At 40.5% G+C, this 135767-nt stretch overlaps 3 protein-coding genes across 6 annotated transcripts; 2 read left to right on the forward strand and 1 right to left on the reverse strand.

Moving 5' to 3' along the window:
* The first annotated feature begins 23557 nt into the window (after positions 1-23557).
* On the forward strand, positions 23558-108246 carry LOC148031756 (uncharacterized). 4 transcript variants are annotated; one of them, XR_015691946.1, is made up of 6 exons: positions 23558-23880; positions 79773-80423; positions 80595-80693; positions 84686-85264; positions 85678-87576; positions 87891-92988. XR_015691946.1 is itself a non-coding variant. In XM_087685407.1 (6 exons), exons 1-6 carry the CDS (start codon positions 23737-23739, stop codon positions 93686-93688), a joined length of 2076 nt encoding a protein of 691 aa, XP_087541533.1. In that variant the 5' UTR covers positions 23579-23736; the 3' UTR covers positions 93689-93898. The 4 variants fall into 4 exon arrangements, 3 of the variants coding, with proteins under 3 accessions (XP_087541534.1, XP_087541535.1, XP_087541533.1); XM_087685407.1 differs by lacking the exons at positions 85678-87576; positions 87891-92988 and adding exons at positions 92996-93322; positions 93413-93898 and having other exon boundaries at positions 23579-23880; XM_087685408.1 differs by having other exon boundaries at positions 85678-92988.
* Positions 56212-57870, forward strand: LOC148031757 (uncharacterized). The gene is made up of 3 exons (XM_087685411.1): positions 56212-56449; positions 56578-56893; positions 57023-57870. The coding sequence occupies exons 1-3, from the start codon at positions 56232-56234 to the stop codon at positions 57422-57424; spliced, it is 936 nt and encodes a 311-aa protein (XP_087541537.1). The 5' UTR covers positions 56212-56231; the 3' UTR covers positions 57425-57870.
* On the reverse strand, positions 64220-66016 carry LOC148031758 (uncharacterized). The gene is made up of 2 exons (XM_087685836.1): positions 65938-66016; positions 64220-65481 (listed from the first exon to the last, which is right to left on the reverse strand). The coding sequence occupies exons 1-2, from the start codon at positions 66014-66016 to the stop codon at positions 64220-64222; spliced, it is 1341 nt and encodes a 446-aa protein (XP_087541962.1).
* Positions 108247-135767: the final 27521 nt, after the last annotated feature.

Raw genomic sequence — 135767 nt, forward strand, 5'->3', positions numbered from 1 at the left:
CACACACACACACACACACACTCTCTCTCTCTCTCTCTCTCTCTCTCTCTCTCTCTCTCTCTCTCTCTCTCTCTCTCTCTCTCTCTCTCTCTCTCTCTCTCTCTCTCACAAATCTGGCACCCGTATCCATACACAAACACACACACACACACACTCTCTCTCTCTCTCATGCCAAATACTTTATATATATAGCACTCGCACGCACACACATGCATGTACACTCTCTATCTCCCTCTCTCTCTCTCTCATGCACACACTTTATATATCCTCTCTCTCTCTCTCCCTCTCTTGTATATGACATGCACCCCCACACTGTCTTTTAATCAAACCCAAATCTGACATGAGTATTCGTACATGTGTAGATAGCTTTGGAAATGGATCCAACATCCGATGCTAGACCAAATACCGAGGTCCGCATATATGTATTGTCCCTCTCTACCAAACCTATCATGCACTACACAAGTAGTCAGTTCATGATGTTGAAGAAGGAAGACATTTGCAATGGAAATGGCTACCATGTTCTTGCTATCACCCATGCAAATGGCCGAATACAAAGCACGCTGGTCCATTGTAACAATGACCATGAGGCTATCCAAGTATATGTTTTAGATACCTTGGTCTCGCAAGACTATCTCGTCAAACAAGGAAATGGGCCTACATTGAAGTCTTCCCCCACCATAAACCTCACCTAAAGCCCTTGTAGCATTGAGAAAACAACAATCACTGTGGAAGCCCCACCACCCCCCTTGGACATTGAGGAAAACAAAACCATCCCTATCACGCTTGATGTGGAAGAGGAGGGGATGCAACAATCCTCTTATGCTGTAAGTGTGGTTGAGTACATAATGTCTTCAGGGGGCCGACACCAAGTCTTACGTCATTTGCTTCAGAATACGAGCTCTATAGAGAGTGGAGGACATCCTAGTTTTCTATCATGGCAATGTGGCATACGAGCTTCCACCAGTAGCAAAAAATATGTCCAATGGAGGGTATGGAGCAAAAGTACGATGGCCATTGCTAGACAAAGCCCACGTCAACATCGATGTCATTCCTTGGTACTGTTCGCAGAAGCAAATGTATCAGAGAGCTAGAGTGTCCCAATAGAGATTGTACTAGCAGGTCGATTTTTAGCTCCCCAAACAAGGTGGCATGGACAGATGCAAGATTCTTCATTTGCTCCACTATCATTAAAGTGATTGTAGAGTCAATGACATGGTTCTAGTACCCTATCGCAAGTAAATCGCACTAATCAAGTCTAAATACATGCCATGCAGGTAAACTTAGTACTACCATATCGACTATTGGAATGTCAATTGTTAGTCTCAAAAGCCTTGGATGCTTCTATTGTAAGAACCCCCCATCCTGCTCTCCAAGTGCGAGTGTATAGTGTATTATGTGATGTCAGCAAGGCCAATATCAAGACTATTTATTTATCAAGGCACACATAACCATGAGGTGCAAAGAGGCATATGTAAAGCTAATGTCAACGAGGTGCGAAAGACCGTAGAGGAAATGGTAAGAGACTTTAGTGCAGCTAGACCTCAACACTTGCAAATGACTGTGGTGGCAAGGTGTCCCCATGTCTAACACTGAACTCTCGACGATGCTCAAGGAACTCCAAACACTCATTCAGAGGAACATGTAATATATTATTGCAACACGTGTTGAGAGTGATCAAGGAATGGAATCTCATCTTCTAAAGTTAAAGCAATGTTGTGCATACATATTTTTCCATGGTAGCCTATTTCCTAGGCAAGTCGTTGACAATGATAGTAGGTGCTTTATATTCAACAAGTCAACAATTGGGCCAGCTTTAGGGGTTGACTTATTAGTGATTTGTATGTGAAGGAATGGCACTGGAGACTACGTAATAGTTGGATATGCTTTGACCACGTGCATCACATTAATGATTGGACAACCATGGCAACACATGTGTATGACCCAAGGTAGTTTCTCTTACCTGATTCTACCATCACAACACAAAGTAACATAGTTCTCCTTACTCTCCCATTCTTTTCTTGTGTTTCTATAGTGTACAAGAGTTGATGACTTTGGCAATATGTGAGATGGAAGGAAGAGGATACAGATGCACAAGCTCTTTTTTGGACAAAGATGAATGAGATGATGGAGAAGTGTGGACACCCAAGCGTTAATTTTTGAGGATTCATGGCAGATGAGGCAGATACCAATTGGAGGGCCATCCGCACAGTGTTCAATGGTGGTCCGGACAACGTAATGGAAGGAAGGGAGAGATCTTGCTTATTTCATTGGGAACAAAGTCTCCAAATACACACATCACAGTATGTGCACAAGAGTTTTCAAGATTATCATAAGTGCTTGTGTCGCATGTGGAGGTGTGTAGTCATGGAAGATGATGCAACAATGCAATATCAATTCATTTGGGCTTGGTGGGCCTCATGGAAATTTGTGGATTGCAATATACCAGCAATGGATTGTTGGCTTAGTTGGTGGCATATCAGACATCCACGTTGGAGAGGCAGCACTTTGTCGGGGTAAGGCTAGTTTGTAATAGTAGGATGTGACAAGTGATGCATTTGTTTTCTCACACTCCATACCTTCTCGTGCTGTATTTTTGTCTAGGTGGTGGACGACATTGCTTATATGCCAACCACAAACTTGGCAAAGCCAATGCATGCAAGTTGGTTGGCAAGGGAGGGATTCAAGGGATCTATCACCTTGTACGATGCATGTGTCAGTGATTTGGCCAACGCTCTACTACAGAGCACCAAACGACATGCATTCATTGGTGGAAAGTTCCATGGTGTAGGACCTAGTGCAAAGAAGCTTTTGAGTTAACTACAACAAGGAATTAGCCCCACACTTTAAGCAATGGTAAGGATGGTTGAGAAGGTGGCAAGAGGAACTAAATTGCATAAACATCCCGATCTTCGAGGGGACAATGTGATTGTAGTAAGAAAACGCAAGGTTGATGGGAAAGTGGGGTCCGAGAAAGCCAACACCTCTCACAGGCCTGAGTATGTGATCGAAAACATACCTAGAAGAAAGGGTATAAGAAAACTAATTTGCCTTCTGACCAATCAAGGGAAATATCACCAAATTGTTTGGAGAAAGTGGTGGTGGAGATAGTCCTTCATGACACCATTTGGGCTATAAGAAGGATTCTAGCTTGCAGCAGTGTACAATGTCAATAATGGTTGAGACCTTGAGAGGGAAAATACAAAAAACCTATAAAAAATACATCACATGGGGTGCCGACACCTTCATTTTGGGGCATCATGGAGTGATCTAGCTCAAGAGGAGAAGCTAGCAATCAACATGGAATGCAGTGCCAGTTCATGTGGTGTTGTAACGATAGTGTGGACCATACATGGAACATTTGTTCTTCCATTCAACATGCACCGCCCAAGATTCCACAAGTATGGCCAATGGCACGAGGCACTAATTTGACTGTAGAAGAAATCCACATGTTGGAGAGTGGTGGGTTTGTTTTACAAAAGGCGACACAAGAGGTAGATGTTAACGAGGACTCATGTAGATATTGAATATGTGTTTCATAGGCTGCAGGGAAAATAATAGACTTAGCGTTGGCTCTAGATGCAACTATGAAGGGCCACACAGTGGTGAAGGCCTTGAAGCATGATGTTTTCAAACTAGAGATAGCTAACTCAAGTGTCATACATGAGTGTTATGATGTGCACATTGCAAATAATCCAACATGTAATTGCTAAGATTTCATGGACCGTGCCACAGAAGGAAAACCGTATTTGGCATGCAAGCACTTACACTATGTGTACCTTCGAGTGTTTGGGATGGATGCAAATGCCAACATATTTATACACCAACCCACTCTCACTAAAGAAAACTTGCACATTGTATTTGGAAGCAAAAGAATCTTTCCAACACCACCTATATAGTGACCAGCAATGCAATGCCAACACTACCTCTCAGCACAACTGCATTTTATTTTGTTAAGAAGTCACTGTTATACAATCCATTTGGATGCCAACCCTTTGGTGAACTCATCTATCTTAATTTGACAAGCAAACATACATTTTCCAGAGTTAACACAATATAAATGTACATTTGGATTGCTTGTATGAATTGTCTTGTATTATATTTGTTGGGGAGAGGAGGGAAAGGGAGAGAGAGGGGGAGGGGGAGGGAGCTATCAATGCATTGAAATTAAAGTTCTAAAAACACCAAGTGGCTACCCAAGCATTCACATTATGAGAGAGAGAGAGAGAGAGAGAGAGAGAGAGAGAGAGAGAGAGAGAGAGAGAGAGAGAGAGAGAGAGAGAGAGAGATGTATTTAGGATTTAAGAGAAGCGTTTGTTACATGCCATAATCTAATGTGAGGCATTATGATACAATGTGGATTGATCGCAAGCATGAGAGAGAGAAAGTGAGTGAGAGAGAGAGGGAGATAAACACGAAGAATGAGTGAGTGACTAAGATTTATATACATATATGTATGTATGTATATGTACACACACACACAAGACGGAGAGAGAGAGAATGTAGAGTGAGAGGGAGAAATTGCATGTACAACCCTAAACTGAGAGAGAGTAAAGACATGGAGTAATGAGAGAGAGAGAGAGAGAGAGAGAGGTGTGGGCCGTGGTGTTCCATTCTTCTAGGGTGATCGTATGAATGAATCCACATTACGTGCTAGAGAGAGAAAATTGTTTACATGAGATGGAGTGCTATCTGATCAAGTGTGCTAGAAAGAGAAAAAGAGAATATACACGTAGAGAGAGAGAGAGAGAGAGAGCGTGTGTGTGTGTGTGTGTGTGTGTGTGTGTGAGTCAGTGAGTCAGTGAAGGTAGTAGTGGCAATTGTGGAAGTGGTGGGGATAGTGGTAGTGGTGGTGGAGGTGGCAATAGTATTGGTGGCGGTGGCAAAGATGGTGGTAGTGGTGGTGGCGGTAGTGGTAGCTATGGCGGTGGCAATTGTAGTGGAGGAAGTTGTTGTGGTAGTGGTGGGGTGGAGGTCAAAAAAATCAAGGGGTGGAATAAGTGAAGTACGTGGAACAAGAAATATAGATTGCCCAAAAAAGCTCGCTCAAAAAGCTCGCTTCTCGCACGCATTCACTTAACGAAAGCAAATACAATTTTATTGCAATATATTATAACTCAAATGTTATCGTAATAGTATAAGATCGTTATAGTTAGAGGCCCTATTACACCTTATGAATAGTTTCTTATGACTTTTAAATCTTCCTCAAATATTTTTTGCATGCTCTAGATCTTCATCATTATCCGATTCCTAAGGGAAGCTAAATGCTAAGCTTATGTGGCTTTGTTTTGCTATTAGTTCCTTATCTTCTTGATCTACTTGAGGGTAGTTAGCTTGGATATGCCCTAGTCATTGCAAAGGAAGCATTGGCAATTGGGGCATCTCCTTCGGATTTTCCCTATCTTACCTCATTCATAACACTTCTTTCCTCGATCCTTTGTGTCACAATAGTCTTCTTTAGTGTCTGCTCTGCTAGGAAGTAGTTATCTTCAAGAAGTTGATCTTTACTAGGCTTGATCGAAACTTTGGCTCATATGAGAGCATCTTGCAAGTTAGTCGCCCTTAGGGATTCTAGCTAGCAGTTGATTCAATCTATGGTTGAATTCAGCCACCTATTGGGTGATATCCATAGGCAATGCATATTTTTACAATGTCACAAACCAATAATAATAGGCTTATAGACTTAGTTTTAGCTACTGCAAGGAAAAGAACTCATTCATCTTGATGGTGCAGTAGGAAGGTGGCAAGTATCTTTGGATTAGGGCCTTCTTAATATCCTCCGAGTAGCTTAAAAGCATTTTGGTGGTGGTAGCATTGTCTTAACACCACTATTTCCACCATAAGTATGCCTCACCTACTAACTTTAACTTGGTAATCATGGTCTTGTTAGGTGCACTTATCGCTACAGCATCAAAATTACCGTAAACTCAGACAACTTGAGTTGCTTCAAGAGTAACTTTTTTTTTTTTTTTTGGAGATTAGCATCCATGTTGTTAGAAGGTACATGATGATTAAGATCATATCATTTGAGTTATTTCTTTAAGATAGAGCATATCTTTTGCTCCTAACATACAAGTAAAACTGGTAAGGCAACACATGCATAGATTGTTACTAACTTGTTCATTCTTATTTTTATCTTCTGACACTATATGTAATGTGTGTGATTGAGGGTCCCTCAGTGATGCGATTTAGAGGCCCATCAAGAGATTATCCTAAGCAACACCATTAGGTACTCCTTAGAATAACATGGGATTTGTTACCTAGGCTCTCATGAGTCCACTCCACAAATGGAAGCTTTTGATTGTAACCTATAAGGATCAACCTAAATCTGAATTCCTGATTTGATGCTAAGGTCACCTATTAGCTTAACTAACATGGGCCCTTGATGCATCGTATTCGCAAGTCAACTCAAATTGAAGTAGATCAATGCTAGACATGGTTCATAGTGAGCAAGAAAATAAGAGGGAGTGGCACACGTCAAACACACATCAACCTCTTTATTTGTAGGGTATAGTCTCGACTCCAATTCCATAAAACAACATTGATTGGGATTTGAATGGCACACTAGGTAGTCACACATTTAGACCTTTTCTAAGTCTAGTTTCTTAAAGGAATAACCACCCATCCATAGGATGAATCCATTGAAGATTCTACCCTCCCATTTTTTTCAAGGTGTGCTTTAGTTATCTAATTATCCTAACACGTTTATTTTTTACATGTAAAGATAGATATCTTAATTAACCACTAAACATTGGTTTCTTCGTGTAATTTATTATCACAGATACAAAGACAAAGTCGGGTAATCCTTTCAAAGCAGTTGCAAAACAATGTATTTATCATGCACATTTTCCAAGGTCCAATGCAATCCTTGCATTCAGTCCCTTAATCTGAGACATGTGTCCAAAAGTTCATCCTAAGCTCATAGGGGTTAGGCCAGTCCTTGATAGACCCAAGGGATTTACAACTAGAGTTCCCCTAGCATCCTTGGTGCCTCCTAGCCTAACATCCTCGCTATGGAGAGACCTCTAGCATTCGAGGCTAGTCCTATGTTGGGGGTAAAGGCGCCTCTGCCTAGCCGCCCGTGTATTACTACACTAACAGTACCTGCCACTGCATACTACAGGTGGCGGGCGGCTATCACCGTCACTTTATTCTTTATTCTTTTAGTGACAGTTTGAATAAAGGAAGGCCTGGTTACACATTGTGACAGTTGGAGTTTTCATTTGTTCTCTCTCTTTCTTGCTCTTACTCTCCCGCCATAGCTTTTCCAAGCAAGCTTTGATCCTTCTCACCTTTCAACTGGTATCAGAGCATTGTTGCTCAAGCATTCCAACTTGGTTTGTGACTCCTTTAGCTTCCTATTGATTACCTACACTCATTCAGTCTCCTTCCCGATAGCCATAGCCAACTCTCCCGAGCTCCCGTCACTCCTCAACTTTCTGAGCATCTACTCAGCCCATTTGGGTGCCCTCAAGGAATTCCTTCAAAGTTATTGGAGCTCTCTTTCATTATTTTACTTTAGTCCACAGGTTTTTTGAAGCAGGGCAGCCATGTCCTCTTGCTTCTTGTGATGCCTACTCTCTACCTGTGACTTTGCCCTTCAAGAGGGAGCTCTTGGGGATCCTTGACTACTCCCCCAACCTTGTCTTGATCTTCCACAAGCCCCAGATCAGTTTAGGCCAGCTTTAAGACTTGAAAAAAAAATCATTTTTTACTTCGCCCCCCCCCTTGGCACTCATTGGCAGCTTGAAAACACTTCATTTGGCACTTGGGAATACCCCCTTGATGCTCAACATTAGTGGTTATCATTGGCATTGATTTGTGGAGTAATTTACCTCAATCCAGGACTATTTTTCACAGTCCATAGGTAGCCACAAATAGTGTTACATTAGCACTTTATGTTTATGCTTGGTTGGCACTGACATTGGTTGCTCGGTTGGTCTCGAATGCGCCCCGAATGCTTGGGGATGTATGCCTATGATGTGAGATGCTTTTGGGGCTGAATTTACTCAGTCATTGACTGTTTTACACAGTCCACAAGCAGCCCAAAATAGGGCAGCCCTTTGTCATTACACTTTATGCTTTGCTACATGGTCATTTGATGCCCGATTATGCCCGGTTAGTGCCTATACATATGGGGAAGTATGCCTATGGTTTGTCTATGGTTTTGAGCTTGGATTGAGCCATTGTTTGCTTAGTTTTGGACGTTTATTTGCTGTTGGAATATTCAGGGCTAAAGCTCTTTTGCTTATGTTTGGATATGCCTATTGCATTCGGGCTATGTCTTGGATGTATACATTGATGTAGTGACTCTCGGGGATCAACATAGAGCTTGGATTTGATCTTGAATCATTGGTTGAGCTTGAGCTCACTTTGCATAGCATTTGGATCTTCATCTCTGATGTACTTATGGCATGTACTTTGCTTATGTCTGACTGGTCTTGACATGCTTGGACTATGCCACTACTACATGCATGTTTCATTGTTTGGAGTTGGATGCTACCGAGCCTTGCTTTGGCTTAACATTTGATTGCCCGAAGCTTACTTTGGCTATTGAAGTTATAGTTTGGATGTACTTGATGTCTATGGATGCTATGTACGGATGCTACACGGCCTATATGCTCACGAGGTCTTATTGATGCTTGATCTTGGATCTTCTGACACTGGTGCTATCATATGCCCTTGTTGAGCTTCTTTGCTTGATATTTATGGATTTTGTGTCAGTGGGAGCATCTTGATACGCTTGATAGACATTGAGCAAGCAGTTTATGCTACTTGAGCATTCGAATACTTGAGACTGGGATCTTCACTTGGATGTTGCATGGTTTATATATGGTGGTCCTCACAGATGTACTTGGGCTGATTTGGGGTTTGCACTCCCTAAGCATACACCTCTTTGTGTTAGGTCTTGCCAGTGTTGTGTACACTTTACTCTATTACATAGGGGGTGTGTCGGCTTACTAACGGATTCATTTGACATGCTTGGGTGTTTGCTCGATATCCGTATGACTGTCACATGCTGATTTATGCCCGCTTGATGCCGGTTATGCTTTGACAGTCAATGGTTGACTTGGTGCATTCATTAAACTCAGTGAGAGAGAGAGAGAGAGAGAAAGAGAGAGAGAGAGAGAGAGAGAGAGAGGAAAGGGGTTATTTAAATGTGTGGTATTGCTTTCTAGAAGGTTCTTAAGTATTAGGTGGCTGGAGGATCGAGGCGTAGGAAACTTTACATTGGCATCCACAATATATAGGCTCAAGAAGCTCTATTTTCCAAAAATCAAAAAACACATAAAGTTATAGGTTTGGGCACTCCTCTAATGTTGCCACATAGGATTGGGTCTGAAAACTTGCTTTGGAGCTTAGGTCGGGTGGATTGTACAACAAGAGATAGTATAGAAGAGAGAGATTATGCCAATGATGACAACTGTAGAGAGTTGTGTAGTGCAAAAATCACCAAAGTTCACTGATGAATCCTTTGCTATTGACCCTGACATCTCCCTATCCATCTTTTGCCAACAATTTCACAAGATTGAGTGTTGGATCATGTGTAAGAAGCTGTGAAGAATAGTAATTTAGTGTGAAAATAAGAGTAATACCATGCCACATTAACATAGGTATAAAAGAAGGGGACATGTAATTTTTCTCATCTTTTGACACATTAATACATTATTGTCCTTCTCCTCATCACCTTGCTCTCAGCTTCAATAACTTCTTATTTATTTTTATCTTTCTCTCTCCTATTCTAGTCTTTCCCTCTTCTCTTTCTCTCTCTCCAATTCACTTCTTGACAAGTGGTATCAGAGTATTGGTATTTGATCCAATTTTCTTATATCTCACTTCAAATTTTCACCATAAAAACTAATTTTAGACAAGTACTATAGGTACTAGACATGGACAGTGACTAGCAATGACTTGCAGGACATCTATAGTTAGATAAAGGCTATACCTAGAGATATTTAAGGATAGATATGGCAGTGGAAGGCTAAAATATCATGTCTCATAAAATTTTCATGTAATTTTAAGGTAACTTGGTCAAATGGGAGCTAACCAGGCTTAGAATGGAAATAAACTGTGGTTACTTTTCAAGTGGAGCTTCTCTCTCTCTCTCTCTCTCTCTCTCTCTCTCTCTCTCTCTCTCTCTCTCTCTCTCTCTCTCTCTCTCTCTCTCTCTCTCTCTCTCTCTCTCTCTCTCTCTCTCTCTCTCTCTCTCTCTCTCTCTCTCTCTCTCTCTCTCTCTCTCTCTCTCTCTCTCTCTCTCTCCCCCAAGCTTTTGGCTAAAGCTTCCATGGTGGCTGCCAAGAAATCCATCAATCTTGCTCTCCAATGACATCTTCTTTCAGTTGAACCATGGGGCAATGATTCTTCATCTCCTATTCATTAGATAGAGTATCTATGTCATCAGGCAGTTGATGTAGTGATTAGGCTAGATAGCAACCCAAAAATTGCACAAAAAAAGTGCTAATCTTCCTGCTCTAGTTTCATAATCCTCCTGCTCCTAATCTCTTCCATGCTAGTAAAACAACCTTGGTACACTCAGTGGGGAATATCTCTAGCAAGTTCCAACAAGATTTGAGTCATGGTCTTCCTTTCCTTTTTGTTGAAAACCCTAAAACACAACAAGTTAGCCATAGCCACATACTTGGGAGCTTCAATTTCTTCAATCTTTGGGCCTTCATGACCTCGAAAGCCTCTTTACCATCATTTTGAAGTAGAATGGACTCCAAGATTGAAGACATTGCAATGATTTTAGCTTATTGAGGTCATATTAAAGGTTTATTTTGGGGCTTTTCTTTAAGAGGCTTGATTGGTTTATTTCCTTTACCCAATATTGAAATATTGTAAAGGTTAAGTACTAGCAATCAATGAGTCATTGAATTGCATTGGTAAGACTCTCTTCCCATCCATTTTGTCAAAATTTCCATCTTATCGTATTTCATGAAAAGGGCTGAATGGATATTTCAGTAATGCATCTCATGGTAATTGCTTAGAGTAATATGCTACTACCATGTTGATATTCCCATCGACGAAAAAGGTGGATGACGAGGGAGATAGTGAGACAAAACAGAGGTAACCCTCCCTCACTATTAAAGACCGCAAGGGGGTGTAACCAACCGACTCGAGGGCAACTTTGCCCACCCCTTGGTGATTCAAAGCCTATGTAGGGAGCCTGCTTGTCCTTTTATCCCTCACACAAGTACAACGAGTATTGAAATTTGAGGCATTTTCAAATACTCAAGTACCTTCAATAGCAAAATAGGGTAAAATAAGGGATTTACATGTCACTATAGGGTATATACGGGTCATTATAGGTACCAACTTCATTATTAAAGTATAGGTGTAGATACTATAGGGTGTCCACAGGTCATACTCAGCTTCTATAAGGTTTGGTATCCATTTTGGATCACCGTTCTACTCTTACAGGTGGAAACATGGTATTTATAGGTTGAAGCAGGGTGCAGGCCTGGAAAATTTAGACTCAGAGATTAAATTATAGAATTTTCTATCCTAAACCTATTATGGCGTACTATAGCTCATCTTAAAGAAGGCATCATTGGCTTAGATTTGAATTAAAAAATTTGGGAATCAGAGTTTTGTAGCTCAAGTTATAGCCAATTTTCTGACAGGGGATATTGCAGGACTAGACTACTATGCCAGGTCACAAAGGCAAGAATAAGGCCCATGATAAGTATGCACAACAAATCAAGATTCCATGCTAGATAATATACCTCAAGAGGGCCTCAAGTACATGGGGAAAATCAATGCACTCAATAATACTATATGTGAACACGAGAATAGGCATGCCCAAAGACATATGGAGTTGTTATCTAGAGAGTGGAGCAGATGGTATTGTCTACTAGTCAAACAAAGTTTTCCATTGAGACATTGGTGGATTCCACTACCCAGACAAAGGCTTCCATTGACAAGTTAGCAAAATATAATGCTCAAATAATGGCTCAAATCTCCCAATGGATGTAAGTGCAAATGGGAACTAAAGAAGCTAAGGAGAACGCTTATACAAACAGTGAACCCTCAGTCCCACTTCAGCCACCTAACCAAAATGGTCAAGGTCATGATATCATTGGACGAAGGGGTATTTCAAATAGTCAATATGAAGTAGGTGAGACTTTACAATGGCATGATGACTATTTGGGCTATCTGAATGGTGCTAATTCCCAAGCTATTGGGCTGAATTCCCAACTTCTTAGAGGTCCTCTACCAACAGGTGTTAGAAGACAGGCATAGGAACCCACTATAAGCAAGGGAGTATAAGGGCAGATGAGTGTGAATAGCCCTAGGGGCAGGGAAAACCCTAACCCTAGCTTGGAAGAGGCTATATAAATAGCCTATGGGCCACTATCATGTGTGGGAGAGTGTACCCAAGTTGTACTCTAAGCAATTTAAGCAAGATTTTGTTATTGTACTTTGAGCTCTCTTCTCCCTCTTGTGCACACATTCCAATGTTGCAACTCTGATTTCCAACATGATATCAAAACCATCTCTGATCTCCTCAGCTTCCCTCAGCCTCAGCTATCACTAAGTGCACATGAGCTTTTATCTCTTTTATCTTATCCCTCTTTCCTCCATAGCTGCCTGCAACCTACCATTGGAGGACTTGGGGAGGACAAAGGAGGCCATATCTCCTTCTAGTTTCTTCTAGGGACTTCTTGCCTATCCCAGGGCGACTCAGTCTGGTGCAACAGAGGTGGGCATTAGTCGACGTAGGAGCTGACATTGCGTGTTTTCCAGATTTGGCACAAATTTTGCAGGTGACTGGTTCAAGCTAAAGCACGTTTGATACATGGCACATTAATGTCGGCTATCTTGGGGCTTTGATAGCCCCCTAGTGGGCCATCCTCCCACAAGAGGGCTTCTAGAAATTCCTCCCACAGAGAGAGATCTCTGCCAAACCCTAACTGTGTATCTTGTGGCAGCCATAGCCAACAAGCTCTAAGCTTGACATTTTATCATTTTTTTCACTCTGAGCTTCATTAACAGCGATTCTAATCACTGAAGCATATTCTATGAAGCTTATTCCAAATTCAAAAGCTCTTGGGCATGCTCAATGGACATCACTAAGTGAATTGGGAAGTCGACTTCCAACTGGGTTTCATTCAAGCATTTCACTAAGCTTGACATTAGTGTTTCTAAACACTAATCATTAATCATCTAATCATTTGCTTGCTGGGTATTCACTAAAATCTAGTGAGTTTTTATTCCTCTTTGTATATTGTTGTTGTAAGGTTATGTGTACAATTATAAACACATAGACCATCATACACTAGAAGTGTATTGCATACCGTGAGTGACTTTGTTTCAAGTATACTGGTCAATGAAATCAAATGGATGAGTGTCATTGTACTCTCCTCGGAATCATCAACAACAAGCATTGAGATCATAGACCAACCTTGTCCAACACAAGCTTCATCCACTAAGCCATACCACAAGGAGGAGCCTGAAGTGTAGTCTAGGTTTACTTTATTAAAACCTAAAAAGACTATTAAACCTCGGAAGAAGTTTGCACATAAGAAAGGACCACCACAGTCATACTTTAAAATATTACATTTATATGATTTTCAGCCTTTCTCTTCATTGCAACTTTGATTTCAAATTGTCTGATTTGCTTCCGCATTCAGTGGAAAAATTGTAAGGGACTAGACAATGCCCTTGTCCTAACAAGTGGTAAGACCTTCCCAATGACCACAACATATGCTGATGTCCGTCCTCAAATTCGAAAGTTTGATGGCAAAGATTTCCACCCATGGCAGGTACTTATAAAATACAAAATGATGGAGAGAGGGTATTGGCCTCTCATTCAAGGCAGTAGAGCTGTAAACTCTGCAAATCTGGTTGATATAGAGGATGACCAACGTGCTCAAGCAATCATAATGTTACACTTAGATGAATCCCTGATTCATCATGTTGATCAACTAAACACTGCTAAAGAAAAATGGGATGAGCTTGAAAAGCTCTATGGAGCCACTAGTAAAAATACTAAAATCTTCCTTAAAATTGAATTCTTTAGCTTGGAATATCGATTAGGAGAAGATTTGGAAAAATTCATCTCTCATATGAAGGGACTTATGGCACAACTTACCTCTGTACAAGCTCCAATACATGAAGAAGATGCTATTGTTATTCTCCTAAAAGCTGTAAAACAGGTGTTTCCTACTCTTGTAACCACTCTCACCAACATTCCAGATCCTACATTGGCAAGTACCATTCAATCCTGTTTGGATGAAGAAAAGAGGAACCACAAAGTTAGCAACATCAGTCAGGCATATTCAACTTCCCGTGATCAAGTATTGGTACATACAGCTCTCACTAGATGTTCTTTCTGTAAGAAAAAAGGACATCTTGTAAACAACTGCTGGAAGAAGTATCCCGAGAAGATGAAATGTAACAAATGCAAGAAGACAAGGCATATCACTAGTAAATGCCCCAACACTCCTGATATACCCAAAGAATTCGTGGCCAACTATGCCGCCAATCCATCTAACGACTGTTTTGACTCTTTAAAATCATCTACCTAAAAACAACCTTGTAAGCATGATTTATAAAGGCATCCCAAAAAGGGGGGGAACATCTTACATGCCTTGTAATCCAATGCCACCCTGGCATTGAGGGGGGATGTTAGAAGGCAGGCATAGGAATCCACTATAAACAAGGGAGTACAAGGGCAGATGAGTGTGAATAGCCCTAGGGGCAGGGGAAACCCTAACCCTAGCTTGGCAGAGGCTATATAAACAGCCTATGGGTCACTATCATGTGTGGGAGAGTGTACCCAAGTTGTACTCTAAGCAACTTAGTAAGCAAGATTTTGTTATTGTACTTTGAGCTCTCTTCTCCCTCTTGTGCATACATTCCAATGTTGCAACTCTGATTTCCAACAACAGGAAGGTTTCATACTAGTTCCTAACCACCTATTGGGAGAGTTTCATCTTATTTTGGGGTTCTATATCTAATACCCATGAGCATTCATTTTGGGCGTAGCAACCCTTTCATGAAAGAGAGTTGAAGGATAAGATCATTTTGGCAAAGTACAATGGTCAATCATCTTCACCATCTGATCTAGAGGAATGGATTTCAAAATTGGAATCTTACTTTGATATATTCCCTAGAACTAATGATATGAAGATTCATTTTGCATCATTGCATTTGGAGAGATTTGTGCATACTTGGTGGAGATATATTAAGAAGGAGAATATACTTGTAGAGAATTGGGATGCATTCAAGACACTTATGGCTGTCTTTGTCTCTCCTCTTAAAAAAGAAAAATTGGCATAGAGATGGTATGGATTAGAGCAAAGAGGCCTAAGTGTACAAGAGTATACCGACCAATTCCTCAATCTTACCATCTATGTAGAGAGCATTAGTGATGAAGCTAAACTCCACAAGTATATGTATGGTTTAGAGCCATCTTTATCAGCTGATATTATGGTGCAAAATCCTACCACTCTTTTCAAATCTATTGAGCTTGTGGAGCGCTATGGAAAGAAATACAGAAGGGAGTCTCCATTTCATCCTAGTTATAGATCTCCAAGGGGACTGTTTTAAAAAGGGATAAGTTGGCAATATTTATAGTAGCAATCATGCGCCGAGTGGGAGCTTAAGAGTTCCAACTTATCCATCATTCAATGCTTCAAACCTTAAAGCAATTTCAACACATCAAATAGTCTAAGAGTAGATTTCAAACAAGGGGACATCAAGCCTAAATCTATTTTAGCCAATATGAATCCAAAGTCTATTCCTATGGACCTCTACAAAAAAAGAAAGGAAATACGCTAATGCTTCAAGGTGGAGAAAAGTATACAATTGATCATGCCATAAAGTGTGTAAAAAAAAATGTAAAAGACAAGGTTCATAGCATGTTAGTCTTTGAGGATTCTAAAGATGACATTGATGAGGTCAATGCATTTGTATCTATTGTTGAATAAAAATGCAAAAGACAAGGTTCATAGTATGTTAGTCTTTAAGGATTCTAAAGATGACATTGATGAGGTCAATGCATTTGTATCTACTGTTAAAAAAAAATGCAAAAGACAAGGTTCATAGTATGTTAGTCTTTGAGGATTCTAAAGATGACATTGATGAGGTCAATGCATTTATACCTACTGTTGAAAATGATAATCTTGAGCAAGAAGTTGGGCAATAATATATTTATGATCCAGGTGGGAGCATTCCTTTCGACTCGGGAGGGCTTTATGATGAGCCACTTGCTACCACTAGTTGTTCCATTTCCATGGATGCTCAGACAGGTTCTAAGAGCCCTAATACACTTCGTATGAAGGGTGTTCATCCTGATAGATAGTGACAGTATACATAGTTTTGTGAATAAGTCTATTATGGATAAGCTGAATTGTCTTCCCACTAACTTATAGCAGCCCATGAGAGTTCATGTGGCTAATGGTGAAGAAGAAATCAGCACTCAAATATGCCCATAGGTTTCTTTACAGCTGGCTGAAAATTATAAAGCAAAAGTAAACATGATAGCCTTGGAAATGGGGCCTATAGATATTGTACTCAGTTGTGATTGGTTGATGACATTGGGCAAAATTACTACGGATTTCTCACAGTTGTATATGGAGTTTATCTTTGATGGACATCTCATTCATTTACAAGGAATTCCTAGTAAATTAGATTTTCAGCTTATCACCATTTAACAACTTAAAAAGGAGTACAAGAGGAGCTCATAGATCTTTATTTTGCACCTAAAAAAAGAGGTTGAAGATCAGTCCACAAATTCAGCAAGTCACCCATCTTTGAAAGCTCTTCTCGAGGAGTACAAGGATTTGTTTGAAGTGCCTACTCCATTGCCTCCCAAGCGAGCAATAGATCACCCCATTGATTTGAAGCCCAACTCAAAGACAATTAATAAGCCACCTTACAAATTGTCCAAGTGTGAGCATGAAGAAGTAGCCAAGCAAATCAAGGAGCTTCTTGGAATGGGATTCATTGAACCTAGTTCTTCACCCTATGCATCTTTGGTCTTGTTAGTTAAAAAAGAAATATGGATCTTTCAGGATGTGTATTGATTAGAGCAATCTTAACAAGATCACAATGAAGAACATGTGCACAATACCTAGAATTAATGATTTTCTTGATGAGCTCAAGGGGGACTAGATTCTTTATGAAGATTGACTTGAGGCCAGGGTATCATCAGATCCGTATGCGAGAGGGTGATGAAATCAAATTTGCTTTTAGGACTGATTGAGGGCTCTACCATTTCCTAGTGATACCATTTGGGCTCTAGCTACCTTTCGGAGTCAGACGAATAAGATTTTGTAGTCTTTCCTCTTTTAGTTTATCTTGGTATTCTTTGATGACATTTTGATTTATAATAAGGCCCTTTAGGACCATTTATCACACCCAATGAAGGTTTTTGATGTATTGAGGCATCATAGACTCTTTGCAAAGGAGAAGAAATGCTCTTTCATGTAGACTGAAGTGGAATATTTGGGACATATTGTCTGTGAAAAAGGAATCCATGCCGACCCTAAGAAGGTGCAATGTGTTAAAGATTGGCTAACACCTACTACCACTACTTTACTTAGAGGATTTCTTGGTTTATCTTCATTTTATCGCCGATTCATCAAACATTATGCGGCTATTGCAACTCCTTTGACTAATAGGTTGAAGAAAGAAGCTTTCTTTTGGGATGCTCTTGTTGATAGTAGCTTCAACCAGTTAAAGGAACTCCTTACTTCTGCTCTTATTCTAGTATGCCTAGATTTTTCGAAGGATTTTACCATACAATGTGATGCCAATGGTCGAGGCATAGAGGGTGTTTTGTTACAAGAGCATGGAGTGATCGCCTTTGAAAGTCACAAGCTTATAGATAAGGAAATGGCTATGAATATTTATGACCAAGAGATGTTGGCTATCTTGCATGCAATTAAGAAATGGCACCATTATTTGTATGGCATCTGATTCAAAGTTCAAAGTGATCACAAGGTCCTTAAGTATTTCCTCACTCAATCTAATCTTCCTCCTAAGTAGCGTAGGTGGGTAGCTACACTGCAAAACTATGATTCTGTCATCACTCATACAAGGGGCAAAGACAATGTAGTTGCTGATTCTCTTTCTTGTATGTGGGCCTGTAAAGTTTCTACAATGACTAAGCTACATAGTGATTGGATTGAAGAATTACAGGAAGCTTATATTTTGGATGAAGATCTTAGCCATAATTTTCAGAAATTATAGCAAGGTCTCATGGAAGATAACTCACATTATTAGCTTCAAAATGGCCTAATTTGGTTAAATGGCAAGATTGTCATTCCGTCTACTACTTCTTTTACACAAAAAATTATGGAGGAGTTGCATTTTTTGCCTTTAGCTATGGACACCTTGGAGTTTTCAAAACCTATGATAGGATCATCAAAAGATTTTATTGGAAAGGACTATGGAAATATGTCAAAGATTTTGTTATGAAGTGCATGCATTGTCACCAGAATGAGGATAGCACCCATAAGCCAGGTGGTTTGTTACAGTCATTACCTATTCCTACAGGCAAATGAACGCACATTATCATGAATTTCATTACTGGCTTGTCTACTACAAAAAAGGGATGGAATAGTATATATGTGTTGGTGGATAGACTCACCAAAGGCAGCCCATTTCATTCCAACCAAGACCCAATTTACTGCTTCTCAAGCGGCCAATCAGTTTATGGAGTAGATTTTTAGATTACATGGATTACCACAGGTGATTATTCATGATAGAGATTCAAAGTTCATGAGTAACTTTTGGTAGGTGGTATTCACATCCATGGGTACTAAATTGGCTCCCTCTACGGCCTATTATCCATAAACTGATGGACATTCAAAAAGGGTAAATAAATGGTTGGAGACTTACCTTCACCATTTCTATTATGATGTCTAGAATTCATGGGATTCTTGGTTACACTTGGTTGAGTTTGCTTACAATAACTCCACTTATACTAGTATTGGAGTTTCACCCTTTCAGGCTATGTATGGTTATAAGGTGCCCTTACCCAGTCATCTTCAATGAAAGACTCAATTCTCATGGGAAAGAATAATTGGAAAGAATGCAGACCCTTATTCGGCAGTGTAAGATGAATCTTAGGAAAACCCAAGACCAAATGAAAATGTATGCAAATGAGAAGAGGTGACCTTTAGAGTTCCAAGAAGGAGAGTTAGTTTTGTTAAAGGTGCCCAAGTCTTGGTGTTCTACTTTGAAATATGGATCCAAAAACAGGCTTGCTCACAGATTTTATGGCGCCTACTACCAAATTCTGAAGCGCATTAGAGAATTGGCATATAGATTGGAGCTACCCTCTTCCACTAAGATTCATAATGTATTCCATGTTAGTCAGCTCAATCCTTTCTATGGTGATCCTATTGATACCGTTAATGAGCTGCCACCTATTGACGAAGAAGGTCTTATTCAATACATCCTAGAGGCTGTCATAGGTCAGTGTGAGAATAAGCTTCGATCTCGCTCTATCATTGAATATTTGATCAAATGGAGAGGTTTACCACTTGAGGAAGCTTCTTGGAGACCTAATTCTATACTAGATGAGTTTCCTTACCTATGGGACACATTGGTGGCTAAAGATTACTGACTATGGAGCCACTTATGGTGCAAATAGGGACTTGATAGTAGACTATTTTAAAACAATTTTTATTTTGTCTAATTTTTACAATTATGCCACCTACATAGGGTCAAAGTACTCTTTAAGAGCTATGTTTTGACATGTGGCATGCTTCATTTGGATACTTCTACCAAAAGTTATGGTAGATTTAGCTCAGGGTCTATTCTTACAACAAGCTATCTACTTCATTTTGAGTTCATCGTTTGAAGAATTTAAGGCTCCAAGTACTTTTGAAGCATTCTTGCTTATGTATATAGTTGAGGCTTGCTTTCATTCCTTCATTTCACTCCATATGTCTCTCATCTTTCATTCATTTTTCCATTTGTAAAGCTAAAAATAGAGTAGTACTCTATCCTATCCATCCTTTTCCAATCTTTGTAAGTTTGTTTTTAAGGGCAAAAACCTTGGGATGGGATGGATTATACATTATTGTCCCTTCTCCTCATTACCTTGCCCTTAGCTTCAATGGCTTCTTATTTTTTATGTCTTTCTCTCTCCTCATCGCTCTCTTTCACTTCTACACTCCATCTCTCTCTTCTGCAGTCTTCTCTCTCCTCTTTCTCTCTCTCCAGTTCACTTCTTGACATCATGTAAACTAGAGGGTAGTAGTAGGTTCGGTAAAGATAAGCTACTACGAAACTTCACAAGATTGAGTGTTCGATCGTGTAAACTAAAGGGTAATAGCATGTTCGATAAAGATAAGCTGCTAGAAACTAGATAGAGTTCTCATTTTTGTTTTTGGACTACTATCAATTTGGAAAAGGTAGGGATCGTGCAAGCTCATACTTGGGCTCCTAGGGTTCATCCAATACCACTACATCATGGTTGCAATGGTTGTCTTGCCCATTGTCATGGCCATTTATCAAGTGCCCCGTTATCATCCAGAATTGCATCATTGATGTTTGAAAAGCATTGTCATAAGCCACCCCCATGGGAAAGGACCACAATGATGTGGAGAATCTTGCAATTGCCCAAGAACATAGCCGCTTCATGTTTATTTGGTTTGGCTCCACTCTCAACCTCTTTGTTTGCAAACTGCCCTCATGCTGCCAATCTCTTACAGTCCTATGTTTGCTCCGTCTTGATCTCTCCTTGCTATCCATGACTCTACACTGCCCTAGTTTTCATGATCAGTTTCTCAATCTTGTGAAGTTATTGGTAGAAGATGGATACAGAGATGTCAGGGTCAGCACAACAAACAAAGGATTCACCAGTGTGCTTTGATGGTTGCCATGCTCCATAGCTCTCCACTAGAGTGTAGCCATATTGCATTCTTGTCGAATGCTTGGTGACTCATTCTTGAACATGCATTGTATTAGTATACAGTGGTTACGTATCTTAATGTTTGCAATCAGGATCAAAAGATGTATTCTGCTTGAGAAATATCACCAACAAGTGAGGATTCAACAATCTTTGCAACACGAGCTGAGGATGGAAGAGCAACAGGCCACGATGGAGCTATGGTTACAATCAACATGGTGATGTGTTGGGTTGAGGCCCCCTTCTCCCCTCCTCATGACCTTCTAGGAGCCACTAATTGTTGAAAAGCTTTGTTGTTGCCATTGTCCTTTAGTCTACTAGTAGTATGCTAACATTTTTTAGAGATGTGGGAGGGAACCAAAGGGATTGTCAATGTGTATGTGTGTGTACGCATTTATGTGTGTGTGTGTGTGTGAACTATTTTCATATTTAGATTCACATCCTAAACTTTGTGAGAGAGGAGAAGGATTATCTCAATATATGGTATTGCTTTTTAGAAGGTTCCTAAATAATAGTTGTGTGGAGGGTTGAGGCATAGGAAGCTTTAGGTTGACATGCCACCATATATAGGCTCAACAAGCTCCCTTTTCCAAAAATTAAAAAACACGTAAATTTATAGGTTTGGGTGCTCCCACAATGTTGCCACATAGGATTGGATCGAACCACTTGCTTTAGAGCTCAAGTTGGGTGGATCATATGATAAGAGATAGTATAGATTCTACAGTGTGCACATGTACAAGGGGTACCCACCCAACCTTAAGCTATTACTATTTACCCCAATAACCTTCCACTTAAAAGTCAATGCACTTTTAAGAGAGAGAATAAATAGTGATGATATTTTCCATGCTTGTTAGCATTATGCAGTGTACAAAGCACTTGAAAGATAAACCTTTTATGAGAAGATTTATAAGGTTGTCATCCATATGAAACTTGACAAGATCAATCCACTTATCCTTAAGCACCTCTGTTGATGAAGTGATACTTCACCTTAAGGTTCTTCGTATTTGCATGAAAGATAAGCTTCTATGCCAACTAGATAGCACTTTGACTCTCAAGATACAAAATGGACTCTTGCTAGGCAAGTAAGACATATATCTTCCTTACATGCCTCAATGGAAGCAACACATTCAATCTGGCATATATGGATGCAATCAAGAGATCCGTGAGATTGTGCTTTCTATGAATGTAAATAAAAATCCTATCATTAACTTCCTAAAGTCCACATTCCTTGCAAAAACAACATTCAGCATATCCAAGGAACCAATAGCAATGACATGTCTATCTCCTACTCCAACAAATGCTACATGCAAAGTCATTACCTAAACAAACACATCCTTTTCTACTTGCATCGAGTAGCAAACCACTCTCTATGAGGAGTAACGTGAAAGGATGCCCCTAAATTAAGGATCTAGGCTTGATACATACCATCATTTGTAGCCATAAGAAATGCATCACCAAGAGTAAAGATATGCACACCATCATCACTACAGCTGCTACACGTGGTATTTACTTCCTTAAACTTTATCTTTGGTTCTTCCTTCTTTTTGTTAGCTTCATCACTCTTTTGCCTACCTTTGTTCTTGCCCTTCCATTTAAAGCTATTTTTAAAAAATGTGACCCTTCTTGTTGCAATAAAAGCATTCCACACCTTTCCTTGTGTGAGACTTGTTCATTGAGCTTCCTTTTCATTTGCTCCTACACTACTATGATCATTGGCATAATCTCTCTCTCTCTCTCTCTCTCTCTCTCTCTCTCTCTCTCTCTCTCTCTCTCTCTCTAGTTGTCCATAGGTGGTGGTAGAGAAGTTGGCCCATGTCGCCTATTTGTGAGGGTATGGTGCCCATGATCATGTTTTTGGACATCTCAATGTGTTGCAAGCCACTTGGTCACATGGGGCCTTGATTGGCCTTGACGAAGGATAGTTGCACTAGGTCCACCACATTGGTGACTTTCAAGTCCAAGGATTATGTTGATGAGCAACCTTATTTTGGATTTGGTGGAACATGTTTTAGTGCATCATTATGCAAGTAAATAAATCGAAGCCCCTACATAAAGAGAGAGGCATGTTGAGATGCAAATAATTGTGCATGGCCATTTTGGCCCTTATTTTGGTTTTGCAGGGACCTACTTTAGCTTATAATCATTCAACTACATTGATGGATGCCCTTAATTAAAGGGAGGCCCATTTAGATGAAGATCATTGTGCATGCACTCAAAGGCAAGGTTGATCTAATCATCAGATGTTATTCGCCCCCTAACTTGATATGCTTGCCTATTCCTTGCAAAGGTCCTTTGGCTGAATAAATCTATTTGTGTGTCTCTGGCATTCTAACTTGTTGAGTGCTTTTTCGTGTCTTTGGCTTTCTAACTTGTCAAATACTGATGCAACTTCACAATGGTGCCCCCTCTGCTACATATATACTTCTCTATTACATTCATTTCTTTCTCTCATTTTCCATTTCTTATCACTACTTTTCTATTTCATAAAGGGCATGGCTTCTCCCTTCCTTGAAGAGGACATCACAAATATCTCAATGGACAAGATAAGCATAGTATATCTTGCAACTGCACGGGATGCATACTCTTGATGAGTGGTGATTCGGTGTGTCATTTGTGTCCTAACATAAATCAAATGTTGTTCAATAAGTGCACGGAGCTTTGAGAGGCTTTGTGGCCAAGAAGACGCTTTACATGCCATGATGCCAGGTCTAGAATTAAGATGCCACGTGGTCAACTAGCAAAAGCTCCGAATGGATTGTTAATGGATTACCTAAACGCAACTCTCCCACGACGTCGTCTCCTCGATCCCTTTGAACTCCACGATCAAACCTTCTATCACTCGGACACCACTCCAGAATTACGGGGTGATGTATTCGGACGCGGGAGCTTGGCTGCATCAGGCCTTACTGCGCCTTCAGGAGGACAGCTCCCTGGCCTACCCGTTCGAGGTTAACAGCCTTGTGGCCTACTGCGAAAGCGCGTCCCCCTCCGATGCGCAGGAGATTCTCATTGTAAGCAATCCTGTTCTCTCTCTTTTCCACCCCACAGCCATCGCAATAGGGAATGCTGAAAATACATGATTCCCGTGCTGCAAACCATAGACTGGAAGAGGAATCTGGTCACAGCATGTGGGGGACAGTACTGAAGTAAAGCCCTCGCATTTGAAAGAAACCACTTTGCATGTGGCCATGCAGTGTTCATACAAAACCGAGTTTAGTTTCACGCGAAGTCTAACCATAATGAGCACGGGAAATATTTATAGGAGATCGAAAGGTGAGGTTAGTTCTCTCTGATACAGATATACAAGTTCCCGCAAATCACAAAGGTAGGAACAACATTTTTCCAAAGAGATAGAAACTGCGGCCATGATGGCAACCTTCTTCAGGTCATGATGGCAACCTTCTTTAAGTCTTGAGTACAGAGGTAAACCTTGGAAGTCCTGCCAAGTAACCTTGTTGTATGCTTTTTGTCATCAACTTACGTTATGTATCCTTTTTCTCGAGTCCACGCTATGTGGCATTAATTGGATTGAGGCGCATTGTGGTGCCTGAATTCATGCAATGGCATTTGCAAGCACCCTACAAAGGTATTGAGAATCCAACTTTATTGGTCTGAAACATACAAGGCATCTGACTTATTTATTTGAAAAATTATTGTCTCAAGTTTGCTACTGGAAGTTTGAGACATCACAACAAACTTTCAAAGAAGCTAATGAAGCTAAACAAATTCCTTGTTGAACTTTATGAGAAGAGAACAAGATCACTCTATTGATTTGGGAGAGACATGTTTGAGACATCAACCAATGGACTTGCTTGGATGTGTAGGTGATGTGGATATAGGTGTGTATGCTAAGCCAAGATATGCATGAAAGGCAACTTCCATGTAGCATGGGTGATTGGTGACAACTTTATGGATGTTGTGCTGGACATAAGGACTGCTACATGGCAATTAGTTGAAGGTTGAGGTGCAAGCTAATTTAGTGTTTGGGTGAAAATATAAGTTGGCAACTTTTTAATGCAATGCAGTGACACTTTTTGAAGTGGTCCAGCAAAGTAAGAACAAGGAGTTATATATGTTTTGGTTTGTGGTTGTGTTGAGACATGATTGTGATTAGAGATTGCAGTGATCACAATTAACAATCAATCTTTAGCAATTGCATCTTCTTTCTTAGAGATGTCACCTTATATTGGAGTAGTGAAGAGTCTTATCAATAACTTAGAGTGCTTATAGATCAAGATATACTTGAGTGTTCTTGATGTGATTGGGCTCTATGATAGTTTGAGGTTAGTTTGTGGCGCATTGTGGTTGGTGTGGAAGACTTGAGCTAGATAAGATAGTAAGAGAACTTTCAAGCTTCCAAGTGAAGAGTGTTGGATCAAGCTTGGTATTGAGTTGGAAAATGCATTATATATTGATTAGCTCCTTATTATAGCTGCAAAACATGTTTATTACCAAAAGTTTCATTAAATGACTGCTTTCATAGAGAGTGTATGTCTCGCATAAGCTAAACCCTAATTTGGGAGGATCCACTTATCTATAAATAGATAGACTCCCCACAACTAAGCTTCATCTTTGATTGCAGATCGTTGGTACCTTGTTTTTTTGTTGTCCACACCCCTCTCGACAAATATCACAGTTTGAGTTTTTGTTCATCAACAAAGCGCATGCATCTAGTCCTCCATCTATTTTTGTTAGGTGATTAGTCTACACTTGTGTTTTGCTATTAATGGCAGTTTCTAGCTTGTTGTTTATCAGTTTTTGATCATCATCACCAGCTTGGTGTCCTCTAGATAGGTGCAATCTAGTCAGTCTTCAACCTGCTGTCCATAGTTTGTGCTGCTTTAGTTTTGTTCAGCTTGATCCAAATTCTAGATTTGCATTTGCAGATGTTGATCATATTTGGGCTGTTGTTTTGGGATCCATACAAAGTACGGCACACTCTCTAACTCATACCCTCTGCCTTGTTTCTTCCAGGCAGAGGATTCAAGGTTTTGTATTCACTTTGCATAATATGTTTATTGCATTGGGCATTTGATCTATTTATTCATTATTCTTTTATCTTCTATGTTCATTGTCTTTGAGTTATACTAACTCTACTAAGTTGTTTTATCAGTCTATGCTTTGTCGTATGATTGTGTTTGTATTTTGTGTTAGAGCTAAGTACTCTTGGAAGAAACTTAAGCTTTTGATCAAGAAATCTCGTCGTCATTAGAAATAGGAACTTTCAAAGGGAGAATGACTTCAAACACTTCCACACCACTCGGTCTCCAGAGTATCCTATGTGAAAAATTGAGCAAGAATGGGCTCCATAGGTTGCCCAGCAAGTTTTCGACATTAGGAGAGAGACATCTAACTATTATGGAGTATGCAGACCCTATGAGATTTCATCGGCGGCCAAGTTTGACTTGATTTCCATGTATTGAGCCCAACAATATTTTGAAGGTAATGTTGAGGAGTCCCCTTTAGATTTGGTGCTTAGAACTATTGATTTTGTAGGAAGGATAAAATTTTCATTTGGTACTAGCCATCCTTCCAGTTTTTCTCTGAGATTTGTTTCTCAAAGTCAAAATAAAGTTGGTGTATTATCATTTCAAACACCATTTCCATCTTCATCTAATTTTCAATTTCCTAAAATAAACGAATCTCCATTCACTTCCATTTCATCCACATCTTAGTTTACAATCCCATTCATTCTACCTTGTCTTCCTCTATATCTTGGTCTATATTTATACTTGCATTCACTTCACCATTCACTACACCACTTGTGCAATCTCACACCACACTGGGGGTTTTTTCAAACTTAGGCACATCCTATCGTTGCGTTTTCACATGGAGGTGGTGCAGATGCAACAATGGGGGAGACTCGTTCTCCATCGCATATATTGTCAAGATTCTCTTTGTATGGAATATCCTCTTAAGTACCTTCCTTTTCAAGTGTGGACTAGTTGGTACCATCGTTTGCCCACATGGCTATGCCTAGTGGACCTTTTGGTTATGTAACTATGCCATAGTTGACAGATAGTTGGTCAATGTTATCAGGTTCTAGTGCCTCCTCCTTTGGCATCTTATGGAAGCCCTAAGCCCGTTCATGCCTATTCCCCTTTCTATGTTCCCTTACCCTTCTGATGCTACACCTCAAAGTTTTTCCTCCTTATCAACCAAGCATGCTTTCTCTAGCAAGACTTGTTTTAATAGGTCTAACTACACTACTTAGTCAAGTTTGCATTTTCTTTGACTCATAGAACTTGTGGGACATCATGCAAGGGCTGGAACCCCAACAAGATCCTTGCCTTGCTCCACTCGAGGTTGTCCATTCTTGGATGGCATAAAATCTTCCACAATCTCAAATGGAGCCTTATGAGTATAATTATGCACTATATTATTATATGCAAACTCAACCAAAGATGGATATTACTTCCATTGTGTCTTATGCTTTGATATGTAGTGTGTCAAGAGATCCAAGTTTGTGGAGTCTCTCTTTAGACAGACCATTTGTTTGTGGATGGAAGGATGAATAAAATTTCAGTGTAGTACCCATATTTCAAATAGCCCCTTCCAAATCAAATTAGTCATTTGAGGGTTTCAATGTTCATGATCAACTTAGGCATACCATGATACTTAAATATGTATTGCATAGACAATTGTACCATATGATTAGCCTTATTGTTCTTGACATGAGCTTCCTTATTGAACCTACATATAATAGTCTAGATCCCATCATTCCTTATAGGAGTCCTTCAAAGATTAAAGATAAAATCCATAGCAATGCTCTACTAGAGCCTATCAAGTATAGGTAAGGGTTGCAATAAGCTTGGTACCTTTCGCTTGTCGTACTTGACCTTCTGACACCAAATTCATCTATGGACAAATTGCTCTACGTCATGTCTTAAAGTAGGTCAATAGAAAAAGTGCTCCATTGTCTTAATTGTAGCATCAATACCTCTATGCCTTGCATAAGGAGGAGCATGACTTTCTATCATCATTGTTGGCCTCAATTGCTTTGTGAGACACAATCTACCCATGCAGCATAAAAAAGCCATCTCTAAGTACATAGTACTCGTGTCTCTAGCAATTGCATAGCTGATTATAAACATTAGCAAAATCAGAATTAGTAGCATACTAATCCTTGATGGCATCCAACTTAGTGCGATAAACCATATTGACAATTGAACTCTTAAGACTTATGAGATAGTGCATCAGCCACTACATTCTTTTTGCCATCTATGTGCACAATTTGAAAATGAAACATAGAGAGGAAGTTTGCTTATCTTATACGTTTCTCAAACAACTTAGTTTGAGTTAGAGAGTGGCGCAGTGTTTGGTGATCAATCCACACAATGAAATCAGCCCCTAAGAGAGTGTTTCCATGTCAAAAGTGCATGAGTTGCAGCTAGCAATTTCTTCTCATAGATCTATAAATTCTTTTTTGCACCATGGAGAACATATGGTCTTATAGGCCATTAAATGACCATCCTACATCAAAACAACTCGAATGTTGTTTCCTTAAGTATGACATTGTATTATGAATGACTTCCTAGATTTGGCAAGATAAGCATTGGATTTAAAGTCATCTTTTCCTTTAACTTCTCAAAAGCTGAAATTTCCATATTTGTCCACTTAAATGATATATCCTTCTTTTGCAAAGCATATAGTGGAGATGCTATTTCAGTAAAGTTATAGAGATATCTCTTGAAATATGAACATGATCCCAAAAAGCTACTTGTCATTAATTACTAAACGATGCTTTTGTAGCTCATTGAACACAATTTTCAAGTATCTTTCATACTTTCATTCTTTGAATGTGTTGAGAGTCATCTCTTGCCACGTCAACAGTGCCATGTGGCAGTTTTGCCATGTGACTACAATCGGACTGTTTGACTGGAGTTGTAGCCGACCTAGCTATTTTGGGCATTTTCTCAGGCATTCTTTTCAACCTTTTTAAGGTTGATTTTCCAGTAGACTTCAACACTTATATTTGATAGATTTCAGCTTGTTGGTGATAGAGACAAGACTTGGGGTTGACAGAGATCGAGGTTCTCAAGGCGGAGACATACGCAGATATTTTCTATGCACCCTGTATAATTCTGCATCCTTATACAACATTCTTCATTGCAGATTTTTTGCGTTTCACTGCCTCTTTCTCTCTTTGTTCACTCTTTGTCACTGTCATTCGCTTCTGCATTGCTTCACTCTGACATGGTATCAGAGCATTGTAAGGACTGACCTAGGGTGGACCTATCTGAAGAGGAGTTTTCAGCACGACACAAGGTGGCATTTTCAGCGTTCAAGTGCGAGTAGGTGAGCTGTGCATCAGAACAAGGCTGAGGCGAGCGTGGGCATGCAAGAAAAGAGAAGATTTGTTGAAGCTGCTGTTGTTTTTCTGCTGTTAGAGAAGGAAGAAGGCTGTGTTTTTGGCCTTCAAGTGCAGATTTTACCTTTTCATCGGCTCTGGCGGTTGCAGAAGGTTTTGGACACAGAGACAAGAGCCCTAGCAGGTTGCGTTCTCATAGTCAGACAGGGTTTCTTTTGTGTTTGTGCAAGCATTGCAGGTGAAGATGTCTATAGAGTCTGACGTGGAATTCTAGGCGATCATGGACTGGAAGGTGCTTGTCTTACCGGCTCTTCTATCAGATCAAAAGCTCGATGGTGACAATTACCACATATGGCGTGTGATGATGTTGGCCATATTGAAGTCTAATGATTTGGCGGAGCTTGTGATAGAGGAGATTAACCGGCCCTTGGTGAGAGATGAGTTCAAACTCTCAGTGCTTGTGCGGAGTTGACCAAGGCCCAGTCTCATTGGAACAAGTTGAATACCAAGATTTGTTCTTTTCTTTTTCTGTCTTGTACAACAGTCGTAAGATAGTGGCCTACCCCACATCATCTGATAAAGAAAAGTTCCGAACCTAAACTAAGATCATTGTTTATTGATCCTATATGTAGCAAATGCTTGTGATTTCTTGGCAGTGATACTTATTGTTTTAATGCCAAGTGTCAAGGGAGTAACATCTAAGAGCACTATGCTTCTAAACAAATGAGTAAAAGCAAAGCCGCTATCACGTTGAATAATAATAAAATATATGCACAATGATATTTGACATATATCATATTTATTTCTCTCTCGTCTTATACATTCGCTCTTACCATCACAATGTATCTCCTTTCAATGCACTCATTCCCACTATACCTCAACACATGGAGGATGCATGTCTAGCTTCTCCCAAACCCAAACACATGCACAGGAAGCATCCAAAGCTTCTTCTTCTTTCAAATCCGATGGAGATTCATCGCTTGTGGCAATTCTCCAAGATCAAATCAAGGAAATGCAACAGCAATTGATCAACTTGTTTGTGTGTGCCCAAAGCCATGAGGACATTACCTCTTCAATTTCAACTCAATCCCTTTAGGGAGAATAAGGAATGTTATGAGATGAACATCCATTCATGGCTAGCCAAATGGACAACGTATTTTGATTTTTATCAGCTCGATGATGTTACAAGGGAAGGCATATGCTTGGTGGGTGTCCCTAGGCTATATCCCAAGCCGTGACATGGATTGATTTTCAATCTATTTTTTGAAAACACTTTGTAATCATTGATCGGATTAAAATTTTCAAATGTTATTTGAGTTAGATATGGGAAAGAAGAGCTTGGATGTGTATTTACATGAGTTTAAAGATCAGTTACATAGAACATGGAATGATAATGAAACTTCCCCATAGGACCCAACTTGCACACAAGGCACAACAAAAGCCATACTCACATTGAAAGGGACTGGACATCAAACTCGCCTTCTAGTCATAAAACCAAACGAGCTCACCCCCAAGCTTGGGAGCTAGCAGTGAATAAGTCTTCTTCGCTTTGGGAACACATCAACAAGCTTCGACAACTTCAAATGCAGGTTCAAAATGCAGGGAAGCCCATTTCCTTTGAAGACATGGCGATCACTTTATTGTCCCAATTATTGCCATGATTTGGTACTTTTTATTCTGCTCTTATTGCTTCAGGGCGGGAGTCGACTCTTCGTTGGGAAGAGTTAGTTCCTATGGTCTTGGACCAAGAGGAACAATTGAAGGGACAGAATGCTTCCAAATCGGAGGCATTGATTGGTCAAGCCTCTCAAAAGAAGGGGAAGGACCAAAAGAAGAAGGAGGACAACAAATCTAAGAAGGATAAAGAGAGAGAATCAACATGCCATATTTGTGGTAAGACCGACCATTGGAAGAAGGATTGCCCTGACAAGGACAAGAAGGACACCAAGAAGAAGGACACGAAGGATTTTGGAGCAGTGGTTGCACCCTCATCAGGTCCTTTTCTACACTTAGCGGTCATTGAGGACTCTACACTAAAGACTTTTGATGCTGTGATGACAGCTTCCTAGGCTTGAGAGTGGATTGTGGACAGTGGTGTCTCACGGCACATGACTCCTTCGACAGTAGGTGTTGCCTATTTGCAAGCCTCGCGTGGGCAGATTCTCATAGGAGATAGCTCTTCTGTGTTTATTGCTGTATGGGGTGAGATGCAACTGATTCTAGATGGACGTGGTGGTACCCACACTTTTGAGGTGTTGCATGTGCTAGGTTTAGAGTATCATTTACTTTCGGTACATAAGATTTGTTCTCTTGGTCTCTTGGTGGAGTTTGACAGTGATGCTGTTCGAGTTCTTGATCATGAATCGAGGAAGGTTTTCTCGTCAGGGTACGAGGAGAATGGCATCCACAAATTGAAGTCTTTTTTCGCTCTTAACTCTTTTCTTCTTACCTCTCAGACACAGTCCGAGCTATGGCATGCTCGGTTTGGCCACTTGAACTATGAGTATCTTCGAAAGGCATCTCAAGGATCGCTCGTTTGAGGTTTGCCGGACATAGTGGTGAGCAAGTAGCTATGTGTCTCCTGCATTTGTGGGAAGCAGCATAGGGATGCGATTCTCAACAAAGCTTCGAGGTGGTCTACTTCACCTATGGAGCTTGTATCTACGGATCTTTGTGGCCCAATCAATGATGAATGAGTCCTTGAAGGAGCTTGTACTTCATGTTGATCGTAGATGACTATGGTAGGATGACATGGGCCTACTTCTTGATGCTGAAGTCCGAGGCTTTCTCCACTTCAAGGATTGTCTTCTCTTTGAGGAGAACTAATCGGGCCAGAGATTGAAGACCTTGCGATTAAACAAGGGTTGTGAATTTGTTTCTAATGAGCTTACTCGTTTTTGTGCAGATAAAGGCATTCATCAGGAGTTTGCTAATACCAACACTCCTCAAGAGAATGGCATTTTGGAGCAGAAGAACCGAAGTGTGATTGAGATGGCACGCACCATAATGGAGCATCGATAGATACTTGAGTTTCTGTGTTTCGAGGCAATGGCTACGGCGGTCCACATTCTTTGGGACCTTGTTGTTGGTACTGAGCCTATGTTGAATCCTCGATTAGCTCACCTTGACCACATTTGTCAAGGGAGAGCCTGCAATGCCACAGCCAATGTTGAGTTAATATAGGTTTACTTCTTGAATTCCACTCTGAAGTATAACATTTTTCCCTTGTATCTAAGTGTTGGAGTCATCTCATTGACCGCTATGTGGTACGAGATCACACTCCATGTATCAACCTCGATTTTGAGCTTCAAGAGTTTTCCATTAAGGAAGGGGATGATTTGAAAGCCAAGTTGACCGAATATCAGTGATTATTCGCCGAGACTGCCACTATTGGCTCTTCGAAGTGAGATGATGATCAGGTCATGTTCTTTTTTGAACAAATTGCTTGACAAATGCTTCCATTTTATCTAGGGACCAATATATTATCTCACCACCTAGATTGTCAAGCAAGACTGCACGATCAAGTCCACAAGAAAGCCTCTATACTGCCTTACTTTGAGGGGTGAGAGTTGATTGCCTCTTCTTTAGGAGGGAAAATCAATAGTAGCAAGAACTCACAAGATGCGAAGGCAAGCCAAAACAAGGGTGACACCTCGTTCTTTGACAGAACCAAAGAAACTCGACCTCTTTGGCAACAAATTCCTAAGAAAAACAGATTTTTAACACATTTCCAGAGGTCGGCTATGTGGACGAGAAGTATCGTACCAAGGTTTAGGGTCTCCCACCTAGGAAACTATAGTAGGTTGTTGTAGTTGCCTCCACTCTGGTTGGCTAGCCCAGTGGGGCTATGCCTTCCGTTGCTGCATCATCTGCTCCATCTGTCCTAGTGGCTATTAGACATGTGACACACGAATAGCTTCAGTAGCCTATATCTTTCACTTAGTTGATTGTTTTGCTAGTGGCTCATCTATTGCACTTTACGCATTCATTCCTAGGATATCCATTGCATCTTTTAGTACCAATTCTCCACCTCGCCGTTCGTGATGGTGGTCATACACTCAGCCTTTCCCTTTTTAGACTTTCATTGCATACTTGCATACTCTTTGTATTGCATTTAGCTTTGTTTTCCTTGCTTTTAGTTTTACTTTTTGAAGCATCTCACTACTTACCTTTGAGCTTGTACATTTTGATCTCTTTTGCAGGGTTTTATATTTTAGTGCAAGGCTAACATGTAGGTTTGGACTAGTCCTTCTTGAGCTAGAGATAGGAGCTATGTGCTGTTCCTTTTATGGTTCCATCTACTTGGAGTTTTACTCTTCTACCAGCATGAGGCTTCCCCTTTTGCAGTGGATTGTGCAACATCTCTCTTGATGCTGTCATGGCGGTGTCTTCTATCCTTGCTCTTCTAGTAGGGATGCTTCATCATCTTTATCTACATGGTTCTAGGCACCACACGAAGACTGACATCCTTAGGTTCCTCTTTCTTCTTCGGCATCAATATCCAGGTTGAGAGAGGGTTCCTATCTTTCTTGGTATTCTACAAGTTTCGGTACTTGTCTTCGAAATCGGCCTTCCCCTTCCTATTGTACATTAACCTATGCATTGCATGATTTCATTATCTTTGTACTAGGGCGCTTGGGCAAGTGAACAATTTGCCCACGAGGGACATTGTCCAAGTGGCACCTGTTGCATAAGCATTTTTTAGTATGTAGCATACTATGCATCCTATTGTATAAAGCATCATTGGATGGATCCTAAGGTGTTTCCATTTGTGGATTACATCACTATCCTTCTTCACATGATACTTCATTACCTTTCCCTCATCATCGACATCCTTGAGCTGATGGGTAAACTTGTATTGTACTGGGCACCCGACGAGCACCCTTTGGCCAAGGGCCTATCCTCTTTGGGATGACTACTTTGACTTCCTTGGTAAGATAACCATCGCCTTTGTGGTATTGGTAGGCCACTAGGTAGCTGATGTGCACCCTTTGTTTGATGCCCTAGTTTCTTTGGGGTGGGATGCCTTGGGATAAACATTACAAGTTTCCCTTTTAGGCTCAATTTGGGTGTGAGAGGGGATGTTGAGCTAGAACATGCTTTATAGTTGATTAGCATCTGTAAACAGTCCCAAATATGTTGAATTAATAAAAAATGTAAAAGTGATACGCGGTTTGTGAGAGCTCAAGTGGTCCCCCAAAACCCTAAAATTTTGGGACACCCTTCAACATCTATAAATAGATAGATTGCCCACCATTTAGCCTTATCTTGTTTATGCAGGTTCTTAGTCTTGTGCTATGTTTGGTCCATTTGCCATCGGTAGTCCACAAAGTGTCTCCTCCTCCTTGCATTTGACTCTCTATTAGCCAACGACAGGTAGCAGCTCTCCCTCTGCATCAGGTGTTTCGGAGCTGGTTTTGTTAAGAAACCCTAAACTTTAGTTCGGGCTCCGTTAAGTTTAACAGAGCAAGGGTTCGGAGTATTACCTGATGCTCAAGGGGAAGGTAGCACTTCCACTCCTCCAGTTATAGACAACTCTCGTATGTAGTGGATCTTGGATGTATTTAACATGCATCCAAGGTACTTCGTTGACAGTATGTTTGCCATGAGGTCACTACTTAGTGTACTAGTCACTGTGAGATATATGCAAATGAGTATGAGTTTCACCCGGGCACTGAAACTATACTTTTGTGTCAACTTATGATCAATTTGGCATGAAATTTTCCTCAATTTTGAGATAAAACTTTTGATCAATTTCAGCTCAATTTTTGATTAGCTTGAGAACCGTTTATGGTCACTTTTGGGATCAGGTCTGTATCGGTTTTGCATTGATTGCTAGTCAGTTTTTCAATGAGTTTGTGATTACACACATTTGCAATAGTTTGTGATTAGTTCTCAGATTAGCAAGTGATGAGTTTATGATCAGATTATGCTCAGTTTTTAATGGTTTACATTTGGTTCCATGGACAACAGCATATGGTATGATGCCATTGATGTTTTAGCCATGGTTTATACTTGGTTATGCTATGCTATGCGTTGGTTTTGCCAGATGAGTTGAGCTCATGAAAAATAGACATGTCACATGATAATCCGGCAATTTTTTTAAGATTCTTTGTGAGTCTTATGTTATGTTATGATTGACTCGTAATTTTAAGGATGTGTTTGGCATATGGAATGGTTGAGCAACAGTGCGCAATGTTCTATGAACTATGATGCCTTGTGAAAATTCCAATCCACTATTTTGCTTTTGATGTATGTGGCAGTGCAATCAAGGACAATTGTAAGGATTTTAAGGGGGAGGGCTGTCATGAGGATATGTATTTTTGAAACCCCACTTTACACATGGATTAATTTTTAATCACATGGTTAAGTAAATGTTGCACATGTGAGGTGTGACTGGGGTTAGAGTAAATTTACAAGCCTTGGACTCGAGGAAATCATGAGATGTCAAAAGACAAAAGTTACTATAAGTGATACCGCACAAGCACTTGGTGGTATTTGGTACCAGTTGTTAACTTGGGTCATTCATTTGGCCATAAGTGTTAGTTGTTGGTGACACTAGAGAAGTGGCGTTTAATGGTACCTAATGTCAATCTAATGGTCAAAGATAACGCAAAGACACTCGGGAATGGGAGTTGCCTCGCCAATTTAATTATTGGCCAGTCAGATTAGTTTTCAGGGCACTGAAAAAATTATTAGATTAATTTTTAGTATTTAAAGATTGAAAATTGATATTTAATTATGGATAATGCTAGAAAAACCATTTGGAAAGGTTGCCACTCATCAAAAGTGTCCATGCAAGACTGAAAAACGTCTTTATAGACTGGAGAGAGGCATTTTAGTATATTCAGCTTGCAAGATAGAGAAAGGAGATGTTGCTGGTTTGATTTCTAGCTATTGGAGGACCTTTTGAGGTAGCCAAGGGTAGGAGAAGACTAATCAACAGCAGGTGACAACACCGAAGGGCTGTTGAGACAGGACAACAGCAGTAAATGACTGATTTTCTTGAGTTCTTCGAGAAGAAAGTTTGAATTTTCTCTCTCCTCAACATTCTCTCTCATCTCCCAATCTTTCTATAGCCTTGCTCCGAAGACTACAACATTGAGATCACCAGAGGCTGAGACTTTTAGATTTCTCTGTTGTAAATCCTAATTTGCCGCAGAATTAGAGTTTAGTAGCAACCTTGGGAAGTGTGCTAGAAATTGGAAGCTCCAAGACTTGGATTCAACATGGTTGAAGCTGTTTTCAGTCAAATTCAAGTGGAGAATATATCGATATATTGCATCGTGTGTTTGTTGCATGAGCTTTTTTGTATTATTCAGATACAAACCATTCATCTCTATTTCATCTATATCCACACCATTTACTTCTCTACCTCTTTCATTTACGCCATTCATATCTCCACCCTCATTTACTTCTATGCTAGGTACATAGTCTCATACTTTCCATTCTTTTGATTCTACTTTCTCTTTTTTGCACTTGAAGCTATCTTGAGATATTGGTAAAGCATCTCAACTCGGGAATAAGCATCGTATCCCATTATCCCATTTTCTCAGTAGTCCACACATAGAGTTGAGGCATGTCTTAGATTGATTCATGTTGATCTTTGTGGGTCAATATTTGCTACTACCTTGAACGGTGCATTGTATTTCTTTTTGATAGTGGATGATCATTCTAGATAGATGTGGGTATACTTTCTGAAGCGTAAGTCATGTATTCATATATTTCTTTGCTTGGGTACTAGTGGTTCATAATGAGGTTGGTTGTTATGTAGGATGCACGAGGAGTGATAGCGGTGACGAGTTTACCTTTCATGAGTATTTCAAGTTTGTACAGGAGCATGGCATCTCTCGCTAGCTTATCTTTATCAACTCCCTCTCTCAGAATGGAGTTGTAGAGTGTAGGAATTGGATCATCATGAACATGGCACGCTACGCTCTATGCTATTTGCAGTAGAGCTCTCTAAGCACCTTTGGATTGAGGTTGTTAACACTTTGGTATACGTTCTCAACTGGTGTCGAACTATAGCTATTTCTTAGTAGACTCTGTATGAGGCATTCTTTAACTCTCAGCCTATAGTTTTTCCACTTTAGAGTATTTGGGAGTCGTGCGTACTTGCATACTCTTGATGATGAGATAGAAAAACTCACTCCCTGAACCTAAAAAAATAATTCCACCAAACGGTAATTAAATTGGCTAGGGAAAATTGTCTTCCAAGTATCCGTGAGCAGTTATTGACTCTTAGACTGGAATTAATTAATTAATTAATGCTAGTCTCTAATGTTACCACTAACAATAGTGGCCAATAATTTGGTCTAGGCCAAAATCTGACACTAGGTACCACCTAGTACTTGTCAAACTTAACTTATTGCAACTTTTGCTTTTGGCATCAACTGATATTTTTTTGGGGTCCTGGGTCCCACATTGTGAAATAATTAACTTGCATCTCAGATGTGCAAGTCTCATTAGCACATTTGATTAACTTTTAATCAAATGCTAAGCAAAGCAATAAAATTTCATGTCCTCGTGATAGACTACCCACTTCAAATCCTTGCAATCATCCTTGATTGCATTGTAATGTGTTGAAGCATTTGTTGCCATTATTGGAAATACATGCTGGCATCATAGTTAAACAACATGCGTACCTATTGCTTATCCATGCTCATGCCCTTTGCATGTGAAATTGCAATCACTTAAACCAATTTCAATCCACTCACATGAATCATAACCACTATATATCCATTACGGATGCATCCACATGCGAAGACCCAACTTTGTTCTGACCCACCAAGGAATTGTAATGTATGAACTAACTAGTGCCTCATAGCTATGATGTATCACATGATCCTCATGCAAAGCATATATGAGTTGCAAACCACATGTAACTTATGCAATTGCACTTCTCTTGTATCACTGACAAATGTACATTGCATACCATCCATGTATCCCATACATGCCTTGCAAATGTACATGAAAGAAATACTTTGATACACGAACACAAATAACAATCATATGACAAAGCACAGACTGATAAAAGAACTCAGTTAGAGTTAGGGTAACTCAGAGACAATGAACACAGAAAATAACTAAAGTGATGTAACTGTTGAATATACAATGCTCATGCAGCAAACACACTATGCAGTGAATGAATACTGAACCTCGAACTCTTGTATCTCAAGGATCAGGGTAGGGGTAATGAGCTGGAGAGTGTGTTGTACTTTGAATGAATCCCGAATCGCAGCAAGGTAGCCTCCGGATGTCGAATACCAATAAACGTAGCAGTGAGAAGTTGGATCTAATGGAGACGGCAATGAGGAGAGAGAAAGACTGAAAAGGCAGGCTGTAGGAGAGAGAGACTAAAAACGTAGGCAAGACAGTCTGCAGGAGAGAGAAAATTGCCAGTTGACAGGCATGACAGCTGGGTGACAGCTCAGGAAGCAAACGCAGGGCTGCGATGATGTGGCAGGCTGTACGGCAGCAGGTCTGTGCTGGAACAGCAGTCGCCTGCTGGCTGGGATCAGCTTGAGAGAAAATTGCCAGTTGACAGGCAAGACAATTGGGCGACAGCCTGTAGGAAGAAAATGCAGGGCTATGATGATGTGGCAGGCTGTATGGCAGCAGGTCTGTGCTGGAACAACAGTCTCCTGGCTGGGATCAGCTCTAAACTGCGTGAAGAGGACTGGAAATCAGGCGCCAACTGATGTGGATAGCAATGGATAGCTTCGGCTGATATGTCCTCTGCAAATGGGGTGTGGGCAGCAAGCTGAAACACCTGAAATCTGCAAAAACGGGATTGTTGACTAAATGGAGAGCAGCATACGTATTTATTGAAAGTTTGGGCCCTCCGAAGTGGATTTGTGCTTATGGGACACAGAAACTCTCTAGGATCACGTTTCTTTTAAATAAACTAGGTTTCTTCATTAATTAAGCAAGTTTTGGGGCTGTTTAAGTAAAGCTAATGCATTTTTAGCTCAACACCTCCTCTTAGGCCCAACAACGGTGCCATGAGAAAGATATTTTATCCCAAGGCGTCCCATCCCAAAGCAGTCAGAGCATCAGACAAAGGGTGCGCGTTGGCTGTTCAATGGCCTACTAAGACTATAGAGGCGATGGTTATCTTACCAAGGGAGCTGAAGTGATCACCCTAGAGAGGACAGGGCATTGGACAAAGTGTAAATGCCCCGAACAACGTAGTATGCTTAACAATTATGATATTCGCTTGTTTTCGAGATTTAATATAAAAGAGAATGAACACTTAAAGCTGAAAATGAAAATTACTCACAAAATTACAGCCATAAAAATGTAAAAGTAACGGAGACAAGATTGAGGGTTGAAGATGGGCAACCCCCCCTGAAGGAATGTATTTTTGCTCAACCCAAGTTCCTTAGGGAAGAGCTCAGTTACAATCAACTTGAGAGTGAGGAGAAGTAATTCTCACTCTCACAAGATCATGCAAAGATGTACAAACACACATGCATTATCTATTATGCAATGATAAGAATTGATTTCTTTACAGTATGAGAGAAGAAAGAGGGGAAATCAGCCTTTCTCCATCGTTGAACAGCAGTATATGGATAGGGCTTGCTTCTTGTTGCTAAAATGGAAGAAAGAGCTTGAGAAGGAGGTGTTGTAATGAATTTACAGGCTTGCTGTCCTGTAAAACAGCAGTGATAGAAGAGGGAATATGGAGGAAGGGGGCCAGTTTCTGGCTATCTGTGGGTGCTGTACATGAGTTTACAACAAAGAAAAATGATGCTGAATGAAGAAAAACGAGCTCTTATTTATAAGAGAGGGAAGAGCTAGTACAAAAGGGGAAAGTGGAGTAGCACAAGACAAGTGTCCAGCCACATGTCATGAGATGTGACAAGTGGTGGGACACTTGGAAACTTGTGTGACAAGTGTCTTGACACTTGTCTCTTCTCTATGGCCTTCCTTTTTGGGTTGAATACTGTCAAGAATAGAAACAACCAAATTTAGTAAGCACAGTCAGAGTACAGAATTTATTATTTTTAGAATGACATCCCTATTTTTTAGGACTAGCATTTTTAGGCTAATTCGAGGCTCCTAAAATTTAGGGACCCCCCAAATATGGGTGTCATATGAAAGCTTTTTTCGTGTACATCGCAAAAACGGTATCAGAATCTTCATGTGGCTTTCCTATGCAAAGAAATGTGCATTTCAAGCTTTCAGTCCACACATGCACATTATACAAGCATTTCATGATCATGCCATCTTGTTGATTGTAACTGTCTGTTCTGGTGGATCTAGCCCACACTTCAAGGCATCAATCCTTTTTGTGTGCGAGTCTAACCCTGATATGCGTGAGTTCTGGTCACAGGCGCCTAATCGGGCCATATAGGTGGAAGTGTGAACTATCTTTTCTCTAACCCACCGCGTGGGTCTATCATAACCTGTGACCACTCATCAGTGGCCAGCTCCAATGCACTTTTCTTTATATCCAATTAGTGCAAAGGAAACAAATTTAATAAAACATTATATAGACAAATTAATGAAAAAGGATACAAATTTTGTTTCTATAGAGTTATGACACAAAGGGTATATGTCGGTGGCCCAGTGGTCTACCAAGCCCTTCAAAGGCGGATAGAATCAGTTATGGATTGCTTTTTTTTTGGTTGAATTTGGGAATTTGATAGGTTTAGCATTTTAAGTGTGGGTTCAAATCAGTTTTCGACCTATTGAGTATTCGTGCCCTAAACGGGAGAATGATAAAGGATGGTCAGACCCAAGACCTCACAAAACAAGCACACTATCCCTACTATTTTTGGCTGTCGATGAAGAAGGAAAATAGCTGTGGGTATAGCAAGCAAGACAATCAAAGCAAGCAAGCAAGCTAAGAAAAAATTGCCTTGGAGACTGCCATGGATAATGCTACGAATATGGTGGATTCAGAGTCGACTATTCCAAAAAACCGAAAATGGATAAATGCCACAGATGCATGTTTAGGTGAACTGAATGCCAATGTATGGGGTAATGCAAAGGGTCATGCAAGATGTCATGGCAACGCAAGATGCAATGCAATGATGCCACTTGGACAGTGCTCTCGCAGGGGGGAATTGTTCACTTGCCCAAGTGCCCTTTTACAATCATATCATCTTGATAGGGCAGATGAAGTTACAAATTTCCATAATGCAATAAATGAATGAATGCCTAAAAAACTATAAGCATCATCACGGTCACTATCAAGAGTAGAAGCTGTCCCCTCTCAAACTGGAAGGGAAATCAAGAGGGAAACACCCTTTCCCCATCAAGCTGAAGAGGTAGGGGAGGGTGTACCCAAACCGATCCTAGGTAACATGTACTAAAGAACCGGCCAGTTGATTGCTTTGGTCAAAATATTTGCAAAATTGTCGGATGTAGGCACAAACTCTAGGTGGATGGTGCCTAGCTCAACCTTCTCTTTGGAAAAATGGAATTGGACTCCCACATGCCGCGTCCGTGGTGTAATGATCGGATTGCCTGCAAGGGCAATGACACTCTGGTTGTCGCAGTAGAAAACGGTGGGAGAGTCGCATGGGAAATGAAGTGCTGCCAGTAAACTCCTCAGGTAGATGGCCTCAGTAGTGCCATCGAAGAGAGCCCAGTACTCAGCCTCTCTTGCTTACGGCTTGACCAAGAAATGGGAGCTGTACCCAAGGTAAAGAGGTAGCCGCCACGAGAACGTCGGGTGTTGGGACGTGCTGTCCAATTAGAATTAGTGTACCCCTGCAAACATAAACTTGAACCATATGTTAGGCCATAATAATTACACCGTAAATAACGCAACACACGAAGACATGCAATCCAATGTGACATCTTAGGCGCTATGAAATATTGACTGAGTAAGCTAAATCCGGCCTAGTATGAATTAACCAAAGAAGTTTTCCTACAACAAAGCAATAGGTGTGTGTATTGAAGGGACATCCTAGGGTATTCTTTGACGAGTCGACAATAGGATCAAGAGGCGTGGCCACTGGCCATGTCTGATCTGAAGTGTGCTGTTCCACTAGCTGAAGTGCGTACTTCTGCTATGATACAAAAATGCATCCCCCAGAACGAACTATCTCCATCCCCAAAAAATAAGACAACAAACCAAGATTTGTCATCTTGAAAGTAGCACTAAGCTTTGCCTTGATGTCTGCTAGGGTAGTAGAATCCGAGCATGTGATAAGTAAGTCGTCAACGTATAGTAGGATATAGCTGATCCCCTCTGTAGTGGATCAAACATATAAGTTCGGATAGTAGGATATAGCTGATCCCCTCTGTAGTGGATCGAACATATAAGTTTGGGTCACAAGGGGTAGAATGGTATCCATGAGACTGTAAAAACTCATCCATCCTATGGAACCAAGATCGCGGTGCTTCCTTTAATCCATAAAGGGCTTTTTGCAAGCGGAACACCTTATCTCTCGGGTATCCTAAAGGAAAGCCCGGTGGCTGCTTCACATAGACTTCCTCCATGAAAAAACGATTCAGGTTGGTACTCTTGACATCCATTTGATATATTGGCCAACCGTGGTGAGCGGCTAGTGCAAGAAGCAATTGGAAAGATGTCAACCGCGCAATGAAGCGGGAAATGACAAACGGAGAGCCAAAAAATGCCTCATACGTGGTCTTCTGAAGAAGAGCCGCAGTGGGGCACCAGTTGAGGATGTACACCGAAGTGTTAACAACCTCGACCCAAAGGCGCTCATGAAGCTCTGTTGCGAACAGCATAGAGTGTGCCATTTCCATGGCTGTCTGAATCCTACGCTCTACGACTCTCCATTCTGATAAGGGGAGTTAGCAGAGGTGAGCTGGCGAGAGATGCTATGCTTCAATAGAAACTCGGAAAACTCGTGGGAGATGAACTCACCACCGCTATCACTCCTCATGCAACCAGCACAACGACCAGTCTGGTTATGAACCAACAACACCCAAGTAGAAAAATAGGTCAAAGCATCTAACTTATGCTTGAGGAAGTACACCCACATGTATTTAGAATGATCATCCACTATAAAAAAGAAGTATAGTGCGCCATTTAAGGCGGCAGTGGATGTTGGCCCACAAAGATCAACATGAATCGATCTAAGAGGTTGCTCAGCACGATGTGTGGACTGCTGAGAAAATGGGGACATTGCTGCTTTCCAAGTTGATAAGCTTTATAGACATCACAAGCTAGTTTTAGGCGGGGAAGGCCCTCAACCAGTTGACGACGGGATAACTCATAAAGAGAGTTATAACCAAGATGCCCTAAGCAAAAGTGCCAAAGACACTCATTGTTCGTAGGCTCCCAAAACGTGGCTAATGCTTGGAAGCTGTGGAACACGGAGCCCTGAGCTGTTGGCTCGGTTAGAAAGTGTGTCATGTGGTAAAGGTCATTAGGCTATGCCTCACCACGAGCAATCACTAAACCAGTTTGAGAGTCAAGGATCTGGAGTGTGGTCGCTGTAAAGAAAATTGCTTGCCCCAATCGGCAAAGTTGCTGAACAGATAACAAGTTCACCCCAAGCTGGGGGACATGGTATACGTTGTCCAATGAAGCTAGATCCGGACCCTTGTCAATGGCAAAACTAACGCTACCTTGAGCTTGAATCTTGATCGATGAGTTGTTTCCTATGCAGACCCACCCGGTTGCAAGGGCTCGGGTATGGAAAATGTCCTCTATAGGAGTCATATGATGTGTAGCTCCATTGTCCACAATCCAAACAGGAGTTGAAGTGCTCGACTGTGACGAGTGGGCCTTTGCGGTAACCTCTTCGGGAGGCAACTCACAGGTGTGGACGAGACTTGCATTTGATGTCTCTATGGAGACGATGTGGGCCTCTGCAGATCAATCAGACAATCCCTCTGGAGTTGAGAACGTTGTCGACTGAGATGGCTGAGCGGTGGCAATATGAGTCTGACCTTTAAACTGCCCCTTGCCATCACCTTATCTCCCTTGTTGGGGGTTGCCCGGCCGAGGGGCTGGGGTCTAAGACTTACATTTGGGTGCTGTGCCTCTAGCCTTTGAGCGACACTCGTCGTCAAAATGACCAACCTTTTGACAATGTTGACAATACCTATTCTTTTTAGGTACATTTTGCCACCCTTGCTTGAGTTGTGATTGGGAGGTTCCTTGGGATTCCCCAGATTGATTTTGTTTTTGATTTTGAGTGTAGGTTTGATTTTATTTGCCCCTCCCTTGTTGCCCCTTCTGAGAGTGAGCAACAAGAGCCCCCTTTGAGCAAGAGTTCATATGAAATTGATCGAACGATCGTGCGTAACACAATGTCTGATACTCAAGTTCATAGAAAGTAGACATGGTAGGCTTTGAAACTATACCTTTCACAAAATTGAAGTATTTCTTGGGAAGTTTGTTCACAAACAATGTGACTTGATCGTTAGAGGACTTGGGAGTCCTCGTAGTGGAGAATTTGGCAAGAAGTCGCCGATACTCAGCCAACTTGACTTTCAAGTCATCCCAGTCAGTGATTTTAAAGAGTTTGAGCTCATGGTCAAGGTTTATATGACGGGTCCTATCTCGAGCCGCATAGCGGTCAGTCAAGTGTGCCCATCGCTCTGATGCTAAGTCAAAATGTTGAAGCTGAGAATGAAACTGAGGCAATAAGCCCTGCATCAGCTCGACAATAGCGGAGGCATTCCTAGCCTTCCATGAGTGGACAACCTGGTATGGAACAAGTGCGGGATCGGGTTAGGGTTCCAACCCTTGCACAAGATCCCATAGGTTCTGGGAGTCAAGGACATGTCTCAAGTTCGACCAAGTGGTAAAGTTTGATCCATTAAAACGAGTCTTATTATTGAAAGCATGCTTGGCAGAAGATAAGATGGAACCATGAGGTGTCGAGAAAGTGGGATAAGATGGAGGTGGAGGGTAAGATGGTGGTGGTGGGTGTGTCTGATAGAAAGAATGAGGGGGAAAAGGTGGGTAGGCAGAAATAGACTGGGAGTGTCCAATGAGTGCCGATTGATGCGGAGGCACTGGAACATGAATGTTTCCATAAGGTGCCGATGGAGGTGGAGGCAGTGGGATACAAAAGCCCTGTCCAAAGCTTGGCTGGGGCACAGCAGCATGACCAAGAGGTCCACTAGGTAATGCTATAGAGGCAAGCTGTGGTACCAACTGATCCACACTCGGGAGAGATTGGGGGGTATACGGAGGCTGTAATGATCTCAAAAGTGTGTGTGAAGTAAGTGGAACACCATCCGATGGAAGAAAGGATGAGGTCCTAAAGGCATTGCCTATGTTTCCATAACCCCTCGGTGCGGTGTGATGTGCAACATGAGGTGTTTGATTAGGGGAATGTAAATGGTGTAAAAGAAAGTGGAAAAGCAGCAGAAGAATGTGGTGGGATGGGTGGGTTTTGAATTTGTGGTGTGAAAGATGTAGATGCGTTTTGCTCATTTTTACCATTTAATGATTGAAAATGAAATGATGATGGTGATGATGCATAATGCAATGTAGAAATAGGAATACCAAATTCATTCTAAGTTTGAGAAGTAAATTGAAAAGAAGGAAGGTTAGAAGAAGAGGTACCTGACTTTTTCTTATAATCCCATGACGCGTGTTAACATACAAGAATTGGTCCCCAAGAGAACCTTTTCCGTAGTCAACTGATTGTACTTTATTTTCCTCATGATGTCTACCAATATATTGCAAAGTAGAAGAAGTAAAGGACGAAGGAACAAAAGATGAATCTAAAGTTCCTTGCACCGGAGTGGACGGAAGAGGATGAAAGAATGGAACATACTTCGGATCTTAGTTAGTCGGACTGCCACGTGGCAGTCCGACCTGGTACAATATAGTGCAGCTGACCTGCCTATTTGTTGCGCCCAGAATCTGGCTATTTATAGCCGAGTTTTCAGCAGTCTGCCTACTCATTTCTGTACGCAGGTTCCAGGCTGGAGATTCGTGCAGATTCTGTCTCTGTTCGTAGATTTCAAACAGGAGATTGTGTAGACTGCAGCGGACTTCGAGGTGAACAGCAGGTTGCATTGTCGAGGTGGAGACACGCAGTCCAACGCACTGCACCCGTGTACATATCTACATATCTTTGTATATAGCACACTTATACAGCAGATCTTCATCTCCCACTCTCTTTCTCTCTCCTCTCTCTACGTTCTCTCTCTTTCAGTCTTACGCTTCCGCACCGCTGCACTCTGACATGGTATCAGAGCAGTGTAGAAGGGCTGATTGAGTGAAGAACCAACCTGAAGAGGAGTTTCCATCGCGACACAAGGCTGTGTTTTCAGCGTTTGAGGGCAAGCAGGAGGGCTGCGCCTCGGAACAAGGCTGAAGCAAGTGTGGGCGCGCGGGAAAGGAGTCCAGGTGGTGGATTTGCTGCTGTTTACTGCTGTTTGACGAGGAGGAAGTTTGAGTTTTCAGCTTTCAAGTGCAAGTTTTACTTTTTCATCGCCTCCGACGGGCGAAGAAGTTTCGGGACGCGGAAGAGCCCTAGCAGGCTGCGTTTTCACAGTCAGAGGGGGCTGCTTTTGCGTTTGTGAAGGCATTAAAGGTGAAGATGTCTACCAAGATTGACTTGGAGTTCCAGACGATAATGGACCGGAAGGTGCTTGTCTTACCGGCTCTTCCTGCAGATCAGAAGCTCGATGGCGACAATTACCGCATCTGGCACGTGATGATGTTGGCCATCCTTGAGTTCTACAATTTGGCGGAGCTTGTACAGGAGGAGATCGACCGGCCCTCGGTAAGAGATGAGTCCAAACTCTCTTTCGATGCTCGTGCGGAGTTGGCCAAGGCCCAGTCTCACTAGGACAAACTGAATACCTGGATTCGTTCCTTTCTTTTTCTGTCTTGTACTACAGCTGTGATAGCTCACATCGAGCACTTGACGGTGGCTCGGGAGATATGGCTGGAGCTTGATCAGATGTATAACCGGATGACCCTTATGAAACGGGTTTCTTTGGAGGTGCAGATGCGACCTTGTCTGTGAACAAGTCTTCTTCGTTGCGGGAGCACATCAACAAGCTTAGACAGCTTTAGATGTAGGTTCAGAATGCGGGGAAGCTGATTTCCTCCGAAGACATGGCGATCACACTCTTGTCCCAGTTGCCCCGACGATTCGGTGCTTTCTACTCCGCCCTTATTGCTTCAGGGCGAGAGTCCACTCTTCGGTGGGAAGAGTTGGTTCCTACTTCGGAGCCATTCCAGATCCCTTAGGCTTTTGCCCTGCCCAGGCTCTGAGAGGGGGTGTTAGCGATTCAGATCCTGGTCAGTCGGATTGACCAATCGGACTGCCACGTGGCAGTCCGACCTGATACAATACAGTCGGTTGCATTTAATGCAGCCAGCCTGTCTATTTGTTGCGCCCAGATTCTGGCTATTTATAGCCGAGTTTTCAGCAGTCTGCCTACTCACTGCTGTACACAGGTTCCAGGCTGGAGATTCGTGTAGATTCTGTCTCTATTTGCAGATTTCAGACAGGAGATCGTGCAGACTGTAGCAGACTTCGAGGTGAACAGCAAGTTGTATCGTCGAGGTGGAGACACACAATCCAGCGCACTGCGCCCGTGTACATATCTGCATATCTTTGTATACAGCACACTTATACAACAGATCTTTATCTTCCACTGTCTCTTTCTCTCTCCTCTCTCTGCGTTCTCTCTCTTTCAGTCTTACGCTTCCGCACCGCTGCACTCTGACAACCCATCCTTGCGGGAGGTCTCGACGGCCCTGCAATATCATCAGATTTATGCACAACATCTGAAGAGAGAAATTCATGCATACCTTCATTGAGTAGTTTCTCCTGAAAGGCAATCCTTCGATCGAGATCCTCGATCTTCTTTCGTCTAAAGTCCATGATCACATGATATTCTTCGGTGAAAAGCTTGTATAGCCTTTCTTCCGTGTTGTTAGAAGTGTCTTCCACCATGTCGGAACTTTGTGTAGCAAGTTGTTCTGCCCACTCTCGCTCGATTCTCGGCATAGGTTGTTCTAGAGACTGAATTGGTGTTGATGTGTTCGAAGTCATTTGAACCTACTGTTTTTCTTGCTTCTTGCGGAGAGCTTTTAGATCAAAGGCCTAGGTTTCTTAGAGTATACTAGGCTTTGATACCAAGTAAAGAAATACTTTGATACATAAACACAAATAACAATCGTACGACAAAGCACAGACTGATAAAAGAACTCAGTTAGGGTTAGGGTAACTCAGAGACAATGAACATAGAAAATAACTGAAGTGATATAACTGCTGAATATACAATGCTCATGCAGCAAACACACTATGTAGTGGATGAATACTGAACCTTGAACTCCTGTATCTCAAAGATCAGGTAGGGGTAATGAGCTAGAGAGTGTGTCGTACTCTAAAGGGATCTCGAATCGCAACAAGGCAGCCTTTGGATGTCGAACACCAGCAAACGCAACAGTGAGAAGTTGGATCTGATGCAAACGGCAGTGAGGAGAGGGAAAGACTAAAAACGCAGGTAGGACAGTCTCTGCAGGAGAGAGAAAACTACCAGTCGACAAGCAAGACAGCTGGGCGACAGTCTGCAAGAAGCAAACGCAGGGCTGTGATGACGTGGCAGGTTGTACGGCAACAGGTCTGTGCTGGAACAGCAGTCGCTTGGCTGGGATAAGCTCCAAACTGTGTGAAGAGGGTTGGAAATCAGGTGCCAACTGATGTAGACAACAATGGACAGCTTCGGCTGAGATCCTCCGCGAAATAGGGTGTGGGCAGCAAGTTGAAACACGTGAAATCTGCAAAAACGCATAAACTCTCTAGGATCGCGTTTCTTTTAAATAAACTAGGTTTCTTCATTAATTAAGCAAGTTTTGGGGTTGTTTAAGTAAAGCTAATGCATTTTCAGCTCAACACATAATGTCGAAATGTAGATCCCATGTAGTCCATACATGCTAGCAACCTTGCAAATGTATAGTTTCAAAGCCTAGGTGCAAACCACACCATATTCATACCAACTCACATTGACTAGTACAATCAATAGTAATCCTAATGGCAAAAGTATTGTCAGCATACAACATACAGTACCCTTGATGAAAAGTAAGTACATTCGAGATCCACTATATAACCGAGTTGTCCTTCACTAGGGGAGTGGTGGTGTAACCTCTCCCTTGAGCATCAGGCAATGCTCTAGACCTTCTATGTTGTGTCGAACCTGAATGAGCCCAATCCAAAGTCAACTCTAACTTAAACACAACAAGGTAAAGTGTAACATTGAGGCTAATTTGCCAAGTCATCCTTTTCCATCCATTGCGTCCGTCAAAGGTGAAACAATACTAAAACTTCACCAAGAAGCACTTGGAAACTCACTTCACTTGTATCGAAACCTCCACTAGGTTCTAGGCCTTTGTCTCTCTACAAGATAGAGATCCTTTGTACTTTCATATTGCTGCAATTCCAACGTAACGAATATGCAACATTGCATCGGGTTGACTAGCCCCTCATGTACCTGACATGCTAAGAGCACCAAATGCATTAGGAAACATTCATGATTGCTTACTTTGGACTATTGCAATGTGATTGTGCATGGGAATTTGTATACTAGCAGTCATACCAAGATACATTTTCCCAAACATTGCATGCATTAATAGTTGCATTTTCCTCATATAAGCATTACTAGTTGTATTTTTCCTTCGGACCAAAACACTTTATGGAGCATTTGCTTGATCAACATTAATACCACGAGTTTCAAACACAGTGGGCTGCATATATGCATTGCCAAAGTTGCCTTTTTGTGCCCCAACTGTGCCCAACATCATGCCGATATTGCTATACATGGGGTTATGCATATTACTAGTCACACCTGGATACATTGGGCCTTGTACACCACACATTGGTTGTGGCATACCATAAGAAGTTGTGCCATGCATCCCTGTATGCACTTCGTGACCCATTGTAGCATGGAAACTAGTGCCACCACCAAACTACCTTGGCTACCCCATCATTGCATGGATGTCGTGCTGTCTAGAAAGCATTGGATTGGCACCTCTAAGTTGGCCTTGCTTATGCATCAATTGCCCCACTAGCATAATTTGCTTATGCTTAGTATCCACATTTGGAACATCATGTTTTTGTATTGGCTCTTTCTTTGGTGCATCTAGCTATTCTAAAGCTCTTAAAGACGATTTCCTCTTGTTGCCTTTGTGGCCCTCCTTTAAAGGGTTCAAAAAGTGTATGAATTGAGGATCATTTGCCAAATTCACAAACATTTTAGTAGTTGTTCTCAAGTGAACTTTAAATTGGTCATTAAATTCCTCGTTCTCTTGTTGGTCATCATCTTCAAGAGACTTAAAAAGATCTACATTTTGGTCTAAATCAACATTATCAGCTTGCTATCCATGTCGCGTGCCTTGTCCAAGATTAAGCATTGCATTCTCCAATACTTTTGTGAGTTTTCAGATTGAATCATCCTTGCTTGATCCCATCTCACTATTTGAAGATATTCTTGTTGTAATACTCAACTGAATACCATTTCAACACTAGAGCAAAACTTTTAATATTCAATCAGGTGTCTCAAGCCCACTGAGTCAAGGGATTTGATGGTATCTTGGCGATGAACCTTGAAACCAGCCTTCCACAACAAGCATAAAATTCATATAACTTCAATTAGGTGCCTCAGGCCCACCAAGTCAAGGGATTTGATGGTATCTTGTTGATGGAACCTTGAAACCAGCCTTCCTCCTTGGATACGGTGGTACTAACTTGATTTAACAATAATTACAGTAAGCATAAAATTCACATAAACAAAAAATGGAAATGTTACCACTTTAATCTTGGACAATGGATAGTCTATTGGTCCCAAAACTGGCACCCCTTGCAATATTTCTTTAGCTTTTATGGTAAATGGATGGAGTACAACTAAGATTCTTTGATCTCATCGGCTAATCCAAGTGCCACTTGCTGTCAAAACTGACAAGCAAGCTTCCAACCAATTTGCCTTTTGGTTTGCTAGGGGATTGGTCTTCACTTTGCTACTTGAAAGATAAATCTAGCTCCGAATTCGATATTGCTTGGTTGGTTTTTTTTTTTTTTGAAATTTCTTAATTTTAGCTGCTGGAATTCAAGTCTTAGGCTCTCAATTTTGAGCACGTATCTTGAGGTGGTTGTCAAGTCCTAATTTCTATTGTAAATTAGGGTTTACAGTAGAGATTTTCCAACATCTCTACCTCTGATGACTTAAATGGCTAGATTCTGCTGTAAATTGGGGTTTACAGTAGAGATTTTTCAACATCTCTACCTCCGATGACTTAAATGGCTAGATTCTGCTGTAAATTGGGTTTTTCACTAGAGACTTTTCAACATCTTTATCTCTGATGACTCAAATGGTTGGATTCTATTGAGATAACTTGAGAGATGGTGGGGGGATGAGATAGAATGCTATAGAGAGAGAAATTTTAGAGTTTCATGAGAAATGCCGAAAAACTGTCGCTACCTCGCTCAAACAGCTATGGAAGCTTTCACCTATAGCTTAGGACCACCAGAAAGATTGTTGTGCTCTCTTGTGTATTGTCACTGACATGAGAAGGACCTCGGGCTGTTGTCACTTGCTTCTAGAGGGCTCCAAATTGCTGTCACCTGCTGTAGGAATGGTCCTTGGTGATTGCAAATCAGGTTGTCGTGTCACTACGCGGACACGGTGTGAAAAACTTTGGAGTGTATCATCCGACTTTCTTATTGATCAAGAGAGTCAATGATATTTGAGTCATTAGTGCTAGTGCGAGTGGCATGGATGGTCCAAAAATACTAGATTTTTGGACAATTTTAGTCTATTTTAGATATGTTGGATATTATTTATTGTAAATATCCGAAAAAGCTAGAAAAACTTCTAGATTAGGGTGGCATGCAAAAAGCAAATTGTTCTTCAGTCAGTTATGGGATTTTTCTTGAAAAAGAAAGATGGGTGAAATTGCACGTGTCGCGATCGCAGTTGATAGCCAGAAAACAACACTTTGAATTGGAAGAAGAATAAGAAGTGATCTGGGAGATCCCTGAGCAGGTATCCTGGGGTTTTACCCCCCTTTCGGAGCCAACGGAGCTATCAGATTTGGGCTCTGAGCAGCAGAGAGAAAGCTGTTGGTTGATACACGTTTTTGGTCTACGAGGAAGCTTCTGGAGATCTAATGCTTAAGAGATTGCTTCTGAGTAGTGCCAGACAAGAAATTTCAGGTTTTGTCAATATATATTGATTCGATTCATTGTGCTTTGTCTTTATTGTGTTTACCTCTTGTCTATTCTTTTTATTCTCTCCCATTTCCTATCTCTACTTTCTTCTATCTCTGATCCCTGGTGGATATGACATTTCGACTAAAACCCCTCGGACATTGGTGAACCCGACGTGAAAGGTCGTCAGAAGGAAAGACAAGATGGGAGAACCCTCGAGTACAATTTTCAGCGATGTTTTGCAGCAGTTAGTGCAGAATATGAATGTGCTTATGCAAGTATAACAACAACAACAATAGGTGATGCAGGTTTCTACTCAAACAGAAAGTGTTGTGATGAATGCTCTACAAACAGTTGAGCATGAAATGAAGTTATTCAATGGCAGGAATGTATTTGCATATGTACATACCTATGCTCAAAAGATGGAATTCTTTGGGGTGGCTCAACTTGCATGGAGCCGATATTTTGTACGTGTTACTGTACAGAAACTGAAAGCACGAATTACTGAATTATATATGTAGGATATTGACTGGATAGCTTTCAAGAAGACACTTAGGGAAGAATTTTACATTGAAGATACTAGTTTGATTACCTGCAAGACTTTTCAAGTGTGGGTTTTACAATCCAATAAGGATCTTGTGGCTACAGAATTGTTAAGAGAATCTGAAAGTTGATTTGAGCAGTTGGATCTTGCAGAACAGCAAGCTCTTGTAAGTCAGAAAATTGAATTGTTGCTTGTAGAGCTTCAAGAGAAGCTTGATGATTTGCTAGAGGATCAGACTACAGAGATAGGTCTTAAATCAGAGTGGAGACATGTCAAGGAAGTTATTATTGCACTTGTGAAAAAGCATAGAATAAAAGAAAGATTGCATTTCTCTAGTTTGCCCACTGCTACAGAAAAAATAGTTGATGTATCTAGTAAGCCATCCACTTCTGTGGCTAAACCTATGGTTGTACTTGCTGTTTTCGCTATTAGGGAAGATGTCTTAGATGAATTGGTTAAAGGCATGCAAGATCTTCAATTGAAGGTTGCAAAATTGGATGAAGAAGGATAAGAGGAAAGGGGACGAGTAGCAGCCCCTAAGCTAGGAAAAAGATGTATGTGGTGTAATAGTTTGCAGTATAAGAGAGGATTGTGTTGCCTATTAAGAGGCCTTGGCACGACAACTCATCTTTTGGAAAGATGGCAAGATCCATACACAAGAAACGGGATTGCGTCTTGCTTTGAATTTTGGAACAGGAGGTACGCAGAAGTTGTTGGAAGACTTGGCTGTTCGAAATGCTTATGTGGCGGTACATGCTTCTACTTTTGGTCTAGAGTTGGATAGAATGCATGGCCACAAGTGATGGTTGGTCCAAAGGTTGCAATATGGATACATGCTTTGCATGCAACTGAAAATAAAAAAGTTACTGATAGTAAAATGTCTCATGCAAGGCAAGACATTTGTGACATAACTAGTTGGGAATCAGTGGTAGATGCATATTCAGTATATGCATATTTAGCAAAGGTACAAAACATGGATGTACTTGTGGAAGAGAAACGAAAGAGGGATGAAGATAATGCTGGGACATCTAAAAGAGCGACAAGAATTGTGGATCAGCCTAAAGCTACAAATCAGCCACCTCTCGAGCATGTTATGGAAGAGGTTAGTCAGGAGCAAAAACATGATAAGAAACAAGAGGGCAAAAAGAAGGGCAAGCAGCCAGGATATAAGTTGCAATTTGACATTGAGACAACCATAGATCTTAAGAAGGTTCTTGAAGAACGGATCTTAAACAGTTGGGTGGAATTCACCTTGGGAGAGGTGCTTGGCATTGCCAAACGAGAATTTCATAATGAGATCATTGACATAATTAAGAGGAAGCGTCAGTTTCTTGATGACACCACTAGTGCATGCTGCAATTTGAAGAGGAAATTAGTTTGTTGGGTATTCAGGCTGAATATGAGCATGAAATAAGTACTGGATTATCTATGCATGATGCTACTAATCAGTGGACAGCATGTGGAAAAGAGAAGAAAGTGGTTGAAAATGCATTGTCTTGTAGCAATATGCATGGTGGAGTAAAGCAGATGCAACAATATGGGAAAGAGACTCTAGGATTTATTCCTCGAAGTCATTACACAAGAAATCATTGGGCCAGGGTTACCATTGAAACGATAGTGAAAATAGGGGAACGTGAAACTCCTTATGTTGCTTTACTTGACCCTGGGTCAAAGATAAATGTCATTGAGAGTGGATTGTATGACAATGGTACATGGCCTGTGGACACTGATCATGGTTGGCATCATAGTTACACGAAAGGCCGTTTTTGGCGTTTTAGAAACGCTACAGCGTTTCTAGAAAGGGAAAGAAACGCCTAAGAAACGGCGTTTCTGCAGACTGCGATTTGGGGCAAAACTTTGGCCCGAATGTGAGCGTGCCCCGACTCCCACATTCCAGTCGACTTTTCACCCGCAGCCTATCTACGTTTCTTCTTTCCACTCTGTTGGGACTCGGGCCTGCTCCTTTGTCGACTGAGGACTCCAGAGCCACGCACACACACACACACATTCTCTCTCTCATCTCAAATCTTCTATCTCAAATTTCTATGTGGTTGTAGGTTGTAGCATGTGAATCGTGATTCTGATTCGTGAAGCTGTGACCATCTCACGTTGCAGCCTTGGCCCTGTACTCATCATGGTGAAGGATGCTGCATGTGATCATGTGACGATTCTCATCGAGTATAGAGGTGGTGGTGTCTCCAAGCGATGGAGATGTAATTATTGTGGCATTGAAAGAGGAGGGGCAGCCACAAGGATCAAAGATCATCTTGCACATGTGGCAAATAAAGACATAGGCCCATGCCCAAATGTACCCGTAGACGTGAAGGCTTCTCTTCAAGCGTGGAAGCTCAGTCGGTTAGGTAATCAAAGTGCATCAATTATAGGGGAGAGGGGAGTAGATGATGTAGCTTCTGCAACAACAGGGCCATCAAAGAGGAGTAGAGCTACATTGGAGTCAGATGCAGCTTCAGTGGGAGGGGCTGGGAGGCCGGGGCTTGGGGCGCACAGGACTCCATTGGCAAGGTCCACTAGTAGTGGAAGTGGAGTTGGTATAGGTACAGTGGCGGTGCTGGCAAAAGGGTCACTTTAGAAGACAAGCATTCATGCAAGCTTGCAAAAGCAAGCTATTCAAGAGGCTACTAGGGAGCTCACTCGCTGCTTTATACAGTGTGCTATACCTTTTTATGTATTGCGAATGCCACGATGGAGATTAGCCATGAGGGCCGTTAGCTGTATTGGATGCGAGTGGGAAGGTCCATCCTATGATGGTATGTGCACACGAGAATTGAAAAATGAGAAGATGCATAGACAGGCTCAGTTAGAACCATTGAAGGCCACTTGGGTAAAGTATGGATGTACTGTGTTATGTGATGGGTGGATAGATGTATGTAAACGCAGTGTCTATAACACTCTAGCGTCCTCATGCAAGGGGTCAATGTTCTTGAGAGCCATTGATGCTTCAGCTCCTGGTACAGTGATCACAGGCTCGTACATCTATGGGCATATATGCATAGCCATTGAGGAGATAGGGCTAGAAAATGTGGTGCAAGTGATTACGGATAATGGTTCCAATTGTGTTTCCATGGGGCAAATGCTTAAGGCTGCCTATCCCAAGATTAGATGGACTCCGTGTGCATCACACTCTCTTGATTTATTGATGGAGGACTTGCAAAAATTGAATTGGGTAGATGCTATTCTTACTACTGCAAAGTCCATGGTGAACTTTGTCACCAAGAGGCCTAAAGTGTTGAGCATCTATTGTGCACACAATGACCTTGAGTTGCTGAAGCCATCTAGCACACGCTTTGCGTATATGTTTATAGTTGTTGAGAAATTGTTCGAGTGCGCCACGGCTTGATGCACACAGTTGTGTCCAGAGAGTGGTTAGCCATGCTTGAGCATCAAGATACACACTATAGGGCTTTTGCACGACAGGCTATGGATGAGACATGGTTCTTGGAGGCTGAAGCTTTTGTGAAGTCCATCAAGCCTATCTACTCCGTTTTACGCATCACTGACATGGAGGAGAGTACCATGGGATTGTTGTATGAGTATATGTATAAGATCGGAGAGGCTTTTGAGAGCAATGCCTATCTTTCTCGCTCAAAGTAAGTTCCTTTTAAAGTTTTAACTTTTTCCATTGTGGTATTAATTTATTTTTAGAGTCTAGAAGACACTAATTGTGTGCGTATTTATGATTGTAATTTTTTATAAACTTATACATGTATCAATGTAGGATTGAGGAGCTTCAATGTGTGTGTCATACACGATGGAATTGGTTTCATAGACCAATCCATGCTATTGCACACGTATTGCATCCTCTATGGCATGATGAGATGCAATACGAGAATGAGGAGCTAGAGCATGGCATTGAGGAGTACTTCTCAAAGTGGGCAGGAGGAGATGTGCAGACGCTGAGAAGGCTAGAGGATGATCTTCTCCTCTTTCGAAATAGGAGTCTCTCTTTTGGTCGCCCTTCAGCAGAGCTTCGAGAGACACAGTTGCAGCCTGTGTCTTGGTGGGAGAAATATGGGACATCCGCACCTACCTTGGTAAGTAGGCTAAATCCTAACCCATAAATCATAGTCTAGACTCAACTTTCAAGCTTCAGGACAAACATGAATCATGATACAAGAATCAATTATAATATTTTTTTCTTGTTTTTGTCATGTGATTGGCAGAAACGTCTTGCCATTCGAGTTCTTTCACAAGACTGCAGCTCAAGTCCTTGTGAAAGAAACTGGAGCACTTGGGCCCTCTTCCACACAAAGAAGAGGAACCGTTTGACTACAGCACAGCATGAGAGACTTGTGTACTGTCATTGTAATCTTCGCCTCCTCGAGCACACATCTTCATCTCCTGAGCCTTGCCATGTGAATGTTGACAAGATTGACATTGAGAAAATGAAGGACATTCCATACATTCCCAGAGAGGAGCTAGACATTTATATGAGGAGATGTCAGCTTCAGCGCACCACACATGAGCTTCATTACGGAGGTCAAGGTCGACAAGCAGGGGTGCCAGCACTTCAGCAAATGCATCCTCGTTTTCATTTAGTAGTGCCGATGACCACTCTGAGTTAGATATTGCTTCTGTTAGTGCATCTGACAGTGCTAGTGGTAGTGATGCAGATGCTGAGGAGGGTGATCACTGATGAGACTTGAGTCTTGACTCTTCAGAGTTCAGACAGATGCTCTCTTGTGTGACTGTGTCTTATCATTTATGTTTATGATCATTGACTGAGGACTCAATGGACCGTGGTGTTTTATGGATCATTAGTTATCAACTTATCTTTTATGCTCTTGTATCTTTTTTTCATGATTCATGAATATGATCCAGCCTCTAGGTGTTTTTGTGATTCATGTATATCTATTATCATGTTACATGTAAATTGTAATGATCTAATCTTTAAAGTGTGATATATGAATATCTTTAGAGTGTGCTTGGCACTTGCCAATTCAAAGTTTAAGTACACTATATGAATCCTGATGTATCTTTCGATTTTGGAAATTGGTGTAGGCTATAGGTAACAGGTTATAGAAGTTAGGATTTAGGACCTCCGACCTAGTATGATAGTATCAAATTTCAATGTCAATAATCAATTGTATGTTAATCATGTATGTCAAGTATTTCTCGATCAAGTGACAAGTATGGCTTATTGTCATCTATTATCTATATTATATATTAAATCGGGGTTACATATTTCCTTGTATCCCTGTTTCCCCGTTTCTTCCTGGAGACGAAACTCCGTTTCTACCGTTTTTCCAACGTTTTCGAAAGTCCAAGTAACTATGGTTGGCGTATGAGGGCTGCAAATAATTCTTCGAGAGAGCTCTATGCAGCATGTCCTAATGTAAAAGTGATGATTGGTGATGTACACGAAGAGCAACACTTCTTTGTGTAAGATAATTCCTCATATGCGGTGATTTTGGGACAGCTCTATATTACCGGAGTGCGTATGGAAACAAAGGTGTTTGATGATAGTTCTGCTTATACAAGAGTCAGAAGCAAGGATGGGAGGAAAGCAGTCCAATTTTTTGCTGTTTGTGTTAATCATCCTAGAAATCGGGATACGCTTCAAGAGTCTCCTTTGGCTCCAAATGCAAGGGAACTCAAAGACTTGGATTTTCATTAATCACTGCTGTAATGCAAGGCTACAGTAGTGCTGTTCAGAGGATGTACTCTTCTCTTGATGGAATGAAGCATGTATTTACCATTGGTTATTCTCAATTTACAGCAAACAGTTCATGTTGGTTTAAGCCTATGGAAGCTATGTGCAAGGCTGAACGCATATCCATGAAACGGGCTACTAAGGAACTGAGAGCATTGGGACTATTGGCTGAAAATGAAGGCATTTCAGGCATCTTTTATGGGCTGAATGTTAATGATACTATGATTGAAATTTCAACAACTATACATGCAGAAAATGAAATTGAAAACAGAGTGTTGTCAGTATGCTATTTGGGTATGTATGATGTTATAGCATTGTTTGCTCAGCAGGAAGGTTTACAATGGATTATTGGCTGAAGCACTTGTGGAGATAAAGTATAAGACAATTGACAAAAAGGTGAAATCAATTGCTTTGCCACTTCCACGAGAAAGTGAGGGTTTGTATGAAAAAGTGTCAAGGCAGCCAAGCTTACGGGATCCTAAAGATATAGGTCATCAATTTACATATGAAACATTACAGGAATTGAAAGTTGGTGCAGAAGGGTTTTTTTTGCCTGCTGAAAGAGATTGTTTTATGCGGATGTTGGCTAGGCATGGAAATGCATTTGTATTTCAGCCAACTGAAATAGGTTGTGTGGAACCAAATGTTGTCTCTCCTATGGTAATATTTACTGTGCCACATGTACCATGGAACTTGAGTCCTATTTCAGTGTCTAAAGTTTACTTGCAAAAGCTGATGGATTTGCTAAATGAAAAGATTCGCATGAAGATCTTGGAGTCCTCTTTAGCCTCGTACTCAAATTGTTGGTTTACTGTGTCAAAAAAGAATGGGGCTTTGAGATTTATTCAAGACATGCAACCGGCCAATAAAGTGACAAGAAGAAATGTGGGTGCAGGTCTTGTGGTTGATGAATTTGTAGAGGTCTTGTAGGCAGAGCGATCTATTCTTTGGGTGATCTTTACTCGGGGTATGATCAGTTTCAGCTTGCAGTTGAAAGCAGGGATATCACAACCATGAAGACTCCCTTGGAGTTAGTACGGATGTGTACTCTTCCACAGGGTGTAACAAACTGAGTGGCACACATGACAAATGCTATGAATAGGGTACTTAGGGATTTTATATCACAATTGACAATACTTTTCTTGGATGATGCTTCAATCAAAGGGTATGCAATGGATGAAAAGAATGAAGAGATGAATGCTCATGGGTGTAGACAGTTTATTGCAGACCATATTGTGGATTGTGAGAGGATTTTGACGCGTCTAGAAGAGGTGCATTTAACTCTTTCTGGACAAAAGTTTGTCTTTGGAGTTGAAGAGGTTTGATTGTTCGGAATATGTATGGGCCTTGTGGGCGAAGACCATCACTAGCAAAAATAGATGGGATTGATAGAATGCAAGATGTATGCACGAATGTATCAGAGGTGCATAGATTCTTGGGTTTATGTGTGTTCTATTTGATATGGATTTCTCACTTTGCACATGTAGCTGATGCTCTATATTAGCTTCTGAGGAAATGTAAGAGATTTTATTGGGAAAGGAAGCATCAGAAAGCAATGAAGAAATTGAAGCAGCTCTTAAAAACTGCTCTTACATTGAGAAAGGCTGACTATTCACATGGAAAGCTTATCATTATTACTGTTGATACAAGCCCAATCGGAATTGGATGGGCAATTGGGCAAGATGATGAGAAATGACAAAGATATGCAATATGCTTTGGTACTAAAGTATTGACTGAACGACAAAGAAGGTATCCACAGGTAAATAGAGAATTATGGGGAATTGTGACACCCCTTAAATGTGATAAAGAGTATTTTATGGGTGCTCGTGTAGTTATTGAGACCGATTGTTTGCAGATATTGGGTATGATTACTAGTTGTGCTACCCGGGACATTGCTATGCTCCGGTGGATCGCATACATCAAATCTTTGAACCTTGAATTTCGGCATATTGTAGGAAGAGATAACCTAGTGGGTGGCAGACATGTTATCTCGAGTACGCTATGGGAATGAAGATGGGATGATGGATGAGGAGGAAGAAGATGACTTTCTTGCGGCTGAAAATGATGTTGTAAGAGTGAATTTAGCAATGCAAGGTGTTGCTACAGCATTAACAGAAGCTTGGACAATAAAGAGAAGACACTTTAGATGTTTTGTATCTTGTGTAGAAGTGTTTGTGGAAGACAAATATGTAGAAGAGTGGTTGAGAATTGGTCAATACCTCAGTACATTAACAAAGAGAGATGAATGGTCAGATGAGGAGTTTAAGAAGATCAAGAGGAAAGCCTATAGGTTTTTCTTAAAAGATGGATACTTACGAAAACATGCTAAAAAGAAACAGAGTATGCCATTGCGAGTTTTGGGTGATAGAGCTTCACAAGTAAATGTTATGTAAGAATTTCATGAAAGCTTGTGGGTTGGCCACAGAGGTGTTTGGGGTACTTTTGGAAATATTAAAGAAAGATATTGGTGGCAGGATATGTATAAGGATGTTGCTCACTTTGTGAAAACATGTATGACATGTCAAATGTATTCATCTGTGAGACATCGGGATGGATTGCAGCCCACATATCCATTGTCTCTTCATTTTAAGTGGGTGGTGAATTTAGTCATGATGCCTACAGGTCTTTGGTAAATGAGATATCTTGTGCTTGCTCGTGAAGATTTGACTAATCAAGTGGAAGGGAGAGCTCTACATACTAAGATAACAAATGCCGTGTGTACTTTTCTCTTAGAAGAGATCTTTTGTCGGTATGGCTGTGTGGGAAAAATTACTGCAAACAGGTGTAAGCTAGATGCAGATGAAGCTCATGATTTGTTTGCACGGTTGGGGATAAAGCTTGCTTTAACTTCATCCTATAACCCTGAAGGAAATGGCGAAAGTGAAAGAGGTCATCCACTTATTGTGAAGGCATCGGCAAAAGCATGTGGAGAGAAGGTAAAAGAGTGGCTACGATTACTTCCTTATGCCTTGTGGGCTAACAAAACAACTCATAGTGCTGCTATAGGACATAAGCCTGCAGAATTGATGTATGGTCAAAAACCTATCATGCCGATAGAAGAGATGACAGTCACATGGAGTGTGCTACCTTGGGAGGAGGAGTTGAATTGAGAGGAGTTGTTGGCCTTACGCATTAGATAGTTGGAAAGAAAATCAGAAGACATAGAGGGAGCAAGGATATAGAATAAGAAATGATTTGACTAGATTGAGACCAATAACCATACAAGATGGGGATTGGGTATTTATTTATGATAGTAGTTTAGACAATTAGTATAGTGCTATGCGTAAAGTTTCCAAAAGATGGTTTGGACCCTATGTGGTAAGACAGGTGTTTGATAATGCTACTTATGCATTAAATGAGTTGAATAGGACAGTCATAAAACTTCCGGTAGTAGGAAAAAGAATCAAATTATTCAAGAGGTGGAAATCTAATGCCTATGAGTTGCCATAATTGGAAGAAATTGGAAGAAAATAGTGGCCATGATACAGGGGGTAGCCAGGAAGATATGGAAGTTGAAGAAGCAAAGGATATGGTTATAGAGGATGAGGACTTAGAATCTGATGACAACTAGGATTTTGGCACATAGCGGAGGATATGTAGATTTAGAGGGGGTGGATGTCATGCCACTATGCGGACACGGTGTGAAAAGCTCTGGAGTGTATCATCATTCAACTTTCTTATTGATCAAGAGAGTCAATGACATCTGGGTCATTAGTGCTAGTGTGAGTGGCATGGATGGTCCAAAAATACTAGATTTTTTGACAATTTTAACTTATTTTAGATATGTTGGATATTATTTATTATAAATATCCGAAAATGTTAGGAAAACTTCTAGATTAGGGTGGCATGCAAAAAGCAAGTTGCTTTTCAGCCAATTATGGGATTTTTCATAAAAAAGAAAGATGGGCGAAATCGCGCGTGTTGCGATCGTAGTTGACAGTCAGAAAACAACACTTTGAACTGGAAGAAGAAGAAGTGATCTGGGAGATCCTTGAGCAGGTGTCTTGGGGTTTTACCCCCCTTTCAGAGCCAATTGAGCCATTAGATTTGGGTTTCGAGCAACAGAGAGGAAGCTATTGCTTGATACACGTTTTTTGTCTACGAGGGAGCTCCAGGAGATCTAATTCTTGGAGATTGCTTCTGAGTAGTGTGAGACAAGGAATTTCAGGTTCTGTCTATACATATTGATTCGATTCATTGTGCTTTGTCTTTATCGTGTTTACCTCTTGTCTATTTTTTTTTTCTCTTCCATCTTCTATCTCTACTTCCTTCTATCTTTGATCCCCGGTGGATACAACCTTTCGGCTAAAATCTCTCCAACAACGTCAGTATCATCTCCTTGCTCTCTAATAGCCTTCTCCTCTCTCACAATGGTTGGAATAGATTTCCACTAGCCCTAAAAAATGTTTTTTCTACTTGCATGGAAAGTTTGCTAAGTGATAGTCTTCTAATCTCGTTTCCTAGCATTATTCAACTTATTAAATTACTTTTCAAAATATTTTGAAAATCAATTTAATAATTTTTCTAGTGCTTAGAAAAATAATTCCACCAACCAATAGTTAAACTGGCTAGGTCAAATTGTCTTCAAGTTTTCGTGAGCAGTTACTGACTCTTAGATTGGCATCAATTAGTTAATTAATGCTTAGTCCCTAATGTCACCATTGACATTACTAGCCAATAAATTGGTCTAGGCCAAAATTTGACACTAGGTACTACCTAGTAGCTATTAGATATAACTTATTGCAACTTTTGCCTTTGGCATCAACTGATATTTTGGGGTCCTAGGTCCCACATTGTGAAATAATTAACTTGCACCTCAGATGTGCAAGTCACATTAGCACATTTGATTAACTTTTAATCAAATGCTAAGCAAAGCAATAAATTTTTACGTCATTGTGACAGTTGCACTCACCCTATGTGGTGGCTTATTAGGAGGGTACTTCTAGGGATAAAATCTATGGCATAATCCTCTGGTCTCTTGGGTAGAATCTATCTTGTGAATGGTTTCGAGAAGAAATCGATATATATTTTTAGATGATATGGGATTGTTATCCAAATTAGACATGTTTCCATCAGTCTTGCTATAATCTTTATCCTTGACAAAAGCTACGTACGTTGAAAGATGTTTTTTCATTACTTGAGAAATGGATGAAGGGGATAGAATTGATTCTTCTTTTAATTTTCCATCCACTACATGTGCTTTGCCTTTATGCTGCAAATCGACAACTTCACTATGGGTATCAACCATAGTTACCAGGAATGGGGAACGGGAACGGGAACGGGACCCCTTGGAACGGGGGGAACGCCCAAAGCGAGGGAACGGGAACGGAGGGAACGGTATATATATATATATATATATATCCTCTAGAGAGAGAGAGTCAACACTAGTCTTAGAATCTAGAGAGACAGATCATATCTATTATCAACCATGAATTATAATTCATGAAATTAGACTCTAGAGACATAATAATTAAGTTTCAACTTTCAACAATAATAAAGATTCAAAACATTGTAACCAGCAATGGATTGTTGCATTCATAATTCAACACTGTAATCAACAATGTTGCATAAGTCCAACTGGCAACAAGTGTGCATTGCAAAAACACAAAATATGCACTAAACAGTAAACTTTAAAGCCTAAATAGTAAAGATCCAAGTTACAAGAGCTCCAATTTCAAGTCAATACTCTAAAGTTCCAAAAGGCTAGCTACCAAGTGCTCTGATTCATGGAAGATGGCTCCACTGTGCCTGAATGCTCATCCTGCTGAACAACATCCTGCCCATCATCATCACCATCATCATCATCGTCATCTTTTTCCCAACATATAAAAGAATCAGCCTTTGCAACTGATGTACGAGCTAGCAAGCGAAGATTGGAGCTCACATAAACTAGGTCATTCGTCTTCATTGTACCAAGACGATTTCTCTTCTTTGAGCGAATGTGATTGAAGGAGCTCCATAGTTGCTCTAAACAAGAAGAGCTAATTGTTTGGCTAAGAATACGAATAGCCAAACTCTGCAACTCTGGAGCTTCTGCCCCATAGTCTTCCCACCATAAAGCAGCCCCAATATTTGTCCTGTCCTCTAGTGCATCCTCTGTACCAAACATCCCTAATGTTTGTCGATATACAGAGAGCTGATTTTTAATTTTGCGTTGCATTTCACGGCTAGGATAAAGCCTTGCAAGCAATGTGTTCCAAGCCTTGACCACCTCAAGGTCTCTTTCTTGCATCTTTCCTTGAAACTCAGGATCAAGCACATATGCTGCAGCATGCATAGGAGAGTCATACTCATTCCATCTGCTGATGCATAACTCCTTGATTTGCTCATACCTATCTGCATTTGGTTCCAAACTCTCCAACCTCTCAATCATGCGATCCATACCTTCATAGATCTTCCCAATGCATGGATCCATGCCATCTGCAAGCCTCAACATGTGCATAATAGGATCAACCATTTGGTTGGTGCGATTAACCTCATCCCAAAAATCTCTATCAGAAACATATGCATTACATAACACAGCAGTAGCAGTGGCAGCCCCAGTCCAATTTTCATACTCATCACTAGCAAATAGCTCCCTAATTGCACCTTTGCAATAGTGCAATCGACCAAGCATAAGAAAGTTATATGCAAATCGTGTATCCGAGTATTTAAGAAGTTCTTTGTCACTTCTCTTGCGAAACTCAGCATGCAAGTACTGATGATTACATATAAATGTGATAATCTTGTTGCCTTTCGCAACAAGAGATGCAATCCATGGCAAGTCCCCAATATCCTTCAACAAGTTATTCAAGCAATGCGCCATGCATGGACTAAAGGTGATATGTGGATACATTGCCATTAAAATGTTTCCTGCTGCCCTGTTTGTAGGTTCACCATCTGCCACAAACTGCACTACATTTTCTGCCCCAACAGCCTGCACTGTCTCGCACCACTCGGATGCCAATACATCTGCACTCTTTCCAGTCTCTGAAGCATCATGGCTACCAATGAAGTATACATCTCCACGAGAATATGCAACAATACCATGTATGGACCTATGGCGTGTGTCACTCCATCCATCTGCTATCAATGTCACTCCATTTCTTACCCATTGATTGCGAATATTTGCTGTTGCAATCTCTATGGCTACTTTCTCCTTTTGAAGCAATGTAGTCCTGATAGTTTCTGATGAAGGGGGCTTATATGTGGGTCCATACTCTGCAATCTTTGTCACCATATTTAAAAAATAAGGTGACCTGGTTGATTTGAATGCAATATGGTCATGGTAAAAAAAGCGTGCCACTGTTGCATCTGATTCCTCTTTTTTCTTTGGTTCCCATGAAGTGTGCAATGAACTCTGTTTAGCACCACGACCTGTTGCCATTGATGGCCCACGAGAAGGCTACGTAGCCACTAATCCTGGTGGTCTTCTGCATGAAGCACCATGCCCTGCTAGTCTTGGAGCCCATGTTGTTGGATCCACTGCTATATTTGCTGTCCTCCTGGCATGTGAATTTCCCATAGATGTGGCTATGCGGTCAAGTAACTCCTGCCTTTTCTCAATTGATACATTGGTGCAAAAACGCACCTCTTTCCCCTCCTCATGTAAAAGATGGGCTCTCACTTTATCAGCCCCACTAGTGCGAGCATAAGGGCAAAGTTTGCATTTCCAAGGGCGAGCCCCTCCACCTCTCAATGGCACCCCTGCATCTACCTCATCCCACCATGACCAATTAGTGCTTCGACTTCGTCCAGTTGTTGACGAAGTACCTGCTGAGGATGATGAAGATCCCATAGATGTCAATGCTGCCATCTATATAGAAGTGACAAATAATCAGTAAACTGTAAACTTCAATGAAATTAGTAATTACAGAAATTTGCAGCCAACATTTCAACATCCATGCGTCAAAGTTCAATGAAATTGCAAAAATTTCAACCAAGGTCCAAAGTGTACTGTGTGCCACACGCGACGTAGGTGGGAGACTCAGAGGCAGGTGGGAGAGTCAAAGCCGAGCAGCCTGCAGGCGGAGGAGCAGGAGCAGGAGTAGGCGGGGCAGGTGCACGGAGCAGGCGGAGGAGCAGGAGCAGGCGGGGCAGGCAAGGCAGGCGGGGCAGGCGCAGGGGACAAGTGCAGGCGCAAGGGGCAGCGCAGGGGGCAGGCGCAGGCACAGGGAACAGGGGACAAGGCCCAGGCGCACGCGCACGCGCAGGCGACAGGCGACAGGGAACAGGGAACAAGGAACAAGTCCAGACGCAGGCGCAGGCGCAGGCGCAGGGGACACGCGACAGGCGGAGGGGACAGACACAGGCGACAGGCGACAGCGGGAGGCGGGAGCGAAACGTCAACAGATTTTTTTAAAAAAATTAAAAATTTACATGGCTGGGCTGGAACGGCCGTTCCAAACAGGGAACGGCCAGGGAACGGGATGGAACGGGCTGGAACGGGCCAGGGAACGGGCTGGAACGTTTCTCCAGCGTTTCCTGGGCTCGTACCTCCCGGAACGCGTTAATCCGTTCCTATGCGCCGGAACGGGCGTTCCCTGTTTCTATGGTATCAACCATTGTATTGCAACTCTCAAGTGATACAATGAAGTCTTTGGTGTCTACATGGCTCTTTATATGCAAGAGAAGCTTCCCAATGATGGGTGTGATGGACTTTGCATGCCCCTTACATGCGATGCCAATCTCCCATAGATCCCATCTCGCCATCTCTGATGCCTAAACGGGCAGCCAAGTCTATAGAGAGGAAATTCACTCATGCACTAAGATCAAAGAATATCAAAGCATACTGGTCTTTGACGTCTTTGACTTTTTCCCATGCTCTATAAAGTGCAGTAGCATCAGCGTTGGGCTGATTACTAAGCACATCGGGGACTAAACTAGCTGATGTTTTGGGTCTTTTGCCCTTTGTATCTTCTTTGCTTTCAGGCTTTTCAGCTTTTTGTTTGTTAGGAAAACTCCTTGCTAGATGCCCCTCTTGCTTGCAAATGAAGAAGCCATCAGTTCTTTATGATGGGCAACATTCTTCCATGCCCTTTCTTGCTGTTTTTACTTTTTTTCAGGCCTATTTACAGATCTTCCCTTTTTATCAGCCTTGGAAGTTTGCTTCAGTGACTTATCCTCATCAACCTTGAAGACTGAAGACTTCTCATGCAGCAAAGTATTAGTAGGGTGTGAAGGCGGTGGAGAGGTTGGAGAGAAGAGGTGACAGACTGAATGAATCAGCCGTAAGGAATGAATGAGAGAGTGGTCTATAAATGGGCACAGTCAGTCTAGGACGGCGCCCCTTTTTGGGGCTGCAAACCCAAAATGCAAAACATAGAAATGCAAAAAACACAAACTGTGGGTGAAGGGTTTCTCAACACCCCCTCTCAGGCCCAAAAAGGAAAACAAGAGAAGAGTGAGGTGGTGATGCGATGTGACATGTTGAAGAATGCTCATGCAATAAGTGTCACTTGGACAGTGCCCCTCATGGGGAAATTGTTCACTTACCCAAGCGCCCCTAGTACAAAGATGATGAAAACATGCAATGCATATGAAGAATGTCGGACTTTGTGTGGTGTCGAGAACCATAAGGATATACCCGTATTGGATCTCTGGAGTTGGCTCCATGTTGACCAAGGGATGAAGAAGATCCACCTTGTAATTTGAGAATACTACTTGAAAGGAGATCTTTGAAGATAGTCAGGAGATTGGATAAGTTGTAGAACCCGAAACTCAATCTCGGGAGAGAAGGCACTAGCTCCGTTGTTCCATGCTGGAAAGAATACGAAGGCCTAGCCACCAAGTCACTTCTGAAGACCCAAGGGCCCCGATCTAGGTAGATTCTCTAGATCTTGGGTATGAGTAGAGCAAATGACTGCTCAAAGGAGAGCCACTCCTCGAAAGTGAAAGGTGGTGGTATGTGAAGAATTGCATGGCACATACGGTCCATCTCTGAATCTGAAGAAGTAGAAGTAGGAGCCCCTTTGAAGCCGAAGAAGAACTGAAAGCCCCCTCTGAGGGCAAAGTAAGAAAATCCCCCTCTGAATCCTAGTCTGAGAGAGAAAGGGAATCCAACTACTCGTGGCTCATGGATTACGAAGCATCAGATGATGAAGGAAGTGCCGCTGGTTGTGCCGAAGAAGGTATCTGGGGCTCGAAAGAAGAAGCTGGAAAGCACCCCCTCTTGAACTTGAGTGGAAGAGGGTGGAGAAGGAGACTCAAGATGAGCCAAGGGTGGGGAGCAATTGCGGGCTCTCAAGAGAGTGGACTATGGAGGGAATGTGGGCCATGGAACTTTGGAAGCCATTGTACCTGGAAGTGGGTGGGGGAAACCTCCACGCAGTGGGGTGGTCTCTGGGAAGGCTTAATGTCTCGTAAGGTCTTAGAGCCTCCGTGTGCTCGAAAGGACTTAGTGCGCGCTGGTTGCGGCTTATTGCCTTGAGCATAATACTTTGATAGCCGATGTAGAACGATCTCTATGGCCTAGGAAGGAGAGGTGGCACAAGGAGTGCCTGGTGGAAGACACATATACTCCGGAGGGGTGGGGAGCAAAGGTCGATATTGATAGTCTTCGGTGGGATGATCGTTCGTGCCGCAGTAGGAGTACCTAGTAGTCTAGTCATTTGTTGGTGAAGAACCCATGGGTGCGAGTGTGCCTTGCTGAAGAAGGAAGAGGTCAACCACAAACCACGAACCGCAATGTCCGCCTCAAGGGGTGTGAGGGCAATGCGAAGCATGAACTGCAATGTCTGCTGAAGGGGTGGTATCAAAAGATGACGTACCGGCGAGACAGTAAGTTTTGCGGGGAGGAACATGGAGTGAACTTGGCAAACATGGAGAAGAGAAGAGAAGAGAGAAGAAACTCTGATGAATGGAATGATGCTCTGAATCATGGAGTGAATGTGATATAAGGGAACAAGGGTGCCGTAGCACAAGGAAGACGATGAAGACAGCCACGAACCATGGACCGCAATGTCCTCCTGAAGGGGGGTGAGGGTAGTGGAGAGGCTGGAGAGAAGAGGTGACGGGCTGAATGAATCAGCCGTGGTGAATGAATGAAAGAGTGGCCTATAAATAGGCATAGTCAGTCTAGGATGGTGCCTCTTTTTGGGGTTGCAAACCCTAAACGCAAAACGCAGAAACGCAAAAATGCAAACTATGAGTTAAGGGTTTCTCAACAGGTGGGAGGGTAGTGGAAGGGTTGGAAGTGAGCTGCTAGCAGGAGGAGGATGCTACTAGTAGTAAGAGGTTGCATCCAGTAGAAAAATGCAAGTGAGGAGAGAGAAAGACTAAAAACGCAGGCTGCAGGAGAGAGAAAACAGCAAACGCAGGCTGCAGGAGAGAGAATGACTAAAAACGCAGGAAAAACCAGTAGTAGTAGTCAGCATGTTAAAATCAGGTCCGATGAGAGTGTGATAGGTTGGAAACAGGCACCAGGCTGGTGTAGTCAGCAATGGCCAGCTTGGACCGCGATGTCCTCCGCGTCCGGGGCGTGGGCAGCAAGCTGAAATACCTGAAATCTAGAAAGATGATGAAGACAACTACGAACCATGAACCACAATGTCCTCCTGAGGGGGTGTGAGGGCGGTGGAGAGGCTGGAGAGAAGAGGTGACGGACTGAATTAATCAGCCGTAAGGAATGAATGAGAGTGGCCTATAAATAGACATAGTCAATCTAGGATGGCGCCCCTTTTTGGGGCTGCAAACCCTAAACGTAAACCCTAAACGCAAAATGCAGAAACACAAAAACGCAAATTGAGGGTGAAGGGTTTGTCAACAACAGTGAGTATTTCAGTAGTGTGCAGAATGGACATGCATGTTGGGATCTAAGGAAGGTAAATGGAGACAGTTTCATCATGCAAGGAGCCACAGTTGGTGAGAGCAATTGTTGGCAAGGAAATAGGGATAAAAATGGACAAATTTTGGAGAGTGTGCGTAAGGATTTAAATCATTTGTGTTGTGTGAAAGATCATGGTTGGTGATAGCGGTTGATAGGTAAATATATTGAATACAAAGAGGGACTGATCAGAGGGGGATTGAATTGATTTTGTTGCATGAAAGGTTGTGTTTATGATAAACATAATTGGGAAAGACATGGGGGACAAAGTGAGGCTGAATAGAGTAAAATTTTTACCAGTTCTTGTAAAGGAAAAGGTCACTATAGAACAATTGGCAAATGCATGAGGTTGCTAGAGAATTGGGATATGCAGTTTGCCTTATCAGAGGCACATCTTGTTGGTACAGTACTCTGCAAGCTTCCTTCGGAGTTTGATGGAGTAGTGAATGCTTTACGGGCGTAGACATCTACATTTTCTGTCAGTTTTCTTCATATGTCCTCAATGCTACTTGAGCATGAGGCTACTTTGCGACTACAAGGGAGGCTTCTATCACATTATGGAGGTTCAGGTGAGGCTCTTGCAGCTTTAGAGAGGGGTTTGAAGTCAAAGAAGTCGAAGGTCCAGTGTTACCACTGTGGCAAGAAGGGTCATTTAAGGAAGGAGTGCAAAGAGTTAGCGGCTTCTAGGAAGAAAAAGGAGTAGAAGATGAAGCGGGATGCGGACTTCTCCGACGAGTCATCATGTGTCTCAGATTCCGATTCCGATTTTGATCCTCCAGCCAAGGCGAAGTCCAAGGTGCGGAAGGGATCCTCTTCTTTGGATCGTGGGAAGGACTTAGTGCCCCCTTCCTCAGCTGCTTTCTAGTGGTGGTGATGACGTCATCCTTCACGATTGTCTAGTGCCAGAGAGGGAGTGTGAGAGGGTGGTGTGATGGGGCAGCCGTGCCTCATCTATATTTCTATACAGATGCACAAGATCCAGAAAGGGACATCCGTGACACATCGACTGAAGTTTAGTAGGTACAAATCTTGGAGCTGGGATTGACATCCAAGTTCATGATAGGCTGGTTACTTGACAGAGAGCGGGTGGCTTTCGTCTGGAGCTCATATGAGGGGACACTTTGGCAGTTTGGCCAAAGAAGGGGAATCCTTGGTCATTTATGCGCTGCGGCATTGGTGATAGGATGGTCACGTATACTACACCAGAGGCATTGTTGACAGACATTGAGAGCTGCTATGATCTTCTCTATCTTTAGGAGTTGGTACGATTGACATCGACATTAGGTTCTCTCCGAGGCACCTTGGTGGTGGCTTGCACACCCACTACTTATGATGGACATTGTTGTAAGTACTATGATGCGACATTATCATTGTATATTGTATTGTATCAGATCACCCATGATCTGAGAGAGGGTGTTAGCAAATTAATGAGTTCATGGTTGAGTTTGTACATGTGGTACAACAGGCTGGGCTTAGAGATATTTTAGGCATTTTATTTGTCTATATTTATGGGAATTTGGCATTATTTGCAGCCAGCCAACCAATCATATTTTTGGCATTTATTTGGCCTATATATTGTCAGGCTCCCTCCTCCACATTCATTCATTACCTGACAGTTCCTGGAGAGAGGGAGCATGTGCCAGTGCCTCCACAACCGGTGACTAACATTGCTTCTGTACTGTCGCATGTCTTGGTATATGGATTCCATTTCCCGAGCATACATTTGAGTTCTCATCTGTATTGTGTTTTTTCTTTCCCTTTCTCTTTTGTCTTGTGTTTCAGCAGTTTATTATAGCTTATGTTTACAAATACAAAGTACAACCCTTAAACCTTAGGGTTGTAAGAGGGTGTTCACATCCGAATAGTGTAAAACACAATGAGTGCCCAAACTCTGTAACATAGATACATAAAATAAAAGAAATAAATATGGGGAAAAAAACCTCTCATACGGAGAGTAAAAAGTTTCTTAGTGGCTGTAACTAGCCTTCCTTTCGTGGATGGGTGGTAAATCCTTGATTATAGCTTAATTACAGCAGCAAACAGTTAATGCAAATCTGAAAATACTAATTTACCTAATGATCTTGGACAATGGACACCCGATTGGCCCCAAAATTGGCACCCCTTTCGGTATTTCTTTAGCTTTATTGAAAAAGAAGTTGATTTAATGGGATTCTCCTAATCCCTTTTGGTATTCCAACTCCCCTTGCTATTCAAAATCACCAGTAAGTCTTTAATTTGATTTACTCCTTGATTCGGGCAATCAATTGGCCTTCACCCGCTTTGATGGAGATGGAAAATGCCCCAAATTCAATTATTTGTTGGTCCCTTCACTTGAATAGGATAAAAACAACATCAACCCTGTTGAATCCAAGTCTTGGAGCTTTCGATTTTTGGCACGCTTCTCGAGGCTGTTGCTAAACCCTAATTTTTGCTGCAGATTAGGATTTACAGCAGAGAAATCTGAAATTTCTCAGCCTTCAAGGGTCCAAATGCTGAGATTTTCGGAGCAAGGATGTGAAATGACTGGGAGATGAGAGCGAAAGTTGTAGAGATAGAAAATTCAGAGTTTTGTCGTGAAAAATGACTGAAAATCAGTCAAATGCAGCTGCTGCCTTGCCATAATAGCTTGTAGATGCAAAGAACTGAAGAAAATCAGTGATTTACTGCTGCTGTCTTGTCTCAACAGCTTGTGGATGGTGTTTTTTGCTGTTGATTGGTCTTCTTTTGCCCTTGGCAGCCTTGGAAGGTCCTCCAATGGTTGCAAATCAGACCAACAGCCTCCCCTCCCTCTCTCTTGCGGGCTGAATTTATAAAAATGCCTCTCTCCAGTCTCTAAAGACGTTTTTCAGTCTTGATGGGCATTTTTGACAAGTGGCAGCCTTCCAAAATGGTTTTTTCAGCATTTTTCATAATTAAATATTAATTTTCAGCCTTTAAATATTGAAAATTAATCTAATAATTATTTCGGTATCCTGAAAAATAATTTGGCCAACCAAGAATTAAATTGGCTAGGCAACTTTAATTCCTAAGTGTCTCTGCGTCATCTTTGACCATTAGATTGGTGTTAGGTACCATTAAACGCCACTTCTCTAGTGTCACCAATTGACACTTATGGCCAAATGGATGACCTAGGCTAACAATTGACACTGGATACCACTAAATACTTGTGCGGCATAACTTATAGCAACTTTTACCTTTGATATCTTGTGATTTCTTGGAGTCATGGGCTCGTAAATTTACTTTAACCCTAGTTGCACCTTACATGTGCAACATTTACTTAATCATGTGATTAAAAATCAATCCACATGTTAAGTGAGGCTTCAAAAATACATGTTCTCATGACATTGTCCTACTGAAGATCACGGACACTCCTTTGTGATCGTAGACGTGAGTCAAAACCAACAAACCCCCTTGGAGTGAAGAGGGATCAAGATACAAGGGTCATTCACCAAAGGAAATTAAATTTAAAGCATTGCGAAATGCTTCAAATTTGTCACGAGAAAGAGCTTTGGTGAAGATATTTGCCACATTATTGGTGGTAGGACAATAGACAAGGCTGATATCACCTACATGTAGTCTCTCTTTGGCAAAGTTATAATGGATCTCAATGTGTTTCGTGCGTGCATGAAACACTGGGCTTTGTGCCACTGTAATGGCACTTTGATTGTCAGTGAACAAAGGAGTAAGCTCCGTGACAGATACATCAAAATCGGCTAACAAGTGTCTAAGCCATACGCATTTGACTGTGGTAGTGAAAGCTGCCTTGTATTCAACTTCATTAGATGATGTGGCAACAGTGAATTGTTTCTTGCTAAGTAAAGAGATGCAAGATGACCCAAGAGAGAAACAATTATCACTAGTGGAGTGATGAGAATCATAATCACTAGCCCAATCAGAATCACTCTTAAGTATATAAGTGCAATGGTTCCCCCTTGGCATAAAGCAATCCAAGAATCCTAGTACCTTGCAAGTAACGGAAATCACTCTTGACAGCTTGCCAATGTGGCATGCGTGGCTGATGCATATATCTGCTTAGGGTTGAAATTGCAAACTATATGTCTAGCCTTGTGTTGCATAAGTAAATAAGACATCCAATTGTTGGAGCATATGCATGGATATCAAACAAGTCATTGTAATCATGCAATGACAACTTCAGTCCAGGTTCCATCGGTGTACAAATTGGCTTGCAATTCTGTAAGCCAAATTTGTCAAGAAGTTTACCAATATATCTAGATTGTGACAATCCAATGCCTCTAGCATCATGAATGAATTGAATGCCCAAGTAATAGCGCAATGACCCCAAATCTGATATCTCAAAAAGTTTGCTACAAATTTTGTTTGAATCCTGAAGTCTGATCGGCATGTGTCCCTATAAGCAAAAGATCATCAACATATAGACATATGTCCGGCTAGGATTCCCCCTCTTTACACACGTAAAGGGTAGACTTTGATGAGTTGCTTATAAACCCTTGGCTAAGTAAAAAAGTATCAATCTTTGCATACCGAGCTTGAGGAGCTTGTTTTAAACCATATAAAGCATTTTTCAGCTTACAGACAAAGTGTTTGGATCCCTCAATTGCAAAACCAACGGGCTGCTGTACATACACTTTTTCTTGAAGTTCCCCATATAAAAATGCAGTCGTTATATCAAGTTGATGCATAGTCCATCCATAATGGGCAGCCAAAGCAACCATAGACCTATTGGTAGTCATGCGAGATGTAGGAGCAATTGTCTCCTCATAGTCAGTGCCTTTCTTTTGTGCGTAGCCCTTGACCACAAGCCTGGCTTTATATTTGTCAATGGATGCATCTGGATTCCTTTTTATCTTGTAGACCCACTTTGTACCAATGGCTTTCTTTCCAATAAGCAAGGACACTAAATCCCATGTTTGATTCTTTATGATGGAATCAAACTCAGCTTGCATTATTGCCATTCAATGCACACTATGTTATGCATCCTCAAAGCATTCGGGATCCTCATCATCAAATGTATTTGCTGCCATAACAAACTCCATGGTATGTGAACCATCATGCATACAAGCTTGCCTTCTAGTACGACCAGTAATAGGAGCATTCAAATGACTATCTTTCATAGTCTGGAAATACTATCTAGGCATTTGCCTAGCCTCTTGACTATGTACAAGCTGTTGCTGAATTTCAAATTCAGCACCTTGTTGAATATTCGGATCAGCCGTGGGCTGATTTTTTGTATTACCCAATGGAGCAGCTGACTGAACATTAAGTTCGCTTGTTGAAGCTCCAATTGTATCACCGGAAAAAATAGGCAGCAGCTATTCAAGTACATCATTGGCAGCTTGATATGTCTCAAAACCAACAAGGGATAATTCCAAATTTTCATCGAAAATCACATTTCCTACTGATAAATACCTTCCTAGAGACAGGATCATGTAATCTATATCCTTGGCTCTCATTGCTGTACCCCACAAAAATGCATTTAACAGCCTTGTTATCCAACTTCCTCCGAAGTACCTTGGAAATGTGTACATATGCAAGACACCCAAAAGTACGAAAATGTCCAACAGAAGGTTTTTGGCTGTTCCAAGCCTCGAAAGGCGTGACATTCTTTAATGCCTTGGTGGGATACTTAGTCAAAACATGGCAAGCACACATAATTGCTTCCATCCAGAAACTATGTGGCAAGCTCTTTGCTTTCAGCATACATCTGGCTATGTTGGACTACTCTCTCTATTAGGAGGGGGTATGGGTGTACATGTGAGCTCCCTCAAGATATACTCAAAAGTTGATGGTTGGTTCTTATCAAAAGTCAAGACCACTTGGATACCTTGCAAGCGCATGCGCTTGTGTTGTCTCAGTCCTTGCTTACCTAGTTTTATGTGGTTGTTGGTGTGTGATCTTGTAAGGTTAGCTATTTGTGAGATTTAGTTTATTGTTTTGTTTTTCACTTTAACTCATTCATAATGGTTTCTAGTTTCCAAAAATAGTTCTTTGGTTTCCTCCCTCTATTGTCAATAGTGTCCTATTGAAGATCACCAACACTCCTTCGTGAGCATAGCCGTGAGTCAAACCCAACATACCTCACATGTGCACAACTTGATAATGCCAAAGCCCAACATTCATTCCTTGAGCCCCATAAATACTAGCGGGTGTAGATGTATTGCCATACATGCCACTTTGTGCCTCAGGCATCATACCAATACTACCCCACATTGGGGTTTGCATTCCACTTTTCATAGCCAAATACATTGGGCCTTGCATTCCATGCATTGGTTACTGCATACCATAATGAGTTGTACCATGCATCCCTATATATAGTCCTTGACCTACCAAAGCATGAAATATAGTACTACCACCAAAGTATCTTGGTAACTCGATACTTGCACATATATCTTGCTGTCCAAAATCCGTTGCATTGGGACTACTAAGATGGCCTTGCATTTGGGTGTTTTGCCCCACTAGCACTAGTTGCTTTTGCTCATTGACAACATTGGAAGCATCTCGAGATGGTTTTGGCATTTCCTTCGGTACATCTTATTGGCTCGAAGCTCTAGAGGATGACTTCCTCTTTTTTCCCTTGGCGTCCTTCTCGGAAGAATTAAAAAACTGAGTAAATTGAGGATCCTTTGCCAATTGTGCAAACCTATCAGCTACTCTCCTCAAATGATCTTTGAATCAGTCATCAAATTCTTCATCTTCTTGCTAATCATAAGGATTTAGTGGCCTAGAGGGATTCACTTCTTGTTCTAAATCCACACTTTCTCCATATTGTTCAGGTTGCATGCCCATTCCAAGATTAGGCATTGCATTTTGTCTATTGCTTTGTGTACCTTCCGATGGTAAAGTATCATTATGACTTGAACCCAAATCACTATATGGTGACATGCTTGCTGTAAATGCACTCAGCTGATCACAATTTCAGCAATATGCAACTTCACTCACTTGCACACAAGTGCCTTGGGCCCACCTACTCAAGGGAGTTGATGACATATTGGCAATGGAATCGTGAAACTAGCCTTTCTTCTTAGAGAGGGTGATAGTGACCTAATTAATCAATAAGTACAGCAAGCATAAAGTTCTCCTAAACTGAAAATGCAAATGTTAGCACTTAATCTTGGAAATGGACAATTTGTTTGCCCCAAAACTGATGCCCCTTGTGATATTTCTTTATCTTGAATTGCAATGCGGATGGAATACAATGAGATTCCTTGAATATCCTTCACTCTCCAATCGCCTCTTGTTGTTATAAATGACCAACATGCCTTCAAACCAAATTGCCCCTTGGTTTTGGCTTTCAATTATGCTCATTGGGTGACAAATTGAGCCCCAAATATTTGCTATTTGAATGGCCACTTGAATCTCTTGAAATTGCCCCAATTTCAATGACTGAAATTCATGTCTCTAGGCCTTCAGGTTTTGAGTATGCTTCATGAGGTGGCTGTCAAACCCTAATTTTTACCGTGAATTAGAGTTTACAGCAGGGATTACTAAAAAATCTCCACTTGCAATGGATGATTTTACTGAAAATTGGTGAGGAGGAATGAGAATTGGCAACAGGATGAGAGAGAATGTTAAAGAGAGAGAAAATACAGACTTCCATTGTGAGAAAATGGAAGAAATCAGCTACTGCCCTATCTAGATAGATGGGCATGAAAGTTGTCTCCATTAATGAAACACTTAGAATATGATGTTGCTTGTCTGAAACAGTCCTCAAACTTTTGTCACCTACTCCTGTAGTCTCTTCTAGGCATGTCATTAGCTCTTGGAGGGTTTCCTGTTGGTTGGAAATGGCCTGTCAATTGTTGTAGTAGCAACGGCAGCCTTCTCTCTCTCTCTCTCTCTGAGCCTCAAAAACATTTTTTCCACTTGCATGGGCAAGTTTTGCAGAGTTGCAGCCTTCCAAAACAATTTTCAGCATTATCTAACTTTATTCAATTAATTTTCAGGATTTTAATATTAAAAATTATTTATGGATCATAAAAGTAGTCTAGCTGGCCAAGAATTAAATTGGCTAGGCCAATTTATCACCCATGTGACCTTGACCACTTATTAGCTTGGAACTGGCATTAATTATGTAAATAATGCTGATTCCCTATTGTCATAACTAATAGTAATGGCTAATTAAATGTTCTAGGCCAAGTTTTGATACTTGGTATGACCTAGTCTGTGTCAATCATAACTTATTACAACTTTTGCCAATGCCATCCACTAATCATTAGGGTTACTATGGTCTTATTGTCACTTAACTGACTTGCATTTCACGTGTATCTCACATATGCACAACTTAATAATGCCAAAGCTAAGCATTAAAAATACACGTCCTCGTGTCAAAGTAATGTGATACAATTAATGTGAGTGCATCTAAATGACTTTGGTTTCTCAATAAAACATTCTAGTTCTTCTGTCTAGTTCTTCTTGTGTAGGTTATTTGTTTGATGAATTTCAGTTTAAGGTAACTATGGTAACGGAATTAAGTTATCACCATCCTTTAGTCTCACTGAAGTCCAGTTTCACAATTTACTGTTCAGAGTAATGAAATTCATAGCAAAAAAGTCTCCAATGATGCTGTAATGCCTGATGGTGGCACATGGTCCACAATTTGTGGACTGAGTTACAAGCTTCAACAATTGTGTGATGACTGATGGCTGAAATTAGTAGATACAGATGGTCCATAAGTCAGGGGCTAAATCACAACTAGTAGACAGGTTTATCTCTGAGCTTTCAAAGCCTTTGCATGCCACCATAGTCTCCTCTTGGAAGCTTGAATAGGCTATGGTGCAAGTCTAATAAAATATGTTAGCAAAGATGAGTTCTCCACCCAATGATAGTCTCGTGTAGTATCTAGGTCCAGACCTGGTTTACTTGAAACCTGCTTTGTTTGGGAATCACCCACCCACCCTTTAGTGGCACTTAACTGTCTCGGCACCAAGAAGCTACTCTAAGCCCAATATTGACTAATAAGCGCAGTGCTAGTTTGTAAGGTACAGTATGTTCAAGTGAAGGAAGATACACTTTCATGATAAATCCAAGAGCTTGCTGATAAAGAGATTTGAATTCTACTTTTCAAAATAGTGGAGAACATCTACTATTTATTGTGGGAATTTTATGGTTCCACCAGCCTTGAGGCTTCTCAGGCTCGAGGGGAACTGATGGGTACAAACCACTTCCATCCATGCTGAAATAGGTAGGTACATAATTACCTTAAGGAGATGTTTGTTGACCTATGAAACAAAATCTAAAAGATGCTTGTGGTGCTTTTATCTGCTAGTACGTTGGAGTTTGAACCATTCCATAGGTTTACTAATATGACATGAGATGGAGAAATGCTACCTAGTAACTGGGAACTAGGCTGTTTCATTGTCATCATGTGCATTGCATTTTAAATCTATTTGAATGGATTTGTGGTCTTACAAACATAAAACATTTCTAACTATTTGTGATGGATTTGAAAATTGACTAGCGTTTATGATTTTAAAAACAGAATATGATTGGCAAAGAGAATGGCCAAGAGATTGCTGCAGAGTATTCTTATAGACGTGAACCTATAGGTGACCATTCCCCAGAAGTACATGCTACGGAAGGTGAGCACCTGCAGGTGTATGTTAAACCCCAGATGGATGAAAGTTGGTCTTCTGCAAGCAAAAAGACTGCTAAAAGCTCAAAATCAAGAAGTGCAACCCTGGAGCTTAAAAGCAGTGCAGAAGCAGTTGATGGATTCCCTGGGCAGAGATTAAAACTGAAGAATGGGGGAAGCAGAGTTAAGAAAGGAGCCAAAGGAATTTCACTTGCTGAAGCTGCAGAGGGCAGGATGCTGATCCCCAGGGGAGCTCCTTGCAATTGCCAAGCAACAAGACACAAACTGGTGAACAACTGCCTTTCTTGTGGCAGGATTGTCTGTGAGCAAGAGGGAGAAGGTCCATGCAATTTCTGTGGGGCACTGGTTCTTCGCGAAGGTAGTACATATGCAGGCCTTGATGGTGACAATGTGCCAGTTTCTGAGGGTGAGGCTGCAGCCCGTGCATTCAAGAATAGGCTTGTTGAGTATGGGCGCACGTCATCACAGCGAACAACTGTAATTGATGATCAAAGTGATTACTTTCAGATTGACGAAAATACATGGCTGTCTCAAGAGGTTGCTTTCCCAGTTGACTGTGAAGCTTTTGCCGTTTGTTTTCCCATTTTGTCACACCTTAACAGACAAGAAGACCTGACATATGTTGCATATGGCACACAGTAGGAACTACAGTTAGTTATGATTAATTCATGCTAGCTTCCGCTTCTGTGGTTCTTCTTTGTTTGTCAGGAAAAGCAGGCACTTCGGAAACAGCAGCAAGAGCTTGAGGAGGCAGAAGAGGCCAGAATGAAAAAAGTGGTGGTTACAGTAGATTTACTTGGACGCAAGGTATTTACTTGTTCATGGGTTTGCTCATTCTCAATGTTAACTTAGAATAGTGTTAGTCAGCAGAATAAAAGCTTGTCTAGGTTATAAACATATTTTCTGAACTGTCTTGTTAGAATGACTTTTTCTTTAACTTTTGTCTTGAACCTCAAGCTCAGCAGATCTAATCTGATTCTGTTTTTATTTCATTTACCTTTCCTGATTCACATTCTAAAAAAGAGACAAAGAGAAAGGGAAACTATTGGGGTCTCTATTGGGCATGGCAAGCAGAGGCTTGAGCTGAAGGATTCTAATCTTGTAGCATGAAAACTACCCAAAGTTCCAGATTCCAAGCAATCATGCTTAAGAAAGAGAGCTTGATGCCTTCCAATTTCTTCAATTCTTCCTGAGTATGATGGATTGAGTAGAGTTAGTTGGAAACTTATACTCATCATTCTTCGACTTGTTGAGAAACCCCTCCTTCTGTCTACACACTTCATTTAGGGTTTTGCACAGACAGCCCCAAAAAGGGTTGGTGTCAATATTTTTGGTCATTTCGTCAGTGGGTGCCCACATAGTGGTGCGCCACCCTAGATAGCTTATTCCTATAAATAGGCAGTCACTTCATTCATTCTTACACCACTTCAGTCATTCTTCACCCCTCTTCGTCCGTCACTTCGACACTCTTCCCTCTCCACTCCATTGCTGCCCATACCCCTATTGGAGGATATCACAGTTCGTGGTTACTCTTCGCATCTCCTTTAGGCACCCTATTTCCTCATCATCAAGTTTGTGTTTGGAGATCTTTTGTAGTTGGCGACCTTTCCTTGCTGGCGATATCTCCCCCATCATTTGGCATCAGTCTTTTGCAGTTGGCAACAACCTCCATCCATCAGGCATCATCTGTATCTTGTGTTTTGCATCTTGGAGGTGTTTTTTGTACTCGGTGATATCACTGCTACTTGGCGGTATTTTCGCAACTTGCGTTTGCTGATCAGGGGAATCAGGCGTCAGTCTCCACCAATTGATGTCATCATCCACCATTGCATATGGCAGCCAGGAGGCATTTGGCATTTGCATTTTGCATCTTGGCTCACTCCTCGACATCTGAGGATTGCAGTTCGCTTCCTTGACATTTGTCCTTCACCTTCTAGTGATTACTTTGATAGCCTACTACTTGAAGAACTGTGTTTCACTCCTTTCATTGTGCAAATTTTCACAAGTGTTGCCGCCTGATTTAGACAGGAGAGTGCAGTTATCTTCTGAGCCTCAGCTCCGTTGTGTAAGCTTTTCTTCTCATAGCACGATTTAGTGAATTGTCATTGTGTTTTTCTTGTGTTTTTGAATTTTTCTTCCCTCTTAGTGTTTGTTGTACATACATTGTGTTTCTCCCTACTGCAAATCCTACCGTCTCTTTGTACCGTTGCATATTTCTACATGGTATCAGAGTTGGAGGTGCTCAATGAGCCATGAAGATCCTTTGCATCAGAGAAGGCAAAGACAGGTTGCTGGATCTGCATCATCTACTGATTTTCCCCCTTCCGTTGTATCACCAGGATGTAGAGAGACCCTTCTCTTTCTCTCCCTCCCTCCCTTTTAGAGGTTGACACTCTGGTGTTATGACTTCTCCTCAGGTAGATAGACAAACAATTGGGCGCTTTTTTTTCTGGCACCATGAGACCTCCCACTGATGCTTGCCGATCTGGACCTTTACTCCCTATACTACCAAAGTATATGCACCTACCTCCAAGGCACTTATTGTACTATCTCTCTTTTTTGGGCCACAGACTTTATTTTGTATCGGCTTTCAGATTTTTATGCTCAAGGCAATAAGACACATTCGATGTACGCTAAGCTATTTTGAGCACAAAGAGCATCATCAGGTGCCACGGCCTCCTTGTGACCACTACAATACGCTAGGAAGGTTGCTTCTACTTCTTCTAGGGTTTCAGAAATGCCACCTCGATAACTTGTAATTCTACAATCCACTCCACTGAGAGACAATGATTGTCGGCTATCGTTTCCCCTGCAGTCTACCCCTTCGCAAGATAGAGGCTGTTTGACACCTTCCATTACTTTGGCTTTGCAGTCCACTCCATTGAGAGATACCGGTTGTTGCCCACCCTTGGCTTCACACGAGCCTCACCTTTCAATACCCTCAACTACTCAGGTTTGAGAGGCCACCTTTTGGAGTTCTTTGCTATCTTGGATATCCTAGATACCTTCTTCGGCATGACTACTAGCACTTTCTTTGTCATTAGATGATCCAAAGTCCGTGATTCATGAGTTTTTAGATTCTCTATCTCTTGCAGAGGAGAATTCTGAGGAGGATGTACTCTCTGTGCCCTCAGAGGGGGCTTCTACTTCTTCTTTGGCTTTAGAGGTTGTCCCTACTCTTCGTAAAATTCTTCCACACTCTTTACTCTTTAGGGATGACTATCTTCGCACAGTCATTTCTCCTATTGATACCCAAGATCTTCAGGTACCACCTAGCTTAGGACCTTGGAGGTTTACCTGTAACTTGGTGACAAGGCCTTTGAATTCATTCTAGCATGGAATTTGGAGCTAGTGGCTTTTCTCCCGAGGTGGAGTTAGGCTCTATGGTTCATCTTGTTTACTTTTTCCTACTATAGGTTTCCTTTCAGGTGGCAATCTTGGATCTTTGGAATCCTCTATATTTTCTTCATACCTCTCTTTGCTCCTTTTTCTTCCTCCCTTTTTGGGTCTACACTTCATTTAGGGTTTTGCACGGATAGCCCTAATAAGGTGTGGTGTCCATATTTTTTTTCATTTCGTTAGTGAGCGCTCAGATAGTGGTGCGCCACTCTAGACAGCTTATGCCTATAAATAGGGAGGCACTTCATTCATTTTTATGCCACTTCGGTCATTTTTCACCCCTTTTCCTTTGTCACTTCGACACTTTTTCCTATCCGCTCTGTTGCTGCCTATACCCCTACTACTGGAGGACATCGCAGTTCGTGGTTACCTTCCTCTTCTCCTTCAAGCGCCCTATTCCCTCATCATCAGGTCTGCATTTGGAGGTCTTTTGCAGTTGACGAACTTCTTCCCTTCATGGTGACATCTTCCCCATCATCTGGCAATAGTCTATTGCAATTCGCAATAGCCTCCATCCATCAGGTATCATTTGTATCTTGCATTTGGTAGCTTGGAGGTGTTTTCTATACTTGGCGATGTCACTACTACTTGGTGGCACTTTTGCAACTTGCGTTTGCTTATTAGGGGCATTGGGTATCAGTTTTCCTCACCCAAGCATCAATCTCCACCAGTAGACGTCATCATCCACAAATGTGTTTGGCAGTCAGGAGGCATCTGGTATTTGCGTTTTGCATCTTGGCTCACTCTCTAGCATTTGAGGACTGCGGTTTGCTCCCTCCATAACTGGTGATCATTTTCTTGGTTTTTGATGTCATTAGAGGAGTGTGGTTCACTCCCTCGATAGCTATCCTTCACCTTCCGGTGATTACTTTGATAGCCCAGTGCCCTGAGGATTGTGTTTCACTCCCTTCATTGTGTAGATTCCCATAGGTGCTGCCGTGTGATTCAGATAGGTTTAGAGAGGACAATGCAGTTATCTTTTGAGCTTCGGCTTGGTTGCATCAACTTTTCTTCTCATAGCATGATTTAGTGCATCATTATTATGTTCTTGTGTTTTTGAGTTTTTCTTCCCTCTCAATGTTTGCCGTACACACACTATGTTTCTCCCCGCAAACCCTATTGTCTCTCTGCACTGTTGCATATTTCTACACAACTCTCATCTTTGTTGAATAGTGATGCTTCACATTTGCATATTGGTTTTTCTTATTTATGGTACTTATGGGGTTTGAGTGCTTACAGAAAAAGAGGTCATGTTTATCTTCTTGAAGACATGCTTTGCCTTAGTATTAGCAATCTGAGATTCTTCTACCTATTATGTTCTGATAAGTGCTTAGTGATATGATTAGATATCATGTTAAGCCTCGATTAATTCTTGTAGCTGGTCTTTCCTGAACTTGCAGGTGGTTATGGCTGATGATTTAGTTAGTTCTGTCAACTTAGGGGCCAGCATACTAGAAGGGGAAGCTTTGGATCACAGATCTAGTGATGTACGCATCAAGCCAAATCCATTTGTCTCAGAGAGTCCTGTGTTTCTAGATGCTACACGATCTAAAGAAATAAAGTTCGCAAATTCAAGCACTCACACACGTAAAATGCAGAGAAATTTATTGCCTTCTGAGGTGCTTACCAGAAGTGGCAGAGTTCAACATGATGATCCTCTTGTCTGTGCACTTGAATCCAGTACTGTAGCGTCACATGAAAAGGATGCTGAAATTACTCCAAATGTTAAAGAAAGAACTGATGGATGTTTGTTCAAAGATGAAGATGATATGCGGGAGTGCGATTGGATGACTTCACCTGTGTTTGACATATGTGAGCATGAAATTGATGGATCAAACAAACGATTCTCTCTCTCCCCTTCTCTACTGCAAGATAAACAAATTCAGAGGAACACGTGCTGGGATGGTGCATCAGAAACTGTCAAAAGCTTACGTAAAGGAATGTTTCTACTTAAAGGTTGGCTGAGTCAAGAAAACCAGGTATTCTCACATGCACTTTTGCTTATGTGAAATGTAGTGCTTACCATCAAGTCCATCTTACTTTTATGAGTTCTGTTTACTCTCAACTCCATTTTCTGTTGCTCTTGGCTTTTAACGAGTGTGGGTGTGGGTGTGACTGTGGGTGTGTGTGTAGAGGAGTGCTGTTTTGTCTGTTCATCTGTCTTTATGGCTTGGCCTTTATTTTGGGATGAGCATGGTGGATGACCCTTTGTGTCCAAGAAGGCGTTTTTTATTAACAATTATCTTTCACCTTAACTTTTTCAGCAAGAATTTTATTATGTCATAGACACTCTTGCATCCAAATGCTTCATGATGATGATTTTAATGGCAAAATTTTGCTTCTTGTATGCAACATTACGCGATTATGATAAGTACAGCATGGCTATAAATAGACAGGTACAATCAGTTTCGGAACGTTGACATCAGATTGGTAATTGTGGAGCTCTTCAGTTGTTGGAATTGGTCAAATGGATTTGGCAAATAGACTGCTCGTTGACAAGAGTGATAGGAAACTTCGAAAATGGTAGCTAAGAGCCCGATGTAAACCTATGAAGAATAAGGGCTGTTCATCAGATGGCCTTCAAGGGGCTGCACCATTCAAAACGTCAGGATTCCAGCAGAAGGGTTATGAAGGTTGATATTAATTGGATTGTTTTCAAGCATGAATTGAAGATGCTTTGCCTGGCAAATGAAGGGACAAACAAACAAGTCAGTGCATTGTTTGTTGAGCAAAGATGAAATGGACCATTGACGACAATTGATCCACCATTTCTGGATTGCATCATGACCAAGGGTATACTTAGCAATTCCACCAAAAATCCATGGATACACTAATTTTTCAGAAATTGTTAAGGAATTTAAGAATCCAGCCTATTTGTGCTAGTCAACTTCATGAGGCTGACACACTGTACACTCATGCACATATTCATTAGCAAAGGGATCCTTGTGCGGCTAATACAAGTACCAGCTATGCATTGCCAAAGTCTGGTGTAAGCGTAAATGTCCAGCACTATGTGCATTTGGACACTTAGATTGTACATCCTTATAAACGGGTACACCAACTTTGCCTTGCACAAAAGTAATCAATTGCTGATGAAATAATTTGTGCTATCTTTCTCTTGGTAGCCAGCTTATGGGCTTTTGGACTGTCTAAGCTCGATGGGCTGTGTGTGTTGGCTTGAATTAGTTGCTAAATCCTACTGACATGAGGATTTGATTTGGCAATTCCCCGTTTGAGAAAGAAAGTATTTAGTCGAGATTGCAAAAAGATTAAAGCATAAATCATAGAGATGCTATTAAGAGCATCAATGCCTAGATAGTTGCACCCTCATATCAGCATTAGCTCACAATCAAACTTTGAGGTGAGTCCCATTCACCTCACCTTGTGGTCTTAGAGATGGGGCTGATTGCAAAGAATATACATGAAGTGGCGGTGGGGCATCCAATACTTGGGGGGATCACTCATAAATATGTAAGCCTATCATGTGGGTTTAAAAGAATGGATTTCTAAAATACCATATTTACACATTAATTTACATATGCAAGGGTGTTTGATAAAGGAGTTATTCACAAATTGAATAGAAAAGGAGTTTGTTAAATTTAGAAAAAATTCACAATTAAGGGTAATTTTAAATAGGCTTTTGAATGCATATGATATAGAGGGTTTACATATAGTGAACTACCCGAGATTCAGTAATAGATATGGGTGCCACATGATGTCGAAGATTAAGCATATGGATGACCACTACCACCTTCTTTTGTATTGTGGTATGATAGACTGGGTGTTAGTGAGCTTACAGATCCCTTAACAGGGCATATAGGTCATCTTGGAGTTTCCATGCTCGGATTTTTGAGTTAACAGACCAAACAATTATGGTCAGCGGTAGGCACATGAAGCTTTATGCAAGTAACCACACATAAGCAAAGATTAAATATTAAGCAATAAGCCATTGCCAAGTATAAATCCTTAATGGTTTGACCAAATATGCATGCCAAACAAGGAATTACCATCGTGAAAATTTGGGCATTGCCATTTGGTAATCAAACAATTCTCACACTTTATTTAAAAAAAAAAACTTGGAAATCCAATTTAAGGAGGTCTTGCACACTCAAGGTGTGGGCAATCATGTCTCCAAGGAAGTTGAGAATGGAGGAACAACAATAGTGCATTGCTCTCCTCAAACTGACCATTCTCCTTCTTGGAACCATGGTTGGCTGATATTTGACAGCAGCCAAAGGAAGCTTGATGTGAGAAGTCTATAGTCAACTGGCCTCTTGTAGCCATTATAGATGTCTTGGAATAAACCACAGGGATTCACAATACCATAGGGTATAACGACAACATCTCCAAATGAAATTTTATAATTATGCTGACATCCACGGTAGTGATTTCAAGGCCTTGGAAGGCTCATTTGTGCATCCAAGGTCATTTTGTGTCATGCCCATTTTATAACTTTATTATATGTATGCTCCATGTTAAATCTGATTTTCCTTCCCAACACTCTGATTTGTAATATTCAAAAATCAAATATATTGACCACTTTGCTGGTCATATATTAATGCTAATTGAGCATCCATATGAACACAAGCAAGTGGCTAGGAATAGGAACGTCTCAACCTAAAGCACCCAAACATTTGCCTTTTGAGCCATTGACATGTCCTTTCTCCTTTCATCATGGCTTTCTAGAAGTGTGTGCTTCACCTTTGCACTAGAAACTTGTTCTTACCGTATTCCTTCTTCAACCTGAATCTTTTAAACTATTATCCCATATGTTTTAAAAATGCGGCATAGACTAAGCTACCTGGATGTCATGAATCCGGAGCCTATGGCTAGGAGAGACTTCATTGATGTGGAGACCACCAATATCTAGTATCATCACATGCAAAATGATGGAAGTTTTGTATCTGTGTAATGTTATGTATATTTTCTTCTCTATTCTCTAATTGGGATGCATATATCAAGTCCTAGTTACCTTCCATACAAATATGCACAATTTAGGAGAGGAGGTGGTCGATCAAGATCAAACTCTTTCCAACTCACCTACTTCAAAGTTCTGATTCCTAGCATGGCCCTTGCTACATTGTTAAATGCACTTAGAATCACCATGATAGGGATACCCTTACATCACCTTCGTATCCATGCCTAAGTAGCCCATGCATACGAGCATCCTCTCATGCATTAGGTATACTTTTTGTTTCCCAAGTGGCCACTTAATTTGCCCACATGGCAATACAAAGTTGGCCTTGCAAAAATGAGCGATGAAAGTGGAAGAGTCATAACTGTTGAACACTAAGAAAAATGAGCGCAAACACAAAAACTCAAACAATGAATGAATGGGCAATGGAATCGATAACACTACATAATACATGGGATGTACCATACAAACCACACAGGTGAATGGAATGTGTAGTGATGAGTGGAACCTCCCTCTCATCAAGTGGATATGATTTGTTACAAGAATGGAGAAGTGGAGTATATATAGACTCTAGGATGAGACCCAACTGTCATCTGAGACCAAGGAGCTAGCCCTAAATTTTTTTGAGAAAAATGGGGGTTTTGGTGTTTTCGGATGGGATAAATCAATACACATGGGATCAAATGCCAATAAAATCTATATTTTTACTGTTCTAAGAATCAAAAACTATAGCTCTGAAAATATATCAAAATTTTTATTGGAAAAATAGAGGAAAATAGAGAAAAATGGAAAAAATAAAAGAAAAATAGGAATACACATTAGAAAAATATGGAAAAATATATTAAGTGGTCGTGGATATATGGTAGTGGCAAAGCATGAGGTTTGGTCTCAATTTGCCCTATCTTTTTGTCACAATGCGTGATTTATTGCTTTTTATACATTAAACCATGACAAAACAATCTCTATACACCTATGCAAGGAAGCAAAACTTAAACGGTGAGGGAGAGGAGGATTTTGTGCAACAATTTGAGGGCTCAAATAATAAAAATTCTAATTGTTTTTTCTATGCATAGCATTTAGGAAACGGCCTATTTGGAAATAAGGGATCTAGTAGTGATGGGGAACATGAAGCCCCTAATAATCGTCATTGTGTCCCATACCACAACAATGATTTGCTAGAAACTTGTACCACCATAACACACACTGTAAGGTCAAGGGATGCTTAAAGAAAATGCTTCAAGTACTAGTGAAAATACTCCAACAAGGCTCAAGCTTTGGGTCATGATTCCTAGTCTAGGCACATCTAAAGAAACCAAGTCAATGCTGATCATACTTAAACTACCTCTTTTTGTCACAATGCGTGATTTATTACTTTTTATACATTAAACCATGACAAAACAATCTCTATACACCTATGCAAGGAAGCAAAAATTAAACGGTGAGGGAGAGGAGGATTTTGTGCAACAGTTTGAGGGCTCAAATAATAAAAATTCTAATTGTTTTTTCTACGCATAGCATTTAGGAAACGGCCTATTTGGAAATAAGGGATCTAGTAGTGATGGGGAACATGAAGCCCCTAATAATCGTCATTGTGTCCCATACCACAACAATGATTTGCTAGAAACTTGTACCACCATAACACACACTGTAAGGTCAAGGGATGCTTAAAGAAAATGCTTCAAGTACTAGTGAAAATACTCCAACAAGGCTCAAGCTTTGGGTCATGATTCCTAGTCTAGGCACATCTAAAGAAACCAAGTCAATGCTGATCATACTTAAACTACCATACTCAAACCCTGATTACAAAAACTGGAAAGAGTTGAATCTCTAGGTCTATTACTAATGCCATGCAAAAATTACATCATGACCATGGATTCCCCATCTTCAACCAAACAGTTGAGGTGCCCTTCCATGTGGGAATAGACGAGCAAACATGGCTTGCTATCCATACCTCCTATCATGAACTTGAAAGTCAAACCAGCCCCAGGATTTGAATCATTAGACTATGTCATTGCATGTAGGAAGCCTCTCTCAGGGTCCATCGCATCATATGAACATATGGCAAGCATTGGCATGCCTTGCCTCCACCCTCTTACAAGCATCCTCCTTAGTTCCAATGACACATGAGGAGCACTACTTCACTACTATAGGATAGGGATATCCTTGCTCTGTGCCAAGACATGCACTAGAGGAGAATAATTGCGTAGAAGAGGAGATCTGGAATGCCAAAACTTGCATAGGCAAATCCGCTAGGTACTACTAAGTCTAGCCTACCCATGCCATACTAGAAGTTGGCTTTCATCTCTAACATGGAACCACCGTCCAAGTAAGTTAGAGGGGTCAAGAGTCAATGTAGCAGCCATATGTCCATCATCCAAATAGAAATGACCATGCTACCAACGAACAAGGTGACCCTCTCTATGTCTGTTAACATTGTCAATTGGTTAGCATGATGACCATGGATGAAGCATGATATCATCTTATCTAGATAGCATAGAGATGGCACCACCAAAGTCATCCAAAAGCAGCCACCAAGAGAACTTGATGAAAGCATGCCAAAAACTGTAGTGACGGGTCAAGCACAAAGATTGAGACAGTCAGTCTTTATGTGCAGCGGAGAGACAGAGAGAGTGAGAGAGAGTAGAGCAGAGAGTGAGCACATTTATAGGTACAATGACGAGTGTGTATATTTAGGTTTTTAGATAGATATATATGTGTAAGTATGAGTGCTAAGGGTGTGTTCACACCCAAGCACATTTAAAGGCACAAGGCCTTTATTTCCAACAACCTCCCACCTAAAGGCAATGTGCCTTAAGAGGAGAAAATAATCAGCTAAGTCTAGTATGTACAAAGCTGAAATGCATAGATCTATCCAACTCCCTTCATCTGTCGGCAATAAGCAAACCGCTCTGCTGAAAGACCCTTTATGAGAAGGTTTGTAGGATTATCATCTGTATGCACTTTGACAAGCTCGATGCTCTTGCTGTCAAGTACGTATCTATCGAAGTGTTTTTCACTTGTATGTGCTTTGTCTTTGTATGAAAGATAGGATTCTGTGCTAGCATGATAGCACTCACTATCACAATGGAGAACAGGTAACTCTATGATGCCAAGCTCTCCCACCAGACGTGAAAGGCATAAAGCCTCCTTGCATGCCTCAGTGGCAGCCACATACTCTGCCACTGAAGTAGACAATGCAACACACTTTTATAGCCTAGACATCCAAGTGACTGCTCCTCCTGTGAAAGTAAACACATACCCAGAAGTGGACTTTCTGCAGTCCGCATGACCAGCATAGTCTGCATCCATAAAGCCAACAACAGATGCCTTCTGCTTCCCAAAGTAGATGCACAACTGCTTTGTGCCTTTGAGGTATCTCATAATACCTTTCATTGCATCCCAATGCTTCTTGCCAGGGGTTGCCGCGTATTTGCTAACCACTCCTACTGCAAAGGCAATATTAGGACGTGTAGCAACCATAGCATACATCAAACTGCCAATAGCTGAAGCATATGGTATCTTGGCCATTTTAGTCTTCTCATCATTAGATGTAGGGCTGTCCTCTGCATCGAGTTTCACATATGGAGGCAATAGAACCCTAATCGTTTTCCCCCCCTCCATATTGAAATGTTGCAAAACCTTGGAGATATACTTCTACTGAGATAGATAGAGTAAGTCTTTTGATCTATCTCTGAGTATTCACATGCCAAGAATGTGATTTGCATCACCAAGATCTTTCATGTCAAAGCTGCCATGAAGACTTTGCTTCAGTGAATCCAAGGCATGAGTATCCCTGCGGGCAATTAGCAGTCCCAGGCCTGTTGCATACTAGGCAACCTACTTCATGGCTGGGGAACCTAATTTCCTGCTCCCTGAGCTGCTGAAACTGTGTGTTTTTCTACTGCTGGAGCTGCATATTACTCCATTTTGCTGTCGCAAGCTCTTGGAGAGGTTCAACAACTGCTTCCCCTGCTAGATGGCCTCATTAGGAGGCTGGGAGATCTATTCTACTACCTCTATATGCTGGAGACCCTGCATTTTTACCTCCCCCACTTGCGTTTTTACTGCGGCCCTCATTGTTTGCCCTCCAGATGTAGTCACCTGTTTGTCTTACAGCTCAACGATCTTGCATTTTTGGATCGCCTGATCCAGACTCTGAGCGAAATGCAGCACGCTGAGATGTGAAATTAGTGAATGACAGCAGCACAAAACGTCAAAACTAGCACTCTGAAGAAAGAACAGTGGAAGAGAGAAGACAAGAACTCAAACAATGAATGAACGTGCGACCTAATCCATAACATACTAATGAAATGTACAGCAATTCACAAGATCTGAGCACTCGTGAATGGTTTAGCTCCAATAAAGCCTTCCCACATAGACCTCTTGGAGAGGAAGATGACTCATGTTAGGATGGTGGCTTTTGCTTAGAATGAATGTATACGAGCACTAGCACAACCAGTTGGTTCGTCCTTTGGGAGGAGGAAATTGTTTTGTATTTGGGAAGGTCGTAGTTTACCGTTGCCCATTTTAAGTTTTAATTTCGTGATTCATGGTTGGGTTGCACCCCTTCTGGAGTATCCCAGTAGTATTGGAAAAATAATTGTGTGGGTGAGTGTCTCTCTTTTGCAAGAATATGCCATATGTATTATTGCTTGATACTTGGTGCTGAGACGTGTACACAGCATCAATCAATTTAGCATAGTTTTGTGAGAGAGAGAGAGAGAGAGAGAGATGGATTCCTATTACGGGAAAAGAAAAAAAGAAAAAGAAAAAGAAAGATATGGATGGTGGGCAGGTGGAAATTGTGAAGACATGCAGAGACTTGGGTGTCGGACCCGGTGGCTTTTATCGGCCTGCGTACGGCGATAACAGCAAAATGCATTTATGGATGATGTGCCTTGGGATGCACTGGGAGCCAACCACCAGATCATACGAAGCTACGCGCTCTCGGGTTGACAATGCGACACCACCGGCGATTCCTACTTTCTTCTTGGCGTTGGTGGACAAGTGTCTCAGTGCAGCTCGGGTGGCCGCTGGTAAATCGGCCGAGATGCCGGCCATGAATCCGAATATCTGCCTGGTCAACTTCTATGGGAAGAGCGGCAGGTTGGGGATGCATCAGGTATGTATGAGAGAGCGTTGTTTCATGGGCTGGCGGAGATAATTGGTGTGTCTCATCTCATGAGAGTGTGTGTGTGTGTGTGTGAAGCAGGATAGGGATGAGAGTCCGGAGAGCCTGGCTCGGGGGGTCCCTGTGGTTTCCTTCTCTATCGGCGACTCAGCGGAGTTCGTGTTTGGGGTTGATAGGGACATGGACAAGGCCGAGAGGGTCGTTTTGGGATCCGGGGATGTTCTCGTTTTTGGTGGTCCCGCAAGAATGATATTTCATGGGGTGTCCCGCATCTGCCCACAAACCACCCCCTCCTGCCTCCGTCACACCACCAAGTTGAGACCTGGCCGGATCAATCTCACATTTCGTGAATTATAAATTTCCACCTTCCACCGCCCCGAGTTTGTAAATTGTGAATATATGTTTTGATGCATCTACATGCCAGATCTTTTGCTCTTTCGGTGGGCTAACCAACCCTACCTAGGAAGATTTACTCTTTTGATGTGACTCTTAGTCTAAGGCGCTTGTAAAAACACGGATCACTTATAATGCCAAAGGTATTTTGTTTTTTAGAGGGCTTCATGCCTATTTCATGCATATTGTAGAATAGGGGGGCCCATTGCCCTTCGCACGATATTCTAGACGGGAGGAAAGCTCTTTGAATCAAGGAGAGCTTGGGTCATTTTTGGGGCTTTGCCAAATGCCCATTGCATTCGTGGATTGTAGGGATGCAAGGCTAATTTTCTCAAGGAAAAATGGAGATAAAATGAAAGGAGTGCAAAGGAAAACACTAATAATGATTTCAGGAGTCTCAGCAAGGTAGAAAGGAGTGCAAAGGAAAACACTAATAATGATTTCACGAGTCTCAGCAAGGTAGAAACGTACTATTGGAAATGACCCTATTAGAGGCATTGTAAATATTCCATAATTTTTTGTTAATACAATCTCGAATCGCATTATAAAAACATACTATTGTACAAAAACTTAAAAATAGTAATAGAGCACAACCATCGATATCTTGAAAAGTAAATTCTTGTTAGATCTTTAGTGCCCATTCAATAAGAGAAGTCTCCCACACACACACACACACACACACACACACACACACACACACACATATACACAATCTATATTTGCCATTGTTGCATCTCAATTTATCAAGCCATTCAATCTATGTAGAAGTGACATCTTCCAAGGCATTGGAATAGTTGGGAAGGGGAATTTTATTAGACCTGTAATACTAATACTTTTGTAGCAGACTATTGGTCTTTCCTCCTACCTTTGAAATCAAAGGAAAAACCATATGAGGCTTCTAATTCTTATTCATTACCTACTTCTAAAAGGCAAGAATGGGTTGAACTTTTGTGGATGTTGTGTATTAGCTTAAGTGTGCTTTGTGCAAAATTTGCCAATCAAACTTGAGTATGATTAGGAAGCTCTTGTGCATTGAACGTCTAGTAAAGTCTTAGGTCTCAAAGTTGTCATTTGATCAAAGCCATATTTGATGATGGATTGACTATCTGCTTATTTGAGTTCATTTCATCTTGATAGCATAGTAGAAGCAAAGAAAATAGTCTCTCATTTTCGTGTCTCATTCTAAGGTAAGTAGAAATATTATGTGCACTGTTGTATCAAGCTTCCATCTTGTTTCTCTTCTATATTGCTTGCAAAACATATTAAGCACTTTGCTTTTGCGAGGATAGACTACCAAGTTTGAGTTTGCCTTGTCAAGCAAGGGGTCTCCTATTGGCAATGTGATGGGGGAATTTTGTTTGGATGTTAATGCTTACCAAAGAGTAGTTAATAAATAAATAGATAGCCTAGAGTAAGAAGTAATAAAATTTTGTATTGGTATGAAATTAGTAAAAAGTGATGGGAGCAATAAAAAAGGCAAGTGACATAAATCCAATGGAAATGGTAAAGTGGTTCAACGATCTATGCTAAGGTTGAATAATGTAGTGTTGATTTTAATAAAGGATTTGTCTTGTAGGACAAATGGAATTGCAATTATCATATGCCATGTTTGATTGTAGTTGCATTGTGAGAAAATTGAAGTCACCAACAATAACAAATGCCCTATGTGGGAATATGACTTTTGTGATGCTCTCACAAACATATTGGTGGGGGTTATATATGTAAACATTGTAGTTAATGACCTATTTGGATTATATAGGAATTACAACAACATGAGATTTGATCTGGCCTTGCAATTGGCAAAATAATCTTATGATAGATTACGAGGCTACTTTTGGTAGAGATCTTACATAGATGCATTGGCAAGTAATAGCTTAATAGATGATGGTGCTGCTTGTGTGGTGTTAAGTACATTGGCTATTGATAAATGAGCAGTCCTTGGGTACATCATGTGCAAGGACCCTTAGATTGATATGCAATGGCTATTGCCTTGTGAGCAATATATTCCATTGAGTGAAGCCAAGTTGTCACATGTACTTTGCATCGCTTGCAATGATCCCTTCTCCAAGCTTGGTTCAAAGTTAAAAGAAAATGACTAGTTAGTTGATAGGTGAATATGTGGAGTGTGGAATACTATTATTTGTGGAATAAATGCATAAGATAATAGGATTGAAAATTCTAAAGCACAAGGTAAAAACTAAAATGAAGCAATGAACAAAAACTAGAATTCTTGAATGTCACTTACAATAGCTTTTTGTTTTCATCATTAGTTCAATCATTTGTTTTAAATGTTGGGAATCCTTAAAGAATGCGATTTTCAAACTATTTACTCGTACAACGGGGCTATCACAAAAAACATTAAAATAGTTCATATTGTATTTATATCTTTGCATTATTGAGATATCCAAGTATGGGAGCATCTTGGGATATTAATGCTTAGTAAAGAGGAGACATCACTTGCACAAATCAACCTTTGAAAAGCCTATCTAGGAACCTTATTGGATGTTATAACCCCTTATATGTGCTTATAGTTGCTTTAAGGAATTAAGTTCAAACCCCTTCCTTTACTGAATTAATTATTTCATAACACCCTTTTTACATATACAAATTTTGTTTATAAATCAATCCATAACCCCTTCCTTGCTCAAATTAGCAATGGAGTACATGTTTAAGCCTTTAATGTCATTCTCTACTCAAAATTTTCACTCATGTAACAAATTCAATTTTCCAAGGCTTGGGGACCATTGTCTCAATAGTACAAATTTTATTTTCTTGGCCTAAAATATTTGAACCTTTTGTCCCCTTATATATGTAAGATATCAATCTTTGTGCCAAAGAAAGTAATATTAATAATGAACCAAACCAATTCACTTTCATTATATGACAACTCAAAGGAAGCTCCCAAACCAACCAAAAATATATTAAGAAAAGATTGAATTAGTTTCATAAGTCAACAATATTGAGATTGGATATTAATGTTGTTCCTATTTGAGAACTTATCATCCACTAAAGTAGGCATGTCACTTGATCAAACAATTGAATTGACTATAATATTACTCCACAAATGAAAATGTAAAGATTGTAGTCATCTATAGTTTCATGGTAAATTTGTTAAAAACTATCAAAAGCTTAGTATAAGTAGAAATATTGAATGCTCTAAGTCTATCTTGAAGATTAGCTAGGAAATAATCTAACCGACACTATACCAAGTGCACATGTCTCATTGTCTATTTGCAAATAAGTACCCTACAAATTTATGCAAACCATAGTTGTTTAAACACAATGAGATAGACACTTACTATGTGCAGGATTGGCATGAACCTCTCACATCACTATTTAAAAAGTCATCACAATGATGTTTTAAACAATGAAATGGAAGTTGAAGCTCCCTCCACTTTCCCATGAATCTCTCACCTACCTCCATAGCCACCCACCTTCATTGGAGGGCTTGAATCTCTCAAACTAGGCCATTTTAGCTTGTGATTCCTTCTGGGATTATATTCCTCGGCTCTAGGCGCAACTACCTATCACTCAAAGTGTGGCATTGCTCAACGTATGCTCCAACATTGCATATGTATCAGCCTGTTGTCCAGTTCTGTGCCATCACAATTCCTACACTTTGCGCAATCATCATAGGCCTTTTCTGATAGACTTTTTTAGGTCGAATGTGTATTTGTGTAATGTTCTTGCCATAAGCTCTTGTACTCCTCATATAACATTTGCACATGAGACTTTTGACACCATGATGTGAAAAGTCTTCACAATGATGTTTTGGCCATACATGGACTTTGGTAGTGGAAATGCCTTGTACATGTTCTTGTAGTCATACCACTTCAAACTAGTAGATTGGCTTGCTTGAATATCACAATACTAAATAAGAGAGAAATCTCTTCCACCTTATACAGGTCAACTTTACATAACGTCATCTCTTGCAATCACTAGATTATTAAAAATCTCATACTAATCCAAATTAGCAAATTGGCCTGCCTAAATATCAAAACACTAAATAAGAGAGAAATCTCTTCCACCTAATACAAGTCAACTTGGATAAAGTCCTATCTTGCAATCACTAGATTATGAAAAACCTTATACTCAAATTCATTGAAGACATTTTTATAATAGAGACTACAACCGTGGTTTGCATTACAAAGAGGATCACTATTATTTAGAAAATGGCTAAATTTTGCATCAAATAATTCTTCGACTCAATATATAAACAACAAGCTACTTGCCTTCACACAAATCAAAGTCTATGAGCTTGAATAAATCAACAAAAGATATGCAAAAGCCAAAAATAGATATATTCAACTTTCAAAAATGGGCAAGGGAATCCATACATTCATGACCTTAAACATTTGATACCATCTAGCATGTAAATTGTTATGATGATTGCATCATTTTTGGTCACGATGTAATTCTAAATCTAACTCGCTATCAAAGACTTTGAAGGTTTTCTACCACGCACGTTAAAGTTGTTTTGATGCTATAATGACATGTTCAAGTTTGTTGACATGAGAGTGTCATGATACAAGTTGGATGTTGGTTTGGAAATTTGATATGCTAAAGCATGTTTCGTATTTGTCCAAGTTTATTATTTTATTATTGTTGCATGTGGAGACCACTTCTTGGGCCATCTAAGTTTAAGAAAGAAGAGAAGTTTGAGAATGCTACTTTAGCTTGATTATAAACCTAATTACAAAGTTACAAGACAAGACAATGTACTATAGTTTAGGGAGCTAGGTCTCTCAAGTGAAGATCTGAAGAAAATTAGCACCATTAGTCAAGAAGAGCCGTTGGCATCACCACCACATCTTGATGTAGAGGAATGGGACCTAGTGGGCACCCTAGAATGAGCACTCTAAGAACCAATACCCATGGAAAACATGCTTGATGGGCATATCTCTTCGAAGACAAGCAAATATTCTAAGAAAAAGAGGAGAGAAAGGCTAGAAAATGTCAAGGTTGAATTTGTTACCTCATCCCTACCAAATATGCCATTATTTAAGAGCAAGGAATCTGCCCTCATTTATTGGGAAAGTGAAATCTTGACATTAGAAAAGTGGGGGTAATAGAATGTACCCATGGACTTCATGTTCAACCCCCACAAAGACTTAGAATGGTGTTTTCCCTAGATATGGTGCAAAAAGTAACTAGGAGTACCATTAGGGAAAAGATGGCTTGACCACAAAATACAAAATCTAGGAGTGTAGTAGCAAGAACCGAAAGACTGTTGGCAAGCAAGGTCTTAGAGGTACCTAAAACAATGTACAAAAATGAAGTGCAGATTGTATGGAGGAAGAATATTTTGGATTCAAACAATGAGGATTGGGTCACTTTTTGTAGTGCCATGGCCTTGGAAAGAGGAGACCCAACTCACGTGCCTTACCCACAAACGTATGGGGTGCACTATGACCCTAAAATCTATGATCTCTTTGACTTCCCCCTCATCTTCGATGTCAATGCTCAAAGAGAGAAGAATAGCCTCAAGTTTTAGGAGTGAGACTTGACTCCCTACATCAAGCACTTTGTGATAGGATTTTGAGAGTGTCCAAACCCAACCTTCATCACCACATGTAATTATCTTAGGATGCTTCTTACTTTATAGAATCAAAGGAGAGCACTAGAAGAGGAAGGCTACCATTTCTTATTCTTTGATATAAATGCATGTATCAAAAAATATGCCATGGTTAAGGCACATTCTCTATGCTAATATTTCAACCTATTGGAAGTCATGAATGCGAATTGGTTCACTAGTTGTAACCACTTGTTCTTGCCTAGCACATCTTTGGTGACATGTGAAGAGCTATCTTATGAGCAAAGACTGCATAGAGTGGGTGAGACCACTCCTCCTCCTTGCTCAAGAAAAGAAAAGCAATAAAAGCGTATTTTTTAACAAGGGAGAAAAAAAGAGAGCAAAAGCTCCAATGCAGAATAAGTATATGCACGCTCACCACACCTAGAGGTCCTCCAAGTATGTGCAATGGCCTTTATCAGATGACTCCATCTCTAATCCCCTAGCTCTATTCTCCACTTTAGAATATTAGGGCCTACGGGTAATATTCTACGGGCAAGACATTATGGGCTTGCTTGGTAGACCTATCACCCTTAGCATTGCACCACACTTTCCATTCTGCACCAATAGGTTCCTCAAGTGTGGGACAACACTCTTGGCTTGCTTGGAGTTTGACCCATCTCCCACTTACATACGCATAAGCATATTCTTCATGGAACTATAAGGTAGACACACCCTAGGGACTACTCACTAAGGAGAAGTACATCGAAGATCATGAAGATAATCAATCAACATTGATGGCCATGCCTTTGAAGACATCACCCTCTTCTTTAAATCATCACCAACTACTAGAGCAATGAAGATAGTTCTGACCTCTACACCTTGGCCCACTATCACTCCTCCAACAAGAATTTGTAGAACTAGAAAGATAAAGGAACAAATGATGGAAGTTGCTTCAAGGACGTAGTAACTTTTTTGGCCTTATCAAGATTGTTTTTGGGCACTTGTCGTTTTCTAAGGATGATATGATTGCAATCACATTTTTTGAAAGAGATCCACACTCCTATGCAAATTGTAACATATTTTCTAGCTAGGTTAGTGCCCTACAATGGATGCGAGATTATGGGCATAGAGATTATATTTACTCTAGCGAGAGAAGATCCAATTAACCAAAGGTGCATGCACAATCAAAGAGGGATTGATAAAAGGGCCAAAACGAGGGTAGGGTTCCCAAGTTTTGGTGGAATCTTGACCCTAACCCTATGTATAAAACCCAAAAGTTAATCAAAGAGCTCACTCTTGTGTACATAATTTTGCGAGAGAGCTATCTCTCTTGCTTCTAGCTATCCACTTTTGTACTTGTAGAGAGAGAGAGAGAGAGAGAGAGAGAGAGAGAGAGAGAGAGAGAGAGAGAGAGAGAGAGAGAGAGAGAGAGAGAGAGAGAGAGAGAGAGTATGTGTGTGTGTGTGGTAGGGGGGGAGGAGGGAGGGGAAGAGTGAGAGACCAATGGGAGAATCTCTTCTTCATCTCCACCTTCTCTTTCTTCTTCCTCTTTCCATTCATCTCACCATGGAGCTTTTGTGGAACAGCATGAAGGCTAGGAGTAGTGATTCCACTCAAGGGTGCACCATTTAAATCATGGAGCCATTTTTGAACGTGTTGAGTCTTGACTATAATGCTTTTGATAAGAAGGTGAGTTCACATGAACTCGTAATTTATCTTACATTCTTACTTTTGAGGATTAAAAGGGAAGTGTATGGTTAATGAGGGAGAGCATAGCTAGCTACATGAGAGATATTAACACTAAGGTAGGTTGAAGCTCTTGAAATAAGAAGAGCACAATCCAAAGCCCTGTCATTGTGCTTGTGAGATGTGAGAACCTCATAGTAGTTCTTGTCAATGACCAAAGGTATCCTTGCCATTTTTCTAGGAGAAATCTTCCGTTTTCCCTTTGCTTTCATATTGGACAACTTTGGAGTTTGTTTTCCTTTTTGTGGACTATTGGGTAATTCAGCTCTGTATCACCTCTAGACACCTCCTTTTAGGCCTTCTACATATTGTGCCATCCTCAACCTCTATGTCATGTAGAGGGTGCTTTCCTATTAAGGCTGTTTACATGAATGTAAGGACTTGTAGGCCATGTGGTAACCCCTAGTAAGTGCAAACTAAAAGGAAATCAACATCACAGCTCCACAATGGTTTTCCCATACCTCCATCCCAGATCAAAGCAGTTTGATCTACATGATCACAAGCCACTAGTCCATTAGAAAACCTTGGCGGATATTATTAAGCTCAGAGAATTTTATAATCACCATGATTAAACATCATGATCAATTTTCAACCAATGTCAATTAGGTTATAGTCTTTATAATTGATCAATAAGTAAAAAAAGTCTACCAAAAGCTAGAGTCTATAGATTAAGAGCTTCATCAATATGGAGACAATAATAAATTCTATGAGTATCATTCTAAACTATTTATTCTTCCAATCCATCAAATGAGGATTCCTTGCGTCTTCAATTCTCAACTTGGTTTCAAGCATCAGTGACAATCTTACAATGACCTAATCATTCTACGCATTACACTACACCATGTTTGGAGACTGTAACATAATATTGTTGCAAGACAGATCATGTAGGTTCTTATAGGCCCTAAGCCCATGTATATTTATTGCAAATGTTAATGAGTATTAGGATCATTTTCTCACCTTGTTCTAGATTTGCAAACGATGGGATTTTTTTTTTGCAACAATAATTAGACATACTTCAAAACATGTCTTAACCTAGTTGCTTGTATATCATCGCATTTAAGTAAGGCCTACAACTTTACACAAAATAAAGAAAAATTGTATAGTACCTTAATGCATGCTTTCTAAGATATTAAGCACTTGGGGGATTCTAGTTACTAACTTTTAATCTCCTTCATTTTTCTATGCCATAATACAAAATTTTTTAAGAAGTATTTTGGCATAAAAAGCCTCAAACATTTATTATGTTAATCCTTAGTAGGACTCAAGATTTATTGGTTCTTTTTTATCTTGTTTAATGTGGAAAATAGTTGAGTATTCTTGGTTCTAGGAGAACTCTTTCATGGTTTTGAGTTTCTAACATGTTGCTTGTTGGTCTCTACAAAGCTTATACATTTTTGAGAGAATGAACTTATTCAAATTTGCAAATGGAAGACTATTGTTTTCTCAAGGGCCGTTTAAATTCTTATATCTAGTTTAAGTACACTCTCTAATTATTGAAGATGTTATATGTGTGTTGTTACCAAGTGCATATGAATTCATGCCCTTTTTAAATTTTGTAGTCTTTTATCTTTGGATATTAATAGCGATTCACAAGAAAAAATATTCACCAAGAACCACTCTAAAACATGTTTGATTCTGGCAGAGTGTCTTTTTGGGTTTGTTGGTGTGAGATAACTCTATGATTAGAGGTCTTTTTTCTTTGCAAGAAGAAAGGGGTACCAATTCATTCAACCCCAACTCTATTCATGATATTTGACATTCTTTTGTATCAATCTCTTTCATTCATATTCTTGTATGATAATCGTGTTTCTATTCCTTGTTTATCAATCTCTTTAAATTGTTTATCAATTGTTTTGTGAAATGAATCCAAGTCTTTTGGGTAGCCTTATCTTGTATCATTTTAAAAAACAAGCAATATTGAAGTTTCCAGAAACTACATAGTCGTTATGTACTTCTATTGGACTATTTTTGACATAAAATGATGACACTCAAAGAAGCATAAAAACAAGGCACAAAAATGTCCATGCACATATAACAATTTTATCTTTTGTAAAGGGGATAACATTTACATTGTTCCAAAATCACTAAAGTACACACTTACATGAGGGGGCCACATCCACATCCACATCCATCATAAATAAATGGTATACATAAAAGTGTTACGTGCATGCATTTGTGAAGGGTAGGAATACTCAAAGTTAAAGGCCAAAGGTCTTATGATATCAAATGTATCAAAGTTTCAAAGAAATAATAAAATACGAAGGGGTGTGCTTTTTGGGGAAGAGGTGGGGTGGAGTGCACGAGTGGTTATGTGCCTCTTTCCCTTCCCTCTCTTGTCCAATTGCATATTCTCTTTTTGGTGGTGCAAAAAGTTGTTCTCTCTCCTCTCTCCTCTGTCTTTTGTGCAGAAATTCTTATTTTTCCTTTTGTTCTTGTATAATGGTTGAAGCTATGGATGAAGATGATGAAGATAACGAATCAGTTCATTATTAAGTGGAAGATTTATGGTTTCTTTTCAGTTTTGAGATTAATGGCTCAGCCATGTGCATAGATTTTGCACGCTTCTACCTTGGTTTCATGTTCATTTCCTGCCGTGGGAGGGTTGCTGTCATAAAAGTATAACTTGAATAGATCCACTACTATTAGGTATTGAAGACTAAGACTTGATGCATAGATCGTTTATTTCACCATTTCCTATAATAAATTTTCAACCAATTCCTACATCAAATGGTTACTTCATGAGGTATGAAAAGAATTTGGGAGTGCATATAGGACATGTACCCCTAATGGAAAAAGGGCTTGTTGAGTCCCCTTGTTCATTAAGTTAAATTTACATGTAGGTTACTAGCATCACATTTTGAAGGAACATTTAAGATAAGTCAGAGCATGAGGCCTACACATAGACACACATTTACACACCCCTAGATCCATGTTCCTACATGTCCTTTTCTCTCTTGGCCTTAGGGAAGGATATCAAAAATATCTGGTTGTTCTATGTGACAATACCTTGTTAGATAGATGTACACCAAGTCTACTTATGGGCCATTTAACAAACATGGATTTATGGTTTATTTGGACATGCATGCTTCCTTCTTGGTTAAGATCTAATCTACATCCCTCCCAATTCAAACATATCTAATGAATGGCTAAGCCTAGAGGTAGTGGTATAGACCACAAGCAATGGATATTGTTTCATGATTTAATACTTACACTTATATTGAGGCTACACCTATGCTCACATCAAATTATACAAGTACTTCTAACCAAGAGGCAACAGTTTATCTCACATGCATTTCACTCTTCTTTATCAATGAGTCAAGTTGCAATATAAGGCCTCAAAGTTCTTTGATCAAATTTATACATAGAAAAAACAAGACCGAAATTTCACATTAAGCAAGATAGACTCCTATTTCCAAATCCTAAACATTAGAAGATATGCACCTTATTTTAAATAATGAAGAGCCCTACCAAAATTATATATACTATATATACTTGTGTTCACATTTAGATATATGCACATTGAAAAGTTATATCTCCAAGGTTGCAAAGATCTTCAGAACTAAAGCTTTTGGATTTATTCCTTTTCATGGAATACGATCGCAAAAATGGGAATGAAACCTATTTTGTAAGTACGTGAAGGAAGCTCTTCCAACCTTCCAAATACCTAATTCTTTGCTAAAGCAATGTATATTGAAAAATAAGAATAGAAGTTTTGTTCCAATGAAGAAGGACAATGGATGATTAGGTATATAAGGTTTTTGAGTTTAAGATGCATGAGACTAAATGCACTTGAGTGACTCTAGTGGTTGCCATTCTAGAAGTATCATTTGCATTCCACTCCTCCGATTGGGAGCAAACCTGGCATTTCTATCTTTTTCCCCATTATGCCATTAAACCTAATGAGTCATTTCCTAGATTTTCTCAAACTGATAGGTGTTCCATCAACTGTCACAGCTCCACCTATCCTTTTGATCCCAATGGAACACCAACCTAGCATATTCCTCCCAAAGTTCTTTGGATCTTCCAATGAAGATCTGGATGCTTTTATCAAATATTTTGATGTGACATGCACACTCAATTACCCTAGTGAGGTCCATTAAGCCCACAAAGTTGTCGTATTTAAATCCTCGATGTGGAAAAAGCTTGCAACATGGGTAGTGGGAGAACATGGCTAGCCATCATGGAATGAAGCACTAAATGTCTTCCATATCTGATTCCAACTAGATTGAACGTATGCCCAAAAACTTGAAAGACTCCGCGACCTGAAGCAAAGTGATAGATTAGTCCAGGGATACACCACCAAGCTCACAATATTGAATAGTTGCATTGATCCAAATGTCTAGCCAAAAGATGAAATGTTGAATACCCTATATGTTCAAGGTTTCAATAAACCTATTTGGAAAGCATTCACTTTCGATGATCTATCCCATAGCAACATTGGCCCATTTTATAAGAAAGCACTCATGTTAGAGCATTTCCTATCAAAAGAAAAGTCAAGAAAAGGGAAGAAACCTGACAAGTCCATCGCAAAACATCAAAATGATGAGTAGTGAATCAACTTCTGATTCTAACGTGGAAGCAAAATCCTGCAATAATATAGAGTCTAATTCCGAGGAGGAGGAAGAAAGAAAGCACCATAAGAGTAAGAATAAAGACAAAGGAAAGAAAACAGTGGAAAACATCAAGAAGAATGAGGTCAAACTTGTCTACCCATACTTCTTCTTGTTCACATAGTGCCTCTTATACATTAGGTTGTTTCTAGTTTGTGTGGTGAGGATGATCCTACTTCTTTTGAAGAGGAAAAAAACAAAAAATTGTATTGCTGCTACATAACCTCAATATGATGCTATCATCAATAATGGTACTTGGTTCTTATTTGTCTTTCCTCGTTGTAGAAAAGCCATTAGTACAAAGTGGATTTACAGGTTCCAGCATCAGCTAGATGGTATTGTCAATTACTATAGGGCTAGATTTGTGACAAAGGGTAATGCTCAACATGAGGACATTGACTTTGATGATATCTTTTCTCCCACTTGTCATATGATAACAATTTCTAGTATTTGTGCATTGAAGACTTAGAATGGTTAAAATATGTATGAATTGGATATCAAAACCACATTTCTAAAATGGTAATTTACATGAGAAAGTATATGATTTCGAGCCTATGGTTTTTTCAAAAGGGGTAGAAAAACAAAGTATATAGATTTAAAATTGCATTTTATAGACTAAAGCAAGCACCTCAAGCTTGGTATCAGAAGATATAAGCATACTTGATTGCATAGGGTTTTCAAAACCTTTTATGTCAAGCATGAGAGTGATATGCCTCTAATCATTATGGTTTATATCGATGAACCAACTCATTGGTCCTAGTGACACATTGGTGATTGTAAGGCTAAGTTGAATTCAACACTTTGACATCTCAAATTTGGGTCTATTGCATTCTTATTTGGGCATTCAGCTCAAGGATTGTGATGGAGATATTGCTTTGTGTCAAACAAAGTATGCTGAAACATTATTGTAGAGATTTGGTCTTTAGGATTACAAAACTCTTGCTACTTCTATGGAAATAGGTTTGAAGTTGCATCTTCATGATGCTAGACACTAAGCTATTGGAACTTGATTTATGTATATATTATGAGGCTTGGTGTTCAATTTGAAGTCTCATAGATGAGGATGTTTATGAATATCCCAAGCGCCAAGTATGGCAAGGCAGTGAAGCATATCTTTCATCACTTGAGTGATCCTCAAGAGCTTTGGTTATTTTATCCCAAGAGGGGATTAGTACCACCATCTTTACATGTTGTTTTGCATTTTTACTACACTAGTTATGAGACACATGTATCCACAAGTGGTGTTTGCTTCATGCTTAGCAACTCATGCATATTGTGGTTAAGCAAGAGTCAATCAACTATGGCCACTTCAAGTTGTAAAGGTGAATACAAGGCAGATTTCATAGCTACGATGCATGCACATACTCTGTGTGTGTGTGTGTGTGTGTGTGTGTGTGTGTGTGTGTGTGTGTGTGTGTGTGTGTGTGTGTGTGTGTGTGTGTGTGTGTGCGTGTGTGAGAGATTGGATTTAGGGTGGTAAGAATGCACATGTACAACTTTGAGAACAAAATGCTTAAGAGCTCACAACACAATTGGGGGAGAAAAAATGTCCTTTAAAATGTCCTAGAGAGGAAAAAAGTGCCTTGATGGTCCTAAGCGTGCACACATGTATGAATATCAAAATATGGCAATAAATTCTCTCTTGGACTGATGTGATAAACAAGAGTAGACACTCGTGTAGAGGGAAGACCTAAGATCGAAGGACTATGATCGATCCAAAAAGGAGAGTAAGCCAAAAGCATTTCAAAAAGCTTCAAACTTCTCACAAGGCAAAGCCTTTATCAAAAGATCTGCAAGTTGGTCTTGTGCCGACATATAGGCCAAGACGATCTCTCTTGCAAAGAGTCTCTCCGTGGCATGATGATCATGTACCTCAATGTGCATTATCATTATGTAACATGTGCATGGACCATTGGATTCCATGTTATCACCAATCTTCTCTAATTGTTAGTGAAGACGATGATGGTAGATGGCCATCCAATATCCAAATCAACCAAAAGGTATCTAAGAGAAATACACTTATATGTGTCTATAGCATATAAAATACTCTTTTTGATCAGTCTATTAGAGGTTATAGCATATTTTCTCATGGAGTCCAAATACCATTATTTGAGGAGTTTTCCTATCTCATAAATGACGTTTTGACTGAAGAATAACTAAATTATGGACTCTAATTCACTATCAATGACTATTCTCAAATACCTCTTTGGTGTGAGCTATTTCAAATTCTAAATAAACTTAAAGAAATGAAATATATGTAAGTTAAAAGTAGCCCTAGTAAAGATGTCCAGTGGGTTTGTTAGTAGAATTGTGGTTTGATTGTAATGCCACTTATGAGATATATCACATGCATCCATTTGTATCATGTGACATACCTTTCCTTTTCAATGCAACATGATTTTTTAACTTATTATAATTTGGCACTTGAAACTTGTTCTCATGTGAGCCATTACCTTATGTTATGTAGCCTTAGCAAAGATACGTTGCATAATGAGAATTCAAGGATTGAAAAACTTATGCTAACCAATTTAATTATTTTTTTTTTCAGTGAAAGACATGAAGACTCCTATCTTATGTATCGAGAGAGAAGGAGAGACAATGTGATAAGCTTTCCTTTTCCAAGGCGATGTGAATTTTGTTATTTGTCTAAGTAACTTTATTAGAGCTTCTTGAAGTTCTATTGATAAGCATGATATTAAATTTTAAATTTTTTCAATTTACCATTATTTCTATAGTTGGTTTAACTAACATGTATAAAATCTAAGTATTTTGGGATTCTTTACTTGGTGCAATTGTATTGGAGTTTTGTTAAACAAAGGCAAGAATACAATTGAACTTTTCTTTTTTGGAGATTATGTTTGAGAATACAATTGTCCAAATGCTACTTTGGCAAGATTAGGAATAATATCTTGCTATTGAATTTATGCATTTTTAATGTTTTTGCAAGTGTAATAAGATATCAATTTATTCATTAACAATATCCATGTCACTATTGTAGTTCTATGAGCACAAACATATATTGGATTGTTACATTTAATTATTCCACTTGAAGCAATATCATAGCTAATGGCTTAGAATGTCAACAATGTGGTTGTGCTATGAGCATGATTTTTTGTATGGATTGCTAGTTCTAAAAAATGCACTAGTTGCTAAGTAACAATTTCAATAAGCAAATTCCTATACTTTGAGCATGACCTTTGGTCTAGGACTCGTTATGTAGGACTACATTTCCTTGTCCTTGTTTTGTTTTGTAGGACTACACTTCCTTATGCTTGAATTATGAAATTTTCATTTGACCATATTCCAATTTATTTTAATATTTTATGAAGATGTGGCATAGTCAAGCATTGTGAAGAGTCTGTCATGGCTTCATCCGATAAAAGGCATGCACGTGCGTTGCTGCTCCCGCTTGACTAGCTGCTACGACTCTTATGAAGTCAATCCATCGGGATTGGCTTCCGATAGGCCTTCAGTGACATTAAGGTATAAAGTTATAAAGACAGTGACTGCGAATGCCATTCTGCAGGAAAGGTCCATCGGATGCCCAGCTGTAAAACGAAGTCCTTACAGCCTTGCCAGGCCATTGATAGCACTTTCTTGAAACAGTGCAGTTTCCAAGATGCAGAAAAGAAATTCAAAACTCTGATTGACTATGGCAGCACTCATTCCTTCATTTCACCAGCTTGTGCTAAAAGGTTAGGAATAGCCACTATAGCTCCACCTGCCTTGCTTATTGAACTAGCAAATGGGCAAGAAATCACTTGCACTAAACAAACTGCTAAGGTGGAATTCCTACTCAGAGATGAGCCCACAAATGTTAAATTCAGGGTAATGGGTCTAGGAGTCCATGAGTGCTTGCTCGGGATGGATTGGCTAATCCCCAATGATGCCCACATTCATTGTGGAGAAGGACAAGTCTCCTTTTGTAAACGATTGAGGGGGAGTATTGGATATCTATGTTGCACTATGTAGGTAATGATCCCCCTATACGAAGATAAGGCAATTTCAATAGCTCATTTGTCTAATATTTTCCAGTTTCAATACCAAATGGTGCCTAACTATAGTAGAATAGCTACAAATAAACCCTAGAGGGGGTTAGCACCTTACTAGCTTGGCTAAATGCATGTGTATAGTCATTACTACATGGATTCTTTTTTCGAGGAGGGCTTGCATGGCGCAACTTTCCCCAATACATTTTATTAGGGGAGGTGTAGAGGGCGGGAGAGTTCCACTTTGTGGAGCATCCAAGAGGGGGGAGGGGGTTAGGTAGGAGGGCCATTATAATAAATACTATATGTGATTCATGGACTTAAGGAATACAGATTCAATGTCAGTTTTGCTTGCATCCTTGAAAATGCATGCATGCAATGCCCTATTTAGCATAATAGCTTCTAGCTCTTTTTCTAAGTTTCTCCCTTGTTTCATATATGCTATCAAAGTGCCCAACTGGAAAGCTTTAGCTATCTCTTGTAATCATCTACAATAATCAGAGTTTTTTTTTCTTCCTATTATTTACTCATCACTCGCTTTTATTAATTTATTATACTCTATTATGTTCCCTTGTCTTATGTTCTCTAAATATCTACATATGGTCCTAACTGGCCACCTTTCAAAAGGACAAAGTCATCATTTTGGAGGAATTGGCCACCATATGTACTTGGTAACTTCAATGGAAAGTAGTGCTTGAAAGTTGTGTATTTCCTTTCTTACACTACTTATGATTTGGCAAATGACATGAAGAATTCTCTTACATGGGATGAGTCTGCAAAACACCATCCTATCAAATCACTTTATCAAATTCAAAGAGGAAGCACAGATGAAGGTGGCTCACTTTTGATAAAAGATGAATTGTGCCCAAAGGAACATAAAGAAGAGGAGAAGAGCACCTTTAAAAACCAAATTCAATTACTTCTACTTGAATTTTGAAGCTTGTGGTAAATGAGAAGCAATACATAAGAGTAAAGAGGTAGATGCCAAGTTCTATAGGTTAAGGCATCATAATATTATGCTAGTAAATGCAATAAGCATGTATGCTAATGGTGATGCACTTGTAAAGCACAAGAAAGTGTCAACAAGCTTTCAAAATGAGATTTAATATCTTGGACTACATTAATTGTGTTTAATGATGAGCACAAATGCAATAATAAAGCTTTCTAAAATGCTATAAGAACATGCCAAATATTGTGCTTACATGCCCTAGATGGACTTAGTTGGATACATTTCACTTAGCTAGCTTGTATTCTAACTATAAACTATCTATGCCTCTCCACTCAATTCCTATTAATGAGACCAAGCACAAATATCTCAAAGGTTATACTAGACTCACCAATCTTACACTTCTCATTGTAATCTTGCTCTGAAAGTAAGCTTGATGGTTTAATGATTTGAATCTATCCTCCTCAAGGTTTAAAGCTAGTGATCTATTCATCTCCAATGCCACGAAGAGAGCAGAAAAGAGATAAAGGAAGCTTCTCCTTCACTTTCCTTGCTCTCTCACTCTCTTTTCCTCGTAGTAGTAGCAGTGGATGCCTAAAGCCCCGTGTGGTATGAAAGAAGAAGAAGAAGAAGAAGAAGAAGAAGAAGAAGAAGAAGAAGAAGAAGAGCAATGAGACAAGGCTTTGCCTTTGTGTGCATGTGTGCGTGTGTGCATGCGTGTGTGTGTGTGTGTGTGTGTGTGTGTGTGTGAAGTACCTTCTCCCTTTGTCCCATCATAGTATCCCATCCCATCCAATAGTCTAGTAGTCCTAGTCAAACCTATTCGTACACTTGTCAAACAAATAGTTCATAGCCTATTCCTCACAACTTGCATTTTTTCCTTCTTGCATTTCCTCTCCTTAAGCATCCTCCTTTGTCTCTTGTTATAGTAAACGCTCACCCACACCGATACATGACCCTGTAGTATGGCATGGATACGCACAGAGTTTATATCATGTACCCGCACAGCCGCTGATACCCACACCATGTACACCGAGACCGGGTATTTCATCCTTGTTCACCACGTATGGTGAAACATGCTATCTCACGGCTACAGCATGGCCGCGCTCGAGACCAGTTTGATCTTCAGGCAGAGCATATTATATATGGCAGAGACACATTGGCTCCACTCATTGCTCACATCTTCAACCGTGCATTGTCTGAGGGGTTCCCTGACTCGTGGACAGAGCACACCATTGTACCTATCCACAAGTCAGGGGATCCTATGGATCCTAACACATATAGGACCATCATGATTGGGCCAGTTTTGGCCAAACTTTATGGCACAGTGATGGAGGAGGAGCTCAGCACGCTGGCAGAGAGAGAGTGCATGCGCGCACCCGGACAGGCAGGGTTCAAACGGGCATTTTCTACCATAGACCACATCTTCACTCTCCGTTGTCTAATCGACCAGACACGAGTGAAGAAACAGAGATTGTATTGTTGCTTTGTGGATTTCCGCAAAGCCTTTGACACGGTTCCGAGAGAGAGGCTTTTCAGACGCCTACTTGATCTGGGGGTGGATGATGACATGATGTGGGGTATTTATGCACTATATGAGCGGGTTACTGGCAGAGTCAGATGTCCGGGAGGTATATCAGATCCCCTTGTGAGCACCATTGGTGTGAAACAAGGATGCCCACTCTCACCGACTCTATTTGGGCTATACATTGATGAGATAGCAGAGTTTATTCAACAGCGAGCTGGTGGAGGTATAGATCTTAGTGGAGCCACAGTTCATATCTTACTATATGCAGATGACATTGTGTTGGTCTCATATTCAGCTCTGGGATTACAGCAGCATTTATTAGCATTGGATGATTTTTGCATACAGAGAGGCATGACAGTGAACCATGGTAAAACCAAGGTTCTTATATTCCATACATCAGCTCAGATACGCAGACAGAGTATTTTCATGGCAGCAGGAGGGAGTATTGAGGTCACTGGATCATATGTATATTTGGGAGTCACCTTTACAGCAGCTTCAGGGATTTTCTCGATGACACAGGCAGCTCGTGACCGCCTCACTAGAGGATACTCAGCATTGGCTCTTATGGAGCGACAGTGTCATCAGGCACATTTCCAGGAGCCCCGCACCAAGGGGTGGCTCTTTGATACTCTAGTCACTCTAGCACTGATGTATGGAGCAGCTATATGGGGGCCAGGCCTTGCCGATTATGTATGGACATTGATGGAGAGACCTCAGGTGATCATGATATCAAGATTGATTCGCAGCAAGGCCTCAGTCCCACATGACATTGTGCGAGCAGAGCTTGCCACACCGCCCATGCTAGTCGAGGCATTATTTCAGACAGTCTGCTTCCTACACAGATTTCAGGATATGGACAGAGATCGCATTGCATACAGAGCATATATGGCATCTCAGGAGATGGCTCGAGCGGGGGATACCACATCATGGTATGCACAGACTAGAGCTTGGTTTGACAGACATGGGCTGGACATTGATAGACTCCCACCTCTTCTATATGATACTCAGGCTCCCACTTACACCCTCTCTCTCTCTGAGAGGAACAGAGTCATCAGACAGGAGATATGGCATATTTATATACAGAGGACATGGGTCAGCCCTGCATAGCCACTGCCATCGAAGATGGCACATTATTATACACAGTTCTTGAGCATATCAGAGCAGGGATTCATAGAGATTCCGAGATATATGTAGATCTATATGCCACATCGATTGAGAGTTCTTATTGGACAGCTCAGGGTATCATCACATCAGCTTATGATTGAGAGTGGCAGAGCCAGTGGCATCCCACGGGAGGAGAGGATATGCCCCCTTTGCAGATCAGAGGTGGAGAGTGAGGAGCATTTTGTTCTCAGATGCCCGGCATACTCAGAGTTGAGATCTAGATACACATTGAGCAGCTCACTTCAGGGATGTATGACTGATATGGATCAGAGATCATTTGGCCGTTTTGTGGGAGAGGCATGGCACATCAGAGAGCAGAGCACACAGTGGGTTCCAATCAGAGAGGGGCCCATCCAGACGACTATTACACAGTTCTTTCAGACAGACAGAGTGAGAGCTACTGTACCAGCCTCCATCCAGACCTCTGGGCTCACACTACAGCAGGCTGAGGACCAGCATACCCGACACCGCATGAGGATCCGTGGGTTTCGGACCCCACAGCCACACCGACAGGAGATCCGAAGGATTCTTGATCTACATCGACAGCAGACTGAGATCCGACAACACTCGACACATTGGATCTCAGATCTCCAGTTTGCTCTTTCTCCACCGCCGATGTACCACATCCTGCATCCAGGAGGGATCACCTGCTATTAGCGACTTCGACGACTGCTACTACATCCCAGGATAGTATATCTCCCTACATCTGTTACATATACACATCGCACCACTTTATCACAGCCGACAGTTGTTCCCCTATCACAGCCGACATTTGTTCCCCTTTTGTAGCCATTATCTGGAGTACCAGAGCTACATACGCACATACACATACACGGCACTTATCACACTCACAGCACCGTATTTTCAGTTTCCAGTTTTTAGCTTTTCATTCAGCACTTTTATTTTGGATAGCTGGACCTCATCAGTTGTATCACAGTTTGTCTCATAGGCCAGTTTTGGTCTTTAGAAGACGTTAATATAACTCTCTCTCTCTCTCTCTCTCTCTCTCTCTCTCTCTCTCTCTCTCTCTCTCTCTCGTGTGTGCGAGCACGCGCGCGCGTGTGTGTGTTGTGTGCAAGGATGAGATGATTAGTTTTGACCTCTCCCTATGGGGTAGCACCTGAGGGGTGAGGGTTAGACCACTTTAGCTTTTTCCCTAATAGTAAGATGTTTCCAAAGACTTTCTAGATGGTCTTAGCATCCCCACCCAAGCCAAATCAAGAGCTGAAACCATGGGAGGAATATCCACATCAACAAGTTTGCAACATGGAAATAGGGAATGTGGTTTTGAAAGACTCGCTTACCAAAGTGCTTATGTGCTTTGTGAAACTAGAAGGAAAGCTAGCAACAAAGGTGGCTGTAACCAATAAGAATATTGAAGACAAAGTCAAGGAAATAATGTTCAAAGTGCAAAAGGAAGTATAGAAGGAAATCAAAACAAGGAAGAAGACTATTCAATAAGCACATAAGGAAATTCAAAGAAGGAAGAGGGCATATTAAAAAGTTATGACAAGCACTATCTCTTATGTAGTTAATAGAGCTATATTGCAAAAAAAAAAGTCAAGCCCTCTAAGACTTGTTGTCCCTGTAAGCTAAAACAAAAGCTTGCCTATTGATTCACTAAAAGCTCGCTTTAGATATTTGGTGTTGATGTTAGGGATTTTTAAGAAGTTGTATCTTCCATACCTCTTAAGCACTTATGAAGCTCCATGCCACATCAAGGAAGGGTAGCATGTCAAATCCACTCTCTCCACCATTATAGTAGTCCTATAACCAAGCATTGTTGTTAGTCTCACTACATATTTTTCTCTCCAAGATTTGTTGTCCATGTAAGGTTAGATGAAAGCCTTCTTATTGATTCAATGAAAAGCTATGAATGTGCTTATAGGGATGAGCATATTGATAGTAAAGATAGGCAATATTGTCCTCAAGTTCTAAGGGATGATGAAGTCAAAGGCAATAAAAACATTGGCCTTGACTTGCACTAATAGGAACTCCTCAATGGGAACTATAAACTCTCAATTTTATGCTACTAGTACCTCAATTGAAATATCACACCCATGTTGGATGTTTAGATCAAATTCTGGTATTTCTAAAGTGGCTCTTAACTAGGATACTCTTCAGTTTGCTTTATAACTAGCCTTTTGTTTCCAAGTCCCAATGATCATCATATATTGGTGGTGGAGAAGTCATCACACAAATATTGTGTCACACTTAGTTCCCCTTTTGGGTCTTTTGGTCTAGGACTTGAGGTGGAAGGCTCTCTTGATGTGGCTACTAGTATAAAGTGCGTGTCTTTGAGCTCCCCTATTAGTGTAGCCAGTGTCTTTACAAGTGATATCATGTATTCTTTGGAATACCTAATTTTGAGCTTTAATAGTTATATTTGATACTTGCTTTTGTCATAATGAATGTCTTCTTAAGGATCTCCACATTCCCCTCCCCTCTGCTAGCTTGATGGCATCTTGGATTGATACATGCCATTCTAAATTGATGTGACTGGTAACCATATCTTATTTCCTTAGCAAGCATGTCTCAAATATCACTCAAATTAAATTCAAAGACTAGCTTTTGTACCAATATGTCCCTCTTTTCCTATGCCTACTTAACCTCTAACTCCAAGGTCTTTTTGTTATGCAATAGAGATTCTCTAATTGTTAGAATAGCCTCTTGGCATCCCTTGAGGGGGCTCTCTAACTCTTCATAAGGTTCCATCATGTTTTGTAGTCCCTTGATAAGCATAGTAGTCTTGGCTTTTTCTAGCATGGTCCATAAAAAATCAAGGGTCTCTTGTGTCATACTATACCTAGACGATGGCATCCTCTCATGTGTCTTTTCTATCCATTTTCTTGAACTCGCTTTTACTTATTCTAGGGCATTGTCTCCATGCATCAGAAATGTAGTCTTGCAAATGTGTTATTTATTATCTCTAGCCAATACTGATTTAGATTTTGTTGTATAATTGTTTCAATTACTTTGTCCTCTATTAGGCTTGTGGCACAAGCCAAAGCACATGGTATGGATATCTAGGCTTTGAGTCTCAAGTCCTCATCTTTCATGGCTACAAGTAGTAATTCATTTAGATTGAGCAAAAGAGGGCATCCCCAACTTGCAATAACTTCGAAAGCCTTATGTATTTTGTCATATGGTCTACTCTTGGTCTTTATCCTCCATCTTCTACAATTATATCTATTAGTCTTCCTTGATGCTCCATTAGACCTTGTGATGTTTATACCATCATAAATTTGGTCTTGGTAGAGATCGTATAAGACTTTAGGAATCTATGCACATTCAATGGTAAATCTCATCTCCTAAGAGGTGCATCTAGTGTAGAGACTACACTTCTCATGAGTTTCTTGACCATTGGGTTGCCATCCACCATCACATGATCTAGGCTTCTCAAATTGTTAGGACATTAGTACTTGTATTTCATGATTTAGGGGTTTAATCCATATCTTCCTTATTCTTCTTTTGTGAATGCACTGAGATGCACCCTGATTTCTTTCAAGTCTAGTTCATTAAGGTATTCATAGCTTTAAATTTTTGCTTATGCAAAATTTTCATATCCCTCCAATCAACACATGTGCAATGCTTCCTAGCATTATGAGTATCATGGATAATAAGTTTTCAATCAGGATCTTATTTATGTACACAAGGAAGAATGGGTATATATTTGTGTGGACAAAAGATTAGAGCATTATATTCAAGTTTATTTGATCATGGAATATGTCATTCAAAAAAGTCTAGATTATATTAGAGAGATAAATATATGTCAAGGATGTATGGGTGTAGCCCAAGAGTGAGATTTGGAGTGTATTAGAAAGGTAGATATATGTCCATGATGTGTGGAGGGCAAGACATGAGTGAAAAATAGATGACTACATCAAAAATCATGTCAACGTGACCTAGTCACATAATGATATGCAACTCTTTCTCTATTAGTAGTTTGTCAAGCAAAGGATGTTGTTGGAGTTTCTCATTTAAAGGAAAGTTTGCATTGTTGGCAACACTCGCATGGGAGTGGGGCATGTATGATGGGTCACACTTAAAAGTCTCTATGGATTGTCTTTGCCCAGTGTTTCTCATCAAATGACTTTCAAGTTGGGCAATTGAAGCTCGAGTAGCATACCATTCATGTTTGATTTGTCCCATTGCTTTTTGTTCTAGCTCATTTGCCTCCTCCATGCTCTTTTGATAATGTTTAGTATGGAAAGATATAATCACCTTGAAACTCTTAATTACAACATATGCTTGCTACATATACCATCTTCTACTTTTGGGCTACTTTTTTTCTTTTTTTGACACCATTGATTTTTGTGGTTGATTCAAAATGGTCATGGGCATTAGCACTTCTACATTGGATGCATCTTGCATCTTCTCCTTGTAGATTGCCATGGGATTTTTTGCCACTTTTGATTTATTTGGTTGGGTCTTTAGTTTTCTCAAGTAGCTTTGCTAGTGGCTTTTGAGTTATCTATAGATCTACATTTCTTGCCCTTTGGTTTGGAAAAATATTTGGTCAAGGTTACAATAGACTTTGGTGAGGAGGAAGTTTGGATAGTCTATGTAACCAGATCCATTGATTGCCAACCTAGTAATATTGAGCATGCAAAAGGCCTTTAGGGACCCATCATGGCATTGATCTAGCTATTAGTCAATACTTACATTGAAAAGCTCTTGGTTTCTTAGATTTCTTGGGTGGGACCATTTTTTATTTCTTATTGATAGGCTTTGAAGCTGTCTTATCTTTGCCAATAACTCTAGGTACCCACTTAGTGCTTCCTTTGTATTTTCAAGAGAACTTGGTTGGCTGATTTCTTTATCTCCCATTAGGCTTTGAGTGCTTTCTTGGACACCTTGTTATAGATTGTCATTGATCTTGGTGCAATTTTATTAGCTTCCTTTTAAGGATGGGCCAAATTTCATTTACTAGTGATTTGATAATGGGGAATCTGGTGTATATGTATTGTACATAGAATTCAAGATTACAATTGGCTACCTCCTTGAAGGCTCTTCTAAGTAGGATTTTTGTCCCAACATTGTCTCCACTTAGAAGTACATGTTGGGGCTAAAGGCATCTCTGCCTAGCCACATGTGTATTACTACACTGACAATACCCACCACTGCACAGTGCAGGTGGCGGGCGCCCATCACCTATTGGGGGTAAAGGCACCTCCGCCTAGCTGCTCGTGTATTACTACACTGACAGTACCCACCATAGTCACTTATTCTTTATTCTTTTAGTGACAGTTTGAATAAAGGAAGGCCCAGCTACACATTATGGTTGTTGGATTTCCCATTTTGAGTTTCACTCTCGCTCTTGCTCTTGCTCTCCATCCACCATAGCTCTCACCACCAAGCTTCTTCCTCCAAGGTTCCACTTCCCTTTCAACTGGTATCATAGCAAAGGCATTGGAGCTTGTTTGACATTCTTTTCAGCCCGGATTTGAAGAGCTTCAACCCGAGCTTCAATGGTAGCCATGGCACCTTCATTTACAGGTATGTTTTGATCTCCCGCCTCCTCCCCGAGCTTCCGAACCTTCATTGGCAATTCCAAGGCTGCATCAGAGCCCCTTCGACATTGCCAAGTGCCCCCGAGCACTATTGAAGACCCCCAAGCCCGCAGGAACAGCCAGCACAAAATGTGATGCATTTTTAGGGGCTGGGCTGACCTGTTATTGGCATTTCCCAACTCATCCCGGCTTCCTGGCACTCTTGGCAACCTTTGTGATCATTGTTAGACTTCCCGGCACTAGTGCTTGGCTCTCAGTGATCGATTCGAGTGCTTCCCCCTTCAGCCCTTGCTGTATACACAATCTCAGGACTGTCAAAACATGGCAGCACTTGACATTTACTGTTTGATGCTTCTTGGCATTGCCCGTTTGATGCCCGGTGATGCCTGGATGTTATGGGATGCTGTGTCTATGCTTTGGGACTGATTTGGAGCAAATTTGGGCATCGTTTGAGCTTCATCTAACAGTAAATATGCTGCTGTAATACAATGGGATGAAGCTCATTTACTTGGTATATGCATTGGTTCTTGGATATGGGGTGCTTATTGGAGGTTTGAATGATCATACCGATGTATTTGGAGATTGTCAAATGCTTCTTTATCGTTTCGGAATACTTTTGAGCTTGGATTAGGCTCCGACTTGGTTGTCCTTCACTGGCATTTGGCTTCAATTGGCATGATTTGGACCGGTTTATGCCTGTTGTCACTGCTTGACATTTAGGTTTCTTGCATTTATGCTTTGGTCAAATATGGATGCCACTTGGTTTGCCCATGCTTGACAGTTATTTGAAGCTTCGTCTTAAGATGTATTTGAGCATTTTGGACCTACTGGGCATTACATTTGGTTGTCAGTTACATGCTCTTTGAATGATTTCAGGCTTATGCTTTACGGGTCTAAGATAGCTTGGGATTTATGCTCTGGATGTACACTATTGGGATTTGGCATGTTTGATGCTATGTATTCGATGTATCAGAGCATTGCTTGCTCTCTTTACATGTGACTTTACTTCTAGTGGAAGCCTCTTGGTATATGCGAATGTACACAGAGTCTTATGTATACTTGAGCTTGAGCTTATGGGACAGTTACATGCATTTGCTCTCTTGAGAGCTTTATGCCTACAGTTAGTCTGCAGTGGGCTGATTTGATATGCCTATTGGGGGAGGCACCCATCTCTGTCACAGGTTTGTCAGTTTTTTATGCATCTTGGATGGTTATGCATTGAGCTTCTTGCTCTATCAGTTGTGCTTGTGCTTGGTCTCTTCTCTTACCCTAAGACCCATTACATGCATAACTTCTAGACCTATGAGATGTCTCTTGCCTGACAGGTTATTGGTTTGACAGTTCTTGGTACCTTCTTGCCCCTTGACACTCACTGTTGGATGTATCTTGCTACCTGGTAGTTGTAGTGACATATGTATCAGTGATTGCTTCATTTTGGGACAGTTTTACATACTGCTGTCATTTATTACAGCAAGTTGAAATCTGTAGATTTCGAGCACTTCTATGAGGGTAATGCTTACTATTTAATGTTATCTTGGTCATATTTGGTGGACAAATTCTTCTCTTGGTGATATCCACTCTTTCAGCTAGTTTTAGCAGTGGTTTTAGTGCATTTTTTGCTAATTACAGCAACTTGCAATTTTTCCTTTTTGCGTTTGATTTGGGAATGTATGGTTGGTCATCTGAAAGAAATAGCTCTCTTTAACATTGCCAAGTTGGATGGTACCAACTATGGGTATTGGAAGTCCCAGATACGACAGGTTTTGGTGCAGAAATTGCATATTAAACCCTTGCGTTTCAAGGGTGAGGATATGGATGATGATGTTTGGATGAAAGTTGATGAGCTATGCAAGTCTACCATTATCTTGTCACTCTCAGAAGAGGACCATCATAATGTTGTTGAAGATGAGAATCAGAGTGCATGGGATTTATGGGAGAAGATTTAGGAGCTCTATGCATAGCAGAGTCCTGCGTCACAAATGTATTGGCTGAAGTAGTTAATGGACCTTCGCATGAAGGAAGGACCTCCCTATCATCTCATTTCAGTCAATTTCATGTTATCATGAAGAGTCTATGTCACAGGATATTATGTGGGGTCGTGGAGGACAAGTCTGTTGACCTTGTCAAGATCTCCACTGACGAAAATCCTGCAAATTTGCTCACGAAAAGCCTCACTACTAAGCGCTTTGCCTTCCTCGGAAGATTTATGGGCATTGGATGAGATGACATTTTTTCTCATCCTGTTATACATGTGTACATTGTATTGTCATTTCTTTTTCTTTTCACTCCTCACTAGGGCAGATTCGCCTTTAAGTGGGAGGTTGTTGGGGGTAAAGGCGCCTCCGCCTAGCCACCCGTGTATTACTACATTGACAGTACCCACCACTGCACGCTGCAGGTGGTGGGCGCCCGTCACCGTCACTTTATTCTTTATTCTTTTAGTGACAATTTGAATAAAGGAAGGCCTGGACGCACATTGTTATTGTTGGAGTTCCCGTTTTGTGTCTCTCTCTTTCTTGCTCTTGCTCTCCCACCATACCTCTTCCAAGCAAGCTTTGATCCTTCTCATCTTTCAGTACATACAAGATAGGAGGAATGCTTTCAATCTTGAGACTAACATAAAAACCTATTTCCCAAGTAGATAGAAGGGAGTTACCCCTAGTGGATTGATCATTGAAATGGTAAGGACAACTTTAGGCTATCTAATTTCTATACATGCATCATAGGGTCAAATAATGAAATCGATGCCTTCATTAATAACAACATATGTAACATGTTCTTTTTTGTGTGATTAATTGGATTGCAAGATTTGTATGCAATCATAGTTGGTTACCTTTAGGGTCAATCTTAGGGGTTCTTATTGCTCTTACAGCACAATTTAGAGACTTGGTGGCTCATTACTGGATACTCAAGCAAGTAATTTTTCTTTTGTACATTTTCCATTTTGAAATAGTCAATCCCCTCATCTTCTAAGGTCTCAAATTCTCTTTTTGTTTTAACAGATCAAATGCAAAAGAGTCCTATTCCTTAGGACTTCATCTTTTGTTGGTGTCCTTTAAATGATTAAAGTAACACTAGGTCAACTTTTTTTACTCCCTTGATTTGACATGTTTGTCAAACCAAGCCTTTCTATGAGCATTTTTTCATATTAGAGTATTCAAGCTAATAAGAAAGGCTTTGAGAGTCATTCAGATTCTTTAAGAGACTTGGTCCAAGCTTTATTGACTTCCCACACTCGTGCTCTACCATCCATAAACTAGGGCTTAGAAATTTCATAGGCATAATGGTATCTATGCCATAGGTTGGTCTTTATGGTGTCTATCATGTTGAAATTTTATAAGCTATGCAAGAGGCCCAAAGAGCTACCATGAGCTTGGTGTCTTAGTCATATATAGGGATTGAAATAGTGTTTGTAAGTATATTGATCAATATTTTAAATGTGGACTCTACTTATCTATTTGTTTGTGGATGTTATGGAGATGACTTTCCATGAATGACCACAAAGGTCAACAAGAGATGTTCAATCACTTCAATCAAGAACTATATATGTTCTTTGGCCACTCACAATTTTGATAAGGTAGCCAAATTTGGAGATGACTTACTCCCACAAGAACTCTATTCGGCTTGAGCATTGGTCTTTCTAGTGTCCCTAGCTATAGCCCATTTTGTTAAGTAGTTGATTGTGACTATGGTATATCAAGCTTGAGAGTAGTGAGTTGCATGGCTTATGGGCCCAATAAAACTAATTCCACATTTTTTAAAGGGTTGATAGGCTACAACCAATGTCGATTTCATCTTGTCCTTTTTTTTTAAACACTTGAGTTTGATACTAATCATCATGATATTTGACAAATTAAGAGCATTCTCAAACAAGGTGGGCCACCAAAATTGCCCTAAAAAAACCTTACGTGTCATAGTGTCCTTGTCGAAGTGTCTACCTACCATCCCCCACTGTGCTTTTATTAGCACATCTAGTATCACATGTTTACATATACATCTTTCAACAACTCATCCTACCTAGCTCATACATTTGGCGTACAAGGAGTTGGTAGAATGGGTCAAGACAAGTGAGGCCTCCCTTCTCCATTTGACAATTTGTGTTGATTGGTGCCTGCGAGAGGCAATGGCTTCCTCAAACCCCACTTTCCCATCAACCTTGCATTTTCTAACTACAATCACATTGTCCCCTCAAAAATCAGGATGTTTATGCAATTCATTTCCTCTTGCCACCTCCTCAACCATCCTTACCATTGCTCGAGGTGTGGGGTTAATTCCTTGTTGTAGTTGACTCAAAAGCTTCTATGCACTAGGTCCTACACCATGGAACTTTCCACCAATGAGTGCATGTTATTTTGTGCTCTATAGTAGAACGTTGGCCAAATCACTGGCACGTGCATCGTACAAGCTGATAGATCCCTTAAATCCCTCCCTTGCCAACCAACTTGCATGCATTGGCTGTGCCAAGTCTTTGGTTGGCATATGAGCAATGTCTTCCACCACCTAGACAAAAATATAGCACGAGAATATATGGAGCATGAGAAAACAAATGCACCACATGTCACATTCTACTATTACGAACTACTCTTACCCTGACAAAGTGTCGCCTCCAATGTGGATATCTGATTTGCTACCAACTAAGCCAACAATCCATTGCTGGTATATTGCAATCTGCAACTTACCCTGAGGCCCACCAAGCCCGAATGAATCAATATTCCATTGTTGCATCATCTTCTATGAGACTGCACGCCTCCACATGTGGCACAAGTGCTTAGGCTCATCTTGAAAACTCTTGTGCACATACTGTGATGTGTGTATTTGGAGACTTTGTTCCCAATGAAATAAGCAAGACCTCTCCCTTCCTTGCATTACCTTGTCCGGATCACCATTGAACACTATGCAGATGGCCCTCCAATTGGCAGCTGCCTGGTCTGCCCCATAAGTCCTCGAAAATCAACGCTTGGTGTCTACACTTCTCCATCGCCTCATTCATCTTTGTCCAAAAAAGAGCTTATGCATCTGTATCCTCTTCCTTCATCTCACATGTTGCCAAAGTCATCAACTCTTGTACACTATAGAAACACAAGAAAGGAATGGGAGAGTAAGGAGAACTATGTTACTTAAGTTTGTGTTGTGACGGTAGAATTGGGTAAGAGAAACTACCTTGGGTCATTCACATGTGCTGCCATGGTGGTCGAATCATTAATGCGATGCACATGGTCAAGCATACCCAACTATTGCATAGGTCAACAGTTCCATTCCTTCACATACAATTCACTAAGTCAACCCCTGAATCTGGCCTAACTGTTCACATTTTGAATATAAAGCACCTACTATCATTGTCAACGGCTTGCCCAGGAAATAGGCTACCATGAAAAAATCTATATGCACAATGTTGCTTTAACTTTAGAAGATGAGATTCCATTCCTTAATCACTCTCAGCGCATGCTGCACGGACCATGTGTTTGAACTTGCATGCACAAAATATTGATCTTCATATGCATGGCCCTTTAAAGATATTTGTAAATGTGTTGTGAATGGAATAATATGTTACTTGTTCCTTTGAATGAGTGGCTGAAGTTCCTCGAGCATTGTCGTCAGTGTCAGACATGGGGACACCTTGCTTACGAGCCAAGGCACCCATCACTAGCCTTCTAGCCACAATCATTTGCAAGTATCAAGGTCCAGTTGCACTAAAGTCTCTTACCATTTCCTCTAGGGTCTTTTGCACCTCTTTGACATCAGCTCTACGTGTACCTCTTTGCACTTCATGGTTATGTGTGCCTTGATGAATAAATAGTCTTGACATTGGCCTTGCTAACATCACATAATACACTACACACTCGCACTTGGAGAGCAGGATGGGAGGGTTCTTACAATAGAAGAATCTAAGGCTTGCAAGACCAACAGTTGGCATTCCAACAATCGGTATGGTGGTATTGAGTTTACCTGCATTGCATGCATTTGAACTTGATTAGTGTGATTTACTTGTGATAGGGTACTAGAACCATGTCATGCGACTTTGCAATCACTTTAATGATAGTGGAGCTAATGAAGAATCTTGCACCTATCCATGCCACCTTGTTTGGAGAGCTAAAAATCAACCTGCCAGTACAAGCTCTATTAGGACACTCTAGCTCTTCGATCATTTGCTTCAGCGAACGATACCGAGGAATGCCATCAATGTTGATGTGGGCTTTGTCCAGTAATGGCCATTATACTTTTGCTCCATACCCTCCATTGGATGCATATTGTCTGCTACTGGTGGAAGCTCATACACCACATATCACAGAATACTAGAATCTTCTCCACTCTCTCTATAGCACTTGTATTCAGAAGCAAACGACGTAAGACTCGGTGTGTCCCCCCAAAGACATTATGTACTCAACCACACTTACAACATCAGAGAATTGTCACATCCCCTCCTCTTCCACATCAAGCGTGATAGGGATGGTTTTGTTTTTCTTAATGTCCAAGGGGGGTGGTGAGGCTTCCACGGTGATTGTTGTTTTCTCAATGCTACAAGGGATCTAGTTGAGGTCTATGGTGGTGGAAGGCTGCAATGTAGGCCCATTTCCTTGTTCGACAAGATAGTCTTGCGAGACTAAGGTAGCCAAAACATATACCTAAACAACCTCATGGTCATTGTTCCAATGGACCGGCATGCTTTGTATTTGGCCATTTGCATGGGTGATAACAAGAACATAGTAGCCATTGCCATTGCAAATGTCTTCTGTCTTCAACATTAGGAATAGACTACTTGTGTAGTGCATAATAGTTTTGGTAGAGAGGGATGATACATATATGCGGACCTCAGTATTTGGTGTAGCACTGAATGTTGGATCCATTTCCAAAGCTATTTACACATGTACGAATACTCATGTCAGATATGGGTGTCATTGAAAGAGTTACTGTGGGGGTGTATGTCATATACAAGAGAGGGACAGAGAGAGAGAGGAGGATATATAAAGTGTATGTGTGTGAGGGAGATAGAGAGTGTACATGCATGTGTGTGCATGCGAGTGATATACATATAAAGTATTTGGCATGAGAAAGAGAGAGAGAGAGAGAGTGTGTGTGTGTGTGTGTGTGTGGATACGAGTGCCAGATATGAGAGTGAGAGAGAGAGAGAGAGAGAGAGAGAGAGAGAGAGAGAGAGAGAGAGAGAGAGAGAGAGAGAGAGAGAGAGAGAGAGAAAGGATATAAAGATTTGTGTGGGAGGGAGAGAGCAAAAGAGGGAGATAGAGAGTGTGTGTGTGTGTGAGTGGATGTGGGTGCCACAGAGAGAGAGAGAGAGAGAGAGAGAGAGAGAGAGAGAGAGAGAGAGAGAGAGAGAGAGAGAGAGAGAGAGAGAAGTTTGGGGTTTAGCGTTTAGAGAGAGTGTGTGTGTCTCTGTGTATGGATACGGGTGCCAAATATGAGAGAGAGAGAGAGAGAGAGAGAGAGAGAGAGAGAGAGAGAGAGAGAGAGAGAGAGAGAGAGTGTGTGTGTGTGTGTGTGTGTGTGTGTGTGTGTGTAAGGGAGAGAGAAAGAAGATATAAATATTTGTGTGGGGGAGAGAGAGCAAAAAAGGGAGATAGTGAGAAAGTGTGTATGTGTGTGTGAGTGGATGTGGGTGCCATGGAGAGAGAGAGAGGGGGGGTTAGAGAGCACTAAGAGGGAGCCAGGGAGAGAGACTGGGGGTAATGGATAGAGTGAGGGGAAGGAGGAGGAGGAGGAGAGAGAGAGAGAGAGAGAGAGAGAGAGAGAGAGAGGGAGGGAGGAAGGGAGGGAGGGAGGGAGATGTGTACGTACCTGCGAGATTAAGAAATTAATCCACAACTTGAGGGAGGGGGAGGCATTGTGTCATAGGGGGGTTGTGTGGCCTTATATAACCACTTTGACATAGTGGGGCATTAAATGCATGTCAAAGAGAGACAGAGAGAGAGATGGAGAAAGGGAGACTAGGAGACATGTGCCATATGAAGAGAGAGATGTGAGAAGGGAGGGGGTGTTAGTCATATTTTTCTATACCAAATATTGGGCCGCTGATGACCCCTTCTTTGGTGACAAAATGATCCCAATCCACATGCACTCTCTCTCATCAGCCATCCTGGCCCACACGCAGTCTCTCTCTCATACCTTGGACCCTAAACCCAAATAACTAAGATAGATGATGCAGGTGTGTCGATGACCCCTTTCTTGGTGGGCAGAACAATACTAATCCACATGCACTTGCACTCTCTGTTTATTTCCTTAAAAAAAAATCCCATACAACTAACATATCAATGTACAATCATAATAACTAATTAATTAGTATTATTCTTATAATACATTGATTTATATGAAATGATTAGTAGCAATATATAAATTAATAAATAAGTTAAGTAATATTAGTATACCAACGGTTCACTTCATACTAATTGATTACTATAACAACTAATTAATCAATAAGCTAGTTGATATACATGAATTATAAAATAAGCTAACTATTATCAATTAAGAAATTAATTAATAGCTTAATTGATATAATTTGATCGATACACTAAATATGTAATCAATGAACTAACGAATACTATCTTATTAAATATTATTTGATTTATATAAAATAAATAAAAAATTAACTAATATATTAATATTAAATAATTAAATAATTAATAGTTTAATTACTAAATAACTATGTGATAAATTTATTTAATATTTTTAAATAAAATAAATACATAATATTACCATTAGCCATTACTACTTGAATAAAAGATATTTATTGGTTGTTAAAAACTAATTTATGACTAATGAATAAAATAATCAATTATTCTTTATTATTTATTAATTTTAAGTAACTAGTTATTGGTTATTACTAATTGTTTTTTGATTCGTACTTATTAATTTTAAGCAATTAGTTATTAATTTCAACTAATCGATCAATATATGATTTTATTGGATATGTAATTAATTAATAGTTAAAATATAAATTAGTTATTGATTAATTATTAATTTGAAGTAATTAATAATTTAATTAAATAAATATAATAAAATATAATATTATTTGTTAATTAATAATTTATTTCTTAATTGGTTAAATGGTTACTTAATTGGTTACTTGGTTTTTAATTAGATAATTAATTAATTAATAATTAAATCTAAAAATATATGAATTAATTAGTTTTTTTTAAAAGCTATTACTTAATTTTTATTAGTTACTTAATTAATTAATAGATTGAATAGTAAGTGAATTTGGTTAATAAATAATTAAATGCTTAATAGTTAGTTTACTACTTTACTTAATAGTTAATTTTATTCGCTTATTTTTTGACTCAATAATTGTTTACCTAATTAGTTATTTAGTATATTTAATTATTAAGTTAATTTAATAATTAATTTAATTAGTGATATTAATTAGTAATTAACTAATTAGTTACTTAATTACTATCTAATATTAATTAACTCCTTAATTAGTTAACTTAGTAAAATTAGAAATTAACTAATTTATTAATAGTTAATTAATTATTTAGTTAATTATTAATAACTATTAATTAATTAGTTAATTAATTTTTCAATTTAGGAGAAATAAAATAAAGCTTTTTGCTTTTTTTGTCTTTATATGAGAGAGAGAGAGAGAGCATGAACAGACGGACATCGGCAGTGCGGACGCAGTGCGATGGGCGGACGGATGGGATGTAGGTAAGCACCAAGAAGGGGGCGCCAACGCCCCCTCAACCTCCCCTAATCCCTTTCGATGTCATCGAGTGGGCGCACACTCCAAGAAGCCAGCGACTTAAGACGGCGACCAAGGCATAAATCTTGCTTGGCATACTTGGCAACGGGCTACGAAGGCTTCATTGGCGCCGTTGGCTGCGCATGAGAAGCTCCCACTAGCTTGTAGAATAATATTCACGGGAGGTCACCCATCCCGGTAGTGTCATCACCCAAGTGCACTTAATTGCCAAGTGACTATCCACTAGGCTAGTTCTTTTTCTTGGTCTATACTACAAATATAGTTTTAATAAGCTTATCTTGGGAGGGTTTCCCAAGCTTTCCTTCCATGAACTGATGACGATGATGGAGGGCTGCCAGCGATCCCTTTTTGGCCAAAAAAAAAAACCGCAAATCCGAGAATATACACCATGGGGAGAATAGGGACCAATAGGGGACGGGTGTTTTTACCTATTAGTCCCTATTCTCCCCATTCTATATATTCTCAAATCTATGATTTGTATTTTCACCAAAAATGGGTCGCCGGCAGCCCCTTAATGGGAAAAAAAAACACCACAAATCTAGTTGGGCGAGGAAAGAGAGTAACAAAGTGATGGGAAAGGAATGAGAGAGAGAGATAATATGAATAAAACAATATTTAAATGAGTGTTTTTCAAGCAATAAAGCAATGTTTGAACAAGTGTGTATAAGCTTCTACTTTGAATGACTATCTCATATTATACTTTTAGGAGTGTAAAGATCTACTATTTAGAAAATTATATCTCTCTCTTTCGCTCATACAGTTAATTAAGTAAATATTTGTTAATTAGTTGAGATAATAGAGGGAGAGAGAGAAACCCCTTTTTTGGCCAAAAAAAACCACAAATCTAGTTGGGCGAGGGAAGAGAGAGTAACAAAGTGATGGGAGAGGGATGAGAGAGAGAGAGAGAGAGACAACATGAATAAAGCAATGTTTAAATGAGTGTGTTTTTTAAGCAATAAAGCAATGTTTGAACAAGTGTGTATAAGCTTCTACTTTGTATGACTATCTCATATTATGCTTCTAGGAGTGTAAATATCTACTATTTAGAAAATTATATTTCTCTCTTTCACTCGTAAAGTTAATTAAGTAAATATTTATTGATAAGTTGATAAAATGGGGGGAGAGAGAAAGGGCATGTGATGTGTGTAATTTTTTATTGCCAAAAAGGGTTGCTAGTAATCCCTTACTGGACGTTTTTTTTTTTTGCGAGAGTAACTTTTTTCCCAACTAGATTTGTGGGTTTTCTTCACCTAATAAGGGGCTGACGGCAACCCCTTTTTGGCAAAAAAACAAACCACAGATGCGAGAATATACTGCATGAGGACTATATAGACCAATAGAGTACGGGTTTTTTTACCTACTAGTCCCTATTCTCCCCATGTTGTGTATTCTCAGATCTGTGGTTTGTTTTTTCACCAAAAAGGGGTCACCAACAATCCCTTAATAGGCAGAAAAAAAAACCACAAATCTTGTTGGGCCAAAATTTACTATCCAAGAATGGGTCATCGAAAAAAAATCCCTTTTCCCCCTCTCTTTCATCACTCTTTCTCTCTCCCCCTATTTTCTTTCTCCTTCACCTATAAAAGGACCCATCCCCCCCCTTTTCACATTGCAAATCGTTCCACTCTCCGTATGTGACTCTCTCTCTCTCTCTCTCTATCCCTCCCTCACTCTCTCTCCTGTCTTTAAAAGGACCCCCCTTCCCTTGCAATTCAACTTATTGTTTTCTATCCCCTACCTTTAGTACCATTCCATCTCTCTCCCCTCTCTCTCTCTCTCTCTCCACACCTCTCTGTCTCTAACACAGTCACACATACTCTCTCACCGTTCTATCCCAAGCTTTTCCCCTCTCTCTCTCTCCCCCTCCCACTCTTTCTCTCTCCCTCTCTCACTCACTCACTAACTCACACACACACACTCTCTCTCTCTCCCCCCACCTTCCTCCCTCTCTCTATCTCCTCCTTCTTCCCCCCTTTCTCTGTCTCTCTCCCTGTATCTGCCTCTCACTCACTCACTCTCTCTTTCTTTATCTCTCACTCTCTTATCCCAATGCAATGTCATGTCTTCCTCCCCCCCCCCTCTCTCTCTCTCTCTCTCTCTCTCTCTCTCTCTCTCTCTCTCTCTCTCTCTCTCTCTCTCTCTCTCTCTCTCTCTCTCTCTCTCTCTCTCTCAATTGGTATTTCATTGGCAGGAAATTGAGGAAGTAATATATCGGTAAGAAGTAACCCTAAGCCCCTCTATCATGGCCAAATCTGACTTCAAAAGGCAAGATCATGTCACCCTTTACAAGGGCAATGAAAGGATTGCAGAAGGTTTAGTCTAATAAACATTTCCCTCACCAATCTTACTCTCTAGATGAGAGGGAGTTCTTATCACCATCGTGCATCAGAGGGGTGTGAAGGCCCGTGGCAAAGGCAATATTGAGATTGACGTTGAGAAAAACAAAATTGTGCAATGGCCAATTGAACAGACGGTAAGCAGCTCCTGTCTTGATTTTTGTTATGATTGCTCTATCTCCCCCTCTTATCCTATTTTGGATCATTGTTTGCATGAAAGAGAGCAATGATCGGATGAGTCTCCCGAGGACTCTGACCTGCCTCCTACATCTACAACAGGATGACAAACTATTGTCACTGGCAACATGTAATCACAAGGGGAGAGTCACCCTCCAAGAGCGAGAGGAAGAGTAACACAAACGTGATCATTGACTTCTGCCGCAACTGTTGCAATTGCATGTGGAGAAGGAGTGACATCAGGAGAAGGTGGGCACGCTTCGATAACGCAGGCAAGGAAGGGTAAGAGAAAGCTCATACTATTGGACAGTGATACTGACGAGGAAAGCAACGACCATCAAAGCACCGAGTCCTTTAGTGCACAACAAGGGTGTGGCCATTCGTAACCCAAGAAGAATCGAACACAAAGAACCAAAAAGAAACTCATGACAGATACAAGTGATTCACCGGCGAGACTGCTCTCACAGTCACTAAACGTATTGTGCAAGCATGTATAGAAAACCAGTTGGAAATGTTGACGGTGAGTGCTTGTAAGAGATGGCAACATGCTTTAGATTATGGTTTTTATTTCTTTACATTGATTAGACATTAATTACTTCATCGTCTCATTCAGATGCGGGCATCCACCCCTTTGCCATCCATCCCATTATGTTGTTTGGTTTCCATGTCTACAATTAGATAAGTCACATCGAGGTACAAGCAACTCTCAGAAACCTTTTTTAGCAATGGGTATGTTAGAGGGATAGGTATATTTATAGCGTCATTAAAAACTCCAAGACACCAGTGCAAGGAGGTTTATGATCTGATTAGAAATGAGTGGGACCCCCATTGACTAAAGAAGCATAAGGATTTCAAGGCAAAAATCAATGGCACCGATTGGGCCTTTTTGTCAAATTGCATGTTTTATGTTTGGGATGGTAACCATTGGCTCATAGCATGGATGAATGAGATACACACATGTGAGTGGCTCTGAACCGCAGGACCTTAACATTCTGCAATGTGTTTGTTTTTTATATCATCCTTGACATAATTGACTGTTTGCAACACCCTTTCCAGATAACACGAGGCAACATGTGCACGTTGATTATCGCCTTATGAAAGTGACAAGTGTGGCAGAGGGGGAGATTTTGTCAGTTATTTCTCATACAAATAGTTATGTAATGGACCATACTCATGAGATCCCAATATAGAATGTACACAGGATTGCACAAAAGGGGGTTGTCCATACCTCGTATCTAAACCTTGTTTGTGAAGCAAGGATGCTAGGGCAGGCTGACCACATAACTATTTTTGACAAGCTAACTAATGAGGCAAAGGCATGGGTGCAAGCGCACAAAAAACCAGTGCCCATTCCCACATGGTACAAGGCACCATTGATTGCACTGGCCCACGTTATGTGGAAGGTAGGTAGTTATTCAAGCTATCTTAACAATGTTTTTCTTGATGCATTTTTTCCTAATTCAATGATGTTGTCCCTAATTACCAAGTGCAGAATGAGTATGATATGGCAGTGCGACCGATTGAATAGAAACGGACACAGCTCTCCAACTCTAAGTTTAGAATCAAGTGGGATGAGTCGTACTATAGTGTCAATGAAAAGCTTGTCAAGAAAACTCGACGTTTGCTAAGAGTTGCAGACCCCAGCCTCAGAGAGAAGTGGTATAAGTAAGTTGCTACCACTATGTACCTCTCATCTATATGTACTTATATTACATTGGTCTAAAATAACAATATTTTATCAATGTAGAACTGTCTCATGCTTGGAGTGGGGCTCCGAGATAGGGGTGTATTGAACAAGGAGAGAGTAAACACATTGGCATCCTCAAATCTAAACAAGGTAGATCGTGTAAGGATATTAAAGGCCATGGAGAGTTCTAACATGAAAATTCAAACGTTGATGGGCATGCCTAAACGTAGGTTATTCTTGTTCATCTAAATTATGTGCATCATAAGTTTGATGAAGTTGTATTAAATGACATAGCTTTGATTCGAGCTGATGAAAATGCACCATTTCAAAGTTGAGTAAGACAAGAGACCTTTTGGGCCATGTTGCAAGACGGTGAAAAGAGATTGCTTTTGAGTTGGGAGGACTACTATAACCTTCAAGTGGAATATGATTTGCTCTTCCAATAGACCCAAGAGATAAAGAGAAAACATAGAGAGCAAATGTTTCGCACTATTTTCCATGATTTAAAGCCAGACAAAGATATAGAGTCACAAAAATCAACAAAGTTGGCAGCATGAAGGCTTCTATATAGGTAGTTCACAATATCCTTCTGTAGTAGCATGTCTGGGTGCTATCTTGCCAATACATTCAACGTTTGTAATGGTAAATTTGCAAGTCAGGTTCATGTACGGGCAAATGGAGAGAAGGGCTATACAAACTCTACCAAGAGAGTGTGAGGATTGGGCAAACGTGCAGAAGGATCAGTGCAGTGATATGTGTCCTTGTGTGGGGAAGGAAAGAATGTAAGAACACGGACTAGCTGTGCTAGGGGATGTGGCAGTTATCGGTATACATGCATGACTCGTGGTTTTTTTTTCCCACAATACAATGCTAATAAGATAAGTCCCTATTTTTGCAGAGGGGGATACAATTTTTGATTTTCAACCTATAATGCTAGAGGATGTGCCAGCAACCACAGACGCTGGTGAACTAACGTGTCTCAATGATACTATCTACAATAACATTTTGAATGAAAAATATGTTGCAAATTATGAATTTATCATGCAAAGGGCCATACTGAAAGTCACATGGAATTCCACTTGCAAAAACAATGATGCAAGATGTTCCAACCACACATGCAGGTAAACAAACATATAAGAAGAATATTATCTATCGTTAACATTCAGTAAAAAGAATATGTTTCTAATCGAGGAGTCAATGTGTAGAGGTCCACATCATTGAAAGCCCCGTGGAAGACTTCTTGCAAGTCATTGTCTCCCATGCCACTATGATGGCGAAGGTGGAGTGGCGTATTGTTCTCTCCAACCCATTCGAAATTGGACATGCATTGCGAAATGATGAGCCAAGTGAGGCATTCTCTCGATTGGTAGAGGCATTGGAGGAGGTCAACCAAAACAATATGGTCGAGGTTGATGAAGAAACCACAAACACAGCATGCAATATCATGGTGGTTCGTCTCCCTGAAGATAGTGTCGTGCATGGATTGGGGGATAGAATTCCATCATGGAACGCGCATATTGAGGCAAAGTCAGTTGATGCCATGTATCTCGTTGATCGTGTTCTCAAGGATGTTGGGATTACTTTTACTTGCCAGAACACGATCAACCAAATACTTGCTCATGCTTGATATTGTTTATGTATCACACTTGTTGGCTCCATTTAGTGAGTATAATTACTAAAATTAGTATTTCAATCTTTAAATGCAGATACATGTATTATATATTCTAGCGTACATGCGTTCAAATATCGCTTACAATGGAATCATCCCTCTGGAGTTCACAAAAGATGACATTACTGCGAATGAGTGGGTGCGAGATACATCAGGATCCCCAATGAGAGGTCAATATGAGATCCAATGTTGTTAAACTATTGTAGATATGTTTTGTAAACATTTAGTAGATTCCTAATACGTTATATGACTACCAAATACTATAGGTGGCATGCAACATGGTAGGGCTTTTTGGAGCTCGTTTTTGCAAACGTACACAAAAGAAAGGGATACCATTTTAGATTGCAATGCAGGATGTGGCGACTTTGCATCGGTAGCGCTAAATTCCAATAGATTGATTGCATGTCTGTATTGCTTCGCCGAAGATGAAAGATATTTAAGAGCAAAGGTAACATGTTTACATAAACTTATACAATATCTGATTGTAATGTAGTGTTCTTTTTTGACATACAAATACATGGGTTCTCACCCTTCCATATGTACATGTACAGCTATCTCCCACAACCCGAAAATTAATCGTGTTCGATATGAATGGGGTACTTCTACATAGGCGGTCAAAACAAAAGGGATCATTACCAATGAAGCCCCTAGAAGTGGGCAAGTATTGGGTGATTTTGCAGCCAGGGCTCACCCAGTTTTTGAAGGAAATATCTACATTGTTTGATATTTCTATTTGGAGCTCCATGAAGGAAGACAACTTAAGTGAGTTGCTCCAATTGGTTAGAAGTGAATGTGTGAAGTCATCAAAGCAAGAACCAATCTTTGTATTCCAATATGGACAAGGAAAGTGCAAAGCAACTCCCACAACAACTTCTGCCAGAAGGAGTTACACAAAGCCCCTTTTCATAAAATGTTTTGAAGACATTGATTGGCCGCATTTCAGCCCAACAATAACACTATTTGTGGATGATAGCATGGGGAATATGCAGATGAACCCACCCAACACCTTTGTATGCCCACCCCCATTTGAGGGAAACCCCATGGACACGATCCTTCTGGAGCACATGCTTCCCAACTTGACCAAGCTAGCGTGCTTTCGTGGTTCAGTTCTAGACTTTGTTAGGGATAACCAATTCCACCCCCTAGCAATGAAACTCGATTGATATTTGTTGTGCATGATGAATATGTACTTTCGGAATTATTAGATTCTTTTTATTTACAAGTGCAATAAAATGAGGATGAGAGGGAAGAGGAGAAGAGAGAGGAATGTGCAAGTGAAGGAGATTTTGTATAGCCATTTGCTCAATTGCAATACTACAAGATGTGTAAACAGAGCATGTGCAAAATATCTAGGGAAGGGTGGAGTGTAGAAACATGCATGCATGTGAATGTATATGTGCATAGTGGATTGAGTAACGATGAGATAATATTGTTGTCTCGATATTAACTAT

Source organism: Lygodium microphyllum, chromosome 9 (assembly GCF_053477565.2).
Source record: "Lygodium microphyllum isolate KBCC chromosome 9, Lygodium_microphyllum_v1.1.10, whole genome shotgun sequence".
Classification (NCBI taxonomy): domain Eukaryota; kingdom Viridiplantae; phylum Streptophyta; class Polypodiopsida; order Schizaeales; family Lygodiaceae; genus Lygodium; species Lygodium microphyllum.

Coding starts and splice junctions, on each gene's coding strand:
- LOC148031758 (XM_087685836.1), bottom strand. CDS start 66,016: ATGGGAAATTCACATGCCAGGAGGACAGCAAATATAGCAGTGGATCCA. Junction 65,482..65,937: donor TCCAAGACTAGCAGGGCATG/GTGCTTCATGCA, acceptor ATGATGCTTCAG/AGACTGGAAAGAGTGCAGAT.
- LOC148031756 (XM_087685407.1), top strand. CDS start 23,737: ATGTATTCGGACGCGGGAGCTTGGCTGCATCAGGCCTTACTGCGCCTT. Junction 80,694..84,685: donor TAGATTTACTTGGACGCAAG/GTATTTACTTGT, acceptor CTGAACTTGCAG/GTGGTTATGGCTGATGATTT. Junction 85,265..92,995: donor GGCTGAGTCAAGAAAACCAG/GTATTCTCACAT, acceptor GATGGTGGGCAG/GTGGAAATTGTGAAGACATG.
- LOC148031757 (XM_087685411.1), top strand. CDS start 56,232: ATGCTTGAGCATCAAGATACACACTATAGGGCTTTTGCACGACAGGCT. Junction 56,450..56,577: donor GCCTATCTTTCTCGCTCAAA/GTAAGTTCCTTT, acceptor GTATCAATGTAG/GATTGAGGAGCTTCAATGTG. Junction 56,894..57,022: donor GGACATCCGCACCTACCTTG/GTAAGTAGGCTA, acceptor TGTGATTGGCAG/AAACGTCTTGCCATTCGAGT.